At 44.0% G+C, this 140,369-nt stretch overlaps 1 protein-coding gene across 1 annotated transcript; it reads right to left on the bottom strand.

Moving 5' to 3' along the window:
• Positions 1-19,442: 19,442 nt before the first annotated feature.
• rab31 (RAB31, member RAS oncogene family) lies at positions 19,443-103,813 on the bottom strand. The gene is made up of 7 exons (XM_080194663.1): positions 103,544-103,813; positions 84,853-84,932; positions 84,673-84,754; positions 52,149-52,220; positions 42,880-42,986; positions 41,502-41,611; positions 19,443-21,889 (listed from the first exon to the last, which is right to left on the bottom strand). Exons 1-7 carry the CDS (start codon positions 103,577-103,579, stop codon positions 21,792-21,794), a joined length of 585 nt encoding a protein of 194 aa, XP_080050789.1. The 5' UTR covers positions 103,580-103,813; the 3' UTR covers positions 19,443-21,791.
• Between the last annotated feature and the right edge of the window lie 36,556 nt (positions 103,814-140,369).

The following is a 140,369-nucleotide window of genomic DNA, read 5'->3' as shown; positions in this document are numbered from 1 at the left end:
GTCTTGGTCAGAGCAGGATCCATACCAGACTGTAATACATCTGAAAAGCATGGTTTCTATGGTACATCTGTAAAGATTTGTGACAGTGCCTCCATCACTCAAACCAGCCTCCCATCCATTGACTCTGTCTACACCTCCCGTTGCCTCAGCAAAGCAGCTAGCATAATTAAGGACCCCATGCAACATGGACATGCTCTCTTCCATCTTCTTCCATTGGGAAAAAGATGTAAAAGTCTGAGGTCAAGTTCCAGACGACTCAAGAAAGCTTCTTCCCTGCTGCTATCAGACTTTTGAATGAATCTACCTTCCACTGATCTTTATACCCTAGCTATGACTGTAACACTACATTCTGCCCCGTCTACTTTCCTTCTCTACGAACGGTATGCTTTGTCTATATAGCGCACAAGAAACAGTACTTTTCACTGCATGCTAATACATTTGACAATAATAAATCAAATAAAATCAAACCAAATTCACAATGCTTCTACGTTTCACAATCATTGGTAAATTTTGAAATTGTACCCTTGGCATAGAGCTTGGAGCCCATAATTTCCACCAGAAAAGTTCTGGCCAATTCCATTAGCACATCCGAGTCAAACTTGATGAAGCCTCTGTCTGATGTTTCATTGTCCATGGCGACACAAACGGAAGCCACCAACCAATTGGATGTGAAAGTGGGACCTTTGACCTTGATAATGGAAGCTCAGCTTGCTGTCACATCAGCTCAGTCTGCTACCACCATGTCAGTGGACTCCAGTGGACAAAGTTGTTCATAGGCTGTCACAATAGTCCAGCAATCTGTCCTCCAACAGTTACTCGGATTACTGAGGTGTCGCTCCTGAGGAAGTGCCAATAGCTTTGTGAACAGAAACCTGCTGTCCGCTCTCAAGTTGACAGCATTTGTCCTCCCACCACTGCCGCTTCACAAATGCCCTTGTTGCTGTCTGTCTGACATAGAGCTGAAATCGCTGCCAGGCATGGTACACTACACTACATTACTCAAGATCGTCCAGGGAGGAGATCCCTCAGAAAAGGTATTAAAAAGCTGTCCTCTAAATTAAAATGCTGGACCACATGAGTAATATCTCTAGATTATTATGTGAGCCAACATGCAGATTGATTTAGGAATGGACAAATCAGGAGAACGAACATTAAGCTAAAGCGCTGTTGTGAGAAAAAAATTTTAAATTCATTCATGGGGCATGGGTGTCGCTGGCTGGTGAACATTTATTGTCCATCTTCTGGAGGGAAGTTGGCTCTGGAGTAACATGCAGGCCAGGCCAAGTAAGGACAGCAGATTTCCAAGGAAGACAGCAGATGGGCAACACGGTAGCACAGTGGTTAGCACTGCTGCTTCACAGCTCCAGGGACCTGGGTTCAATTCCTGGCTCAGGTCACTGTCTGTGTGGAGTTTGCACATTCTCCTCGTGTCTGCGTGGGTTTCCTCTGGGTGCTCCGGTTTCCTCCCACATTTCCCCACAGATGTGCGGGTTAGGTTGATTGGCCATGCAAAAATTTACCCTTAGTGTCCTGAGATGTGTAGGTTAGAGGGATTAGCAGGTAAATGTTTAGGGATATAGAGATAGGGCCTGGGTGGGATTGTGGTCGGTGCAGATCAATCAATTGGTCAATTGATAATTGTCTCTTAGTGTGCCAAGAGGTGTCGGTTAGATGGATTAGCCATGGTAAATGTGTGGGATTATGGGAATAGGGTTCAGGAAAGGGCCTGAGTAAAATGCCCTGTCAGAGAGTCAGTGCAGACTCCATGGGCTGAATGGTCTCCTTCTGCACTGTAGACAGTCTATGGATTCTATGACATTAATGACAAGGGGATAGAACAGAGTCTAAATGGATGTCTAAATATAAATTGAGAAAAAAATTTCAAGAAAATCGAGTTAAAAGTACAGCAATGCATCCTCTGTCCATAATAAAATACAAGGGCCTGGAGGAAATCCCGGATTGAGAGCAACCAGACATAATGAGATTACTGAGACATGGTTACAGAAAAATCAGGCCAGCAAATTAAACATTACAGGGTACGACATATTTAGAAAAGTTAAAGAGGGAAAAAGGAGGGATGGAGAAGTTGTGTTTAGCACTATCAAAAAGGCTTTCACTATTCACAAGACAAAAGTAGAATCCATCTGGCTAGGGATAAAAAGTAATAAAGGATTAATCACACTAATTTGAGGAGTCTACAGACCATCTAACAGTGGAAGGGAAGCAGAGGAAGAAATATGCAAATTAGGGAATTGAGTAAAAAAAAATTATGGGGGATTTCAACTATCCTGCTATTAACTTGACACGTAAAAAATCCAAAATAGATATAAGAACATAAGAACATAAGAAACAGGACCCTTCGAGCCTGCCCTGCCATTCAATAAGATCATGGCTGATCTGTCGCTGCTCAGTTCCACTTTCCCGCCCTCTCCCCATAACCCTTAATCCCCTCTCCTATCAAAAACCCATCAACCCGCGTCTTAAAAATATTTAGCGAGGCAGCCTCCACCACTTCAACGGGCAGAGAATTCCAGAGAATATGTTGATTCTTGGATCTAGTAATGGGGAATGAACAAGACCAGATAAGAGAAGTGAAAGTAAAGGAGTATCTGGGCAACAGTGACCATAATATAGAACATGGGATGATGAGAGAGAGAGGGACGTAAGCATAAGACAAGTATTACAATCAGGCAGTAGAAGCCTGGAACTCACTCCCAAAAATGGCTAGGCTTATTGCTAATTTTACAATTGTTCATATTTATGTCTATCTGCTAGTGGGTTTTTCTCATTTACATATCTTGTTCAACTCTTTCTACAATTTTGGAGTTATAGCTCCCTGTTACATTTCTCCTTTTAGTGTATCATTTTCAAATTTGACCTATTTGTATTCAGTTTCTGAATCCACTGCATTGAAATGAATTAGGAATTGTCGTGGTCCCAACGGACAGAAGAGATGGATAAAGAGCATAAAGGAATGATCAGGATAATCTCTTGGGTAAGAGATAATCTCTTATGGCAGAAGTATTAAATCATTATTTCACCTCAGAATTCACCAGGAAAATAGAACAGGTAGACATGCAATTGGGTGAGATGTGCAATGAAGTAAGTGCATTCAAAAATAAAAAGGGGTGTACTGAATAAGCTAAACCAATTAGAATCATAGAAACCCATCAGTGCACAAGGAGGCCATTCAACCCATTGAGTGTACACCAGCTCTCTGACAGAGCATTTTACCCAGGCCCACCTTCTCTCCTATCCCTCTAACCCCACACATTTTTCCACTAATCCCCCTAACCTACACATTTTTGGACACTAAGGGGCAATTTAGCATGGCCAATCCACTTAAACCTGCACATCTTTGGACTGTGGAAGGAAACCAGAGTATCCAAAGGAAACCCACACAGATATGGGGAGAACATGCAAATGCCATTCTTTAAAAGTGATTTCCTCCTGAGGTTCTCAGCCCTCTGCCAATTTAGCTTAAACACTCTCCAATAGCATTAGCAAATCTCCCTGTTCTGCTAGGAAACAGCCTGTCCATCTTCTCCCACCTGCCCCAGAACTGGCCCCAGTGCCTCTGAAACCTGATGCCGTCCCTCCTATACCAGTTCTCCAGCCACCTGTTCAGTCGTTTAAGTCTCCTATTTCTGACATATGGGGCTGGGAGTAATCCTGATATTACCGCTTCAGAGATTCTGCTTTTCAATCTTCTTCCTAACCTCCTGAAACCTGCTTTCAGGACCTCAATCCCCTTCCTACCAGGTCATTTTGTCAATTTGGACCGTGACCACTTCCCCATTAGGTAGGATGTCCTGCGTAGGCTCCACAACATCCTTCACTCTGGCACAAGGGAGGCAACAGACCATCCTGGAAGTAAAGTTTATTTATTAGTCACAAGTAAGGCTTTCGTTAACACTGCAATGAAGTTACTGTGAAATTCCCCTAGTTGCCACAGTCTGGCACCTGTTTGGGTCAATGCACCTAATCAGCATGTCTTTCAGAATGTGGGAGGAAACCGGAGCACCCAAAGGAAACCCACGCATACATAAGGAGAATGTGTAATCTCCACACAGACAGTGAGCCAAGCCGGGAATTGAACCCGGATCCCTGGTGCTGTGCCACCATGTTGCCCCTGGGGTCACATCCACAGCGACAAAAATGTCTGTCTGTTCTTCTAATTGGTGAATCGCCTCTCACTATTGCTCCTCTGTTCCTATATGACAGCCTCCTCTGGTGCCGTGAATCTGGCTCTAAGGAACTAACGCCGTCAACTGTATCCAAAATGGAAAACTGAGCTGTATCTGGGACTCTGGCATTACCTGCCTGGTGCCCTTGGAGAGCTTGGTGGTCACCCATTCTACTCCTTGCTCATAGCCTCTAATGTCTACCTCTACCTCAGCATCGTGGATCCACTATAAAGATTTCAATAACTGTTCAAGCTCCAAAACCTGGAGCTCATTTTCCTGCAGCTGGTGACACTTCTGAAACACATGGTTTTCTAGGTCATCTGTAGCATCCACAACTTCCCACATGCTGCAGGACACACATTCTACATGATCAGGTTGCTCTGCTGTGTCGTGACTTTACTTCACTTATATAGGGCCCAGGACAGAATTCTCTGGGATCAATAGTATCGCCAACCCTGCCAGTACAATTTCACTCCAGCAGGGTTTAGAGTAGCTCCCCACTTTCAGGGAACTAGTGGGAGACCTTGCTGGAGTGAAGGGGGGGCAATCGGGGCCCCTCAAGGGATTAGGTAGCAGAGGGAGTCTTTCATGAGGCACTTCATCAAAGGCCTTTTGCAAATCTAGATAAATTATACCTACACACATTGTTTACTCTTTCTTTTACCTCAAAAAACTCAGTACATTTGGTCTATAAATTGCGTGGTCAGGATACTATGCCTCATGATTAAGTGAGCATGCTGGTAGTGCCAGCCTATGCCCCTGGTGCTGCCCAAGGGGCAAAATGCCCATGCCCAGGGGGCATCTTGGCACTGCCCACCAGGCATCAGGCAGCGCCAAGGAAGTGGGGCCTCAGGTGTGGGTCCGAGGGGGAAGGGCCTGCTGAGGGCAGGGCCTAGGGGGCAATTGGTGGGGGTGGGTAATCCTGCTGCGACTCTGCCATTTGGATCCAGTGGGCAGCAATTGGGCAGGCTGGAAGGGAATGGTCTGCTAGGGGGATCTGCCTCTCGTGGTGGGTGACTGTCTGCTGTGGTGGATGGGGGTCTGCCTCCCAGAGGAATGGGGGGAATCGTCACTACTGGGTGTGGGTCTGGAGATCGGTGTGCTCCGGAATGGAAGCTGGTCGGGGCTGACTCGGGAATGGTCGTGGAGGCCGTGATCGAGCCGTGAGGGGGGATGGGGAGGGCAGCACTGCGGGGGTCCCAGATTGGTCAGCGATCAAGCTGGCCAGCAAATTGCAGGCTGAGAGTTCGGAGCCACTGTGCATGCACAGAGTCACAGAGCTGTCAGACTCCAGTGTGAATAGGCCCCACCCCAAGCTTTCAATGATATTTACGATTGTGACCCCTGCATTACACAGAGTGTGGGAGGTTCGAGTCTGAAATCCCATTGAAAAAATAATCGTGATTTACACCAGTTTTCATGCAAATTCAGCACTGAGAAGGTTTTTGGGAGATTCGCCCCCACAATTTCTAAATTTGTGGCTAACACAAAATTGAGGCATTAGTCAATACTAAGGAGAACCACAACAAATTGCAGGAGGGCATGAATACATTTTCAGAATGGAAAAACAATTGGCAAATGGAGTTCACCACAGATGTGAAATAATACATTTTGGTAGGAAGGGTAAGAAAGTAGTTTATTACCTGGAAGGTGCAACTCCATGTGGAGTAGGGGGGACAAGAGAGTCACAGAGCACAATTACATCATTCACCGCTTACCAGAGTCATAAGAAAAGCAAACAACATGCTAGTTTTTATGTTTAGAGAGATGGGATTGAAAAGACGGGAAACTATGCTAAACCTTAATTAGGTCACATTTTGAGCATTGCACGCAGTTCTAGTCGCCATGTTATGAAAAGAATACAGAGGCATTGGAGAGAGTGCAGAGAAGATTTACAAGGATGACACCAGAAATGTGTGGATATACATAATCAGGAAAAGACTGACAGACTGGGCCTCCTCTCTGTTGAAAAAGGAAGACACCCTTACTCTAACAACACATGAGCTTATGCTTACAATTGTTTTCATCGCTTATTATTCCTCGGAAGGTGGGAGGTGATGGCCTAATGATATTATTGCTTGATTATTAATCCAGAAACTCAGCTAATGTTTTGGAATCTGGGGTTCGAATCCCGCCACGGCAGATGGTGGAATTTGAATTCAATAAAAAAATTCTGCTGATGACCATAAAATCATTGGTGATTGTCAGAAAAACCATTTGGTTTTCTAATATTCTTCAGGAAAGGGAATCTGCTGTCCTTACCTGGTCTGGCCTACATGTGACTCCAAAGCCACAGCAACGTGGTTGACTCTCAACTGCCCTCTGGAAAGAGCAAGTAAGAATGGGCAATAAAGGCTGGCCAGCCAGCGATGCCCATATCCCAGGAATGAACAAAAAAAAGAACAAGCCACCACTCCAAAGTCAAAGGAGCACCACTCTGAATAAGTATGGCTGACCAGGAATTTCTCTCATTCTTACCACCCAAGCATTGGCATGTTGGAAGAATTTGCAGGTTGACAACCAACCTGTTTGGTAACGTTCCGAACACACCTTCTGAGGCAATCAGATTCTGGAATGAGATTTGAATCTGAAGCTTCTGGTTCGGAGGTAAGACAATACCCACTGTGCGACATGACTGAATGAAGCAAGAGTATTAGGAAAGATCTTGGCCACAGAAAGAAGGTTTCTTCTTGTGAAGATCAACATTTACTAGAGATTGCCACCAAGAAATCAGAATGAGAGGAGTGGCAGAATGATAGAGAGTGGGATAGCTTGGTCTTGGGTTTGGAAATAGTTCGGCACAACATTGAGGGCTGTACTGTACTGAACTGTTCTATGTTTCTATGTTTCTAAATCCAATAGGGAATTGAGAAGAAGCTTCTTCACTCAAAAAGTGGTGAAATTTTGGAAGTGGCTATAATTGATTTAATTGCATTAAACTGCCATATATAAATGCATTTAAGGTGAAATTAGACACGAGTATGAGAGAGAGGTAATAAAGGATTATGATGGTGGATTTGGATGAGAGGAGGTGCAAGTTTGACTGTTTGACTGTTTTGGTTGAATGGTCTATTCCTGTGCTGTATATCCCTTGTATGAAATCCCACATATATCATCCAACCATTGAACCCTAATTAAGAACCCTCACAATGAAAAACCTGTCCCTCTCAAAGCACTGGAGTCATTTGCTTTGGAATCTTTGGTCATCTCAGAAGGAGATATAGTCAAAGATTCCAGTGAATACTGGTGCCAGTCCTCAGGGACAACACTTCAAGATTGAATAAAGCATATTGGAAATGCCAGATAATAAAATTGTGTTCAATAGGTCAGTGAAACATTTCACAGCTTTACATTGTTAAAATTTTTGATTGTGATAACTTATCCTTCAGCAAAGTGAACCCAACAGCATTTGAACTGTAGCAGAATTATGAACACTAGGGACACGATCTTACCCACTGTTCACAGCATGCTCCCGCTGCAGCGAGGTCAGAGAATTTGGTGGTCAGCCAAATCGCTGCTCTCCGCAGTGGGATGGGAAAATCCTGGTGGTGTGAACAGTGGTAAAATTCCAGCCTAGGTATGAAGAATTGTGGGCAGTGTAATGAATATCCTAATTTAACTCACAAACTATTAATTAAACAGAAGTATGAGGGAGAGGTAATAAAGGATTTAATAGTTTAGATCGCATTATCTATCCATCATAGAATCATTTTGATTTGATTTGATTTATTATTGTATAAGTATACAATGAAAAGTACTGTTTCTTGTGCAATATACGCAGAGCATGCCGTTCATAGAGAAGGAAAGGAGCTAGTGAACAACGTAGTGTTACAGGTATAGCTCGGGTGTAGAGAAAGATCAACTTAATGCAAAGTAGGTCCATTCAAAAGTCTGATGGCAGTCGGGAAGAAGTTGTTCTTGAGTCGGTTGGTAAGTGACCTCAGATTTTTGTACCTTTGCCCCGATGGAAGAAGGTGGAAGAGAGGATGTCTGGGTTGTGTGGGGGGGAGTCCTACAGTGCACAAGAGGCCATTTGGCCCATTGAGTCTGCACTGATTCTCTGACAGAGCATCTTGCCTCGCTCAATTCTGACCTCTGACCTGCCACGTGGAAAGGTTTGTATTTCTTTATGTTACGAATTGCGATTGTGCCCAGACATGCTCATTACCCAAAAGAAGCACCCCCCCATCCCAGACATGCTCATTAGTGAATTGTGCAGAATTTTAAAAATATTTTGTTCTGTTTGTTAAATGATTTCTTATTTGGAGTCTTGTTGGGATCTTAAAAAGTTCCTTCCTTTTTCTTCCGTCTTGACTCCCACTGGTGCTCTGTTCCAAGGCTGACTGCAGCCGCACTGCCTGATCAATGAGGACAGTTCTCCTGCATGAATAAAACAATCAATAGCAGTGGATTTTCTGACTGCCAGGAGGATGTGGCTAACGTAAGAACAATAATGTCAATTCCTGAAGTCCTTTACATATTCCCTTTCCAACAGGGGTCACGAGGCCAGGGACACTGAAGCATATTGTAGCCTTTCTACTGTGACCCCTGGCTTGGATCAGCAAAGTCAGGACAGAACAGGAGCTGAACCCAGAATTCAGAATGGGCTGCATCCACAATTCCACACCGAGACAACGGTTACCCATTGAATCAATGACTGAATTTAATATCTATGTCTCAATGCCTGGTCCATAATGGAAACCAAATAATGGAAATGAGAAACAGAAGATGCTCCACAGAGGTTATTGGCCTTTTTAATTGCCCTTTAAAAGGATCCATAGCTCATTTAAACAATTGAGTTTTTAAAATTGGATTCTGGCAAACATGAAGCATCGAACCATTTTTAGCCATTTGTAATTGACCTCAATCTGTGACACATTCAACAATCCTTTTCAGATTTCAGCAAATATCAGGTGTATCAACTTTACTGGTTAAGAATCTGTCCCTTTATTTTCTGATCATTTAACTAGATCTATATTCCATCGTTCTTGGTGCACATTCAACCTGCTTTTAGTAAGCTAATGATGCCTGCAGCTCTGAAATGTTACAACCAGTGCCCCCAAAATGGTGAAAAGAGGAGGCAAAGGGGTTTTATTGATTCACAAAATCTAGCTTTTTAAATATGGGAATATATATACTTGCAAAAGCTGAGGTTAAACCGCATTGTGAAGGAAGCAGTTACCCTGTGCATCATTGGGGCGGCACTGTGGCACAGTGGTTAGCACTGCTGCCTCACAATGCAAGGAATTCAGGATCAATTCCAAGCTTGAGTCACTATCTATGTGGAACTTGCACATTCTCCCAGTGTCTATGTGGGATTCCTCCGGTTGTTCCAGTTTCCTCCCACACTCCGAAAGACATGCTGATTAGGTGCATTGGCCACGCTAAATTTTCCCTCAGTGTACACGAACAGGCACCAGAGTGTGGTGATTAGGGGATTTTCACAGTAACTTCACTGCAGTGTTAATGTAAGCCTACTTGTAACACTAATAAATAAACGTAAAAACTTAAAAATCTTAACTGACAAAAGTTTCTTTACGAATCTATACAATGAAGGTCTAATGAAAAAAAAACACAAAGAAATGTGTCTCTCCTAAAGAAATCTGAACTGTTTTGCCTTGAAGTTACAACGTGGTTTCGCCTGCCTGTTCCCTTGATTGTCTCTCTGCTAACTTCATGGAGAAAAGTGCAAAAATAATGAAGAACCTTGGATGAATGTGCTAAGTATATTTTTCGTTGTTTGCCAAAGCATAGTTTCTGGGGCAATTGGCTAACCCTGTCTGGAAAGTGAAAAACTGGAGACATCTGTTTTTCTATTCACATTGATCATTAGAATTTGTCATGTGCATTGAGTATTGAGACAGGACAACTCAAGAGAAAGCAAGTCTGTCTCTTTATTCTGCTGACCACATTAATATCTTTATTTTCCCTTCTTTCTCAATGGGCTGTGGGCAACACTGGTACAGCTGTACTATTGTTCATCGTCAATTGTCTCAGTATCCGGGGCTGGAACCACATGTCAGTAAAGAAGGTAAACACAGCGAGTTCTCTTTTCTGAAGTGAATGAGTGAACTCAAGTTTTTAAAGTTTAGAAAGTTTATTTATTAGTGTCACAAGTAGATTTACGTTAACACTGCAATGAAGTTACTGTGAAAATCCCCTAGTCGCCACACTCCGGTGCCTGTTCGGGTACACTGAGGGAAAACTCAGCACGGCCAATGCACCTCACCAGCATGTCTTTCAGACTGTAAAAGGAAACCGGAGCATCTGGAGGAAACCCACGCAGACACAGGGAGACTGCGCAGTCAGTGACCCAAATCAGGAATCGAACCCTGGTCCCTGGCGCTGTGAGGCAGCAGTGCTAACCACTGTGCCACCCTCAACGAATTCTCAGCGAATTATAACAATGGCTTATCAGTTTTCATGGTCATTTTCTGGTAACATCACGTCTATTAAATGATTGATTAAATTTATTTCACACTTTGCCATGGTGAAACTTAAGCTCATATGACTTATAAAATCAGACTGGGGTTCTGGGAAAGGAACTGATTATTCTGATTTTGGTTTGATTTGATTTATTATTGTCACATGTATTAGCATACAGTGAAAAATATTGTTACTTGAACACTTCACAGAAAAAGCATACCATTCATAGAGAAGGGAAGGAGAGAGTACAGAATGTAGTGTCACAGTCATAGCTAGGGTGTAGAGAAAGATCAACTTAATACAAAGTAAGTTCATTCAAAAGTCTGATAGCAGCAGGAAAGAAGCTGTTCTTGAGTGGGTTGCTACGTGACCTCAGATTTTTTCCCAAAGGAAGAAGGTGGAAGAGAGAATGTCTGGGGTGCATGGGGTCCTTAATTATGCTGGCTGCTTTGCCGACGCAGCAGGAAGTGTAGGCAGAGTCAATGGAAGAGAGACTGGTTTGCATGATGGATTGGGCTACATTCACAACCTTTTGTAGTTCTTTGTGGTTTTGGGCAGAGCAGGAGCCATATCAAGCTGTGATACAACCCCAGAAAGAATGCTTTCTATGGTGCAATTGTAAAAGTTGGTGAGAATCATAGCTGACACGCCAAATTTCCTTAGTCTTCTGAGAAAGTAAAAGTGTTGGTGGGCTCTGCTTAACTATAGTGTCAGCATGGGGGACCAGGACAGGTTGTTGGTGATGTGGACGCCTAAAAACCTGAAGTTCTCAACCCTTTCTACTTCATCCCCGTTGATGTAGACAGGGGCATGTTCTCCTTTACAATCTCCTTTTGTTTTGTTGACATTGAGGGAGAGATTATTGTTGCCGCACCAGTTCACCAGATTCTCCATCTCACTCCTGTACTCTGTCTCGTCACTACGATGGTGTTATCAAAAAACTTGAAAATCGAATTGGAGGCAAATTTGGCCACACAGTCATAGGTGTATAAGGAATATAGTAGGGGGCTGAGAACACAACCTTATGGGGCACCGGTGTTGAGGATGATCATGGAGGAGGTGTTGTTGTCTATCCTTACTGATTGTGGTATGTGAGTTAGGATTATTCTGTCAGAAACATTGCTGTGGAGTTAAAAACTCCTCACTGTGTGACTGAATCCGGAATTGCAGGGTTGCTCCTCCTTCTTGCCAGGCCTAAATCAGGTAAGTTGGGATTCTACCAATAGGCTAGGATTTTGGGGTTTTTGTTTGTTTCTTTTTAAGGACTTGGAGGAGCAATAGTTCTCTTCTGCAGCACCACAAGGAAACCATTAAAGGACAGTCTAATTTCTACCCCAAATACTCTATAAGGTGTAGCAACATTGTGATTCATCATTTAAAAAGATCTTCCAGCCTCAGGATAATCAGAGTCTGAATGTAGCCCAAACCATCACGCGAACCAGCCTCCCATCCATTGACTCTGTCCACACTTCCCACTGCCTCAGCAAAGCACTCAGCATAATTAAGGGTTCCATGCACTCTGTCGAGAAAAAGATGCAAAAGTCTGAGGTCACGTACCAACCGACTCAAGAACATCATCTTCCCTGCTGCCATTTGAATGGACCTACCTTGCACTAAGTTGATTTTTCTCTACACCCTACATAACACTATATTCTGCACTCTCTCCCCTTTTTCTCCCTTACATATTCTATGAACGGTATGCTTTGTCTGTATAGCATACAAGAAACAATACTTTTTACTGTATACCAATACATGTGACAATAAGAAATCAAATCAAATTCAAATGATGCACTACGGGACTGTTTGAGATCCCAATACAAGGTTTCTGTGGGAATTGTCCATGATGCCTGAACTAAGGATGGCAATTTCCTGCTCTGATTACCCTCCAAAAAATTCTCCAACACTGAGTTAGACTCAGAAACAATAGACAGTTATCGTGCCTACATCAGACTTAATTAACTGGATGGTTACCCAGGAAATGTTAGGCTGAAAGAAACCTTGTCTAACACCACGGTAACTGTACAATTGACCCGTGACTGCACCATTGACCCCTAACCCACTGACTACTACCCCATGAGCCCCCAACTCCCCTTGACCTGACTTGACCAGCCCCTGAAGCCTGATGGGTATTCATGATGACATCAGCAAAATGGAGACACCTGCAAAGCCTGGTGGGTAAAAAAGCTAACTGTGTAACAAGCTACGGACTCTTGAAGCAGCAAATAACAGGATGGAATAAGCACAGGAATTGATTGGATTACATCTTTGCTGTACCTTGAACAGACAGTGATTGAGCACAGATCCCTACATATCATGTTCCTGAGAGAATTATGACCCCTGACAGAGGCACGACTCTTTCAGCATTCATGACAGAAAGGCAGTGATTGATTAGTGCCTGTCCTCTGAGTACATGACTGGAAGCATGATCAGTGCCAATAATATCTGTACAAGAAGGAGAGATTTCCAGACATCAGTAGCAGTAACCCGGGATCAACCATTGCAAAAGAAGCAGCAAGACTCTAAGACATCGGAACAAAGCCAGTCGGGAGGAAATTTGATCACTTGGCTTCACTGTGGATAGTATCTCTAAGTCCAAGTTTTATTAATTTGGATATTTTGTGACATTTTGATACCTTTTGAATACTTTGTATATAACTAAAGGGATGAGAGGTTAGTTACTTTTTGTGTAATAAAGTAAGTCAGAGATTAATTACTTTGTGTATAATGAAGTAAACAGAGGTTGAATACTTTGTGTATAACCAGTTTGAAGCCTAGTGTATTAAAGTCTGTGTCATAGATACTTTGGTGACAATTTGGTCGAGTATAATAAAGGAGATTTGATGTGAGGAAAAACTTCTTTACCCAGAGGGCGGTGACAATCTGGAATGAGCTGCCTGGGAGGGTGGTAGAGGAAGGTTGCCTCACATCCTTTAAAAAGTACCTGGATGAGCGCTTGCACATCATTACATTCAAGGCTATGGACCTGGTGCTGGTAAATGAGATTAGGTAGGTTAAAGGTTTCTCACATCTCGGTGCAGGCTCCATGGGGGTCAAAGGGCCTCTTCTGCACTCTGTGATTCTGTAAGAAATAAGCACGGTCTTCTGGCTGATTGCAGCTCATTCATCCAAAAAGAAATTACAGCCAGCCCATCTGCTTCTTAAATCATTTCAATAACCCGTCCACCACTGGAGACCTCCCTGACAACACAGCCGGAATTGGATACATACCACGTTCCCAGAAGAAATGAGAACTTCTGATGTCAAACATTAATTGACAAAGTAACATCTTCCATTAAGACAGCCTAAGTTGTTAACAGAAAGCATTTTAATTTCTGACAAAGAGGTGCAAATGGACCCTGTTTCAATACCCAGACCTTTCTCTAATCCAGACTGTTCTCTGGTTGTGACAATAGGATGGCCAGGTTTGATTTCTGACCCCATTTGCTGGATGACATCTTTTGTTCTAATTATCTGAAGAGTTATCACGCCTACTGAAACATGACATCTTCTAAGCAACAATATCACACTAAACACCCCAAGGTTCTTCATGGGGACACTCTAAAAGAAAATATGACACCACAGCAAATATGACATCAGGAAATAATGGGGCAAAAGACTAACAGTGTATTTGGATTTCCAAGAGGCATTTTATAAGGTGCCGCAGAAAAGGTGGAGATAAGAATTCATGGTGTTAGAGGTGACATACTAGCATGGATAGAGGACTGACTAACCAATGGATAACATAATTGGGATAAGTGGGTTATTTTCAGGCTGGTAAACTAACAAGTGGAGTGTCACAGGGATCAGAGTGGGGGCATCAACTATTTACAATTTATATTGGACAAAGGGACCGACTCCACAGCATCAAATTTGTGGATGATATGAAGAAAGGTAGGAAAACAAGTTGTGGGTTGGATACAAAGAGTCTGCAAAGGGATATAGGTCAGCTAAGTGAAAGGGAAAATAATTGGCAGATGGCATATAACGTGGAAAAATATGAGGTTGTCCACTTTGGGAGGGAAAGTAGATAAGGAGAATATTATTTAAATGGAGAGAGATTGCACAATACGGTGGTACAGAGGGATCTGGATATCTTTGTACATGAATCACAAGAAGTCAATGTGCAGGAACAAGTAGTTAGGAAGGCAAATGGAATGTTGGTCTTTATAGCAAGGGGCATAGAGGATGTAAGTAGGCCTTGCTACAACTGTACATAATTGTACATAACAGATAATATTGAGACCGCCCATAGGGTGGGACTTTCCAGCTGTGCTCATCCCAAGGTCAGAAAATCCCTCCCAAGATAAATGGACCTTTCCATGATCCATGTCCCACCCACTACAATTCCCATGAGGGGCAGGATGGTCAAATTCCATCCATACTGTCATGTGTACAGTTATGGTCACATTATTAAAGGAGGGGCATAAAGTTGCATTAGAAATATTTCCGAGAAGATTGGCTTGACTTATTCCTAGAATGAGGGGTGTGCAGGTTTGGCTTACATTCATTGGAGGTTAGAAGGATAAGAGGCGATCTTGCTAAAACATGTAAAATACCGAGGTAGCTTAATAGGGTAGATGCTGGGAGGATGTTTCCCACTACAGGGAATCCAAAACTATAGGGGGTACAGTTTAAAAATAAAAGATTTCCTAATTAAGAAAGAGATGAGAAGGAATTCTGTCTCCCAGAGGGTTATTAGTCTGTAAAATTCTCTTCCATAGAAAGCAATGGAGGTTGAGTCACTGAATATACTCAAGGCTGAATTTGATAGACTTTTGATTGACAAGGGCATTTGGGTTATGGGGGACAGGCAGGAAAGTGGAGTTTAGGTCACAATCAGCCCTGATCTTATTGTAAGGTGGATCAGGCTTGAGGGGCTAAAAGGCCATAACCTTTGTTTCCTTTTCTTATGAGGGCAAAGCAGACAAATTTAGGGGAGGTAGGAAGCACTGTAGGTTTGCCATTTTATCCTTTCAGTTCTTATGCCAGCGCTGAGATCAGATTGATGGAATGAATTCTTGGGCCTGAATCCAGCTTTAGGTGGTCTCAACATCAGCTGGAGTATATTTGTGTCACTGTGCACAGCTGTCAATCATTCTACAGTGAAAGGCATTAAATAAGCGGTCTCATTTCGCAAAAGCAACAAGACAAGCAGATATGGAAACTGGCGTAGTGCAGAGGGCTGACTTTGCATAGACTGTGCACAATGCCTGAGGGCTTAATTTCCTTTGGTGGCATACAGGCTGTATGCTATTTTAATATCGTCGCATTTCTACTTAAATTAAGTTAGTTCAATTATTACACATAGGAAAGCATCAACCAATGAGCTTCAGAAGAAATTAAATCTTGTGACCAGGGATCAGTTTGTGAAAAGACTGGGTCTTAAAAGAATCAAGGGCTAAAAATTAACATTCTCCCATTTTCAGGCATGGGTACATGATTTGCAATCTGCCCGCATCCGGCCCCATGGAGGCAGGCAGCACTAAAACCTGCCTTATTTGCATGGTTTTAGTGTTTGGCAGAGCATGACCCATGTTGATAGCTGCCTGAATATTCAACAGCAGCTTAGCAGCCTGTGTGCTTAACATATATTGACTCCCAGCCTGAAGCTCTTACAGTTAACCCGTCCCTTTTAAAGGGAAGCTGCACTCCATCAGAAGAAGCTGCTGTGAGCTACCTACAGTGCAACTGACTGCTTGTAGGAGTTGAGCAAATGGAGTACCAGGGAAGAGAGAGGGCTGCCTGGTTGACATCGGCCTCTAGAGACAAAGTCAATGGCAGGTGGGGGTAACATATTTCTGCAGGGGATCAGGAGGCCCTCAAGTAATGCCTTTCGAAGGAAATAGAAGTGGCAAGGGAGGTCAGATTGCAGGGTTTGGGCCCCAAGCTCTGGCAGCAGCGCTGTAGGGAACTGAATGACCTCACGTGGGTGCTCAAGGCAAGTGTGACATCTCATATTCCTCAATTCCCTAATCTGCCATGCTGTTCAATGCACTACACTACCCTACTCACCCATAAGCAGTCCCAAGCAGTCAGGATTCAGGCCTAACATTCAGAATAGTGATATGAGAAAAACCTCCTCATGCTGCGAGTGGTTAAGGTCGGGAAGGCACTGCCTGAGAGTGTGCTGAAGGCAGATTCAATCAAAGAATTCAGAAGGGAATTAGAATGTTATCAGAAAGGGAGAAATGTGCTGAGTTAAGGGGAGAAGATAGAAGAATGGAACTCAGAGAATTTCTCATATGGAGAGTCAGTACAGTCACGATGGGGCAAATGGCCTCCTCTACACCATACAGAAGCCCATCCTTTCAGTGCGGAAGTGGTGACCAACTCCATGACAGCATTTGCAGACCCAGCTGTGATACAGCTTCTGAAGGCCAATGTCTCAGCTTCTATAACAGCACAGGCATCTGCTATTGTATAACTCAGTGCCTCAATTCCAGCCTCAAGGGACTGTCTGTGAGGACCTTGGACATTCTCTACATGTCTGCATGCGTTTCCTCTGAGTACTCCAGTTTCCTCCACATCCCAAAGATATGCCGTATGGGTGCACCTGTAGATTTGAGACTGTGGTAATACTGTGCCTTTAAGAAATGTATTTTAAACATGTTTCTCTGCAGGTTTTTCAAGTAGGTCCTAGCAGTGTATTGGCACCATGATGTCTGTAACTAGTGTCCTCTAATTGTTACTGAAGCAATTAATGGACATCATGCTGATTTTAATCCGGATTAATGCAGGGTTGCGAGGTTTTTTAGTCCTATGGGGATTGCTGAGTGGGGCTTAATTTGGGGATAATTAACAGGACTGGTGATGCCTGCGGACAAATTTTTTCCAGAGTCTCTCTCTCTCTCTCTCCAGAGACTTCCTGAAAAGTTCCAAGATGAGAACCCTACGAGTTTTAATCCAACATTCAAAGGACCAATTCACAGCAGGTACTAAAAAGCAGAAAACTCAGCATCACGTGAGCATACTTGTTTTGTGTTCCAAGTCCAGAAAACGGTGTATGTTTTCACCTGGAACAATATAGCTGTCAATGTTTTTCAATTTGATTTGATTTATTAACATATAGTGAAAAGTATTGTTTCTTGCGTGCTATACAAAGCATACCATTTATAGAGAATGAAATGAGAGTGTGTAGAATGTAGTGTTACAGTCATAGCTTGGGTGTAGAGAAAAATCAACTTAATGCAAGGAAAGTCCATTCAAAAGTCTGACAGCAGCAGGGAAGAAGCTGTTCTTGAGGTGGTTGGTACATGACCTCAGACTTCCGTACCTTTTTCCTGATGGAAGATGGAAGAGAGAATGTCCAGGGTGCATGAGGTCCTTAATTATGCTGGCTGCATTGCCGAGGCAATGGGATGTGTAGACAGAGTCAATGCATGGGAGACTGGTTTGCGTGCTGGATTGGGCTACATTCACAACCTTTTGTAGTTCCTTGTGGTCTTGGGAAAAGCAGGAGCCATAGCAAGCCGTGATACAACCAAAAAGAATGCTTTCCATGGTGCATCTGTAAAAGTTCGCGAGAGTCCTAGCTAATATACCAAATATCCTTAGTCTTCTGAGAAAGTAAATGGTTGTAACTTGTAATTGGTAAATGTTATGCTAAATCTCTTTCTATTATATTTTAACTGTGTTCTTAAATAAACTTTATTTAATAAAAGCATCTTAGTGGGTCACTTGTATCATACCTGGAGTGAAACATCTTATGCTGACCATAGCCAAATTCAAATATAAAATTTAAGGTCGAGGCTAACTTCACCAAATACTTTGGAGTTTCTGCTTTGGGTCCTAACAGTATAAATATTTAGGCATCCCCCAACTCTCTTGGATTTAAAATGCTGTCAAGCTTATGCAGTGAGTAAAAACAATTTGCAAGTAAAAAGCATCACAACGAATAGAGCCATTCTGGAATTTCAGAGACTGTGCAACACACAGTTTTTTGCCCATGTAATAAATATCTGAGGATCTGAGACAGCACTCATTGTTCACAAGCTAATTGTTATGAAAGGTTGTTTATTGAACGTACATTGAAACGGCTTACCTTCAGCAACACTGCAATGTTAATAGTAATATTATACAGTATTAGTGATTAGAATAACACAAGACATTTTACCCATTTAATTGACATGTACTACATGGGACCAGCCCAATCTAAAAAATAACACACACTTTTTAATTGAAAATACACTGAGCATTAAAATGAGTTACAATTGATTGACAGAATACCCAAACTGGTGCCAATGAGTCTGGTGATGGGAAGCCCTGTGGTTATGATGGAGTAGACTTTATATGAATCCTTCAACTTGCATATTGAAACATTTCTTCAGAATGGCAGACCCTTTCAACAGTAAATGTCATACAAAAAAAGAGAGATTAATTTGGAACAATTATGCTTAAACCAAAAACAAAATCCAGTTGGGATGCTGTTGTACTGCAAGTTAAACCAAAGAACCAAAAGGTATGATTATTCAGTAATCACAGTTAAGTTCTGCATGGCTGATCATCAGGTTATTAACCTGGAGAAAGATAACAATGGTAGCAGATGTTCAATGATTCCAAAACAAAGCAGTTCAACAATTGTGTTAATTGTTAGTTCATATCAGTGATCTGCGGTTCACAGACCAGTAAACCCCTCTCATTTCTGCAGCATCAAGATTGTGGAATGCAGAGCTATCCTTGTTTTGCCGCATCGTGGAGTGAGGCGGCGCAGGAGTGAGTCCTTGTCCCCCTGTAAGACCACTTCTCCATCTGAGCCAGCTTTCATGGCAAGGTGTGGAGCAGAAGCCTGGTAATTCTCCACAGAGACATAAGCAGTGGAATTGAATGTACTATCATCGTAAAGGCTGACAGGGAAGGCTTTTTCAGAAACCAGGAAGCAAGGAACTCCCCCGCCTCTTGTGGGGAATGATACATAGCCCGTGGAATTGAAATAATTGACAGCAGGAACCAAAACCATAAATGTCACATATAACATGACCAAGCCTTTAATCTGTATTGTGTGTTCATTTGAACACTGCACTGGAGTGAAACCAATTTACCATTTTCCGCTTGGTGGCACCAAAATGGCAGCTCACCTTCGCAAGGAAAATGAGGGTGGGTAATAAATCCTGGCCTTGCCAGTGATACTCACATCCCTGGGATGAATTCAGAAAAAAGTTCAATTTAGTGATGCATTGTGACAAAGTTTGACTGTTGCAAACGGATAACCGATCATTTAATTGCATTGATTTCTGATATACTTTTGTGCGGATCCTGGAGTTGAATCTGTTTAACATCACACAGCACTGGGAACTTCAAGATTGTCGCTCAGACAATGGAATCAAATCCTTGAAAGGTGGGAAATGTCAACGAGACTGGCAACTTACAATTATTCTGCATGTTTCCTTTAGAAAAGAGTTTGAAGTAATAAGGATGGGTTGTCACCATGAATACCTAGCACCAAATGATATTGTAGACATCCCAAAGATTGGGAACACACGAAAGCTACATGAATACAGTATCCAACCCCTCGATAGCAATGTGCCAGAAGCGACAAGCGCTGCAGCAGTGGGAATGAATTTTAACTAAAAATGGAACGTGTTCTCAATTCCAATCCATAGTGGTGGAAAGTGAAAAGTCAGACCTAGGAAGGGAAGGACGTTTTCTCAATGCCACAGACGAGAGAAAAAAGAAAAATAATGGGCAGAATGTTACCATCTGGCCAAAGTCGATGGACCTTTGAGTGGCTGACCACATTTTCACAGCGATGCCACCCGCCTGCAGTGGAGGGGCTGTAAAATTCCACCAAATGAGGGAAAATCCCACACACAGCTCCAATCATTGCTGACCTCATTTGAGCTTTAGGTGTAAAGTCTTCACAAACGTTGCTCCATTATGATAACGTGATAGTTTCTCAAACATTGTCAGCCAAATATAAGATGTTGCGACGGTCAAAGAAAGAGAATGGGCTTCTGGAAGTGGATGTACGTCCTCTCGTTGCGGTGCCAACTGATGAAAAGTCCTTTCCAAGAGACGCTGGTAGAAATACCCCCACCCTCTCAGATGAGCAACTCTATGATGTGATCGGTTAAGGAGATACAGTTATTTGCCCTGCTCCCACACAGATCCCAGATTCTCCCTAGGAAATGCTGCGCTGTTTCAATCTTCCCCATGCAGGAACTTTGCTATGCAAAGATGTCGCTCCTGTTCCTTCCATGGGTGAGTCACTGGCTTGTGAGCAGAAGTGAGAATCTTGACTGATTTTCCCCTGATTCAAGGTGATGGTGTCAACTGCTCCCCACAGCCCCCTCCCCACTCACTTACTCCACACCTCTCTGAGACCAGTTAAGATTGCTGGCCAAGGGCAAGGGTTACAGAAGCATTGAGCAATACAGCACGGAAACAGGCCCTTCAGCCCAAAGGGTCCATACCAGCCATGGTGCTCTCGCAGCTAGTCCCAATTGCCCACGTTTGAACCACATCCCTCTAACTCTTTCCCATCCATATACTTATCAAAAATCTGGGATCTTCTTGCTCTTCATAGCACACAAGGCAACTCATTTTCCCTCCAAACTTACACGTTTACTAAAGGATTAATTTTCACCTTGATATGAGCCCATGTGAATTAATACTTCTAAATACAGAGTATGGAAGAAATAGTGAAGAGTTCTTAACCAGAGTTTAGTTTTTACTGAGTTTCGCAGCTATTCCGTAAGGTTTGGCTTGGCTATTATTAATCAGCTCGGAATAAATAATCAGACCATTTTGTGATGTGTAACTGGGAGTATAAATTAAGTTTACACCGAAGTGGTTCAATTTGTTTCTGGCCACTTACAACCAAGAATGAGCACAAAAAAGAGGAAGGGACCTCAGCCACATTGCTCCAAACAGAAAGAGGAAAGGGAACAGAACAAGTCCGAAGGAAGGAGAACAGCAAAAAGGCTAACTGGCATTTCATTGATAGTGCAGGTCATCTCTCTGTAAATTCTTACAGTAACATCATGAAATCAGGACAACGGTGTGTTAGGGTGAAAGAGTCAGCAGCCCAAGCACTGACACACAACCGCAGGACTGCTAAATAATTCAAACAATAACACAACAACAATGGTTCTTTTCTCTTTGTTGTTCCTGTGTGGCTGATTGGTGTGAGGAAGCTGGTTCAACGTTGCTGGGCTCTGGTCTCCCAACACAGCTGCCTGCTCAGCAGCAGCGCCTGCCCGACTGTACCTGGTGTCTTCCAACTTTGAAAGCCCCGTTGCTATGAATCTGAGAAGGATCCAAAGGCGGGATTTGTTGACCTGTAAGAGCAAAGTAGGAAACATTCATCATCAGCGCAGTTATCTCTGGGGACAGTTTGTCAAAGTCCCAGACTCTGGGTTCACTGCAATAGCACATTCATGTGATCCAGTATATGGCACACAGTCAAAAATGTCACATTGTTTTTATCTGTCTCTTAACAAGTCTTTCAGATCCAACTAAACTGGGCCACGGTATAACGTCTCAAAGACATCAATGCACTGGCATGTTTGTCAAAGCAGACTTGAACTCATGGCTTTCTGACTCAAAGCAGGAGTCATAGAATCAGAGAATCCTACAGTGCAGAGGAAGGCCATTCAGCCCTTCAAGTCTACACCAACTATCTGACAGAGCATCTTGTGGCACAGTGGTCAGCACTGCTGCCTCACAGTTCCAGGGTCCCGGGTTCGACTCCCGGCTTGGGTCACTGTCTGTGTGGAGTTTGCACATTCTCCCCACATCTGAGTGAGTTTCCTCCGTGTGCTCCGTTTTCCTCCCACAGTCCGAGAGACATGTTGTTTAGGTGCATTGACCTGAATAGGCAACTAGGGAAATTTCATAGTAACTTCATTGCAGCGTTAAAGTAAGCCTCCTTGTGATTAATAAATAAACTTTACTTTATCCAGGCCCTATCCCCATAACCCCACATTCTTATCCCGCTAATTCCCCTAACCTGCACATCTTGGGACGCTAAGGGGCAATTGAGCATGGCCAATCAACCTAATCCAAACATCTTTTTGACTGTGGGAGGAAACCCATGTAGACATGGGGAGAAAGTGCAAACCCCACACAGACAGTCACCCAAAGCTGGAATCAAATCCAGGTCCCTGAGGCTATGAAGTAGCAGTGCTTCCACTGTGCCATCCTGTTGTACCATTGAGCCAAATGAACACTCAAGTCAGGCAAAATAAAAGCAAATTTCTGCGAGTGCTGGAATCTGAAACAAAAACAGAAAATGCTGGAAAATCTCAGTAGGTCTGACAGCAGCTGTGCGGAGAGAACGGAGCTAATGTTTCAAGTCTGGATACGTTCGGGCAAGACTCTCTCTTTGATCTGATTTATTATTGTCACATATATTACGGTGAGAGGTATAGTTTCTTGCACCCTACACAAAGAAAGCATACTGTTCGTAAAGAAGGAAAGGATAGAGTGCAGAATGTAATGTTATAGTCATGGCTAGGGTGTAGAGAAAAATCAGCTTAATACAAGATAAGACCATTCAAAAGTCTAACCGCAGCAGACAAGAAGCTGCTCTCGAGTCGGTTGGTACATGACCTCAGATTTAATAAAAACTATCTTCCCCCGATGGAAGAAGGTGGAAGAGAGAGTGTCTGGGATGCATGGAGTCCTTCCTCATGTTATCTAAAGTATAAATATACTTACAGCATAAAGATACTGTCAGACCAGCTGTGATTGCTCCAGCATTTTTTATTTTTGACTCAAGTTAGTTAACCTCATCTGGCTTAGCAGTGAGTGAGGGCGTCAGAGCTGGTATTGTGTAACCAGATTGACCTCTCTCTCCTCATCCCTCACTCCAACTCTCCTGGAGAAAATGGCTTCCACACTGGTGTCGACTCAGAATCAAACTGGGCCTGGCCCTGAACTGCCTGATTAAACAGCTTGCTGCAAATTACTCCATTCCGAATATTACCGGAACCTGGAACTTAGCCAAGAGAATCTCCGACAGAACGGTGATCTTTTCAGTGTTTAATTGTCTCTTGAGAGAAATGAGTGTCAGGGCAGCTCTGTGTGTTTTTTTTTCCTAAGCCTCTCCATTATGTGTAAGCTTATACTCCACGGAGCGAAAATACGCATCTGGCCTGCAATGCAGAGAAGTCTGCAGCATCTTCACACTGCCAGGTGATTCCCCCTGGCCTGTATCTCTCCGCTTCAGCAAATTCAGCAAACAGTTAGTGAATTCCACGGACGAGCGAGCAATTTAAAACCAGAGAGTTAAAATCCAGGCTGACAAACACTTTGCTGCAACGGTTGGGTAGCTTCTCCTGACGTAAAACAAATCTTCCCTCTTCAAATACATTCTCACAAGAGAGACACAATGCCGCTGCTCTCCTTGTTACTAAAATCCATCAGATTTTTTTTAAAAAGCTACAGTGAAGGCATTCCAATGGGGGGATTTTGATTTTTGCATAACGTATGATGCAGTTTAGTTTCTACACCTCTTTATTTTTGATGCACATACGAGAGCTTTGATTGATCCCCTGAGTCACAAACTGCCATCAACAATCATCAGCCATTCCTGACATACATCCACGTCTTGATTTTTTTTTTAGAAAAAGAGACTCCAAACAAATGCTCATGATTTCCCAGTTAAATTTAGGAATAAACAAGCAGATACGATTGCTGGGAACGTGCCTGCCAGCCTCTGATTAAAAGCCCAATTCTGTGAGTGAAGACACTGCCCCTATTATACAGACTGAGCATTATCTGAGCAGCTACTCCACAGATTATATCAAATTGAAAGAAAATGCAACTATCCCACTGACTTCAAATTGTGGGATTATTGAAAGATTGTGTCTGTTCCTGTTCCCGAGGCAGGTAAGTACCCTATTTTTTGGACTATAAGACAAAATCTTTTTCTCCAAATCAGACCTCGTCTTATCATCTGCTTAAACTTATCTACTGTTTAAGTGGATTTTGGACACCAACCTCATCCAACCCGGGGGGGGTGGGGTGGGGGGATGTGACAAGTGCAGGAGCTGCTGCGTTTTCACAAGCTCTGATGCGACTCATCTTTTAATCCTGATGCACAACTCATCCTTTATTTGGATCCAGGAATATAATTGCAGTGTTCCTGGAAAACCCTAGTCAAACTTTGGTGACAGAGTTCAGTCAAGCGCATCCTTAGTTAATGGAGGCAGTGGCAGGCGGCTGGGGTGGGGCCCAGTTTGCCCAGTTCGCAGTGACAGTTGCGCTGGTGAGCAGTCCATCCTTCAGCGATGCCCAAGGCAACAAGCAGATGGCTGCCATTGCGAGTGAAGTTGTGGACGATGGCCTTAGCTCCCTGGCAGACTATTGGTGCTTGCATTGATTTGATTTATTATTGTCACACGCATTAATATACAGTGAAAAGTATTGTCTCTTGCATGATATACAGACAAAACAGAGAAGGAAATGACAGATCCAGGATGTCATGTTATAGTCGTAGCTAGGGTGTAGAGAATGATCAACTTAATGCAAGGTAAGTCCATTCAAAAGTCTAACAGTAGCAGGGAAGAAGCTGTTCTTGACTCGGTTGGTACCTGACCTCAGACTTAGTCTTTTTCCCAGTGAAAGAAGATGGAAGAGAGAATGCCCGGGGTGCATGGGGACCTTAATTATGCTGGCTGTTTTTCTGAGGCTGTGGGAAATGTAGACAGAGTCAATGGATGGGAAATTGGTTTGCACGATGGATTGGGCTATATTTATGACCTTTTGTAGTTTCTTGCAGTCTTGGGCACAGCAGGAGCCAGAGAAAGTCACAAGTTCAGATGTAGGTTAGCATGCATGCGGTACAGTAGCTAGCACTGTTGCCTCACAGCACCAGGGACCCGGCTTTGATTCCTGGCTTGGGGTCACTGTCGGTCTAGAGTCTGCATGTTCTCCCCGTGTCTGCGTGGGTTTCCTCTGCCTGCTCTGGCTTCCTCCCACGGATGGAGGAGTTCGCTGGATTGGCTATGCTAAATGGGTGTCACGCTGGCAGAATGATTAACACTGCTGTCTCTCAGCACCAGAAACCCGGGTTTGATTCCAGCCTCAGTCACTGTGTGGAGTTTGCATATTCTTACTGTGTCTGCATGAGTTTCCTCTGGGCGCTCCAGTTTCCTCACAAAGCCAAAAAATGTGCAGGTTAGGTTGATTGGCCGTGCTAAATTGACCCTCATGTCAGGAGGAATCAGCAGGGTCAATATATGTGGTTACAGAGATAGGGCCTGGATAGGAGTGTTATCGATCAGGCTTGATGGGCTCAATAGCCTCTTTCAGCACTATAGGGATTTGACTGGTTTTAAATGCTGACCAGTTAATGCTGTCTGTAAACTGTGACTTACTGCCAGTGCCTCTGGCCTCAGCAGATCTGTCTGATCACTTTAGTAAAAGGATAAGTAGCAAAACAGCTTGCAAGGGATGGGATGCAGGTTCAGGAAGATGGGAGTTGGGGTTGTGGGAGAGGTGTAGATTAAACAACAAAGAAAATTACAGCTCAAGAACAGGCCCTTTGGCCCTCCAAGCCTGTACCATCCATGATGCCAGACTGAACTAAACCCCCCCCTCCCCTTCCGGGGACCATACCCTCTGTTCCCATCCTATTCATGTACAAGTCCAGACGTCCCTTAAAGCTCACTATCGTATCCACTTCCACTATCTCCCCAGGCACCCACCTGCCTCTGTGTAAAAAACTGCCTTGTACATCTCCTTTAAACCTTGCCTCTCGCACCTTAAACCTGTGCCCCTTAGTAATTGACTCTTCCACCCTGGGATAAAGCTTCTGACTATCCGCTCTGTCCATGCCCCTCATAATCTTGTAGACTTCCATCAAGTCGCCCCTCGACCTCCATTGTTCCAGTGAGAATAACCCAAGTTTCTCCAACCTCTCCTCATAGCTAATGCCTTCCATACCAGGCAACATCCTGGTAAATCTTTTCTGTACCCTCTCCAAAGTCTCCACATCCTTCTGGTAGCGTGCGATCAGAATTGAACATTATATTCCAAGTGTGGCCTAACTACGGTTCTATAAAGCAGCAACATGACTTGCCAATTTTTAAACTCAGTGCCCCGGCTGATGAAGGCAAGCATGCCATATACCTTCTCCACCTGCATTGCCACTTTCAGTGACCTGTGTACCTGTATACCCAGATCCCTCTGCCTATCAATACTCTTAAAGGTTCTGCCATTTACTGTATATTTCCTATCTGTATTAGACGTTCCAAAATGCATTACCTCATATTTGTCCAGATTAAACTCCATCTGCCATCTCTCTGCCCAAGGCTCTAATCTATCTATATCCTGCTGTATCCTCTGATGGTCCTAATCGCTATCTACAAATCCACCAACCATTGTGTCACCCACAAACTTATTAATCAATCCAGTTACATTGTCCTCCAAATCATTTATACATATTAAAAACTACAAAGGTTTCAGCACTGATCCCCGAGGAATGCCATTCATTCAGAAACACACCCTTCCACTGCTACCTTTGTCTTCTATGACTGAGCCAATTCTGTATCCACCTCGCCAGCTCACCTGATACCAAGCAACTTCACCTTTGTGAATCATTAGGTCTATCAGATTATGCATAGGCTGGGGACATCCAGAAAAACAGACCACCTCTGGCTCAAAATATCTTTTAAAAAAAAATCATTCATGAGATGCACACATCACAAGCAAAGCCAGCATTTTTATTGTCCATCCCCAGTTGTCGAGAAGGTGAGCAGCCACCTGTGTGGTACAGGTACTCCGACCCTCTGACCTTGAGGATAACACAATACTGAGTGAATGTTGCACAGTTCAAGGTGTTCTTTTTCAGAAAGCCCTGGCTATCTGCCTATGTGGATGTAAACAATCTCAGATTGCAGAAGGAGGCCATTCAGCCCATCGAGTCTGCATTGACTCTTACCCTGGCTTGCCCGATATCTACCTTGCTAATCCTCTTAATCTATTTACCCTGGGACATTAAGGGCAAATTTAGCATGGCTAATCCTTCTAACCTGCTCATCTTTGGAGTGTCAAAGGAAACCGGAGAACCCAAAGGAAATCGACGCAGACACGGGGAGAACATACAAACTCCACACAGTCAGACAAGGACACAATTGAACCCAGGTCCCTGGTGCTGTGAGGCGGCAGTGCGACCCTTATGGCACTACCTTACATCACAGCACCAACATCACAGTGGCTTCATTGCAGTGTTAATGTGAGCCTACATGTGATTAATAAATAAACTTCAAACTTCGTAAGCATGTGATTGAAAGTATCGAGTTTATAGATTGACTCTCCTTTTCAGCACTGATATACAATACTCACATTAATGGTCAGCTCAATGTTTCACCCTCCCACCAAATGTTTTGTCTGTCAGTACCTTATAACTGGGCTCAATTGGAATCAAGCAGGCTGCGTTGCTAAGATGTACACACACACTGTTAGTATTGGACAGCGATGATATTTCAGAATGGCCACCACCCATGCCACTCAGCGTATGAATCCATCCCTGTTCCTGGAGGAATTTTTTTTGAGGCTTCAAAGGTTGACTTTTGCAGCAATGTTGACAATTTTTCCAAGAACAGCAAGAGAATTACCCCTCAAGCAATATCACAAAGCCAATCTGTCTGGACATTGTCACTTTGCTGCTTGTGGGAGTTTGCTCTGTACATTTCCGTGACTGTGTTTCAAAAATCATCATTGGCACTTCCTCGAGTTGAAGATGATTTTCTCTCGTCGTTGGTTGGGTAGCAATGAGATTTCAGTATTGGTTGTGGGATTGTAGATGGCTCTTGAGTCCATTCTCAGCTTTGCAGCTTCTCCCACAGTGAGGACATCTCACTGCTGGCAGGTGGTTAACTCAAGCAGCTTCCATCTCTTTCTAACTCTCTTACCGTTTTCTCTCTCTCTCTCCATGGCTGTTCTTGTTGATCACTATTTTTGATGACGCATCATCATTTTGGCTACAGTTTGGATATCTGCTTCCTGGAAGCCTGAAGGTTGTCATTGAAATGTTTCCCTTTGTCCCCCCAGGGTCAGGCTTGCTGACAGAGCCACGAGCTGAGCAGCTGGTTGGGTAACCTTGAGTCGGACATTCTGACAACGGGACCCAGCCATCTCAGCTGGTGTGAGATGAATATGATCTCTACACTTGGCATGTCTGTGTCTTGGAGGGCTTCAGAAGTACTTCACTTTATTTATTAGTGTCACTAGTAGGCTTACATTAACACTGCAATGAAGTTACTATGAAAATCCCCTAGTTGCCACACTCCGATGCTTGTTCGGGTACACGAAGGGAGAATTTAGCACGTCCAATGCATCTAACCTGCGTGTCTTTCAGACTGTGGGAGGAAACCACAGCACTCGGAGGAAAGCATTTTGGGATATCATGCGGTCACCGAAGGTGCTCTCTAAGTGCAAATCTTTCTTTCTTTCACACAGCTATCAGGTAGGGAGTTTGTGAATTTTGACCCAGCGCTGATGAAAGACCTGCTTTATGTTTTCAAGTCACGATGGCGCATGACTCGGAAGGAATTTTCAGGTGGTCGTGTGCTCAGTAAAGACACTGCTAGTCCATAGATGTGCAGGTTAGGTGGATTGGCTATTAAAATTGGCCATTCGCATCAGGGGGATTAGCAGGGTAAATGTGTGGGGATATGGGAATAGAGCCTGGGTGTGATTATGGTCAGTACAGACTCAACAGGCCAAATGGCCTCTTTTTTTACTGTAGGCATATAAGATAATGAAGGGGATGGATAGGGTAGAGGTAGAGAGATTCTTCCCGCATAGAAAGGACAGCAGGACTAGAGGGCACAGCCTCAAGATAAAGGGGGGTGCAGTTTAGAACGGAATTGAGGCGGAACTTCTTTACTCAAAGGGTGGTGAATCTCTGGAATTCTCTGCCCGTTGAAGTGGTGGAGGCTACCTCGCTAAATATATTTAAGTCACGGGTAGATAGGTTTCTGATAGACGGGGGAATTAAGGGTTATGGGGAGAAAGCGGGAAAGTGGAACTGAGCCACGACAGATCAGCCATGATCTTATTGAATGGCGGGGCAGGCTCGAAGGGCTAGATGGCCTACTCCTGCTCCTATTTCTTATGTTATGTTCAGGGATTCTATGGAAATTCCAGGTTTAACATCAGGTTTATCTTTCCTGCCATTTTTTTTGTTAGCTTCCTTCAAACCTTTGAAAACAATTAGAAAAGCTCATTGCTGGCAGAGTATCCAGATTTATATTTACACTCGGCTGATTTTAATGCATTTCAGCTGCCACAGTCACTGTGGCCATTTACCACACTGTTGACCCATCTCACGCATGGAAACAGAAGCAATGAAAGATGGATGCTTCAGAGCTCCCTCTGTTTATATTCCAAAGGTTCTAGATAGCTGCCAGCTCAGCTAGCTTCCCAATATCAGCTTGCAGATGTGACTAGACAAAACACTTCTGTACTTCATCCCAATTGTTTGCAAACTCATCTGTCTTTCCAATAGGTCGTCATCTCCATTCTTTCAGCAGAAATTTTTAAAGGCGTTTTGGTCTGCTGAATCTAATGCAATCTTTCTCCCTGAGGATTGGTACTTTACCAACAATCACCTGGTGCGTACACACTTTTGGTCAAAGGATGGAAGCTTGGTCAATTACTCCATCAAAATCAATCAATCCCAGTCCAACCATTCCAAATGGACAGGCTGATGAATACCACATGCACTATATCCACATCCAGACACTTATCAAGTTTGTCTCACGTTACGTAGAAATATAGAAACTTAGAAGATAAGAGCAGGAGGAGGCTATTTGGCCTTTGAGCCTGCTCTGCCATTCATTATGGATCCTGGCTAATCATCCAACTTAATTGTCTAATCCTGCTTCTGCCTATAGCCTTTGATCCCATCCGTGTGGACAGTGGCCCCAATCCATTATGAGCAAACTCAAACCGTGTGTTAAAGTTAATTTATTAGTCACAAGTAAGGCTTACATTAACACTGCAACGAAGTTACTGTGAAACTCCCCCATTCACCACACTCCAGCGTCTGTTCAGGTCAATGCACCTAAATAATACATCTTTCAGACTGTGGGAGGAAACCAGAGCACCCAAAGGAAACCCATGCAGATACGGGACGAACATGCAAACTCCACAAAGACAATACCCCAAGCTGGGAATCGAACCTGGGTCCCTGGCGCTGGTGAAGCAGCAATGCTAATCACTGTGCCACCATGCCAGCCATACCTGACTTCATCCAAACTGTGCCACAGTACGCTGGAGTTGATACAACTAAAATTTTTTTAAAAATTGACAATCGGCTCCAGAATGAATTTGCTGTTAAATTGACTCTGACTGAAATTTAACCATGTCTAGTCAATGATACTCTGGCCATCCAGGGGAGGTTGAGACTCGTTGGAGCAGCTGTTTTTTTTCCCCCCGTAAATCTAGAAACCTATCAAGGAGAATATTGTTGCTTCTTTATGGCATTTTTAACCACATTGGAAAGATCTTTTATATTTATAAACAGTATGGTCCCCTGATTTTCCAAAGGACAATCAGTAGAAACTTCAAAGAAGAAATGACATCTAGCCATTAACCACTTCTCCCAATCCTCCGCCAAAGTTACAATGGGAGATCTGTGAGAAAATCTCCACGGACATTACAGGCGCGCACGATTAGAATCCCTACAGTGAAGGAGGAGGCCATTTGGCCCACCAACTCTCTGACAGAACACCCCACCCAGGCCCTTTCCCTATAATCCCACATACTTATCCCACTAATTCCCCTAACCTACAAATCTTGAGACACTAAGTTACAATTTAGCATGGCCAATCCACCTAACCAGCACGTCTTTCAGGCTCAGGGAGGAAACCAGAGCACCCAGAGGCGGGAATGTGCAAACTCTACACAGACACCCAAGGCTGGAATTGAACCGGCTCCCTCGAGCTGTGAGACAGCAGCGCTAACCACTGTGCCACCCAATACCACAAGTACTATGATTAAGATGGAATATAAAATGTGATATCTACTCATCTGTACATTATTGAAATTTTGCACAGGACACACACTTCCTCTCCATTAACATTACTTCCCTTTCTCATGAATTTTGGTTTCATTTATGAATCTATATTTACCGTTTATAACTAGTAACATTCCCCAGTCAATTTTGTCTTGTCATCCGATACAATCACAAACTTTGCCACTAGATGTCACCACGCAAAGAGCTTCTGAAGTCTGTACACAATATTGCCACTTTAAATCCAAAAATATGTGCATTTCCATCAACTAATCGGATTGTACCACAAGTATTAGTGAATGGTTATGCTATTCCAGAATATTTGATGACCATTATTGTTGCTTTAACACAATAGCTTCACAGTTTCAGTACTTCCAACTCAATGGCTGTTTTAAATTTTACTTTCTAAAATTATGCTAAAATTTCATGAGACTACACTTGCAATATAGCTTGCAATTCTGGTCATATTATTATACTGTAAAGGGTGCAGAGAAAATTTATAAGTGCAATATCAGAAATGCATGGGTATACATATTTAATAAATATGTATAAGGAAAGGATGAACAGAATGAGTCTCTTTTCTCTTGAGAAACAAAAAGTGGAATGCTGCATTAGATCAAAAGATCAGTGAGATCTGGACGATTCTTAAATTTACAATAAAATCGACCACGGAACATTTTTTCCCCATTAAGAATAGGGACAAGCTTGTTGAATCGGAGAAGCTAAGCAATTCCATGCACTGCAGCAGCGCAGCGACTGTTAGGTAGCGGGACGGTGAGAATATGGATCTATGGCATGCTGCGCCGAACATCCATTTTTTTTGTACAAAAGCTGTGCTATTGACGTGCATGGCCTCAAAGTACCTACCAGTTATTTAAACATAATGATTACTTAAACATGATCCTCTGTGGGATTTAATCCCTACTGCACAGATGGCCATTCAGCCCTTTGAGTGTGCACCAACTCTCCGACAAAGCATCCCACTCAGGCCCCCATCTCTGTCACATTTACCCCAGTAATCCTCCTAACCTATACATTTTTGGACACTAAGGGACAATTTAGCAACGCCAATCCACCTAACCTAACTTCGTTGCATAGTTTGCATGCACATCAGCTGGACAGAGCAGAGGTTCAGTCAAGGTGTTTCAGGTAACAACCCAAGCAGACATCAGTGTACCAAATCAATTACCAATACGCGAATAAAGATCCTCCACCTAGTTAAGTAGTAGCTGGACATTGAAATACTGTATATAATATTATGATCAGTATACAGCCATGTTGCCATGAGTAAATGGCAGTCCACAGTGGCAGCAATTCTGTAAGAGGAAACACGGGATGGGAACAGTGGCTCTGTGGAGGTAGTTGCTAAATTTTACACCCATGGCTGCTGCCCCATTGAGAAACCTCCCAGGGCTTTGAGGGCTGCTATCGCACTGGATTTTTCCATTCTTTAGTCAGTTTGGAAACAGATCAAGCTCTCTCTCTATTCAAGCTGTATCCCTAGCCTGTTCAAATTAGAAGGGGGGGAGGTGGTGGGGCAGGAATCAAAAAAAAATCCAGTGCCAGCACATTAGGCCAACTCAACCCCATCATCAGAAACTGGCACCCAGAACAACACAGGCAGGTTAGCTTCGTACTAATGATTGAACACTGCAGAAGAGTGTACAAAATGAACACAAAAGAAATTTATGTTTAAAAAGGAGATTGAAGATTTTCAACTGCCTTATCCTGGATGTAAGGCAACGTTGGTGCGGACTTTTCCAGTGTATTTGTTACAAAGGTGCACTGCATTTCATTTGGCTTGGAATAGAGTGCTTGGTTTATTTAGCAGGACACCCCAGCCACAACAAACACCTGGGCAAGTTCAAAATAGAAAGTGAGACCTCACATGACCAATAGATGGCAGTGTAACATAGTTCTAGCTCAGGTACATATAAACTGCAGCAACATTTCTTGCTTTAAAGATAGCTGGGCAAACCGTGAAATAAATTCCAAACAAGGATATTTCTCCAATCTGAGGATACCATTCTTTGGGAAATGGTGGCACACCTTGGAACAGCCATCCAGGATGTTTTTCACTCCCTAGCAGTCCTGTCAAGACAGCTTGTCTTGGATTTTGGTGCCAGACAGAAGCTTAAAGCTCCCAACGAGGACTCCAGCAGTTTATTTTACAACCAGCCTGAGTAAGAGCATGGGCAGTGTGGAAAATGGATCTGACACTATCAGTTTCCACCTATGTGGGTGGCTTAAAACAAAAAGGGTTTTACTGCAAAGTTTTTATTTGTGTTACAAACAGGCTTACATTAACATTGCAATGAAGTTACTGTGAAAATCTTCTAGTTGCCACACTCCAGCACCTGTTCAGGCACACTGAAGGAGAATTTAGCGTGGCCAATGCACCTAACCAGCGCATCTTTCAGACTGGGGAAAGAAACAGTCCAAAGATGTGCGGGTTAGGTTGATTTGCCACGCTAAATTGACCTTAGTGTCAGGGGGATTAATAAGGTAAGTATGTAGAGTTATGGAAATAGGGCTTGGGTTGGATTGTGGTTGGTGTAGACCTGATGGGCTGAATGGCCTCCTTTTGCACTGTAGGGATTCTAGATTCTGTGAAACTGAAGCACCTGGAGGAAATCCATGCAGACATGGGGAGAACATGCAGACTCCGCACAGACAGTGACCCAAGCCAAGAATCGAACCTGGGTCCCCAGCGCTGTGAGGCAGCAATGCTAACCACTGTGCCACCGAGGCCCACAGTGGAGATGAGGCCAAGAGAGATCAGCAATGATCATATTGAACGGTAGGGAAGGCTTGAGCAGGTGAACTGCCTACTCCTGCTTCAAGTTCTTATGGTTGATGTACCCACATCCACGGTGATTCTGTCAATGCAACTGAGCCACAAAATAGGAAATCCAAGCCTCAGGAGCAGAAACCATCATTTTAACTGAAATGTACTCCAAGCTCAATGATTTTAAGAAAACATTTCTTCAACAAAATCAAATCATTTTCATAATATTCCAGGTCTGAACTTTTAACTTATTGAAGCTTCAGGTTACCAAGTAATTCACTGCCAGATCAGGGAAAAGGCAGCTAAAGGTCTCTCAACTAACAATATTTCTGCTCCATCCACAGCAAAGAATGAAACCTGATCCTGCCCAAAGCGACTGGCTTAATGCATCGGATTGGATCTATTTTCCCTTGTTTGATCTAAAAGTTTGATTTTGTGACAAGCTTCACAATTTTTAACTGCCATCAAACACTAGTGATTGTGTTTCCTTCTTCAAATCACTTCTGGTGTTCGTGCAGGTTGGCGCCTGACATTAAGAAAGAATTCATTCTGTGAAATACTTTGAGACAGTTGGGGAATGATAAAGGAAATTACAAATGCAGGCATTCGGTCCTGATCGCTAAAACCTGGCAGCGACTGTGAGTTGGCAATCTGCTCCTTCAATTCCTCCTTCTAAGAACTGACCTGAGCTCCCTCCACACATGATAGCCTGAATTTTCAGGACAATGAGCGGTCGATACCTGTCAACTGGAGAGTCATTGGGGAACGCACCCCCTCCAACGCCTGCAGGCCCACTGCCAAATCAGACTCAAACAGAGGTTGACTGGCAATAGGCGGGACCTCCATCTGCACTTGGACAGAAGTCCCACCTTGAAGATCTGTTGGCCAACCAGATTGTCTGGATGAGCTGGAGAGCTGTCAGCCATAGTGCTGCAGTGGCTGGAAGAGGTACTTCAGCTTTTCTCTTGTTAAAACCCACAACCCCTAACATAGCTAGGACATTACAACACTATAAATGCAGCTTTACTGTGACGTATATTACGGTTTTACAAGAGCCACCAATAAAGTTTATTTATTAGTCACAAATAGGCTTACACTATTCACACTGCAATGAAGTTACTGTGAAAATCCCCTAGTCGCCACACTCTTGTTCGAATTCACTGAGGGAGAATTTAGCACAGCCAACGCATCTAACCTGCACATCTTTGGTTTGTGGGAAGAAACCAGAGCAACCGGAGAAATCCCACACAGACATGGGGAGATGTGCAAACTCCACACAGACAGTGACCCAAGGCCAGAATTGAACCCAGGTCCTTGGTGCTGCGAGGCAGCAGTGCTAACCACTGTGCTGCCCTAGAAAGACAGTAAAGAAAAGAGAGAACATGGGGAGGCCAAAGACCATCTCAGGATGGTCACCATGTCCTGTGGGGACTACAGTGATCTGTATCTCTTGCCTCTCATCCTTACAGCTGGAATTTAATAACCTCACAGTACATTTTAAATCCATTGTGATGTGTTCCTCATCTCTTAGGGAAAAATTTTCAATTTTCGCAAAACACAAAGTCCTCATTTAAACCCACACTCTTCATATCTGATGACATTCATTATCTTTCTTCTAAAATTCTAAGCCTTAGCAGCAGCTCTGGCAGGGACCGAAGATTCCTTTTCAACTTTCATTTTCAGAGTGCATAAACAATTAACCTTCAAAATGTCCATCTCAAAATGTTCAACTGAGATTGTTTGTGAAGACTTTTGATCATTCGTATCTTGGAACTTTCTGCAGGCAGCAGGTAGGAACAGCATGGCAGCACAGTAGTCAGCACTGCTGCCTCACAGCGCCAGGGACCCGGGTTCAATTCCTGGCTTGGGTCACTGTGTGTGTGGAGTTTGCACATTCTCCCCGTGTCTGCTTGGGGATGCTCTGGTTTTCCCCCCACACTCCCAAAGATGTGCTGGTTTGGTGTATTGGCCATGTTAAATTCTCCCTCAGTGTACCCAAACAGGCACCAGAGTGTGGCGACTAGAGGATTTTCACAGTAATCTCACTGTAATGTGAATGTAAGCCAACTTGTGACTAATAAATAAACTTTATGCTGCAATATTCCAAATATTTTTCCCACCAGCAGAATTAAAGGTCATGTTTTTGCTTAGTGTACAAGCCTGCAATTCAATTGCTAATATCTGTGACTTTTGATTAGCGAGTCTTCTGCCACCAAAAGCAATTTCTCCATATTTATCTAATCAACATCCACTAGTTAGAACACCTCTGCTCTTATCTTCCTCTGCCCAAAGACCACCATCTCAGCTTCTCTCATCTGCCCACTTAACTGCAGTTCTGCTGCCAATATAAATCTAGCTCTTCATAATTTTGAAAATATGACAGGACAGACACACAAGTGCAATGTAGCAAGTAAAGGCATTCTTCTGAGCATTACGATGCTAATACTGTGCTATTACCATGCTTGACTCGAAACTGAGGAGCAACAGGAGACTCCCAGGAGGAAATACTTGAGCGATGTTCCCAAAGCATCCCTGAAGAGGTTAAGCATTCCTACTGGGAGTTCCTAGCTTGTGACCAAACAAAATGGAGAAGGCTCATTTGGAAAGGCACCAAACACAATAAGAGGCTGTATTGGGAATGTGCAGAGGCACAATGCTCCAAACAACTTATCTACCCAACCCTTCCAGCACCATACTGTCCCACATATGACAGTCTTCAGATTGGACTTATCAGCCAGCTCAGACACCATTGGATAGGAGTGGAAGCAAGACATCCTAGATCCCAACTGTTAGTGGTGTGTGTGTGTGTGTGTGCGTGTGCATGGGGGGGGGGGGGACATTGGCAATCAAGAGGTCATCTGACCTCTCTTTTCCTGATGCAGAAAGTTCTCGTAAACAAACAACATTTACCAATTCCACTGCAGCAGATACCTCCAATAAATGACCAATATTATTCTGTAGTTTTGGTCCCAGTGTTTTCTACGTCAGAACCTGTGAACCTGTGGGTGGTTCCATTCGATATTCAGCAATACAGAGTCCAATTGGATTTACTGTAGCGATATTATGTTCCCCATCTCCTCTGAGGAAACTTAGTCAAAGCTGGGCTATAGTTCCTATGGTATCACTTACCATTGAGTAATTTTGTATCTCAGCTACATATCTAATGTATGAGCTTTAACAGTTAATACTGGCGGTTATTTTACTGACGGTGACATCTGGTAACCTCATTATGGAAAGGAGGTCATTGCATTAGAGAGGATACGTGAAGAGATTTACATGGACGCTGCCCGGACTGAATGATCGCAGACTGGAGGCAAGATCAATTAGGTTGGGATTGTTCCCAGTGGAACAGAGGAGGCTGAGGGAAGAATTGATTGAGGTGTGCAAAATTGTGAGGGATCTGAATTAGGAGGGCCTATTTATTTCAGCAAAGAGGTCATTGATGAGGGAGTACAGATTTAAAGTAATTGGCAGAATGATTAGAGTGGGGAGGGATGAGGAAAAATATTTTCAGCCAAGGGGCTGAGCGGGAACTCACTGCCTGAAAGGGTGGGGAGGCAGAAAACCTCAACTCGTTTAAGAAGTGTTCCAATGTGCACCTCAAGTGCTGTAACCTGCAGGGATACAGATCTAATGCTGCAACGTGGGATTAGGCTGAGTGGCTCACTTTTTAACCAGTGCAGACACGAAGGGACAAGTGACCTCTTTCTGTGCACGGAACTTACTGTGATTATACATCACAGCCAGGGCTGACTCTGTCCTCAATCAATTACAAATTTATAGCAACCTGGAATGGAGACCCTTTCTCCCTTCCTCACCCACATGGGTCAGAACCATCTCAGTGCCTTAAATACCATCTCAGTTGGGAACAGTTAGTTCAGTTGGGATCTATCGTGGATTTTTTTCCTCCATTCATCCACGGGACATGGGTGTCACTGGTTGACCAACATTTATTGCCCATCTCTGGTGGCCCGAGGACAGTTAAGAGTCAATGAACTTGCTATGGCTCTGGAGTCACATATAGGCCAGACCAGGTAAGGATGGTAGATTTCCTTCCCTAAACCTGATGGGTTTTTCCAACAATCGACAATGGTTCCACGTTTATCCGTAGAACCTTAATTTCAGATATCTTTTATCGAATTTAAATTCCACCATCTGCTGTGGTGGGATTTGAACCCAGCTCCCCAGAACATCAGCCGAGTTTCTGGATTAGCAGTCTAGTGATAATACCACTATCTCCCAATTGGAGAAGGAACAAGGCAACTCCTTTTCAACGTGGCAGGAATATGCAATGAGTTCATAACTCATTTCTCCAAAAACAGAGGAGCCTGAGGAGATCTGCCCCCGAGTGTGTCTGCGGTTTCATTGTCTGTTATACATATCTCTTTTTCTACCTTACTGTGTCTCAATGGGTTTAGTTGTGTTTAGAGGAGAGATTTCAGTGTTGCAAAATGACCCAATTGATTTTGATTTTCTTTGCAGTCAGTGACCATACTCAGCACCAGCCACTCAGCTGGCAGCTTGGTGCATCTATCTATCCACAACCCAACCTCCAGAGCTCTCTCCAACTCAACACGCGTGACTTTTCAATTTCCTGCACCATCTGGATTCTTGAGTTCAGCAAAGGTTAATCACTTTCAGACCCACTGGGATTCTGCAGCAAGAAAAGTGTTGAAATACCAAATTCTACCGCATGCAACAGTTGCTAGTTAAAGGGAAACTTTGCTCCAGTGATTCATAACATGGAATTCACGACCACCAAATGTAGTTGCAGCCAGAATGCTGACTGATTTCAAGAAGAAATTAGATATAGCTCTTGGAGCTAAAGGGATCAAGGGATATGGAGGTCAGGGGGAGTGGGGGATTAGGATGTTGAATTTGATGATCAGCCATGATCAAGATGAATGACGGAACAGGCTCAAAGGGCCAAATGGCCTTCTCCTGCTTCTAGTTTCTATGTTTCTATTTCACAATTTGTACTGCTGAAATTGCAATGCAAGTTCCTCTGTTCCTGTGTCACTTTATGTCAAATTCCTCCACCAGCTGACTAAATATAACTGAATCTGGTGGGGAGTGGAGGATGTAAAAGGGCACAGAAAGAGGAAGTCCTCTTCTTCAATCTGATCATGCACAATGTACATCTGCATGGATCCCAGCCTCCCTAACTTTAGATTTCAATGCTAAATATAAACAAATGTCCTGATTGAGGGAAATGAATGCAAAGAACGGAACATGTTCCTATCTCTTAAAGCCTGGTAGCAGTATGCAATGACGTGGAGATGCCGGCATTGTACTGGGGTAAGCACAGTAAGAAATCTCACAACACAGGTTAAAATCCAACAGGCTTATTATCCACAAGCTTTCAGAGCGCTGCTTCTTCATCAGCTGAGTAGGAGTTGTGTTTTCAAACAGGGCATATAAAGACACAAACTCAATTTACAAAATAATGATTGGAAAGTGAGGTAATTTGATTTGACTTAAATTAAACTTGATTTACAGGTAATCAAGTCTTAAAGGTACAGACAATGTGAGTGGACAGAGCATTAAGCACAGGTTGAAGAGATGTGTATTGTCTCCAGCCAGGACAGTTAGTGAGATTTTGCAAGCCCAGGCAAGTCATGGGGGTTACAGATAGTGTGACGGATAGCGTTCTCCAAGGCGGCCTTCACGACACATGACTACGCAGAGTCACTGAGCAGAGACTGATAGCCAAGTTCTGCTCATGAGGATGGCCTCAACCGGGATCTTGGGTTCATGTCACACTATCTGTAACCCCCATGACTTGCCTGGGCTTGCAAAATCGCACTAACTGTCTCGGCTGGAGACAATACACATCTCTCTAACCTGTGCTTAACCCTCTCTCCACTCACATTGTCTGTACCTTTAAGACGTGATTACCTGTAAAGACTCGCATTCCAACCATTATTTTGTAAATTGAGTTTGTGTCTTTATATCCCCTGTTTGTGAATAGAATTCCCACTCACCTGACGAAGGGGCAGCGCTCCGAAAGCTTGTGGCTTGTGCTACCAAATAAACCTGTTGGACTTTAACCTGGTATTGAGAGACTTCTTAGCAGCATGCAAGGCAGAGAATACTTCTTTTATTCATTGGTGGGATATGGACATCGCTGGCTGGGCCAGCATTTATTGCCCATCTCTATTTGCCCTTTAACTGAATGGCTTGTTAGGCCATTTCAGAGGGCAGTGAAGAGATAACCACATTGTTGTGACTCAGGAGTCACATGGAGGCCAGACCAGGTAAGGAAGGCAGATTTCCTCTCCTAAAGGGCATTTGTGAAGCAGATGGGTTTTTCCGAAAACCAACAATGGTTTCATGGCCATCAGTAGATTCTTAATTCCAGATACTTTTTATTGAATTCAAATTCTACTATCTGCCACAACAGGATTCGAACCCGGGTCCCCAGAACATTAGTTGAGCTTCTGGATTAATAGTCCAGCGATAATACCACTAGGCTGTCACCTCCCCTTAGTGGTAAGTTGGCACTTCTCAAATTGTCTCCTTATTACAATTGTTCTAGATTGCTAATATTAACTTTCCTAAATTCCTCTTTCGAAACTTTAAAGATGTTATTCTCCCAACAACCCTGCTGCATTGAAATTAAAAATCAAATTCATTCCTTCCAAGGACCTCAGAATTTCTTTCTCCTACATTCTTCTTTTTAAGTTTATTTATTAGTGTCACAAATAGACTTACATTAACACTGCAGTGAAGTGACTGTGAAAATCCCCTACTTGCCACACTCTGGGTACATGGAGGGAGAATTCAGCATGGCCAATGCACCTAACCAGCACATCTTTTGGACTGTGGGAGGAAACCGGAGCACGCAGAGGACACCCACGCAGACACAGGGAGAACGTGCAAACTCCACAGTCACCCGAGCCGGGATTTGAACCTGGGTCCCCGGCGCTGTGAGGCAGCAGAGCCACCATGCCACCCTTCTTAAGATTCCAGGTTGGCATCACCTGTCCACTGTCATGGTTCACCTTATATTCTTTTTAAATAATGTCCTCTTGGATTCTCAACAGTTTAATCTGCAGAGCCTAGTGATCAGACAGCATTCCCCATGATAACCATTAACGGCTGATCCAATTTTCGAAGAGTAAGTATTACTTACTGATTCTTTCAAAGAGCTCTTCAACGTTAATGGCATTCTTCGCACTTGTTTCAACAAAGATCGCGTTGATGAACTTAACGTATTCCTGGGCATCCTTTACTGTAACCTCTCTGGAACAGCAAACAAAGGTTGATTAGTCAAACCCGGATCAGTCAGGGATAGGGAGATTACAAAAAATATCTTCAGCTGTTTGAGGTTTGTGCATGCAGACATGGTTCATCCAATTAGCAGCAATGCATCATAAAATTCCAATATTTTCTAGTGAGCTATTATTCATTCACATATATTGGGCGGGATTTTCCACACCCACCTGCCTCCAGGATCATCCAGTCTACAGAAAGTCAATGGATTTTTGGCTGGGCCTTGGAGTCTCTCAAAGTGGTGACTCTCCAGCCTTTTTCTTTAACAATGATGAGCAACAGACGATTTTTGTATCAACATTATATTAAATAGTATAATCTAACAGTGTAAACTATTCATAGCATCAATAATCTGCTATCAATCTGATGAAAGGATTGACGTATGAGGAGAGATGTATGGGGCCAGGGCAGCATAGTAGTTAGCACTGCTGCTTCACAGAGCCAGGGACCTGGGTTCGATTCCCGGCTCCGGTCACTGTCTGTGTGGAGTTTGCATGTTCTCCCCATGTCTGCGTGAGTTTCCTCCAGTTTCTTCCCACATTCTGAAAGATGTGCTGGTTAGGCGCATCGAGCCAGACAGGTGCCGGACTAGGGGAATTTCACATAACTTCATTGTGGTGTTGAGGTAAGCCACACTGGCAGCTAAATAAATAAACTTGAACTTTAGACAGGTGGGCTTATATTCGCTGGAGTTCAGGAGGAGGAGAGGGGATCTGATTGAGGTAGACAAGACAATAAAAGGAATCGGAAAGATAAATGTAGACCAAATGTTTCCTTTTGTGGAGCAACCTAGAACAAGAGGTCACAGGTATAGGTTGAGAGGTGGTGGATTTAAAACTGAAATGAGGAGGAACTACTTCTTGCAGAGGGTGATGAATCTGTGGAACTCGCTGCCCCATAGCGCAGTGGTTAAATGGTTTCAAGAAGGAGATAGATATATTTCTGACAAAACAAAAAAGGGCTAAGGAGATATGGGGAACAGGTGGGGAGGTGGATTTGAGACCAGGGAGAGATCAGCCTTGATCTGATTGAGCCTACTCTGCAATTCAAAGGGCTGAATTTGTCTACTCCTGCTCCCAATTCCTACGTTTCTAACGTGGATACGCTGCATTGCAACACGGTTTTGAGGGAAGTGGCAAAAGCCTTTAATATGGACGCAATCCTTGCTTCCTAAGAGGGCAGAGATGATCTGCTGCTTCTGTACAAAGCAACCTAGATTATATTGTGCAGATACCAACCTCATATCAGCAAGGTCACATTTGTTGCCAGCAATTGCGACCACAATATTTTCAGGCCCATGTTCTTTTAATTCCTTTACCCATTTCTTCAAAGTGTAGAAGGATTCCTGAGTGGAAACACACAGTGAACACAATCACAGCTCCAAGTAAAACAAGCATTTTTTTTCCCCCTCGCAGTACAAGAGTTTAACCTTAGTGACAAATCTATTTTTTTCTATTCAAGTGCCCGTCAGTGTTTTATTTCCTCTTTCAGTTTTCTTTTACCATGTGTCATCTCAAAGTGAGGCAGTGCTGTTGATATTTCCAGCAATGAATGCTTACCCATGCAATCATTCATCCTTCAGATTACTGTAAGCAACATGCTTCTTTTTAAAACAAATAATTCTGGAATTTTTACAAGTGTCATCTTTCCAAAACTTGGCTAAATGGCTACGTTGGCTCGTCATCAGCAATCCTCCACGACCGCTGAACAATCGGTCTTCATGCGGAGAATGAATCACCTCTTTAATCCCCAGCATTTCCCTTCAGTTCAAACTTTTCACCATAGCGGCTTCACATCTGGAGCTGACACATTCCCAGACGGCGACAGACAGTCCTTTGATGGCACGGTGGTCCTGATCTGACAGTGCACCCGGCTGCCTGGAGCTGTGCTTTCGCATCAGCGCGACCTCAGGAATGTTGCATGTGAACGTTAAGGCAAAAATATTCTCTTAGCCCCCCTGCAGAGTGCATCAGAAATGGAAACTGTAAAGACTGCTGTTAGACGTTTTGGGTTCACTTGTTCCTGTAAATACTTTCACGGGATGCTGAGTAATAGTTTTTCCAACAGGCCTGTCTGAGAATTATCTGGGGAATTGTTTTTTTAAAATCAGGCTTTACTGCTCGTCGAATTGAACCTTTAACTGTGCGCAAGAAATGCATTTCAAAACACATTTAAAAATCCTTCTTTTCAAGAATGCCTTCCAGACCTAGCTTCCTCCACTTTCCCTTTTCACCCAGGTTCAATACCCACCATTTCTTCCTTACATTTACTTTTCGGCACTGAGGTATTTTAAAGCCTTCTGGATCGAGTTTAGACCATGAACTTTGTCCTCCATTTTGATCCATTTATTTGCCATGTGCCAGTCTCTGTACCTTGCTTTTGCTTCTAGAGCTGTACTCTGCCAAAAAAAACTTATTCTGCTTACAACACTTTACTTCCTTACTCCCACCGTTAATGCTCCCTTTGCCTTTTGTTCCATGACATCTTTGTAATTTTAGTTTCTCCCACCCTCTAAACTTATGGTATGGCTTCTGCTCTGCCCAAGACTAAGAAATTACAAGGGGGTCATGAACGAAGCCCAGTCCATCATGCAAACCAGCCTCCCATCCGTTGACTCTGTCTACACTTCCTGTTGCCTTGGCAAAGCAGCCAGCATAACTAAAGACCCTACGCCCCCCTTGACATCCTCTCTGTCAGGAAGACAATACAAAAGTCTGAGGACATGTAAGAACCAACTCAAGAACAGCTTCTTTCCTGCTACCATCAGACTTTTGAACGGACCTACCTCACACTGAGTTGATCTTTCTCTACACCCTAGCTATGACGGTAACACAACATTTGCACTCTCTCATTTCCTTCTCTTTGAGCAGTATATTTTGTCTGTATAAAGTGCACAATACTTTTCACTATAGCCTCACATAAGCAACAATAATAAATCAAATCAAATATTCCGACCATCCCCACACCTTTCTACTTCCCTCCAGGAAGAACCTTCAAAAGTTAAGTCTTCACAAATGCTACCAGACCTGCTGAGTTTTTCCAGCACTTTGTTGGAATGTCAGTAATACAGACAATGGAGTGAACACACACTAATGTACAATGCAGATGAGGCCCCATGGTGTAACCTTGTAAAATTGGCGCCACTCTGTATTTTAAGGAAATGCCATTTTTATCTCAGGTTTGGCATTTCTTTATTTTCTTCAAGGATGGTGACCACGATCGATTACTTTCTGCTCCTTTTCTGATACCAATTTACAGGAGCGGTCTAAGATGAATTACTTCAGCTCAGACCCTGGATCGAACTGGTGCGGTCTGCGCAGCTCAAACTCTCAGCCGAATTACTGCACTTAGTAACTGAGTGTTCGGGGAGCTGTGGGATTACTCACTGCATCTTGGTCGACACGCCTGCATTTCATGGAAACCTTGCGTCTCTTACACCCCATTAGGAGGTAGCAGAGACAGCAGATAGCCTGAAATATTGTACAAGTAGCCAGAAGAACAATCAATGCAAATGGATGAATATTGACTGCAGTCTGTTGGAAGTTCTCCAGTGCGGGTCTGTAAGGTTACATGAGAACCATTCTCCATTCATTTGCATTTACTGATGACTTGCAGTCAGTAATGTGATCATTTCAAGAAGGTCCTTTATGATTTGAGAAAAATGTATTTGTTGTGAATTGATTTGGAATGAGTAATGGCTCTAAAGTTACCCACGGAAACATCAGACTGGGACGACCAGAGCCTCCGAATGTTCAGAAACTGAAAGGTAAAATTTTACAGTGCAGAGTACTGTTAATATTCTTCTCTGTACCGACAACAGTTGAAAATAAGTTCCAAAGTTTGCCTCCTCGACCTGCACAGCAGCAGCTGCAGTACAGCGGCAGAGCAAATGGAACTTAACCCTGAAAGGTGTGAGGTGATGCATTTTGGAGGGACCCACAAGATTCAGTTACAAGTGGTGTACCTCAAGGATCTGTTTTGGGGCCACTGCTGTTTGTCATTTTTACAAATGACCTAGATGAGGGTGTAGAAGGATGGATTAGTAAATTTGCTGACGACACCAAAGTTGGAGGAGTTGTAGACAGTGAGGATGGATGTTACAGTTTGCAGAGGGACAGATAAGCTGCAGAGCTGGGCCGAGAGGTGGCAAATGGAGTTTAATACGGAAAAGTGTGAGGTGATTCACTTTGGTAAGAGTAACAGGAGTACAGAATATAGGGCTAATGGAAGGACTCTTAGTAGTGTTGACAAGCAGAGAGATCTCGGTGTACATGTGCATAGCTCCCTGAAAGTTGGCACCCAGGTTGAAAAGGTTGTTAAGAAGGCGTACGGTGTGTTAGCTTTTATTGGTAGAGGGATTGAATTTCGGAGCCGTGAGGTCATGTTGCAACCGTACAAAACTCTGGGGCGGCCGCACTTGGAGTATCAGTTCTGGTTGCCACATTATAAGAAAGATGTGGAGGCATTGGAAAGGGTGCAGAGGAGGTTTACCAGGATGTTGCCTGGTATGGTGGGAAGGTCTTATGAGGAAAGGCTGAGGGACTTGAGGTTATTTTCATTAGAGAGAAGGAGGTTACGAGGTGACCTGATTGAGGCATACAAGATGATCAAAGGATTGGATAGGGTGGACAGTGAGAGCCTTTTACCTCGGATGGTGATGGCTAACATGAGGGGACATAGCTTTAAATTAAGGGGTGGTAATTATAGGACGGATGTCAGAGGTAGGTTCTTTACTCAGAGGGTAGTAAGGTTGTGGAATGCCCTGCCTGCAGCAGTTGTGGACTCGCCAACTTTAAGGGCGTTCAAATGGTCAGTGGATAAGCATATGGATAACATTGGTTCCACTGGTCGGTGCAACATCGAGGGCCGAAGGGCCTGTACTGCGCTGTAATGTTCTATGAATACACAATTAACAAAAAGATCCAAGGAAGTACAGAGGATCAGAGGGATCTTGGGGTCCATAGGTCCCTGAAAGCCACAAAAGAGATAGATAAGGTGGTTAAGAAGGCATATGGGATACTTCCCTTTATTAGCTGAGGCACAGAATATATGAGCATAGAGGTTATGATGAATAAAGGCAAAATGGTGGAATCTGAAACAATGGTGAGGGGAGAGATGGAATCCAAGGTGTACAAAATTATGAGGGACATAGATACGGTAGATAGGAAGAAAATTTTCCCTTAAGTTAGATCAGGGATCAATAAACAAGAGGATAGATTTAAGGCAAATAGCAGGAGATTTAGAGAGAATTTGAGGGAAAACATTTTCACCCAGAGGGGGGTGGGAACCTGGAACTCACTGCCTGAAAGAGTTGTCAAGGTAAAGACCCTCACAACATTTAAGCAACATTTGCGTCCAAGTTACAGACCAAGTGCTGGAGCGTGGAATTTGAATAGATAGGTGCTTGATGGGCCAAAGGGCCTCTTTCTGTCTGTAACATTACTTCAAGGATATCTCAGACACATTCAGCCTTGTTATTGTTACAGGATTAATGGCTGATCTATCAGTGCGTTAGTGATTCAGGTACATGGGGTGAAGGTTGCAATGTGACAATGTCACTGAACTTATAACGCAGAGGCTCAGGTTAATGCTCTGGGGACACAGGTTCAAATCCTACCGTGTCAGATAATGACATTTATAAGAACATAAGAACATAAGAAATAGGAGCAGGAGTAGGCCATCTAGCCCTTCGAGCCTGCCCCGCCATTCAATAAGATCATGGCTGATCTGTCGTGGCTCAGTTCCACTTTCCCGCCCTCTCCCCATAACCCTTAATCCCTTCTCTTATCAAAAACCCATCAACCCGCTTCTTAAAAATACTTAGCGAGGCAGCCTCCACCACTTCAACGGGCAGAGAATTCCAGAGATTCACCACCCTTTGAGTGAAGAAGTTCCTCCTCAACTCCGTTCTAAACCGCCTCCCCTTTATCTTGAGGCTGTGCCCCCTAGTCCTACTGTCTTTTTTGAGCGGGAAGAGTCTCTCCACCTCTATCCTATCCATCCCATTCATCATCTTATACGTCTCAATGAGATCTCCCCTCATTCTTCTAAACTCTAACGAGTACAAGCCTAGTTTATTCAGCCTCTCCTCATAGCTCAATCCCCTCAACTCCGGTATCAGCCTAGTAAACCTCCTCTGCACTCCCTCCAGGGCCAAAATATCCTTGCGCAGGTGCGGCGCCCAAAACTGCACACAGTACTCCAGCTGCGGCCTCACCAATGCCCTATACAGCTGCAGCAAGACCTCCCTACTTTTATATTCAATCCCCCTCGCTATGAAGGCCAATTTACAATCAATTTTGGATTTACAACGAAATTTAGGAATTGAAAGTGAGTCTCAATAATTACAACAATGAAAACCATCTTCAATTGTTGTAAAAACCCATCTGGTTCCCTCTAGGGAAGGAAATCTGGTGTCCTTATCCATAGGCGTGGCCTACATGTGACTTTAGATTCAAAACTTACCAATTGCAGGAAGACTGTCTCCTTCCAGCATGTTCCACATTAAAGAGCCTCAATACAATTATCATTTCTATTTTAAGTAAAGATAGCCTTTCAAAACCTCCTTATATAAGTTCTTCCTGTGTACCAGTTACCTCCTCTCTCTCCTCAGCATAGATACATTATCTTCCTTTGCAAAGACAGATGAATTTGTTTAATAGAATCAAAGGAAAGAACCCCTACAGTGCAGGAAGAAGCCATTCGGCCCATCGAGTCTGCATCAACAACAATCCTACCCAGGCCCTATCCCCGTAACCCCAAATATTTGCCCTGTTAATCCCTCTAACCTACACATCTCAGGACACAAAGGGGCAATTTAGCAGGCCCAATGCACCTAACCTGCACATCTCTGGACTCCGCTATTTCTCTTGCCTCCACGTACAAGTCCACTTTTTTATCCCCAATTGGCCACACTCTTCCTTTTACCATCCTGTTTGGATTTATATGCTTGTAGAAAACCTTGGGATTTATTTTGTTAGCTGCCAGTCTCTTCTCCTGCTCCTGCTTTGCTTTTATTAGTTTTTTCACTTCCCCTCTGGTCCATTCAGCCTGATTCTCCATCAAATTTTCTACCTCAGATCTGTCATATGCACATTTCTTCCTTTTCACCTTCATTTCTCTCATTATTCAGGGTACTCTGGATTTATTTATCCTATCTTTCTCCTTCAAGGAAATAAATCTCAACATTTCCTGCAATACATTTTCTTGGAAGGTGAATCATTGTTTAGCCATTGCCCTTTCTGCCAACATTTGATTCCAACTCATTTACTCTCTCATCCCATCAAAGTTGGCTTCCCCTGAATTAATTATCCCTGCTCTGTACTGTTCTTTGTCCTTTTCCCTGGTCAACATAAGCTTTATGATATAATGGTTACTGTCTCCTTAAAGCTGCCTCATTGACATTTGATCCACTTGGGCCAACTCATTCCCCAGAACCCAGGTCCAGCATTGTCTGCCCTTTCATTGGATTAGAAACATACTGCTGTAGAAAATAATCTGGAAAACACTCCAGGAGCTCTCGCCCCTTTAGTCCCTTTGCCCTATTCCTGTTCCACTCTGGATAATTGAAGCCTCCCATTACAATTACTCTAGAATTCTTGTACCTCTCTGGAATTTCTTTACGAATTTGTTTCTCAACATTCCTTCCACTAGTTGGTGGTCTATATATTACTACACTGATCAATGTTATTGCACCTTTCTCCTTCTTTATCTCTAGCCAGAGAGATTCTGTTCTTGGCCACTCTGGCACATTCTCTCTCTCCAGTACTACAATGCTATCTCTAATCAACATTGCCACTTCCCTCCACTTTTTCCTCATTGTTACCAGCAATAAGCCTTGCCAAACAGAGAGAAGACAAGCATTATAAAAGTGTCTGCAATTTGCATAAAAATTAAAAGTTTCCCTTATACAATTAATTGAATGCAGTTTGATTTGCACACTTTCAGTTAAAACTATCAGGAAGAAAAGTACTACAGGTATTGAAGTGTCTGGGAGTCAGGTTCCACCATTTCGAACTCTCAGCCAGTGAAAACCTCCAGGTGTCTTCTCCAGTTGAGTACCAGTTATACTCAAAGTATTATGTCATTGCCCACTCTATACTCGATTTGCAAAACCTTCACAATCGCTCCAATTCTCCACACAAATAAAACCCAGGGAATGTTGCCAAAAGCAGAACTGATATGAGCTTACACATAGAACATAGAACATAACAGCGCAGAACAGGCCCTTCGGCCCACGATGTTGCGCCGACCAGTTTAAAAAAAAACAATGACCCACTAATCTAAACCAATCCCTTTTCGTCCATAAACCTATCCACGGATCTCTTAAACGCCCCCAAACTAGGCGCATTTACAACCGCAGCAGGCAAGGCATTCCAATCCCTCACCACCCACGTGGACAAGATGCTCTTTCAGAGAGTTATTGCAAACTCGATGGGCTAAATCGCCTCTGCAGGGATTCCCTGGATCATAGCGATTTACAGCATGGAAACAGGCCCTTTGGCCAAACTTGTCCATGCCACCTTTTTTGTTTAAATTGCCCTCATTTGGCCCATATCCTTCAGTACCCATTTTACTCAAGTAACTGTCTAAATGCTTTTTAAAAGACAAATTTGTACCCGGTTCTACTACCACCTCTGGCAGCTTGTTCCAGACACCACCCTGTGAGAAAAAATTGCCCCTTTGGACACCTCTCACCTTAAACCTATGCCCTCTAGTTTTAGACTCCCCTACCTTTGAAAAAAAATGACTTTCTCGCTGATCTGTGCCCCTCATTATTTTATAGACCTCTATAAGATCACCCCTCAGCCTTCTACGCTCCAGAGAAAAAAGTCTCCTTCTATCAAGTCTCTCCTTATAACTCAAACTATCAAATCCCAGTGGTATCCCAGTAAATCTTTTCTGCACTCTTTCTGGTTTAATAATATCCTTTCTATAATAGGGAGATCAGAACTGTTCACAAAATTCCAAGTGTAGCCTTACCAATGTCTTGTACAACTTCAAAAAGATGCCCCAACTCCTGTATTCAATATTCTGACCAATGAAACCAAGCATGCTGAATGCCTTCTTCACCACTGTCCACCTGTGACTCCACTTTCAAGGAGCTATGAACACGTACCCCGAGATCTCTTTGTTCTGTAACTCTCCCCAACACCCTGCCATTAACTGAGTAAGTCCTGCTCTGGTTCAGTCTACCAAAATGCATCACCTCGCATTTATCTCAATTAAACTCCATCTGCCATTCATCAGCCCACTGGCCCAATTGATCAAGATCCCGTTGCAATTGGAGACAGGCTTCTTCTCTGTCCACTATGCCACCAATCTTGGTGTCATCTGCAAACTTACTAACCATGTCCCCTATATTCTCACCCAAATCATTAATATAAATAACAAATAACAGTGGGCCCAGCACTGATCCCTGAGGCACACTGCTGATCACAGAACTCCAGTTTGAAAAACAACCCTCCACAACCACTCTCTGACTTCTTTCGTCAAGCCAATTTTGTATCCATTTAGATACCTTACCCTGGATCCCGTGAGATTTAACCTTATGCTACAACCTACCATGCAACACCTTATCAAAGGCTTTGTTAAAGTCCACGTAGACAACATCAACTGCACTGCCCTCAACTACCTTTGTTACCCATTCAAAAAACTCAATCAAGTTTGTGAGACATGATTTTTCACTCACAAAGCTATGCTGACTGTCCCTAATCAGTCCTTGCGTCTCTAAATGCCTGTAAATCCTGTCTCTCAAGATACCTTCCAACAACTTACACTCCACTGATGTGAGGCTCACTGTTCTGTAGTTCTCAGGCTTTTCCCTGCAGCCCTTTTTAAACAAAGGCACATTTGCCACTGTCCAATCTTCAGACATCTCACCTCTGACTATTGATGATTCAAATATCATTCACTCCAGGTGAAGACAAAGGAAACACTTTGAAGACATTCTGAAGAGCTCCTTGAAGTGCAGCAGCATTGACATTAATGACAGGGAGGGACTTGCTCATAATCGTTTAAACTGGGGCCACCATGTCTATCAGGCTGCGTCGCACTGTTACTCCCAACATCTTAATGATGAGGCAAAGCAGCAGCAGAGAAGAGCAAGCAAGTCCTGCAGTCTGGACCCCACAGGCTCATGGGGCTTCCTGCCCACGGATTCAAAGATTTTCAGAGAGAATCGGTCTATTCAGTCACATAACGACCCATGGAGAAACACTCAGTGCTGAATGGACATCCAATCAGGGGGAGTACTCAGGATGGCTACGTGCTATCCTATACCTATTCTCGCAGGAAGAACACATGGTAAAACGATGCTTCTCCATACATCTGCTATGAATTGAGAGAAAATTGTAACTCAATTGCACACGCTCTTCAATAATAACTCACAAGATTAAAGTTTGTAGCTCTCATGCATAAACGACCTTATGCTACAGATGGAATTCCTGCCATTTCTCATACAAACATCAATGTGTAACAGAGGAATGAGACTGTACAGTAACTTTACCTCGTTTGTAATATCGTAAACTATAACAGCTGCGGCAGATCCACGGTAATACATCGGAGCCAGCGAGTGGAACTAATAGGAACAAAAGACAAAACAAATTAAATAAAATGATGCATCCATTTTCAAAATAAATTCTTAGTTATTTTAGAACAGAGGCCCTTCGGCCCATTAGCTAGTATGCAGACAATTATTAAAAATCACACAACTTTTAACAGCTCTTTAACTTGTTTATTTCTTCAGTTGAATTTTATTTATTAGTTTCACAAGTAGGCTTGTATCAACACTGCAAAGTTGCTGCAAAACTCCTCTCGTCGCCACACTCTAGCACCTATCCGGTACATTGAGGAGGAATCTAGCATAACCAATGCACCTAACCAGCACGTCTTTCCAGGAAACCAGAGCACCTGGAGGAGACCCATGCAGCCAAGGGAAGAAGGTGCAAACTCCGCAGAAATAGTGACCCAAGCGGGAGATCAAACCCAGGTCTCTGGCGCCGTGAGGCAGCAGTGCTAACCACCGTGCTGCATTGAGTTAAAACAAAATTGCATTTATATAGTGCCTTTCATGACCATAGTACCTCAAAAGTGCTTTAGAGCCAACCAATCACTTTTTAAGGCGCAGTTAATGTTGCAACGTAAGAAACACAGCAACTACCCTGCCCACCTTTCACAAACAACTGTTCGGATATGAACATTGACAGGGGCAATGGGGATAACTCCCTCGCTTTTCTTCCAAGAGGATAGTGGGATCTTTTACATTCACCTGAGAGGGTGAGCCAGGGCAGGGCAGGGGAGTTAGAGATGGGGCAGGGGGAGGGGGAGAAGCGGCTTTCCCGTTTAATTTCTCCAAAGTGTCAACCTTTATTTGTGTGCTCAAACCCCTTAGTGGGATCTGAATCCTGAACCTTGTTCGTCAAGGAGCGCGACCAGCAGCGTCCGAAGTGGGTCGCTTCTGCCAGTCATGGCTGGTGCTGTCAATTTTAAGGATGGTTCATTTTTAAGGAGTCTAACTTACCCTAGATGTGCTGGGACTTCATCATGCAATGGCAGAGTGACACTATTGCTAGACCAGTAATCCAGAAAGTCAATTTATGTTCTGGGGACCCAAGTTCAAATCCCACCACGGCAGATAGTGGAATTTGAATTCAATAAAAAGTATCTGGAATTAAGATGACCGCAAAACCATTGTTGGTTGTCAGGAAAACCCACCTGGTTCACCAAGTCCTTTAGGGAAGGAAATCTGCCACCCTTTTCTGTTCTGGCTTACATGTGACTCCAGAGCCACAGCAATGTGGTTGACTTTCAATTGCCCTCTAAATAAGGGCTACTAAGGATAGGGCAATAAATGCTGGCCAGCCAGTGACGCCCATGTCCCATGAATGAATTAAAAATAAATGCTCACACCATTTAGATGTATTAGAAGTCAATATTGACAGAATTAATCAGGGCAATGATCAGGGTCATAGATCGAAAAACCAGAGCCAGTAGAAAGGTGTTCCACCTTAGATTCCAGCTGGGAAAACGGCAGTGCCATTGAACTTGCCCACAGACTCACAAGAAAGAACAACTATTCCTGGGGCCTTTCACTCTGCCTGGAGACCATCGTGGATTGAGAGAAATCCCAGTTTCCTGCCCTAGGAATCTGCTGAATTGACAGCAAGGCTGCAGCAAGTTGTGTTTAGTACAGCGCTCAGCAAGTTATTCCACAACAGAAAAACTCTTCCAAGTGGATGAAATCATAAAACAGCAACTCCAGCCAAACGAAATCCCAGATAGACAGCGAGAGGACAAAAAAAAAATCAAGTTATGCATGATCACTACTGAAACAGATTTCCCCAATTCTCTCCTAAACAGTCCAACACTTCTTTTTTTAAATTGTCTAAACCTATGTGGCCATACATTTAAAAATCAGGTCAAAATTCCAACTGTTTTTTGGGGTCTTTTTTTGGCAGAGAGTCAAATGCCTCTGATATTTGAAAATCCATGTTGTGAAAGACATAAAATTTTACATTATTGAGATATGTCTTTCCATTAGGTATGAGTCTTTCTAAAAAAAACAGAACCCATAGAAAACATAATCACCACAAGATGACGGGGAATGCTGTGCTATTGCACATATTTGACTTAAAAGGTAGAAGGATAACAAAAGTATTCATAATTGATAGCAGTTGATTTGAAGTTGATGGTGCTCTGGTTTCCATTAAGTGAATGAATGAACATCAAAGTCCCAGAGGGCCTTAGGCTGCTGTTCTGAGAGAGCGCAGACCAGCTAGTGAATGCCACCATGCCTCAGGCGAGGGGGCAAGGGTGAGAAGGCGGGGCCTTCATGGATGACCTCCGCCGATACGGGAATTGAACCCACGCTGCTGGCGTCGCGCAACATCACGAACCAGCCGTCCAGCCAACCGAGCTAACTGTTCGCAGTTCAGAGTCTGACACTATTCTAAGACTGTACACATGTCTTGAATCCAACCTCATATGAGTCCAATTACGAACATCAGCTAGCAGTTTTAAATACTAACATAGTAAAATGTCGACAGAGGCAACAGAACTCAGGATAATGGCGAAGATGGTGTGGTGCATTAACCCCTGTGAATTTGGTTGGCATTTCTTTTAATGTATTATGTTGACTCACCATTATTCTTTATCTGTGCTTGAAAGAGCCTGAAAATTAATTCAACCACTTAATTTAACCCTATACACTTGGGCCTGTTTCCCTGCTGGCCATAAGTTTGAAAGATATGAGAATAGAGGGTGGGCATCTTGTTAGCTGGTGAATAATGTCTGACTAGATACCAGTCATTAAAGTTGGGTGATCAAATCCACACATAAAGGATTTGGGTACAAGTCTATGGGGGACAATAATTTTGGAACCTATCTTTTGCCATGAATCCCGTACAAAAGTGTTAATGAAGAATCTGGAGTTTATCTTTCTTTTCTACTGATCCCCTCAGTTTTCATTCCAAGCCCATTGACACCAAGACTTGCCACCTTAGCCCATTCGTTGACTGGAAAGATGAATAAAGTACAATTAAACTTCTCAGGCAGACTCTTGTGGTAGGTCTAGGCCACTGACAGGCTTCCCACTGGATCAAGGACCCCGGGGGCGGAAGTCCTACCCACTGAGAGTGATTGCCCATCAGAGGTCAGCAACTCTTCTGCACTCACGATGTGGAGATGCTGGTGTTGGACTGGAATAGGCACAGTGAGAAGTCAGGGGTAGCACTCCAAAAAAGTGTGCAACCAAACAAACCTGCTGGACTTTAACCTAGTGTTGTGAGACGTCTTACAGTGCTTTCTGCACTCAGCAGCACCAGCAGGGAGGCAGTAGTTGCTACCAGTACTATACCCGCACAATACCTCAGATCAAAGAGGGTTCAAAGCACAGGAGAGTGAGGGCAGGATGTGAGGAGGCATCACGAAGATTTAGACAGGCAAACTGAATGGGCAAGAACCTGACAGAGGGAATATAATGTGAACAAATGTGAAGTTACCCACTTTGGTAGAAAACAGAAAGGCAGAATGTTTCTTGTCGTATGTTGACCTTCATTGTGAAATGATTTGAGTACAGGCGTAAAGACGTCTTGCTGCCATTACATGGAGAATTGTGAGATCGAACCTTGTGCACAGTTTTGATCTCATCAAAGGGAGGGTGTATTCCCCAGAGAATGAGGGCAACAGACCTGCAACAGACTAAACCCTGGGAGGTAGGATTGTCCTAAGAGGAGGAATTGAAGAAAGTGGGCTTGTATTCGCTGGGGTTTTGAAGATTAAAAGGTGATCTCATTGAAATTTACACAATTCATATCGGGCACGAGAGGATAGCTGTGGATAGGAAGTTTCCCCAGCTGCTAAGTCTAAAACTAGCAAACACAGTGTCAGACTGTGGGCAGTACATGGGTGACATGGTGGCACAGTGGTTAGCACTGCTGCCTCATGGTACCAGGGAGCCAGGTTCAATTCCTAGCTTGGGTCACTGTCTGTATAGAGCTTGCATGTTCCTCTCGTGTCCGCACGGATTTCCTCCGGATGCTCCAGTTTCCTCCCACAGTCTGAAAAAATGTGTTGGTTAGGTGCATTGACCCAAACAGGCGCCGGACTGTGGCGATTAGGGGAATTTCACAGTAACTTCATTGCTGTGTTAATGTAAGCCTTTCTTGTGATGAACAAATAAACTTAAAAACTTTTATAAAACTTTACAGAATAAGGGTCAGGCCATTTAAAACCAAGGTGAGGAGGAAATTCTTCACTCAAAGAGTGGTAAATATTTGGAATTCTCTATATCAAGTGGAAACTTGATCACTGGGCATGTTGAAGATAGAAATTGATCGATTACTGGATGACACCAAGGGGATATGGAGATAATGGGAACAGATGGTAGATGAATGGCTAAGCAGGCTCGATGGGCTGAATAGCCTTCTCCTGCTCCTATTCCATATCCCAATTATGTCCCTATTGGCGTGACTGTAGCAAAACTAACAGTTTAGAAGCCACCAGCATTTCCAAAGACATTTCACAGGATGTGAGCCCCCAGTAATGAGAGTGGAGTTTTAGACATACCAAGAAGAATACGTTGTCCTGCTAATGGGAAACACCTTAGTTAGGTGATTGAACCACCAAGAGGAGGTATACATATGTTCATCTTTTAGAACTGCAAAAGCAGAGGGGACAGACATCAAACATACAGGGAGAATCATCAAAGACAAAGACAGTATAATTGCCAACCTTTCAGGGAAACAGGGAGGCAGATTCCATCTAGCAGCCTGGAAGCCAGTTCCAGCAAGCAGACCAGAAGCAAGAGTGCAGAAATCTTCGTGGAGGCAGTTAAAAACCATCTTCGCTGAACAAATAAGATAAATTTCCCTGAATAACACCCAATCATATGCAATGTGGTAACTATAACCTGACTTTACTTACAGATCTATTGAAGTGGATACACTTGAATTATTGTCCCTTCAAAAAAATGGGAACAGTTTCTCTATTTCCTCGATACAAACTCATGGTTTTGAGCACTTGAGCAAATCTCCTTTCAGCCTTCTCTGCACTGAAGTGAACCCAGCTTCTCCAGTCCATCCACACAACTATAATCCCACGTTGCCAAACTGGCAGCAAATTTCTGCTGCACTCTCTGAAAGGCCTCGATACTCTTCCTAAAATTCCCAGGATTGGACATAATCCTCTACCTAGTGTTTTATAGTGGCTTAGGAGGTATAACCTCCTGGCTTCTGTACTCTTACGACCCAGATTTTCATCTTTTCCCATCTCCTAAGTGCCCACCCATGATATTTTCATGGCTGGGTGTATTGAAGTTAGGGCTGTCACCTCCTGAAGCAGGGTGAGGCAGGCAGATCCACCTCCATCACTATAACAAACATTCTCTATGTACACCAAGATCTCCACCCGCCAAGTCCCGAGTGCCTATTTATAACCCCTGTATCTTCTATAATACCATTATCTCCCAAACATTATCCACCATAGACAGAATCTATGAGCATCATAACAACATGAGAAAGTCTTTGGAGATTCTCATGAAACTGTCAAAATAAACAAGTCGTCATTCAAAAACCTCAATCCTCTTAAATGTTCATACAACCATCAAAATAAATGACTCCACATTCAAAAACCTAATCAAAGAAGTTTGATTCTTGTCGCTGCTCATAAAATTGCCAATTAAATAAAATTCTCAGTCCTCTTGACAGCTGCCTCAGCAACTCTGCCGAGCTGAATCCATTACTGCGCTTTGGAAGTCAGCCAACCATTCATCATGGGATTCTATTCTATAGCTACGTCACAAAGCTTCCAGAGGTGGAAACATTAAAACATTGAAATAAATGAAACTTGTGGCCATCTGCAAGTAGCCTGAAGAAATGGCCACCCAGTCCACTGCTTCAAAGGTTTAACAGATGTCAAAGAAAATATTAGATCTCTAGGTCCAATAAGCACATTAAAATCTGAATTTCAACGCCTTTGAATGCAGAGGAGCTCTTTATCCATTGGGATAAAGTACTCTGGTGCATCCATACACTTTCAGAATGCTGCCCAATTTAGTGGCCACTTGCTTTGTTAAAACAAAGCCCTATTACTAACAATGGTTAAAAACACATTTAACTTATTACACACCATTACATAGTGACGTGTGAAGTTATGTCAACACCTTTTGACATGACCTATCATAAGGTTCCTGATTTTACCTTCCCCCATGTATCAAGACTTCTTACAGTAGTTACTTCCTGACAAAATTCCATCAACCATAGAAATAGAGGTGAACCTAAAATGCCCAACACCACAATGGAATAAGAAAGAGCAGGATTGTGATATGTGGGTTCACTATCGGCACCCTGAGCCCAATGCATACAAATTCCACACAATGGGAATTGGGGACTGGAATCTGGCCCTGCCCACATTTTTAAATCTGTTGTGGCAGAGAATGAAGCATGAAAATTTGGCCCCGTATTCCTATTTATAAAGCGCAGGATCCTATGTGCAATTTGAGCTGTTTCATTAACTGACCCAGTCATTCAAAGATTTGTGTATAGAACACCCCCAGACTGCTCGCGACTTGTTATTACTGGCAGCAGAAGTTCAAGCTGATGAACGAGGAGGCACAGGACTCAAAAGGGACAGGACAAGCCATTCCTCGGCCTCTGAACAACCACAAGTACCATGACCTCACAGGCAAGGCAGCCAAAAGTTAACAGTTTACTGAAACTGGATTCCACGCTGTTATGTCAGGGACTGGTGTCCCTTCATAACTTAGGAAATTAAATGCACAGCCTGTTCTTGGTTGAAACACAGATGGTGGAAGTTTCTGAATGCTAAATATTTTCATTCCTTTCATCCCATATCCGGGGTCTGGACATCCGCATGCTCGCACAGACTGCAAAACATCAGGGATCAGACTGAGCTGTCCGTGAGCAGCCTGCACTCTTTCCATTCCTTCTTTGTGCCACTGTGCAGCCTAAACAGGCAGCACAGCGGTTAGCACTTGCTGCCTCACAGTGCCAGGGATCGATTTCTGGCTTGGGTCACTGTCTATGTGGAGCTTGCACATTCTTCCCATGTCTGAGTGGGTTTCCTCCGGGTGCTCCGGTTTCCTCCACAGTCTGAAAGACGTGCTGGTTAGGTGCTGGACTGTGGCGACCAGGGGGATTTCACAGTAACTTCACTGAAGTGTTAATGTAAGCCTTACTTGTGACTAATAAGTAAACTTTAACTTTTCTCTATGAACGGTATGCTTTGAACGTATAGCATGCAAGAAACAATACTTTTCACTGTATGCATGTGACAGCAATGAATCAAATCAAATGTTTGAGACTCTTGTCAACCCTTTCCCTGGGCCTCTTTGCAGCCCCACGTTTAGTCATGAGCTGGGAAAGGGAAAAGTTCTTCCCGAGTTGTTTGATGCACCACGGGCAGCAGCGTTGAGCAATGACTCACTTTCCTGTTGAAAAAAAAAACACATTTATTTTTGTGACTGGTTGAGAAATCGAGCGACCAGCGTGTTCTATCAAGGTTTGATGACTGGACCTTTTCCTGCTTTTCCTGATGCGTTGCCAAGTTTTGGGATAATCTCCAGCACAAAAACAAAATGCTGGGGAGTCAGGAAGACAGAGCAATAGCACAAAGTACTCAACAGGCCCTGTGACATCCACGGAGAGAGAACAAACGGAGTTCAGTTCATGCGTGGCCTTGGAGGGAGTGCAGAGGAGGTTCACTGGGCTGATACCGGAGATGAGGGGGTTGGACTATGAAGAGAGGCTAAATAGACTGGGTCTGTACTCGTTGGAGTTTAGAAGGATGAGGGGGGATCTTATAGAGACATATAAGATGATGAAGGGGATGGATAGGGTAGAGGTGGAGAGATTCTTCCCGCTCAGAAAGGACAGTAGGACTAGAGGGCACAGCCTCAAGATTGCGGGGGCGGGGGGGCAGTTTAGATCGGAGTTGAGGAGGAACTTCTTCACTCAAAGGGTGGTGAATCTCTGGAATTCTCTGCCCGTTGAAGTGGTGGAGGCTACCTCGCTGAATATATTTAAGTCATGGGTAGATAGGTTTTTGACAGACAAGGGAATTAAGGGTTATGAGGCGAAAGTGGGAAAGTGGAACTGATCCACTTCAGATCAGCCATGATCTTATTGAATGGCGGGGCAGGCTCGAAGGGCTGGATGGCCTACTCCTGCTCCTATTTCTTACGTTCTTATGTGGTCTTGCCCTGCCGCTGGGGATGGAGGTGGGAGGTGCCCCTATTCTCGTGGGCAGTACAGCCACGAGGTGTCATTTTGCCAACTGGGGCTCATCAACAGATCAATTGAGGGCGACATCGTGGGGGTTCAAACTGCCAACCCATTCAGAACCCCCGTGATTCAGTCGCCTCATTTGCTTACGGTGGCCATTGCTGTGGCTGCAGCTTGAGGGAGAGGGCACTTCACCGGCCAAGGTGCCCTCAGAGAGTGGGTAGGTCAGTTTTGATCAACTCAAGCCAGGTCAACCATGGCAACTGGGGAGGGGAATCGGGGTCATGGTACATCAGTGATGGGTTAGGCCTGGGGACAGCCATTCAAACAGGGGAGACCTCTCCACCAGTCTTGGAGTGCACATCACGGAGGGGCCACAGTCACAGTCCAAGAATTCCAGGTAAACATTCAGGACTGAGATTAGGAGAACTTTCTTCACCCTGAGAGTGGTGAGCCTGTGGAAGAAAGCAGTTGAGGCCAAAAATCATAGAATCCCTGCAGTGCAGGAAGTCAGTCAGCCCATCAAACTCACACTCACAACAATCCTGTCGAGGCCTCATTCCCACATCCCCATGGATTTATCCTGCAAACCTCCTTGATATTAACATGGCCAATCAGACTAAGCTGCACATCTTTGGAGTGTGGGAGGAAACTGGAGCACCCGGAGGAAAGCCATGCAGACATGGGGAGAAAGTGCAAACTCCCCACAGTCACCCAAGGCTGGGATTGAACCCAAGTCCCTGGCACTGAGAGGCAACAATGCCAACATGCCGCCCGTTTATTTTCAAGAACCAGTTAGATGTAGATCTTGCAGAGGACGTTTCCACCGGTGGGAGAGACTATAACGCAAACGCACAACCTCAAAGCGAAGGGACAGTTCTTTAAAACTGAGATGAGGAGAAATTTCTTCAGCCAGAGGGTGGTGAATCTGTGGAACTCATTGCCACAGAGGATTATGGAGCTCAGGTCATTAAGCATCTTTATGGCAGAGATAGACAGATGCTTGATCAGTAAAGAGATCAAGGGTTAAGGAGAGAAGGCAGAAGAATGGAGATAAGAACCATTTCAGCTTTGATTGAACAGCAGAGCAGACTTGATGGGCCGAATGGCCAAATTCTGCTCCTATATCTTACGACAGCTAAAGGGATTGAACAGGATATGATGTGAAAGTGCGTGTGGATCAGGTCATTGAGTTGGATGATCAACAATGATCATAACGAATGGCGGAGCAGGCTTGAAGGGCCAAATGGCCTTCTCCTGCTCCTACTTTTCTATGTATCCGTGTATCTTCAAAAGGACTGAGAAAATACAGCCTAATATTTAAGGTTGATGACCTGTAAGTTCTCACAAAGGGAATCTAAAACTAGAGGGCATAGATTTAAGGCTAGAGTGGAGAGAAACAAAAAGGCTCCAAAGGGGCAATTTTTTCCTAGAGGGTGGTGAGTGTCTGGAACAAGCTGCCAGAGGTAGTAGTAGAGGCAGGTACAATTTTGACTTTTAAAAAGCATTTAGATAGTTACATGGGTAAAATGGGTATAGAGGGATATGGGCCAAACATGGGCAATTGGGACTAGCTTAGGGGTTAAAAAAAGGTCGACATGGACAAGTTGGGCTTTAAACCTCTGTGATTCACTGGCCTGAAACATTGGGCGGGATTCTCCAATCTCGTCCATACTTCCCCCCCCCGCCATTGAGAACGGAAAATCTGGCACTCAGTCAAAACTCCATTCATTGCAGCAGGGCTGGAGAATCCCAGCCATGGGGAGGTCAGAGGTTTCCAATAATTAACTCTATTTCTGTCTCCACAGATGCTGCCTGACCTGCTGAACACTACCTACACTGATATCCTATCTGCTCTAGATGTCACTCTTTTGTCATTAATTAACCCAGAAGGATATTATTAAACTCAGAAAGGATTTACTGGGATGCCAGCGGGACTTGATGGATTGAGTTATAAGGAGACGCTGGATAGACTGGGACTTTTTTCCCTGAAGCGTAGGTGACGTAGGGGTGATCTTACAGAGGTCTCTAAAATAATGAGGGGCATAGATCAGCTAGATAGTCAACATCTTTAACAAAGGTAGGGGAGTCTAAAACTAGAGGGCATAAGTTTAAGGTGAGAGGGGAGAGATACAAAAGGGTCCAGCGGGGCAATTTTTTCCACACAGAGGGTGGTGAGTGTCTAGAACAAAACTGTCAAAGGCAGTCGTAGAGGTGGGTACATTTACATCGTAGAGGTGGGATCCTGAGTAGCAGGGAAGAAATTGAGGGGGTCATAGATGAGAACTGTAAAGCATGGCGTCGTGGGGGTGGAGTAGAGCATGGTTTGAAATGCGTATGCTTTAATGCGAGGAGTGTTCGCAATAAGGTGGACGAACTTGCAGCGTGGATCAGTACCTGGAACTTTGATGTTGTGGCCATTTCAGAGACGTGGATAGAGCAGGGTCAGGAATGGTTGTTGCAGGTCCCGGGGTTCAAATGCTTCAGTTGGAGTAGAGGAGGAGGTAGAAGGGGGGGAGGAGTAGCATTATTAGTCAAGGACTGTATCACAGTGCCAGAAAAGAAGTTTGAAGAGGACTTGTCTGTTGAGGTAGTATGGGCTGAGATTAGAAATAGGAGAGGAGAGGTCACCCTGTTGGGAGTCTTTTATAGACCTCCTAAAAGTTCTAGAGAGGTTGAGGAAAGGATTGCAGGGACGATTCTGGACAGGAGTGAAAGTAATAGGGTAATTGTTATGGGAAACTTTAACTTTACCAATATTGATTGGAATAGCTATAGCTCTAGCTCGTTAGAGGGGTCAGTTTTTACACAAAGCGTGCAGGAAGGTTTTTTGACTCAGTATGTAGATAGGCCAACTAGAGGTGAGGCTATATTGGATTTGGTGCTGGGAAATGAGCCAGACCAGGTGTTAGACTTGGAAGTTGGTGAGCATTTTGGAGATAGTGACCACAATTCGGTTACATTCACCTTAGTGATGGAAAGGGATAGGCATGAACCTAGGGGCAGTAGTTATAGCTGGGGAAAGGGTAATTATGAGGCTATTAGGAGAGAATTAGGAAGCATAGGCTGTACTAGGAAACTACAGGGGCTGGGAACATGCGAAATGTGGAGTTTATTCAAGGAGCAGCTACTGCAAGTCCTCGATAAGTATGTCCCTGTCAGGCAAGGAGGAAATGGTCGAGCAAGGGAACCGTGGTGCACTAAAAAAGTTGATTTGCTTATTAAAAGGAAGGAGGAGGCTTATGTCAGGATGAGGCTTGAGGGCTCAGGTAGTGCACTGGAAAGCTATAGATTAGCCAGGAGGGAGTTAAAAAGTGAGTTAAGAAGAGCTAAAAGAGGACACGAGAAGACTTTGGCTGATAGGATTCTTCTTAATCCTAAGGCTTTCTTTAGATATGTTAAGAATAGAAGATTGGTTAGGGCAAGATTAGGGCCAGTTAGAGACAGCAGTGGGAAGTTATGTGTGGAACTGGAAGAGATTGGAGAGGCACTGAACAAATATTTCTCTTCGGTATTCACGCAGGGAGACGTAAATGTAGTTGTGGAGAACACTGGGTTACAGGGTTGTAAACTGGATAGTATTGAAGTAGATAAGGAGCATGTGCTAGATATTCTTGAGGGTTTGAAAATAGATAAGTCCCCTGGGCCGGACGGGATTTACCCTAGGTTTCTCTGGGAGGCAAGAGAGGTGATTGCAGAGCCTCTGGCTCTGATCTTCAGGTCGTCGTTGGTCACAGGTACAGTGCCAGAAGATTGGAGGATAGCGAATGTTGTCCCATTGTTTAAGAAGGGGAATAGAGACTTCCCTGGGAATTATAGACTGGTGAGTCTTACTTCTGTTATGGGCAAAGTATTAGAAAAAAATCATTAGGGATAGGATTTATAGTTATTTAGAGAGTAATGAATTGATTGGAGATAGTCAGCATGGTTTTGTGAAGGGTAGGTTGTGCCTTACTAACCTTATTGAGTTTTTTGAAAAAGTGACCAAAGAGGTGGATGGGGGTAAGGCAGTTGACGTGGTATATATGGACTTTAGTGAGGTGTTTGATAAGGTTCACCATGGAAGGCTTCTGCAGAAAATGCAGATGTATGGGATTGAGGGTGATTTAGTTAATTGGATCAGGAATTGGCTAGCTGATAGAAGACAGAGGGTGGTGGTTGATAGAAAGTATTCGTCATGGAGTTCGGTTACAAGTGGTGTGCCTCAGGGATCTGTTTTGGGGCCACTGCTGTTTGTAATTTTTATAAATGATCTGGATGAGGGTATAGAAGGATGGATTAGTAAATTTGCTGATGACACCAAAGTCGGAGGAGTGGTAGATAGTGAAGAGGGGTGTCATAGTTTACAGAGAGACTTGGACAAGTTGCAGAGCTGGGCCGAGAGGTGGCAGATGGAGTTTAATGCGGAAAAGTGTGAGGTAATTCACTTTGGCAGGAATAACAGATGTGTAGAGTATAGGGCTAACGGTAGGACTCTGAATAGTGTTGACGAACAGAGGGATCTAGGTGTATACGTGCTGAAAGTTGGAAATCAAGTCGATAAGGCTGTTAGGAAGGCATACGGTGTCTTGGCGTTTATTGGTAGGGGGATTGAATTTAGGAGCCACAATGTCATGTTGCAACTGTACAAAACTCTGGTGCGGCCGCACTTGGAGTATTGTGTACAGTTCTGGTCCCCACATTATAGGAAGGATGTGGAAGCATTGGAGAGGGTGCAGAGGAGGTTTACCAGGATGTTGCCTGGTATGGAGGGAAGGTCCTATGAGGAGAGACTGAGGGATTTGAGGTTGTTTTCGTTAGAAAGAAGGCGGCTAAGAGGAGACCTTATTGAAATGTACAAGATCATTAGAGGTTTAGATAGGGTGGACAGTGATAGCCTTTTTCCTCGGATGGAGAAAGCTAGCACGAGGGGACATAGCTTTAAATTAAGGGGTGGTAGTTATAGGACGGATGTCAGGGGTAGGTTCTTTACCCAGAGGGTGGTGAGGGATTGGAATGCCCTGCCTGCTGCAGTTGTAGATGCGCCTAGTTTGGGGGCGTTTAAGAGGTCCGTGGATAGGTTTATGGATGGAAAGGGATTGGTTTAGGTTAGAGGGTCATTGCTTTTTTCTTAATTGGTCGGCGCAACATCGAGGGCCGAAGGGCCTGTTCTGCGCTGTAATGTTCTATGTTCTATTTTTGTCTTTTAAAAAGCATTTAGACAGTGTCATGAGTAAGATGGCTATCGAGGGATATGGGCGCTTGGGACTGGCCTAGTCATTTAAAAAAAGGCAGGATGGACAAGTTGGGCCGAAGGGCCTGTTTTCATGCTGTAAACCTCCATGACTATGACTCTAAATGCACGGGCACTTGCACACACAATGAAGTGAGTTTGAAAGCTTTTCTGATCTGTTCAGTAAAATCATACATTTGCCCACCCACATGGCAATCTTTTAACCAAATCTTTTCAATTTTCGTTTCAAAATTAAACTCGTCAGAACACACCAAGATATTCCCTGGCCAGATTCCACAGGGGTTATTCAAAACATTCTCCCGACTGGCTTCCCAACTTTGTAAACTTCAGACCATCCAGAACACTGCTGCTCCAACGTGACTGGCGCAGGTCCCGTTTACCTTTCGCCCGCGTTCACTGATTCGATGGCCCCCACTTCAGCAGCACCCCAAATTTAAAATTCCTATCCTTGTGCTCAAATCACTCCATCCAACCTTGTAACTGCCTCCATCCCTCCAAAATATCTGCTCGTTCACAGCCCAGATTTTCTTTGCCTCTCCTTTAACATTCATGATTTCATTTGACTCAGCCTTCAGCTGTGGAATTTCCTCCTGACACAGCTCTCCCACTCCTTTCTCCTTTAAGATGCTCTTTAAAATCTTGCCTCTTTGACCAAGCATTTGGTCACCTGTCCATTGGTGTGAAGTGTTATACTCTAATGCTCCTGTGAAGCACCTTAGGATATTTTGCTGTGTTGACACTGAACAGAACTTGTGATGTTAATGTACCTTTAACAAGTGTTTTTTTTAAATTATGTACTTTTGCAGTTGGAAGCAAACTTTTTCAGTTCATTTTTCCCACTGTTGCTGGGCTGTCCATGTGAGTCTTTTTATTGCTGCTGAAACAAGGGTTTGTTTATTTTCACTGGGACATTTATGACTCTGCATTGTTAAAGAAAAATTGGTTGGCAGGTCAGATGAGAGGAGTTTCTTCATTTTCAGTTTGGAGCTGTAGTTTAAGTTTTAATTTTTAGAAGAGGCATCAGGCTGAAAAGAAGGCTCTCTCTCCCTGCTTTTGGAAATTCTGGTCATCTGAAGGGGGGAATCAGCTGTTGGTACTTTGGGAAGTTGTTCTGACTTCAAACTGTTCTGAATCTATCCAGAGAACCGCAAACTTTTTCCAAAGGTCTCAACTCTAGAATCACGTGAGCATTAGTCTTTGCTGTGTTAAACCTATGGGAAGGGTTCTTTGTCTACAGGATTGGTTTGATTGGAACACATTAAATATATTTGTTAAGGGTTGTGCATTATAATGGTGTTCTATTTCTTGTTTGTAATTGATGAAAGTTCTTGCTAGTTTTCTTACTATACATATTAACTATATTCTTAAATAAACTTTGTTTGATAAAAGCTCCCCTAGTGGTCATTTGAATCATACCTGAAGTGAAACATATCATGCTTATCCTAGCCAAATTCAAGAGGCAAAACTTATGATTCAGATGAGCTCCACAAAACACTTAGGGAGTTTTTGACTTGAGCCAAAACCAACCTTTGTTTAGTTTCAATCCTGCCCCTTAGCTGATTCATACTTACGGTGTTTTTTTAATTCTGCAAAAACGCAGGGACTATTTTACAAATGTAGCATACGGAAAGTTGTGTATCACAGCGGTTAGCACTGCTGCCTCATAGCACCAGGGACCCGAGTTCAATTCCTGGCTTGGGTCACTGTCTGTGCAGAGTCTGCCCGTTCTCCCCACGTCTGCGTGGGTTTCCTCCAGGTGCTCCAGTTTCCCCCCCACAGTCCAAAGATGTGCAGGTTAGGTGGATTGACCATGCTAAATTCTTCCTCAGTGTACCCGAACAGGCGCCGGAGTGTGGCGACTAGGGGATTTTTTACAGTAACTTCACTCTAGTGTTAATGTAAGCCTCCTTATGACACTAATAAATAAACTTTAAAACTTTAAGTTGGTGTTGTAGATGATGTTCAACAGTTTGCCACTTATTTATCCAGAGTACTGCATTGCTGCGTCATCATGGATCACAGAGGAATTAATAAGCACGATGGGTTAGCACAGAGATATTTAATCCGACGGCTGAACAGAAGTCTCCTTTCTCCAGGTGGAAGGGTCCAAATGTGAAACAAGTCTCAACAGATTCCCAGGAGTATAAACTGCCACATTAAACAGCCGTACTTTGGCAAAGATTGTCAACTTTCCCTGCTCGGTATGATGTACAGGCACAATCTTACCAGGCACTCGGACCTCATCGCCACTGCGAGCAAGGGTTCGGCATTCAGCAAAACCTCCGTTCACTGCAGCGAGACCAGAAAATCCGGCTGGCATGACCCAATGATTCCACCCTTAGTTTGGTGCAGTGAGAGGCTGTGGTTGAGTTACACTGCCATGCCAAAATAGTTAATTCTTGACATAGCCCATGCATTACCAGAGGGATGTTCAATTTAAGCATGAGCATGTAAATAATTGAAATCAATGCTCTGGTGAATTTCAGTTTTTCTAGAGTAAGATGGGCAGACTTCCTGATTTAGGAATGATAACCACGGAAGCAACAGCCCTTTCTAAACCTCCAGGCTTCTTAACAAAGGATTGATACAAGCAAGCTTCATGGACTATAACACTAAGGTTGTCAGCTTAATTTGACACAAAGTTGATAGATCCGATATCCCTGTTATTCCTGAGCTTAATACCAATAATGAGATGTAAAACTGGAAGATCTATCAGTTAGTTCACTAACAACATAGACAATGCAGGTTTGTGAAGAATGAACCGAGAGTTTGCATGGCCCCCCCCCCCTCCCCTCGCTGGTTTCATCGTCCTTTCTGCAATGCTCTTCAAAGATTTCAAAAAGGGTTTCTGTTGGTAAATTAGGTAGTGGAACATGCATTGGTATTTGCAGCCATGCTATGTTGCAATCAGTTCCCCAATCTGCAGCAGGCCATCCGAAGGAGAAAGCTCAATAAAAGCTGGTCTGCATTCTCCCCTTCTGACTCCCCTCACTGCCACCCACCACCATCACCACCCCACTCTGAAGCCCTGCTGCATTCCCATCCTCAGGATCAGTCAAGCTGGAGGCGACCCCAGGAAACATGCGCAACGAGTGGCTTCTGTGCAATATCAGCAGAGGCTAAAATGCTGGATCAACACCCCTGCCCTTTCAGTTAGGAAATGGTGCATGGAAACCTCTGAAAAGGGAAGTGAGAAGAACGCAAAAATAAATCATCTTTCAAATCCTCTTCACATAAAGCAATGCCTCGGTCACTGTGAAACAAGCAACTGGTTGAGTGCACAATGCCGCGAAGTTTAATTGTAAGTTAGAACAGTATTGTGAGAATGCACCAAGTCAGCATAGCAAAGGCTTCAATAAAAACAATTCACATTTTCAGAAAATAATACCACCAAAATTACTTTCCAAAAATAACTATAATTTAAATTCTGCAACTTGCAACATGTCAAACATTTGCCACTCCACATTCTTCCTCTATTATCATTAATTTGCACTTGCTGGTTTGTTCTGTTTGAATTCTTTTAGCCTGCAGGATTGGAAAGCTCTGTTCTGAACTCTGCAGCATCAGAAATCCTAAATCAGAACAACAAAGGTAGGGTTTCCATTCAGTTGCTGCATTTCCTTTGGTGTAATTCTCTTGAAATTGACACAACCCCCATGGAAAGGGTTGCAAAATTTTAAGCACAAGTTACAGTCAGTGTAACTGAAGTTTCCGTTTATTGTACCACTTTATAAAAAGGATTGCTACAGAGGCGAGCCCTGCCCTGCATTATTTCATCACCACTGGAAATTTCTGCCCATTTGCAGGTCTTTGTGGAGACTCGAAAAACTTAAACTGCTTCCTTTGGGCTTAGGAACACGAATAAACATGTTTTCAAACCTCAAACATTTTTTTAAAAAATCATTAACTGATTCCTGCACTCGAATATAACCAGAAAATGGTTCTGAAGTTTAGGCACTGCTGCCTCTCAGCGCCAGGGACCCAGGTTTGATTCCCGACTTGGGTCACTGTCTGGGCAAAGACTGTACTTTCTCCCTGTGTCTGCGTGGGTTTCCTCCGAGTGCTCCGGTTTCCTCACACAGTCCGAAAGACACGCTGGTTAGGTGGACTGGCCAGGCTAAATTCTCCCTCAGTGTACCTGAACAGGTGCCGGAGCGTGGCAACTCGGGAATTTTCACAGCAACTCCGTTGTGGTGTTAATATACGCCTACTTGTGACACTAATAAATAAACTTGGTTCCTCTCAAGAGGTGGACTGACATTGTTTAAAAATGCTTCTGTAATAATCCCACTTTCAACTGCATTGATCAGAATGCGCCAAGTTCTTAACTACATTGTCATGTCCAGTAAAGCCATGTTATATCATAGAGATCTTAGAGATTTACAGCATGGAAACAGGCCCTTTGGCCCAACTTGTCCATGCTGCCCAGATTTTACCATTAAGCTAGTCTCAAATTGCTGCATTTAGTCCATATCTCTCTATACCCATTTTACCCACCTAACTGTCAAAGTGCTTCTTAAAAGACAAAATTGTACCCACCTCGACTACTACCTCTTGCAGCTTGTCCCAGACACTCACCATCCTGTGTGTGAAAAGATGGTCCTCTGGATCCTTTTGTATCTCTCCCCTCTCACTTTAAACCTATGCCCTAGTTTTAGACTGGGAAAAACTGTACTCAAGTGTGAAATACTCTGCAACTAACATGCTAAAATGGATAATGATAGCCTGCCAAAAGATGGCCAAGGGTCACCTGACTCTCAGTCTGTGGAATTTACTATCAAATAAATTGGTTGGACTTAAACCTGGTGTTGTCAGACTTTTTACTGTGATTCAAAAACTGTCAGACTGTCGCAAAAAGATTAGTACATCCCAGACTCGAGGACTGACTACTCACCTCCTGAAACCATCCAAATAGGTATTTCCTGATTTCAATGGGTCTGAAACCAAGGCAGTGATTGTCCCAATCCTCAGGATGAATATCTGCCAACAATAGTCCAGCCTGTGACTCAGCAATATAACCCAACACGATATTTGGAAGGGACAATTGTGAGAATTACATGGTAAGTCAGCCATGTTAGTCTCCCTATTTATTAAGTGTTCCCTGTAAAAGATAATTGCAGGAGCAGAAAGGGCAGCCACAGTTGTGCCTTAAGAACTAGAGCCTGTAACATCATAAGGTCACCAAGACTATTCCTTCACAAGTCCAGCAAACTTCTCTCCTGGTAACAAGACAACAATAACTAATTCCATGATCTGTGGTGAGTCCATCATTGAGATAATCCCGAATGACTCTGGTGTATGATTTCGACGACTGAATTCATCTAATTCAAGCGTGGCCTATCAGGCCTACACCATGTGTTTTCCAAGATCAGCCAATCATGTGAATGATGAACAATAATTTTGTTTATAACTTGCAAAAATGAAGAACATAGAATAGTACAGCACAGTACAGGCCCTTCGGCCCCTCAATGTTGTGCCGAGCTGTGTCCAATCCCAAAAACAAGCCATCTCCTCCCTATCATTCTGGTCTGCTCCATGTGCCTGTCCAATAACCGCTTGAAAGTTCTTAACGTGTCTGACTCCACTATCACAGCAGGCAGTCTATTCCACACCCCAACCACTCTCTGAGTGAAGAATCTACCTTGGATATCCCACCAGTATCTCCCACCATGAACCTTATAGTTATGCCCCCTAGTAACAGCTACATCCACCCAAGGAAATAGTCTCTGCCTGTTCACTCTATCTATCCCCCTCATCATCTTATAAACCTCTAAGTCGCCTCTCATCCTCCTCTGCTCCAAAGAGAGAAGACCCAGCTCCCTCAACCTTTCCTCATAAGACCTACCCTCCAAACCAGGCAGCATCCTGGTAAATCTCATCTGCACTCTCGCCAACGCTTCCACGTCCTTCTTATAGGGAGGTGACTGGAACTGCACACAATATTCAAAATGTGGTTTCTCCAAATGTACTCTTCCATTTAATTGTATTTTTCTCAAAAGGTGTGTGTGTGTGCGCGCGTGTGCATGTGTGAATGCATGAGAGAGAGATGAATAACTAATCGCCTTTATTTAAACCTACAAAAATATTGCTATTGGTTATTGAATTTGTCCACACGCGTAGGATTAAGGAACACATAGCTCTTCCTTTTCAAAAAGCACACTAATTATAGACAGTAATGGAAGGAAACAGGAATTTCAGTTCTCTCATCTCTCTCCATAAAAATAAGTCCATCAAACAGCCAACTTCCCTTCTGGTAACAAGATAACAAGTAATTAATTCTGTGACCTGTGGTAAGCCCATCCTCTCAACAGAATTCTGCAAAGACTCTGGTGCACGATTTCGACTATTGAATTCACCTAATTCAAGTGGGAAAAATCTTTTCCTCATTCGAATCATAGAACCCTACAGTGCAGAAAGAGGCCCTTCGGCCCATCGAGTCTGCACCAAACACAATCCCACTCAGGCCCTACCCCCATATCCCAACATATTATACCCACTAATCCCTCTAACCTACACATCCCTGGACGCTAAGGGGCAATTTCTTAGCATGGCCAATCAACCTAACCCGCACATCTTTGGACTATGGGAGGAAACCAGAGTACCCGGAGGAAACCCACGCAGACACGAGGAGAACGTGCAAACTCCACACAGACAGTGACCCGAGCTGGGAACTGAACCCAGGACCCTGGAGCTGTGAAGCAGCAGTGCTAACCACAGTACTACCATGCTGCCCACAATTAGGCCTGTACCATGTGTTTAATTCTTTCCTATTCTCACCATAGAATTGGCAAGTGTTGTTTTGACTAAATTTTAAATTGCAGTTGGATTGTAATGGCTCATGGCACATTTCGCATTCAGCTCAAGTCTGTAGAGAGAGGCTTAAACCCATAGAGTTCTAACTCAAGCAGAGTCAAGGCCCACTGGGACACTAACTTAAAGGTGACTGGCAGAGCAGGCTCAAAGGGCCAAATGGCCTACTTCTGCTTTTCATCTGTACATTTCTAAACTTTATGCATTCCATAAAGATCCACAGTTTGCATTAAATGGACCACAAAGTCAAAAGCTTGTACGTGCTGGTGGATAAATAGACCAGCATTAAAATTAAGATTTAAAAAGGTACGCAACTATGAAGCATGTTTTGTTATTGATTTTGGATCACAAGTTCACCTGACAAGTTTTTTTTTGGTTTGGAATGGGAGCCATTTGCCACCTTCACTGTGGAGACATCACATTGGCCAATGAATGAAAACAAGTATGGCCAAAACTAACATCAGACCCCTGTTAAAAAGCATCACACTGCAAAAAACTGACTAGGGGAAGATCATAATTTATGCCAGTTATTAAAGAGCAGTTCCTTCAACAGTTTGTTTAGCAACTAACTATGAAGACAACCCAGAAGTGAGAGGGAGAACAACATAAAACCACAATAGAACAGACAACTTTCCTTTCATTCTGACTCCGACGACCAATACATTTGAATAAAATTGTAATGTCGACCAATTCTAGTTTTCAGTTTATTTATTGGTCACAAGTCAGCTTACATTAACACTGCAATGACGTTACAGTGAAAATCCCCTAGTCGTCACACTCCAGCACCTGTTCGGGTACACTGAGGGAGAATTTAGCACGGCCAATGCACCTAACCAACACGTCTTCTGGACTGTGGGAGGAAATCGGATCACCCGGAGGAAACCCACGCAGACACGGGGAGAATGTGCAGGCTCCACACAGACAGCAACCCAAGCCGCGAATCGAATCCTGGTTCTGTGAGGCAGCAGGGCTAACCACTGTGCCACCATGCAGCCCTAGTCTAATTATACCACCATGCACAGTCGGATCTGAAGCTTGGTATTTGATAAAGAAATGAGGCTGACACATTCCTGCCACCGACATGAAGCAAACTGGTTGTAACTCCCTCAACTTGTCCTACTTCCCGTTTTAGAGGAGCCACATTAGCAAGTGCTCAGGCACCATTCCCTAATCTTCAATGTTTATACATCATAGAATCATCATAAAATCCCTACAGTGCAGAAGGAGGCCATTCAGCCCATCGAGTTTGCACCGACCACAATCCAGGCCCTATCCACATAACCCCAGACATTTTACTCTCACTAGTCCTCTGACACTAAGGGGCAATTTAGCATGGCCAATATAGCTAACCCACACATCTTTGGACTGTGGGAGGAAACCGGAACACAACCAACGCAGACACGGGGAGAACGGGCAGACTCCACATAGACAGTGACCCAAGCCGGGAATTGCACCCGGGTCCCTGGCACTGTGGGACAATAGTGCTAACCACTGTGCCACCCCAAAGGGGTGTAATAGTGCCTCTGATACATCTCGCTGAGCTTTTAAATGTGTGTGGAAGCAATTCATTTGGACCAAAATCTAAGTCTCTCTAAATCTGACTGGTTCACCAATTATCTCCCTGATCTCCAGCTTACAATTCTTTCCAAGAATGATGTTCTCTTGTCTCATGTTAAGGTCACCATGATAGCTTGGCAAATAACTAGATAATTCTGAGGCAAAGTACAATCAATCTTTCTGTTGTTTTTCCGCTGACATAAAATCCGAGTACTTCTCGGGCAGTTTTTAATGGCCCTATCCACATCCTGATTCTTCTTTCCCTACGTATGCCTCTGTAGAATTCCATGAGGGAATGTTCTGGGCTGGTGGGAGTCTATGGCCCCGTGGCAGTGATCAGAGATTTGGCTGAGCCCCAAATTCTCCATCCTCGTTGGCAGTGGTGATGGGATGCGAACGGCCAGAAGATCCTCCTGGCTTTCTTAACTGTTTTATTTTACTTCTTTCCTCGCTTCTCATATTGATCATCTTCTGCTTTATTGTCCATGTACTTTAGCCTTTTCCTTCAGTCTCCATTCAACCCTATGCCTTCCTTCATCTATCGTTGGTTATTTTTTAAATATCTTTGTGCTGAGTCACTTGACCACCATTTGAAGTATTTCCCATTGCCGTTTGATCTCATCTTATCAACATAACATATCAATATAATATCAATATGAGGCAGCACTGCTGCCTCACAGCTCCAGGGACCTGGATTCGATTTCTGGCTTGTGTGACTGTCTGTGTGGAGTTTGCACATTCTCCCCGCAGGGGTTAGCCTATGAAGACAGATTGAATAGACTGGGTCTGTACTCGTTAGAGTTTAGAAGACTGAGGGGGGATCTTACAGAGACTTACAAGATAATGAAGGAGATAGATAGGGTAGAGGTAGAGAGACTCTTCCCACTTAGAAGGGATAGCAGAACTAAATGGCACACCCTCAAAATAAGGGGGGGGGGTTAGTTTAGATCAGAGTTGAGGAGGAACTTCTTCACTCAGAGGGTGGTGAGTCTCTGGAATTCTCTGCCCGTTGAAGTGGTGGAGGCTGCCTCGCTAAATATATTTAAGTCACGGGTAGATAGGTTTCTGATAGACAAGGGAATTAAGGGTTATGGGGAGAAAGCGGGAAAGTGGAACTGATCCACTTCAGATCAGCCATGATCTTGGTGAATGGTGGGGCAGGCTCGAAGGGCTAGATGGCCTATTCCTGCTCCTATTCCTTATGCTCTTAAGATTCTTATGTGTCTGTGTGGGTTTCCTCCAGCTGCTCCTGTTTCCCCCCACAGTCCGAAGATGTGCGGGTTAGGTGCATTGGCCGTGCTAAATTGCCCCTTAGTGTCCCAAGATGCAGAGGTTAGAGGGATTAGCAGGGTAAATATGTGGGGGGTGTGGTTACAGGGTTAAGGTCTAGGTGGGATTATTGTCGGTGCAGACGCGATGGGCTGAATGGCCTCTTCTGCACTGTAGGGATTCTATGATTCTACGAATATTTTGTCCCCAGTCTGCCTTGCGAGTTCTATTCTCAAACCCTCAGGATTGCTGATTTTCCAGTCTATATCTTCCATAATCACTATTTTAAATCATGATAGACAAAAATTACATCACAGCACTTTGAACAGGGGAGTTTGTTCTGCATCCTGACCATCCATAAATCCCTTGACCAACATCACCAAAATGTAGTCAATCTGGTGTTAAATTTCAATGCTATTTCTGGCTGTGTGCAAACTGTATGCATGTTTTCCCCATAACAGAGAGTGCATTTCAAGATGGATTTTTTTTTGTCTACCATGATGCAAAATAATGATTGAGGAATGCAAAGGTTTCAGTTTCTGTGAAGCTCTTTTGGGACACTCTGAGGTTAGGCAGGAAACTATATAAAGTAGAAGCTCTTGACTTCTTTCTGAATTAAGAAGTGAATTTGCATTCTGTGCTTTTAAGCGTAACTAAGGGGCATCCCATTGATGTGATTGCTCTTTTATATCCGGTTTTATTCTACAAAATACTGAACAAAATTCTCCTGTGGTTATCTGCGTCAATAGCGTTTATTGCCCATCCTGAGTTGCCCTGGAGAAGGTGGTGGTGAGCTCCCTTCTTGAATCGCTGCAGTCCATGTTCTGTGAGTTGACCACAATGCCATTAGGGAGGAAATTCTAGGATTTTGACCCAGCGACTATGAAGGAATGCCAATACAGTTCCACATCAGGATGGCAGGTAGCTTGAAGGGGAACTTGCAGTTGGTGGTCTTCCCATGAATCTGCTGTCCTTATCCTTCTCAATGTAAGCGGTCATGGGTTGGAAGGTGCTATCCAGGGATCTTTGGTGAATTGCTACAGTCCATTTTGTAGATAATACACACCGCTGCTACTGAGTGCTGTGGTGGAAGGAGTGAATGGTTGTCGATGTGGTGCCAAGTGGGCTGCTCTGTCCTGGATGGTGTCAAGCCTCGAACATCGTCGGAGCTGCACCCATCCAGGCAAATGGGGAGTATTCCATCACACTCCTGACTTGTGCTTTGTAAATGGCGGAAAGGCTTTGGGGAGTCAGGAATGAGTTACCCCCCACATTATTCCTACCTCTGTCCTGCTCTTGTAGCCACTGTGTTTACGTGGTGAGTCTAGTTGAGTTTCTGATCAATGATAACCCCAAGGATGTCGACAGTGGGGGATTCAGTGATGGTTACCGGAGAATCTCAGCCACAAGCGAGGATGGATTTTCGGCAACTGAATGAAAAGCTTTCTCCTCAACTCAGTCCTGATAGCTGACCCCTCATCAGAAGAGAAGGCCCCTCGTTCTAGATTCCCCAGCCAGGGGAGGCAACCTCTCAGTGTCTCATCTTGTCAAACTCCCTCAGTGACAATGACATCACCTCTCAGTCTTCTGGAAAATCATTCCTCTGACAGCCCTCCTCTCGTGCCAGGAGTTAATTCGGTGCCACACAGCCAGCTATGGGGAACACCACTCAGAAAACCACTTGCTTTTGGCAATTATTTTTCAGCACTCCATTTTTCAATAGAATTAATCGAGTTGAAAGAAATTTTAAGGCCTCATGTATTTGCTAATTCTTTAATAAATATTTCAGACACTAATGAGCCAGTTTTATTATGTTGCTGGAAATAAGAATCAACTTATTAGATTGTCCCAGTGATGAATAATCATGGGCAGAAATTTTTCCAAAAAATGATTAAGTGTCACAACGAGAGGGAACTCGAGCGATCCAGGCCGGTGTGTCAGGCGTGATCCAAAACCCTCCTCAGGCCCCAAAGCCCCCACAAATCCTCACTTAGGCGCCAGCCCCCTGGCACTGCCCTGGCACACAACTGGGTACTGCTCAGCCATGTCCCCAACCACTTGGGGTTTCAATGGCCTCCAAGCCCCCCCTGGCATGGTCATCATGCCTGGTCTTCCCCCATGGAGGCCAGCAGTGATTCTTGCCAGTCTTGCGTCGTGCCCGAGAATCGGAATATCCAGGGAGCTGGGAGAATGCCGTGTCAGACAGACTAAACATATTTAAACGCTACTTTAGATTTGCTAATCCGCTTTGCACTCTCTCTGGGCAAGATCCAGTTTGTGCCAGTAGCAAGGGACCGGGACGATTGCAAATCATTTGGCGCCAGGCACAAGACCAGTTTTTAGGCCTGTACATTATTTTCCAGGATTGACACGATCTGTACCAGGCATGGCGAGGCTGGTAACCACATGCAATGTCACATTCAGTGTACTGGAAAGTTCACTTCTAAATAACCAGAATCGTGGAGGAGATTTCTATATATTTCACTATAAAGCGAGTGAACAGGAAAAGGTAATTAAAATAGCCAATAAAAGGTTGGCCTTTACCTGAATGGAGCTGTAATACAATGGGATGGACATTATATTTCAGCTGTACAGAGCTGGAGTTAGGATGTGATTGTACTGGAGAGGGTACAGAGGGGATTCCCCAGGATGCTGCCTGGGATGGAACATTTAACTTATCAACAGAGGCTGGATTGGCTTGGGTTGTTTTCATTGGAGAAGAGAAAACTGAGGGGCGACCTGATCAAGGTGGACAAGATTATGAGGGGCATGGACAGAGTGGATAGGGAGCAACTGTTCCCCTAGTTGAAGGGTCAGTCGTGAGGGGGACATATGTACAAGGTGAGGGGCAAGAGATTTAGGGGGGGATTTGAGGAAACGTTTTACCAATAGGGTGGTGATGGCCTGGAATGCCCTGCCTGAGAAAGGGTGGTAGAGGTGGCTTGCCTCACATCCCTTAAAAACCATCTGGATGAGCACTTGGCACAGCTTAACATTCAGGGCTATGGCCCTGGCAGATGGGATTAGCTGGGAGTTCAGGTGTTTCTAATGTGTCAGCGCGGATTTGATGGGCCGAAGAGTCTCTGCTGCACTGTACGATTCTGATTCTAGCTACACCTTACCAGGAGTAACGTATCAATATGTGGACACAACACCAGCAGGGAAAACATCATAACCTGCAGCGAGATTGCAATGCAGATTCATCAGAATGATACTGACATTAAATTATAACCACAGGCTGTATAGACTATGTTTGCATTCCGTTGCAATAGGGGATGAAGGGGTGATTTAATTGAAATGTTTAAGATGATTAAAGGGGTTGACAGGACAGAGAGAAGTGATTTCCCCAGTTCAGAACAAGGGACATAGCCTTGAAATTTGGGCTAGGCTGATCAGGGTGGCGTCATGAGGCATTTCTTTACACAAGAGGTATTGAAAATCTGGAAAACTCTTCCTTCAGAAGCTGGTCTGTAATTAGGCAAGCACATTCAGGCTTATGGAACCAAGCTGGGAAATACGGTGCTAATACACAAATCAGCCATTATTTAACTGAATGATTGAATGGGTCAATGGGCAGAAAGGCCATCCGAGTTTCTATAAGATACCAATCTAAGGTACTTGGCAGCAGTTCAAAGTGACCTTCCTTGCCTGTTGTCAACAGCAAGCGTTCAACTCAGCAGAGGTAAAATTTACGTATCCACGAGTGGAAAATGGATGTGAACAAATCAACTGTCGCCCTCCCAATTTTCATTTCCGGTAACTTCAGTGCAAATAAAAACCAGTCGGGGAGCCACTAAACTGTCAGCTGATGCTCTCTCCCCCATTTCACACAATTGAACAGGGGCAAAGTTACCACCAGGGATATAGGTAACAGCACACGCTTTGGGAAACAGAATGCTTTGTGACAGTCAGGCCACAAAAAACAGCATCAAAAGCGCAGGAGATGTCAGAGACCATCTTAGTGAAGTCAAGTAAGACTACCCACTGGGATAGAATAACACAATTATCTCTGCATTTCATAGTAGTGCTCAAAGACACACAACAGATCGAATTAAGTACGTCAGATCAAAACTGTTGGTCTTGCACAACATCCAGGAACAGTGAAAATCCAGTGATAAAAAGCTATAAAAAGCAACAGGATACTAATAAGTCCAAAAAAAAATTAAAATTTGCAAAAAAAATTAAAGCTAACAGTAAAATGTGTGGGTTGGTGGTGGGGTTTTAGGGAGATTTGGGTCAGGACTTTGTATATTTGAATCTGGATTCCCAGCAGGTTCCCATTCCAGTGGACCTGTTCTCCCAGCCAACAACTCATCTGCACATCTCCTCCAGATATCATCATCCCTGGTGTGAACAGTATATAAGAGACAGGTCGAGTCTGTGCAATGATTGAGGCAGGAACTTATTTCTCTCCTGTGGACTAATTCCTCGCTAGCCTACTTGCCCTTGATGGAAAACTCTCTGCTTTGTTTTGCCGCCATTCCATTTGTCCTTGTGCAACAATTTCTTTCATTTTTGGAGATTTCAACAGGCTGATTGACAAACATAGCTGTCTCTTCATCATTATTAACAGAGGAGAGGTCTTGGTCATTCAGTGTGATATTCCTAGTAGGAATTTGTTAAGACGTTTGATCAGCAAACATTGTTCCATGTTTGTTTCATGGTTTGGATGAAACATTCTATGAATCCATTAGTAGCAATTTGGACTTAATATATTGAATGTCATTCACTTGTAAGAAACTTTTGAATTATTTTGAGACAAATTGAGGTCTATTATCACTTATTGTTCTACTCAGTCGTTCAGGGAATCAAAACCAAATAAAACTATTTCTCTTGGCTTCTTAACAGTTTTCTCCAATGAAGTAGATTTCACCACACTGACCTCTGACCTCTTTGAATGTGTATTCACTATTACTAAGAATATATGTCCTTCAAAAAGGTCCTGCAAAATCCACACACACATTTTGCATCTTCAGGCCATTCCCATGGATGCAGCAGTGCAAAGAGTTGCAGGTTTCTTACCTTCCCACAAGAAGAACATGTTCCACTCTTCTCTTCAATTTCTACACCCAATCCGTTCCACAAGAAATAACTCCTGGCTACTTTCTTTGTGTGTACGACTCTGCAATGGCCCTCACGTAGCTTCTCTAACGCCTGCTTTCTCAGTGACAGAGGAATGATCACTGTGAGCCCCCATATAAGACATCCTGACTGCACTGACCCAACCTCCTGAAGCAGTGTGGTTTCAAATTCGAGGTTAGTTCTGAAGTTTTCCCTCATTAGTGCCAGATTCATCACTTCTTAGAGCATCACGCTCTGCAGTGTGCTTTCTCACTTGTCCAGAAGTGACAAGTGTGTTGTCTATTTGTTTGAGTAAAAGATTGAGCAGCTTCACAAACTAGCTGGCAGCAGTAATCCACAAAGTCCATCTGCGTTACCATGTAGATTTGATTGTTGATACATAATGGTATAAGTATGTGCGGACAAAAGCAATGCCTATTTTGCATTCTACTTGTTGCTGGTGATTGAACTCCTGCGTGTGGTCCAAAAATGATAGTGAATGGATAATGGTCCATCTACAATATAAAAACTCTCCCATACAGGAACGGATGGAATTCCTTTTCAACCTGTTCGTAGTTACTTTCAGCTTTGATCAAGGTTCAAGGCGCAAAAGCAATGGGACTTTCTTTACCCAATGGCATGATGTGGGAGACCACCACTCCTACACCATGAGGGATGCATCAGAAGCTAACTGTAGGGGTCGAGTAGGATTAAACTTCATAAGAACTTCAGATTTAAGTAACGCTTATTTGGCTTACACGAAGGCATTATTGCACTGATCCGATGACCACTTCCAGTTCTTCCTCTGACACGAGAAGTTATCTAATGTTTTCAGAATTGTTTTGAAGTTTGGGACAAGTCTTCTCTAATAGGTCAACAATCCTAGGAAGGAATATAGTTTAACGGTTAGTTTAACGTCTGTGGTAGGTAAAATGTTAGAATCCGTCATTAAGGAGGAAATTGCGAGGCATCTTGAAGGGAATTGCTTGATAGGGCAGACGCAACACGGTTTCATTAAAGGGAAGTCGTGTCTGACAAATTTACTGGAGTTCTATGAGGATGTGTCTAGGGCGGTGGATAGAGGAGAGCCGGTGGATGTGGTCTTTCTGGATTTTCAGAAGGCGTTTGATAAGGTACCTCACAAGAGGTTACTGCAGAAGGTCAGAGGACATGGAGTTGGGGGTAGGGTGTTAGCGTGGATAGAGGATTGGTTGTCAAATAGGAGGCAGAGAGTGGGGGTCAATGGGTGCTATTCAGATTGGCGGTTGGTGACTAGTGGGGTGCCCCAGGGGTCGGTGCTGGGGCCTCAGCTATTTACCATTTATATAGATGATCTGGAGGAGGGAACCGAGTGTAGGGTGTCGAAATTTGCTGATGACACCAAGATTGGGGGAAAGGCAAATTGTGCGGAGGGTGTGGAGAGTCTGCAGAAGGATCTAGATAGGCTGGGCGAATGGGCCAGGAAATGGCAAATGGAATTTAATGTTGGCAAGTGTGAGGTGGTCCACTTTGGTAGGAAGAATGGTAGGAAGGACTATTACTTACGTGGCGAAAAACTGCAGCAGGCGACGGTGCAGAGGGACCTCGGGGTCCTTGTGCATGATTCGCAAAAACCCAGCCTGCAGGTGCAGCAGGTGGTCAGGAAGGCGAATGGGATGCTGGCCTTCATAGCGAGGGGGATTGAATATAAAAGTAGGGAGGTCTTGCTGCAGCTGTATAGGGCACTGGTGAGGCCGCAGCTGGAGTACTGTGTGCAGTTTTGGGCGCCGCACCTGCGCAAAGATATTTTGGCCTTGGAGGGAGTGCAGAGGAGGTTTACTAGGCTGATACCGGAGTTGAGGGGGTTGAGCTATGAGGAGAGGCTGAATAAACTAGGCTTGTACTCGTTAGAGTTTAGAAGAATGAGGGGAGATCTCATTGAGACGTATAAGATGATGAATGGGATGGATAGGATAGAGGTGGAAAGACTCTTCCCGCTCAAAAAAGACAGTAGGACTAGGGGGCACAGCCTCAAGATAAAGGGGGGGCGGTTCAGAACGGAGTTGAGGAGGAACTTCTTCACTCAAAGGGTGGTGAATCTCTGGAATTCTCTGCCCGTTGAAGTGGTGGAGGCTGCCTCGCTAAATATTTTTAAGAAGCGGGTTGATGGGTTTTTGATAAGAGAGGGGATTAAGGGTTATGGGGAGAGGGCGGGAAAGTGGAACTGAGCCACGACAGATCAGCCATGATCTTATTGAATGGCGGGGCAGGCTCGAAGGGCTAGATGGCCTACTCCTGCTCCTATTTCTTATGTTCTTATGTTCTTATGTTCTTATAACTGATTATGGAGGTCCAGGTGCCTCTGTAATCACCTTGACTTTAACAGAGATCTATGAAGGCCCAAGGCATCAATCACATGACCCAGATACTCAGAGGATTGGAAAAATACGCTTGTTCTTGCGGACTGTCAGACCAAACTCTTCCAATCTCTACTGAGTGGCATCCAAATTCCAAAGACGTTCCTCTTGGTCTCTTCCAGTGACTATGATGGTATCCAGGTAACACTGGACTCCGCTCAATCCACTCATGATCAGATCTATTGCTCTTTTACTTGGCAAACTTCTTCCTGCCGGGTGGCTAGCAGCGCCGTTCATCGTCCTTGTCTCCAATTTTTACGTTGTACATTGGAGAACGATGCTGGGTAGCACGGAGGATCAAAAGGCTTTATTTACAGGTGTATGTTCTCTGACATGACCGCTTCTTCTCATGCCTGGTTCTTGTGCCCGGGGTTTGAGTTGGTACTTGTGGTGAATGTACGAATACATGAAAACAACAGACCAGTCGAGATTCCCTTTGACTTTCTGTTGTGCCAGTGGGTCTGAGATCCCCAGGCGCTGGGTGAATATAGCTGAAACCTCAAACTGTATATTTCAATAGCAATTTAAAATGCTAATCTGGTTCATGCCCTCATTAAGAGTGTATAGCGCTTGTTTAACATGATCAAACAGCATAAACAAGAAACAAGGCCCCTCTGACGAAGGGGCCAGCCAGACTCGAAACGTTGGCTCTATTCTCTCTCCACAGATGCTGTCAGACCTGCTGAGATTTTCCAGTATTTTCTGCTCTTGTTTAGGCCTCTCCTGAATTGTGCAACCAATTAAAATGTGACAGCAAGCCCCGCAAAAGAAAATATACACTTACTTTTGGTTGTTCAATCCGAACAATAATGAATTAGCAACATGAAATTCTCGGCATGGCTGCGAGCTCCACATGTCCTCTGTTGTGAATTCATACACCAGGAGCAAAGTCACACAGTATCATCCCTTTACCATAGAGGTCAGGTCATTGAGTGCATTTAAGACAGCGATGTCTTGACTGGTAACGGGATCAACGGTTACAGGAAAAAGGCAGGAGAATTGGGTTGAGAAACTTATCACCCATGATTGAAAGGTGGAGCAGACTCGATAAGCTGAATGGCCTAATTCTGCTCCCATATATTATGGCCTTACTATCCATGCAAAAGATAGACAGAGTTGTTCAATTATAAAAGCTTCCCATACCCCTGGGAAGAAAGAATCACCAGACCACCAACCTGTCCTGGTCCCCCCTTGCCAACACTATAGTTGTGAAAGCCCACCAATACCTCTACTTTCTCAGAAGGCTAAGGAAATTTATCATGTCATCTACGACTCTCACCAATCTTTACAAATGCACCGTAGAAAGCATTCTTTCTGGTTGTATCACAGCTTGGTGTGGCTCCTGCTCTGCCCAAGACCACAATGAATTACAAAAGGTCGTGAATGTAGCCCAATCCACCACGCAAACCAACCTCCCATCCATTGATTCGGAAAAACAGCCAGCATAATTAAGGACCCCATGCACCCCGGACACAGTCTCTTCCACCTTATTCCAACCGGAAAAAAAAATACAAAAATCTGAGGTCACGTACCAACCGACTCAAGAACAGATTCTTCCCTGATATCACCAGATTTTTGAATGGACCTACCTTGCATTAAGTTGATCTTTTTCTACACCCTTATGATTGTAATTCTACATTCTATCCTCGCTATAAATAGTATGCTTTGTCTGTATAGTGCGCAAGAAACAATACTTTTCTCTGTATGCTAACACGTGACAATAATAAATCAAATCAAAGAAACAAACTAAAAATATCTTGCAGTGAAATGGCTTCAACTCCACAGGATAACTAAACGTAGACATTAAGTCCTAATTTGAATTGGAATTATGTTCCTGCCCCAGCCACTCTTTCCTCTGATCCCAAGATCTAACCCTACTAATCCACAGGCAGATTTCCTTGGATCACTGGGGAAAAGAGAGTTTTTTTTTCCAACCACAAACTGAAAGCATGCAATGTTACATACCCGTTCTTGGCCAGCTGTATCCCAAATCAGAAACTTATGGAGCTCATTTCCACAGCTCACAGTCTTGGTCATGAACGAGGCACTGAAAAATCAGTCCAGATCAGACAAGAAGTTAGTTTCATAATAACAGAGGGCCCAGTCGCCCACAAAGTCAATTGTATAAATCTTATCCGTACTCACCCAATGGTGGGCAGAGCATTGAGATCGAAGGTATCTTGAACAAATCGGCATACTATACTCGATTTCCCAACCCCTGTATCCTAAAATCGTTAAAACACAGAAACAGCGTCAGAATCATACAGAGTTATTTCAAAAATCTGAAGGATTTATTTTTCAACTTCTCTGGTAAAAGTGAACTTGTAGTTGAGTCAATTAAGTCAAGCAGAGCAAGTTGGCTAGCACTGCTGCCTCACAGCACCAGGGGATCCGGGTTCGATTCCAACTTTGGGTGGAGTTTGCTCATTCACCCCATGTCTGTGTGGGTTTCCACCAAGAGGTCCAGTTTCCTCCCACAGTCCAAAGATGTGGTTAGTTTGATTGGCCATAGTGTCAGGGGGATTAGCAAAGTAAAAAAGTGAGGTTACGAGTACAGGGCCTGGGTGGGATTGTTGCCAATGCAGACTGGATGGTCTCCTCCTGCACTGTGGGGATTTTAAATTGCCCCTTGGTGTCCAAAGACGTGTAGGTTAGGGGGATTAGTGGGGTAAATGTGTGGGGTTATGGGAACAGGGCCTGGGTGGATTGCTCTGTCAGAGAGTCAGTGCAAACCCAATGGGCCGAATGGTCATCTTATACACACTGGGGGTTCTATACTAAAAAAAAATTCCAAGCCCCACTAAGTGGAGAGATTTCAGCCAGGTGAAAGTGATCATGAAACACTGGATAATCTGATGATTGATGAGTGGACCAGAGTGTTACAGAGGGAATTTTCCCCTTGGAACGTTGAAAGGGGAGAGGAGGAGGAGGCGGGTTTGGTGATGGCATCATTCTGATGGTGCTGGAAGAGGAGGATCTTTTGAATAAGGGATGGAAGATCAAGACAAGGGGAAGCCTATTGTGATTCTGAGGGGATTGATGGAGGTGAGAGAACTGACTTTGGAAAAGGTGGCGAACACTGTTGAGGGCTCCGTCAACCACTGTGGGGGAAGAGCGGGCTGGAGACCCTGCAGTTGAGAAAACAGGCATCTCGGAAAGACTAGTGTGGAATGTTGCATCAATCGGAGAAGGTACGATGAAGATAAAGGAACCAGAAGAATAGAATGGAGTTCTGACAGGGTGTAGGGTGTGGCAAAGTGTATTGGAAATAGCTGTGGGATCCTGGATATTTTCTCTTCCACTTCCTTCTATCGAGAAAAAGATACAGAAGTCTGAGGTCACGTACCAACCGACTCGAGAACAGCTTCTTCCCTGTTGCCATCACACTTTTGAATGGACTGACTTTGCAATGAGTTGACCTTTCCCTACACCCTAGCTATAACTGTAGCACTATAGTCTGCACCCTCCCCTTTCCTTCCCTATGAACAGTATGCTTTGTCTGTACAGCACACAAGAAACAATACTTTTCACTGTATGATAATACATGTAACAAAAATAAATCAAATCAACCAGGAGTCAGTCGGTTTACAATGAATATTAGTTGTCTCTTGTGATAAATGGAGACAGGGAAATCAAAGAAGAAGATGGACGATGTGAAACTGTGGAAAGAGTGGGAAGTGGAAGCAAGGTTTTCTAATTCATGTGCTGTATGTGGGGTGGCACAGTGGTTAGCACTGCTGCCTCATAGCACCAGTGAGTTGGGTTCAATTCCAGCCTCGGGTGACCGCCTGTGTGGAGTTTGCACGTTCTCCCCGTGTCTGCGTGGGTTTCCTCTCACAGTCCAAAGATCTGTGGGTTAGGTTGATTGGCCATGCTAAAATTGCCCTTAGTGTCAGGGGGATTAATTGGGAAAATTTGTGGGGTTATGCGGATAGGGCCTGGGTAGGATTGTTATCAGTGCAGTCTCAAATGGGCTGAATGGCCTCCTTTTGCATCGTAGGGATTCTATTATTCTATTTCAGGGTGAAAATGGGAAACTCAGTCCTCAGTGGATTGAAAATGGAGGGGTGTTGAGTAGGACATCAAGCCAGGTTTCGCCATGCCTCCTTGAGGTTGAGGCCATGAATAAAAAAAAGCCAGTATGAATTTTACAATTTTGTTCAATATCCAAGTTTAATATTCTTCTCAGAATGTAAGTGACATGGACAAACTTCAAGAGTACTTAAAAAAGGAGGTTTTTAAACTAGGCCTTTTCGGAAGGCAGTTAAGAATCAATGTCACGGTGGATCCAGAGGTTAGTTAACCTCCTTCACTCATGGATGGGATTTGACGACAATTGATAACAAGGTGCCACGCTCACCATTACTAAGGCTACCTTCATATTCCAAATCCATAGACTGAATTTAAATTCCACCAGGGGCCTGAGATCCCAGGTTAATGGCCCTGTGACAGCACCACTTTGTCACCATCTTCCCCATGATTAACCAGCACTGGAGCAACAAGGACACATTTCAACAAGAGGCCAACCCAGTGTTCAGGGAAATGTTCCCATTACAATCTTTCCCAATCAAAAGGGCAAGTGGTACAACAAGGAAGCAGTCACCCTATTGGTGTCTCCATTAAGGGCGGCAAGAACAGACCAGGAATCAAATCCAAGATGTTCCAAGGTACTCAATTGCTGTGTCACTAGGATGTGTCCCAATCCGGTCATCTGTCATGTGGTATCACGGCCTCTAAAACATGTTGGGATGGGTTTTAAAACAAAAGGGCGGCATGGATAAGTTGGGCCGAAGGGCCTGTTTCCATGCTGTAAACCTCTGACTCAGGTTCCGAAGAAATACAAGTTCTTCCCTCCGTCCTGAAAAACAATATTCTTTTGCAGAGAAATCTGTTATGTGCGAAATTTCAACACACAGGTTGTGAAATATAATCCTCTTACGACATCTTAAAAGCTCGGGCTGACAAAGATTTCTTTGTGAAGTCAAAATCTCATTAATCATTACTGTAATATGAACATAACATCAATGACTAAAACATACGACACACACTTTAAGTGTGACCCAATTACAGATCAGATCTATACTAAAGTAGCTCTCATCAGCCACACCTAAGCAGGCAACTGCCAGGCCTTCAGGAAAATGTTAAAAGACAAGACACATGGGAGGATGCCAAGGGGGTGATTTTAACATTGGATGAAAATAAGTGATATCATTTCTGCGAACTGTTTGTAACACATTCCTCCTGATTTCCATTCATTTCACTGTCTTACATCGTGGTCTTGTTTTAGGCAGTCTCATGGGGTTGAGAATGACTTGCTGCCACTTCACTTTGATGGGTCCCAACATGGCTGTTAAGTCTAATGCATGGTCAACAAACTCTGCCACGTGTGGGGCAGGGGGCTTTTGAAGGGTTGGTGGAAGGATTAATAATCACAAGAGTTTAATGAACACAAACTGTTCATAGACAAGCATCAAGCCCATTAGTCTGAGAGAATTCATTAAATACGATATCTGGAACTGGGGAAAAAGAACGATTGCACAGACACAAGCTGGGACAATGATAACCTGGAACGTCGATGTGTTAGGTCAGTTAACATGATTATGTCTTCACACTGATTGGATATTATAACTAAGCAGTGTGAGGTGATTGTGATTAGTTTTAATATCTGTACCTTATGAATGATGTAATTGTAATCAATAATTCTGAGTGGCTAGAGATAACCTTGATTGGTACATGCTAATTACTTATAATCAAATTTGAAACTATAATGGCTTGTGTATTCCCGAATTCTGGGTTCTAGCTAGTTACTGGCATGGACCTGTGGCTTTTCAGGGACTGAATTATAGCTTGATTGAAATAGCTGTTTAAGAGAACTCCACAACTTAGTCTGGTTAGTTGAAGGATAAAGTTGTGATCAGCTCAAAGGCTGACATCGAAGCCTGCAACAATTGAGTAGATGGGTTGTGTGGAACACTGTGCCATGTCTTTGCCTCTACACGTTCCCAGTGCCTCCTTGAACGAGCCTATTCCATTTTGGAAATTCACAAGGCGGGGTCACCCATGAGTTGGCGGGAATGTTTGACCTCTTCTAGGATGCTTTGAGAACATTCTAAAGTATTTCCGCTGTCTTCCTTGGGAGTCTCCTGCTGTAACAGAGTTCCAAGTTGAGTTGCTTCAGGGGTCTGATGTTAGACGCATCAATGACATGAGCTGGTTTTAAGTGATTAAGCACCTTGGTGTTGGCTGAGGGGAGGATGCTGCAGTTAGACCACCTTACTGGTCACTGGGATTTGAAGGATCTTGTGGAAATGCTGCTGTTGGTGCTTCTCCAGTGCTTTATGCTGCTGCTGCAGGTCATCCAAGTCTCTGAAGCTTATTGAACACTGCTGCCCAGTAAACATGAGCTTAGTCTCAGGTTTGAGATTCTGTTTCTAAAATACTCTTTCCCCCAGTCAGCCAAAGGCTGAACTGGCACGTTGGAGACCATAATGAATTTTGTTGCCTCTGTCTGTCTTTATCGAGAGGTGGATCCCAGGATACAGAAAATAATCCATATTTACCAGGATCTCAATGTTGCTCTTCATCCTTGCTGTTAACTAACCGAGCTCCTCCTGGGAGTCTTCGGAACTCCCTGCAGGCATTGCCCATCTTTTACCGGGACTTACTCAAAGTCTGGGACACGGCTGCCTGGTGCTGCAAGTCTCCCCGTCTGGAGTAGCGGCTATCGTTCGGGAGCTGCTATTCAGAAAGCCGCTCCTCCACCAGTACAATTTCAGGTGGGTTGACCAGTGTCAGGGATGTGCTGGGTGGCAGAGGAGTGGGCTGGATGACACCCCGTGAACCAGCCACGCGCGGTAGTGGACATTCAGCTTGTGGCCAATGCTATTCACGATCTTAAAACGGTCGTGCTTGGCCCTGATGTCACACGGGATCTCAGGGAGGCACAGTCAGTAGAATCCCAGAGCGTACACCTGCTTGGGCAGAATTTCACATTGGCCTCAAGCCCAGACCTCCCTTCCTGAGTCTGGAGCCCCACAGTTTGAGCTGCCTCAATGAAATTCCCTCTGTGCCCTTTGCCACTGCATGGAGGCATTTCCTGTACAGGTTGCTGCTGCACACCTTCACTATGATGTCCTCGCCTATCGCCTGGATACACCTTGGCGGGGGCCTTGTTGCCATCCGGCCGTGGAGGTCCCGCTACCAAGGGATCCTCCCCCACTACCTCAGTGACCTGGGGTGGAGGGCGGTGCATGCAGCAGTTTCGTAAAACCGTCGGTTGCACTGGTTCACGGGCTCCCAAGAAAGCTGCCCTTTTTGCGACCTTGCAGAGTCCCTGAGCCATGTCTATGTTGAACGTTATAGACTGCTCTCCCTTTCTACTTACCTCAAAAACCTGTGACTGATGTTTTGTTTGCACTTCAGTTCCGCGTTCCTGATCTATGGACCCAGTGCGGAGGGGGACAGGGAAGGCAGAGAACCTCCGCTTGAACCTGTTCCTGGGCCTGGCCAAACTTGCCATAAATAGGTCCAGGCAGCAGATGACTAGAGGGGTCTTCTAACCCGACTATCTATCCCTCTACCACTGCTACATGCACGGTTGGGCGCCTCTGGAGAGGGAACATGCAGCATGGGGGAATTCATTGAGGCCTTCCATGCTTGTTGGGCACCGCAGGGACTGGGGTGCATCATTGACCCCTTTAATCACATTTCAGTTGATGTTAAGTTTCCTTTGTCTTTTGTTATGGGTGGTTCCCCTTTTGGGGGCTGCACCTTTTAATTTGCCCCTCAGTTTATTTGATTTGGTTGGTCAAAAAGATTGACTAATCTAGCTCCATACCCACAATTGGACCAGAGGTACTTGCAAAAATACCTTCCATTTGATTTTTAGTTTCTTATGAGCAAATACTTCCTTTCAGCATCAATCCACAGGGGTATAGCTGAAATTGGAATCAATGGCTTTAAACAATGATATCCTGTGAATATAAATCATACATCATGTTTCCTCAGCATAGCTGCTTTATTTAGGCAAAATTAGAATTGTTTGCAACAGGTATAAATTATTTTTATTGCAATTTTTTTTAAGAAAGAGAGAATGACAGGCAACGCCTCTCCAAAATAAAGTCCAGGAACAGCACTCCATTCCAACAATAGAGAGTCACAGACTAACTTTCGTAGACAGAGGTTACAAGATGAGAATACAGCTGAGAAAATAATGAAGGCAAGTTACAGGAAATCTCCTCAATTTGGCTCACAACCAACTCTGCTGTTTCATCGCCATTTTGAAGCTTGTGGCTGGTTTCAATAAAGCTTGTTCCTAAATGAAAGTTGTGTGTGTTGCTGTGATTTCCAATCAGTGGCTCAAATCTGTGGCTTTTCGTTCCCCTTCATTTTCCACCAACATGCGTGCAAACCTCAAGTGAAACGGGCAAATTCAGCAAACCAGTGCCTTCTCCAACCAGACAGGAAAAAAAAACAGGTCAAAAAGAACATAAGAACATAAGAAATAGGAGCAGGAGTAGGCCATCTAGCCCTGCAGCAACGAGGCCTTGGGATTGGCCTCCAATCCCAATCAGAGAATGTTTACAGCCTGTCATAGGCTAACCCCACCCCTCCCCAACCCCACTTCTGTCCCACCATCTTTTCCCCATGGCCTTGCAATTTTTCTCTCTTCAGATAATTGTCTAACTCTTGTTCTGAATCTGCCTCCAGATTTGCAGGAAGGGTGTTCCAGGTCCTCATCACTCAAGGCAAAACTGTTTTTCCTTGTGTTGCTGTTGCTTCCTTTACCAATCATCTTAAAATCAGTATCATCTGGCGCTCAAGCCTTCAGCCAACTGGAACTGGGTTTTCCCATCTGCTCTGGCCAGAACCCTCATGATTCTGAATACTCTACCAAATCTCTTCCTTTTTTATTAATTCATGGGCCTCACTGGCTAGCTAGCACTTATCGTTCATCCTTAGTTACCCTCCAAGGGCAACTGAGAGTCAACCACATTGCCGTCTCTGGAGTCACATGTAGATTAGAGCAGCTAAAAGTGGAAGATTTCCTTCCCCAAAGCATCTTACTGAATCAGATGATTTTTTTAAAAGTTAAAGTTTATTTATTAGTCACAAGTAAGGCTTATATTAACACCACAAGTAGTTACTGTGAAATTCCCCTAGTTGTCATAGTCTGGCTCCTGTTCCAGCCAATTCACCTAACCAGCAAGTCTTTCAGACTGTGGGATGAAACCACGCAGACACAGGGAGAACGTGCAAACTCCACACAGACAGTGCCCCGAACTGGCAATCAAACCCGGGTCCCTGTCGCGATGAAGCAGCAATGCTAACCACTGTGCCACCATGCTGCCCCTGCCATTGTCGACTGCCAGTTTTTCCGACAATGGTTTCGTGGTCATCAGTTGATTCTTAATTCCAAATACCTTTTATTGAATTCAAATTCCACCAGCTGCCATGGCGGGACTTGAACCCAGGTCTCGGCACAGTAGCTGAGTCTCTGGATTAATAGACTAGTGATAATACCACTAGGCCACTGTCTTACATCTTCTCTTTTGCAGGAAGGACAACCCCACCATCTTCGATCTATCCAGATAAGTGAAGTTCGGCCCACGTCCCACAAATTAACTTTCTTTTAAATTACAAACTGAACACGAGATGATCACTCATGTAGAAATAAAGAAAGAATAAGGCAAGTAAAGAGTTCTGTAGGCCTAAGATCCTGATTAAGAATGTGTCTTCATACAACACTGAAGATGCGCTGAGGGCAAAAGGTATAAGCAAAAAAACAGCAACTTGACAAAACATTTATCCTGACATACAACCTTGGGAAGCAGGAAACATTGCTGATGGAAGAAATGTTTGCTTTTAAAGCCTTTTAAAATTAGAATTGTTGAGCTGTGGCAAGACAGTGAAACTAAACTATCAGAAATAAACAGAGAAACTGCAGGCAAAGAGAGATACTGGTATTTGGATAGACCTTGGAGGCTGCCCAAATTAGATTAGTTGGGACCAAGTGTTCCAGGAAGTTCTACAAACATCTTTATCTGGGGGACTGCCTGTGAGGGGCTTCACACAGTGGAAAGTCATTGAAAGAACGACAGAGCACTTTCAGTGCAGGGTCAAACCTCATGGTCCAGGCAGACAGTTCAGACGGTAATTTTAAGAGTGGTTTCAGAGGATGGTATGGCCAGTCAATCTCAGGTCTGTCCCCAGAGTCAGGGCACAAATGGTTAAACACACCAGAGACACTTTACTACAGATGGGATCTTAACCAAAACGGTGAAAGGAGAATCTACAAATGCCGAAAGCGGTCCCCTCAGGTCATGGTAAAAATCAAAGCCTGATGAATGTATTTGAAAATTCCAATGTCAAATAGCGCCAAAGTTTTTATTGGCTGGACATTAAATAACAAAGCTGTTTGTTTTTGTTTTCATTTTCTTCCTTCAGAACCCAGTCAATCTATAATCGCTTTCGATCTGTGTACATTTTAAATCTTTGCTGTGAATACAAATAAACCACAATCCCATTACGTAAAACAACCTTCTGAGTCAGTCATTTTTCTGTTTTCATTTGTGGGCCAAAGTGAACAAAATCCAGAGTGTTCTAAAACGTTAACGGTTCAGCTCGAAGTTCCTGTATCCACACCATTTGGGTCCAGCAATATTCTTTTAGATAACCTGTTTAAATTCACCTTGATGCCACACTTGATCCCGAGCTGAGCTTCCAGCCTTGTATTCATGCCATGACAAAGGCTGCCTTTTCCCAACTCAGCAGTATCACTCCACAGTCAGCCCTGTCTCAGTTCATCTGATGCTGAAACCTTCATCCACACCTTAGTTCCTTCCACATTTGTTTCCACACACTCAAGGCTGGTCTCTCACATTGGGGCGGCATGGTGGCACAGTGGTTAGCACTACTGTCTCACAACACCAGGGACCCAGATTCAATCCCAGCCAGGGATGCCTAGATCTGTTGGAGTTTGCACATTTTCTCCGTGTCTGCGTGGGTTTCCTCTGGGCGCTCCAGTTTCCTCCCACAGTCCAAAGATGTGCATGTTAGGTGGACTGGCTATGCTAAAATGCCCCCTTGTGTCCCAAGGTGTATAAGTTAGGGAGATTAGCAAGGTAAATCCATGGAGTTACCACAATGGGGGGCTGGAGTTGGGCAAGATGCTTAGTTGAAGAGTAGGCGTGGGTTCAATGGGCCGAATGGCTTCTTTTGCACTGTAGGGATTCTATGATTCTACCCTCTATCTTGTCTTAAAGCACAAAGTCCCATTCCCCTATCATTCCTGTGCTTACTGACCTTTATCGGCTCTCAGTCAAGCAATGTCTTCATTTTAAAAATTCTCATCCTTGTTTTCTGTAATCTCCTCCAACCCTCCGCAATGTCTGCACTTATTTCATTCTGGCCTCTTCCCAATTAGAATCACTCCAACACTGGTGGTCATGCTTCCAGTTGCTTCAGGCCCAAGCTCTGGGATCCCCTCCCTGCAACTCTACGCCTGGTTTTCTTCCAGAGACACTTATTAAAACCTACCCTTGGACTGAGCTTGTGGCCATTGGGCCTGATTTCTGACCTTATAATGATGTGGCTTGGTTTGTTTACTTTGTTTTATCATGCTCCTGTGAAACATTTTAAGAACTTCCATTACATTAAAAGGGAGGCTGTTGTTTAGACACATCCAACATTGATCGGCTATGTAGCCAACACCTTCAAATTGACTGCTACCATCAGTGAATAATTATGGGTCAATCATTATTGTGAATCAGCCTCAATAATGAGGCAAGATATTAAAAGGTTTCAAATAAACAATGAGTTATACATTCCTTCTGGGTCATTACTTCACTGCTTTTAAACCCTCAGATAAACAGACCAGGCTTCTCCAAGATCTTCTGAACCTCACAGTAATGTAGCATTGAGACAGTACATCACACTGCAGCCCAAAGAAATCTAAACAGCATACTGACAGACATGAGGTCACTATCACATGATCGTGCTGCTTCCTGCAGGCAACATTCGGAATGGAGCAGCTCTTCAATAACATACAGAATTTTCACTGTCGCATTTCTAATGCACAAGCGTCCTGGTCACTTTTTTCTTTAAAATCATAGCTCCTCAGGTGATTACTCAATCTGTGCCAATATGCAGCAAGACCAAGACAACATCCAAGTTTGGGCTGCTAAGTGACAAGTAAAACTCACACCACACAAGTGCCAGACAATGACCATCTCCAACAAGTCAAAATTCTCCTCGACATTCTGTGGCATTATCATCGCTGCATCCCCCATTATCAACATTCTGGGGGTGGTTACCATTGACCAGAAACTAAACTGGACCAGACTGTTCGGGTCAATGTATAAATACTGTGGTTGCAAGAGCAGGTCAGAGGCTGGAACTTGAATTTTTTTATTCATTCACAGGATGTAAGTGTTACTAACTGGGCCAATATTTATTGCCTAGCCCTAATTGCCCTTGAGCTGCCTCCTTGAACTGCTGCATGTGGTAGAGAAACACCTACGATGCTGTTAGGGCGAGAGTTACAGGATTTTGATCCAGTGACAGTGAAGAAACAGGGATATTGTTTCATGTCAGGATGGTGAGTTACTTGGGAGGAAGCTTGCTGATGGTGGTGTTCCCATGCATGTGCTGCCCTTGTTCTTCCAGATAAAGGCTGCAAGTTTGGAAGGTTGTTGAAGAAGCCTTAGTCAATTGCTGCAGTGCATCTTGTAGATGGCACACACTAGTCACTGTGCATAAGTGGTGGATGGAATGGATGTTGAAAGTGGTGAATGAGATAATAATCAAGTGAGCTTCTTTGTTCTGGATATCAAGCTGCTCGAGTGCTATTGGAGATGCACTCAACCAGGCAAGGGGAGAGTATTCCATCACACTCCTGACCTGTGCCTCAGATAGTGGACAAGCTTTAGGGAGTCAGGAGGTGCGTTATTCGCTGCAGGATTCCCAGCCTCTGACCTGCTCTGGTAGCCACAGTATTTATCTCTCTAGTCCAGTTGAATTGCTGGTCAATGGAAAATTCCAGGGTGTTGACAGTGGGGGATTCAGCAATGGTAATGCCATTACATGTCAAGGGAAGATGTTTAGATTCTCACTTGTTGGACGGCACAGTGGTTAGCACTGCTGCCTCATCGTCCCAGGGACATGGGTTCAATTCCTGCCTCAGGTGTCTATCTGTGCAGAGTCTGCACGTTCTTTCATGTCTGTATGGGTTTCCTCCACAGTCCAAAGATCTGTGGATTAGGTTGATTGGCCTTGCTAAATTGCCCCTCAGTGTCAGGGGACTAGCAAGGGTAAAAGGTGGGGTTATGGGGTTAGGACCTGGGTGGGATTGTGGTCAGCACAGATTCAATGGGCTGAACAGCCTCCGTCTGCACTGTAGGGATTCTATGAAGATGGTTGTTGCCTTGCATTTTGTGGCACAATTGTTACTTGCCACTTGTCAGCCCAAGCCTGGATATCGTCCAGATCTCGGTGCATTTAAACATGGACGGCTTCAGTATCTGAGAAGTCACAAACGGTGCTGAACATTGGTGTACATCCCCACTTCTAACTTTATGACAGAGGGAAGGTCATTGATGAAACAGTTGATGATAACTGGGGTCAGGACACTATACTGAGGAACTCCGGCAGTGATGTCCTGGGACTAAGATGATTGACCTCCAACAACCACTTTCCTTTGTGCTCGGTATAACTCCAACTGGTGGCGAGTTTTCTTCATGATTCCCATTGACTCCAGTTTTGCTAGGATTGCTTGAGGCATCTTGAGAGGAATTGCTTGATAGAGCAGACGCAGCACAGTTTCGTTAAGGGGAAGTCGTGTCTGACAAATTTACTGGAGTTCTATGAGGATGTGTCTAGGGCGGTGGATAGAGGAGAGCCGGTGGATGTGGTCTTTCTTGATTTTCAGAAGGCGTTTGACAAGGTACCTCACAAGAGGTTATTGCAGAAGGTAAGGGGACATGGAGTTGGGGGTAGGGTGTTAGCGTGGATAGAGGATTGGTTGTCAAATAGGAGGCAGAGAGTGGGGGTCAATGGGTGCTATTCGGATTGGCGGATGGTGACTAGTGGAGTGCCCCAGGGGTCGGTGCTGGGGCCTCAGCTATTTACCATTTATATAGATGATCTGGAGGAGGGAACCGAGTGTAGGGTGTTGAAATTTGCTGATGACACCAAGATTGGAGGAAAGGCAAATTGTGCGGAGGGTGTGGAGAGTCTACAGAAGGATCTAGATAGGCTGGGTGAATGGGCCAGGAAATGGCAAATGGAATTCAATGTTGGCAAGTGCGAGGTGGTCCACTCTGGTAGGAATAATGGTAGGAAGGATTATCATTTACGTGGCGAAAAACTGCAGCAGGCGATGGTGCAGAGGGACCTCGGGGTCCTTGTGCATGAGTCGCAAAAACCCAGCTTGCAGGTGCAGCAGGTGGTCAGGAAGGCGAATGGGATGCTGGCCTTCATAGCGAGGGGGATTGAATATAAAAGTAGGGAGGTCTTGCTGCGGCTGTATAGAGCATTGGTGAGGCCGCAGCTGGAGTACTGTGTGCAGTTTTGGGCGCCGTACTTACGCAAGGATATTTTGGCCTTGGAGGGAGTGCAGAGGAGGTTTACTAGGCTGATGCCGGAGTTGAGGGGGTTGAGCTATGAGGAGAGGCTGAATAAACTAGGCTTGTACTCGTTAGAGTTTAGAAGAATGAGGGGAGATCTCATTGAGACGTATAAGATGATGAATGGGATGGATAGGATAGAGGTGGAGAGACTCTTCCCGCTCAGAAAGGATAATAGGACTAGAGGGCACAGCCTCAAGATAAAGGGGGGGGCGGTTTAGAACGGAGTTGAGGATGAACTTCTTCACTCAAAGGGTGGTGAATCTCTGGAATTCTCTGCCCGTTGAAGTGGTGGAGGCTGCCTCGCTAAATATTTTTAAGAAGCGGGTTGATGGGTTTTTGATAAGCGAGGGGATTAAGGGTTATAGGGAGAGGGCGGGAAAGTGGAACTGAGCCACGACAGATCAGCCATGATCTTATTGAATGGCGGGGCAGGCTCGAAGGGCTAGATGGCCTACTCCTGCTCCTATTTCTTATGTTCTTATGTTCTTATGCTTAACGCTACTTCCTGTCAAATACAACCCGAATGTCAACGGTGTCACTCTCACTTCACCTCTGCAATTCAGTTCTTTTGTCCATGTTTGATCTAAAATTCCAATGTGGTCAGGGCTGAGTGGCCCTGGCAGAATCCAAACTGAGCATCAGTGATCAGGTTGTTGCTAAGGCAGTACCACCTGATAGCACTGTTGATGACACTTTTCATTATTTTGCTAATGGGAATAAGCCACCTTCTGACTCCCCAAAGCCTGTCCACAATCTAAAAGGCAGAAGTTAGGAATGTGATGGAATACTCTCCACTTGCATAGATAAATAGGCCTCCAGTAACATTCAAGGAACTTAGCAACATCCAGGACCAGCAGTCCCACTTGGTTGGCACCCCATCCACAACATTCCCACCATTGTTGCACAGTGGCAGCGACTTGCACCATCCAGAAGATGCAGTGCAGTAACTCACCAAGGCTCCTCGATGACACTCTCCAAACCTGCAACCCCTACTACTGACAAGAACAAAGCCAGCAGGTACATGGCACAACACCTCCTGCATTTCCTCTCAATGTCACTCGCCATCCTAACTTGAAAATATATTGTCCTTCCTACAATGTTGCTGGGTTAAAATCTGAGACTCCCTCCATAACAGCACTGTGGGTGTACCTACAAGCACTGCAGCAGTTCAAGGAGGAGGCTCAATGATAGCTTTCTCAAGGGCAATTAGGGATGGGCAATAAATACTGGTATGGTCCGTGAAGTCCAAGTCCAATGAACAAATTGAAAAGTAATGGCTCTCTCCACACTGCACAGAAACAGGTATTTTCTCAAAAGATAACAAAATTGTAAGAACAACCATCGCAAGCCCTCTTAATAATGACTTCAGAATGGGACTCATGAAATCTTGGAGAATGCCACCTCTCAGCCAAGGCAGTTGATAAACAAAAGCGGCACAAGGAAGCGGATATGAAGCAAGGAAAGGTAGACTCTACTGTATCATTAACTGTGCTATAGTTAGAAAAGAAAATAGGCTCGCTCCCCTATTATACAGCTGAATTTTGCTGTTCCTCTCATGTCACAGGAGTATAGGATCATGAATAGACAATTCAGCCCTTCAGACATGTTCCAACATTTGAATAGGGAAATCATAGTTAATCTGCTCACAGATCATCTGAAGAAATACATGTCCAGAAAGCAATAGAAAACATTGATTACATTTCTCAGGTTACTAGATATTCCTTGACATTTAGATGGTTCGATTTGGCTGGGGTTGGAACTTGCCATTGGAGTAGTAACTGTCCTTATGCCCTTGGAGTTGGATGTTAAATTCCTCTGTCCACCTCCAAATTAGTCTTGACCTTCAACCTTGCATTTAGATGGATTCCATTAGTTCAGAGGTTGAGTTTCTTTGACCATGGAGTCAGTTGAATCATGCAATCCCCACAGTGCAGAAGGAGGCCATTCAGCCCATTGAGTCTGCACTGACCACAATCCCACCCAGGTTCTATCTCCATAATCCCATGCATTTACCCTAGCTAATTCCCCTGACATGAGGATCAATTTAGCATGGCCAATCAACCAAACCTGCACATCTTTGGACTATGGGAGGAAACTGGAGCACCCGGAGGAAACCCATGCAGACACGGGGGAAACATGCAAACTCCACACAGATGGTGACCCAAGCTGGGAATCGAACATGGATCCCTGGCGCTGTGAGGCAGCAGTACTAACCATTGTGTCACCATGCCACCTCATACACCCAAATCTCATGCCCTTTTGCTAAACATTTGGATTTCCACAGAATTACATCCTCTCCACTTAGCTAAAGTTACAGTAAGCAGAGGGCAAATGGTGAATGGAGAATTGAATTTTTCACACAGAAAATGACTTTGTAACCCCTTCATAATCAGAGTGGGAATGATCTGAAACTCACTGCCTACCAAGATGATGGAAGCAGAGATTATCCATGGTTTCAAAATGGAATTTGATGGAAATAAATTTGTGGAGCTAATGGGGGAAAGGGGCAGGAAGATGGAATGGGATTGCTTGGATTGCTCTACAGAGAGCTAGCATTGACTTGATGGAAATTAGAATTAATAAGGAGAAAAAGTCACCGATAGGTGTAGTTTATAAGCCACCAAATAATAACGTCATGTTGGGGTAAGCAATAAACGAAGAAATAACTGATGCATGTAAAACTGATACGGTAATTATCATGGGGGGACTTTAATCTTCATGTCAATTGGTCAAATCAGATTGGTCAAGGCAGCCTTGAGGAGGAGTTCATAGAATGTATCTGCGATAGCTTCCTTGAACAATATGTAAGAGAACTTATGAGGGAGCAAGCTGTCCTCGATCTGGTCCTGTGTAATGGGACAGGAATGGTCTCACAGTTAGGGATCCTCTTGGAAGAAGCAATCTCAGTGTGGTTGAATTTAAAGTGTAGATGAACAGCGAGAAGGTAAAATCCAATATCAGTGTCTTGTGCTTAAAAAAGGAGACTATACTGGGATGAGGGAGGAATCGGCTCAGGTAGACTGGGAGGAAAAACTTTATGGTGGGATAATTGAAGAGCAGTGGAGGACTTTCAAAGTGATTTTTCACAGTGCTCAAAGTATATACCAGTGATAAGGAAGGACTGTAGAAAAAGAGAAAATCTAAGGAAATAAAGGAAGGTATCAAACTGAAAGAAAATGCAAAGTGGCAAAGATTAGTGTGAATCTAGAGGATTGGGAAATCTTTAAAGGTCAACAGAAAGCCACAAAAAAGCTGTAAAGAAAAGTAAGATAGATTATAAGAGTAAACTAGAATATGAAAACAGAAAGCAAACGTTTCTACAAATATAGGAAAAGAGTGGCTAAGGTAAACATTGGTCCTTTGGAGGATGAGAAGGGGGATTTAATAACAGGAAGTAAGGAAATGGCCAAGGCACTGAACAGCTGTTTTGTGTTGGTTTTCACAGTGGAAGACACAAATAACATGCCAGAAATTGATGCCAAGAAGTTTATGGTAGGTGAGGACCTAGAAATGATTATCACTAAAGATGTAATGTTTGGCAAGCTAATGGGGGCTAAAGGTGGACAAGTCTCCTGACCCCAATGGAATGCATCCCAGGATACTAAAAGAGATGGTGGGGGAAACAGCAAATGCACCAGTGGTAATTTACCAAAATACGCTGGACGCTGGGGTGGTTCCCCCAGATTGGAAAACAAAGTATGATGCCATCTGTTTTAGTATCCTGGGATGCATTCCATTGTGGTCAGGAGACTTGTCTACCTTTAGCCCCATTAGCTTGCCAAACACTACATCTTTAGTGATAATGATCGTTTCTAGGTCCTCACCTACCATAAACTTCTTGGTATCAATTTTTGGCATGTTATTTGTGTCTTCTACTGTGTAGATAAAAGGCGGGTAACTATGTCCAGTTAGCTTAACTTCTGTAGTAGGGAAAATGCTTGAATCTATCATCAAGAAAGAAATAGCCAGACATCTGGATAGAAATTGTCCCATTGGGAAGGCACAGCATGTATTCATGAAAGGCAGGACATGTTTATCTAATTTAGTGGAATTCTTTGAGGATATTATGAGCAAGGTGGACAATGGGAAACCTGTGGACTTGGCATATCTGGATTTCCAGAAGGCATTTGACAAAGTGCCGCACAAAAGACTGCTGCATAAGATGAAGGTGCACGGCATTACGGGTAATGTATTAGCATGGATAGAGGATTAGTTAACTAACAGGAAGGAAAGAGTGGGCATAGATGAGCATTTTTCTGTTTGGTGATTAGTAATTAGTGGCGTGCCTCAGGAATCAATGTTAGGACTGCAATTGTTTACGATTTACATAGATGATTTGGAGTTGCGGACAAAGTGTAGTGTGTCAAAGTTCACAGATGACATCAAAATGAGTGGCAGAGCAAAGTGTGCAGAGGACACGGAATGTCTGCAAAGGGATATAAATAGTTTAAGTGAGTGGGCAAGGGTCTAGCAGATGGAGTACAATGTTGGCAAATGTGAGGTCATCCAGTTTGGTAGGAATAATAGCAAAATGTACTATTATTTAAATGGTAAAAAAATTGCAACATGCTGCTGTGCAGAGGGACCTGGGTGTCCTTATGCATGAACCACAAAATGTTGGTTTGCAGATACAGCAAGTAATTAAGAAGGCAAATGGAATTTTGTCCTTCATTGCTAAGGGGGATGGAGTTTAAAAACAGTGAGGTTATGTTGCAGCTGTATAAGGTGCTGGTGAGGCCACACCTGGAGTACTGTGTACAGTTTTGGTCTCCTTACTTGAGAAAGGATATACTGGCACTGGAAGAGATGCTGAGGACATTTACTAGGTTAGGTTCCAGAGTTGAGATCATTGGCTTATGGGGAGAGACTGAGTAGACTGGGACTACACTCATTGGTATTCAGAAGAATGAGGGAGGATCTTATAGAAACACAAGATTATGAAGGGAATGGACAAGATAGAAGCAGGGAAATTGTTTCCACTGGTGGGTGAAACAAGAACTAAGGGGCATGGCCTCAAAATAAGGGGGAGCAGATTTAAGACTGAGTTGAGGAGGAACTTCTTCACCCAAAGCATTGTGAATCTGTGGAATTCCCTGCCCAGTGAAGCAGTTGAGGCTCCCACGTTGAATGTTAAGGCAAAAATAGATTTTTGAGCAGTAAAGGAATTAAGGGTTATGGTGAGTGGGCGGGTAAGTGGAGCTGAGTCCATGAAATGATCAGCCACGATCCTACTGAATGGCAGAGCAGACTGGAGGGGACAAATGGCCTACTCCTAGTTCTTATGATGGGCCAAATGGCCTCCTTCTTTGCCACGACGAGCTTTGACTCCAAATGACCTCTCCATAAACTTGGTAACAACAACAGTTGCCTGGATAGTGTACGTAATGACAACAGTTGCCAGCACTACTCAATGCCAATGGAACAGTTACTCATATAAAATTAAACCAGTCTGTTCTTGTCCTTATTTTAAAAAAATGGGAAAGGGCAAGTAACAGGAATTAGACGGCGATTTCAGGGTGTAATCTAAACTGGGAGCTCAGGGACCGTTAGAAAAGTCCTCCTGGTGAATTACCCCCTCGGAGAGGGAGGGTGGCGGTCCTGCAATGATTCCAAAGGGTGTTGAAAACCGTTTCGATCCCAGTGTTGCCCCGGCTCAGGATTTGCAGAGTTCGGAACTGCATCACAGCAGAAATGACACCCAAAACCCAGTGAGATTGAGTGACAAGCCAGGCTTGTCAAAAACCACACTTCTGGGCTGGTAGCTTGGCAAAAAGAGGGAAGTCTTTGTTTTTGTTGAAAAAAAAATTAGTTTCCCACCCCAGAATGTTACCAATTTAGATAACACTTTAAAGAAAAGACAAAGGGAAATAATTTGGGGGTGGGGGCCAGAGAAGAAACTGATTCTGTGGAATGCTTCCTTGGAGACTTTCTCTCCTAACATTCCGGGAAGTTGACCTGAAACAGACACTGCAGTTACAGGGGAACAGGGCCAGATAACTAACTGAAACTTTCAGCCTGACAAACTTTCTGCGAACCCCAAGTGGATTCATTTTGAGGAATGACACACAGACCGTGGCGACACCACGAAAAACAGCAACATTAGAGGACAGAGAAACCCGCCGCCAGAAACCACCGGGAGGAACAGAAGTCTAAATAAAAAGAACAGAACAAAAAGTACTCGGGAATAAAACGATTCCCGTTCTACTCACCCCAAGGAGGCAGACTTTTAATTCTCGGATAGCCATAATGAATTTATGAAGCTTGTGTCATGCTATCTGCAGCCTGGGCTCTACCCAGATTCATCTATTAAAGAGCGCTGTTAACGCCTTTAACCTTGTCTCACCCCCTCCAAAGCAGCCAGTTCCCTCTCAGAGAACGGAAACTATTCTGCAATAACTCTCAACTCCCAACCATCACGTGGTACTCGCCTCTCTCTCCCTTTCTCAGCCCCTGCTCCCAACCTCAAGTCAAAGAACATCTTTTTCCTTCTGTTTCCCAAGTGAGGGTGACCGAGAGAGGGTGTGTCCACCTGCCTTCATTCAAAGTCCGCATTCATTGCCCTGGTCAGAAGAAAATTCTGCACACCGACCTCAATCCTTTTAAGTCTGAATTGAGGGAAGATGCCGAAGGGACCAGAGACGTGTAAAGATGAGATGCAAGTCTGTAATTTAACCTTAAACAAATTCCCCGTCTTTTGCCAGCGCCCCACAACCACTGTGGAACTCTTTCTGTCAGGTATCGCTGTTCATAAATGCCACAGTTGTTCCCAGTTAGGAATCTCTGCTGAATTTTTATGCAGTGTTCCCATTCACCTTATTGTGTTCACCTTATCCACTGCCCTGATTATAAAAGGTAAATCGGAATACCATCAGTGATGGTGAATAGGAGCAGATGTAGTGATTTGATTTGATTTATTTTTGTCACATGTATTAGTATACAGTAAAAAGTATTGTTTCTTGCGTGCTATGCAGACAAAGCATACTGTTCATAGAGAAGGAAATGAGAGAGTGCAGAATGTAGTGTCACAGTCATAACTAGGGTATAGAGAAAGATCACCTTAATGCAAGGTATGAGTCCATTTAAAAGTCTGATGGCAGCAGGGAAGAAGCTGTTCTTGAGTCCATTGGTATGTGAAATCAATCATTTGTTCTGGCACAGTTTATCTCCATTAGATCTAGGCTTCGCTGGCTAGGCTACCGCTCATTGCCCTTGAGAAAGTGGTGGTGATCTGCTTTCCTGAACCCCTGCAGTTCATACAGTGTAGGTACACCCACAATGCTGTTAGGGAGGGAGTTCCAGGATTTTGACACAGTGACAGTGAAGGAATGACAATATATATCCAAGTAAGGTGGTGAGTGGAGGGGAACTTGCAGGTGGTGATGTTCCCATTTATCTCCTGCCCTTGTCCTTCTGGATGGTGGTGTTTGTGGCTTGGAAGATGCTGTCTTAGGAGCCATGGTGAGTGCCTGCTGTGCACTCTGTAGATAGTACACACTGCTGTCATTGTGAGTCAATAATAGAAGGAGTGGATGTGGTGCATTACCCTGGATGGTGTGAAGCTTCTTGAGTGTTGTTGGAGCTGCACTCATCCAGACAAATGGAGAGTATTCCATCACACTCCTGACTTGTGCCTTGTAGATGATGGACAGGTTTTAAGGAGGTGAGTTACTCACCGCAGCATTGTGGCTCTTGTAGCCACAGTATTTATATGACTAGTCCAGTTCAGTTTCTGACTAATGGTCACCCTAGGATGTTGACAGTAGGGATTCAGTGATGGGAATGTCATTGAATGTTAAGTGTCGATGGTTAGATTCTGTCTTGTTGGAGTTGGTCATTGTCTGGCATTTGTGTGACATGTATGTTACTTGTCACCCCAAGCCTAGATATCGTCCAGGTCTTGCTGCATTTGGACATGGACTGCTTCAGTATCTGTGTTATAATGTTCCAGATGAAGGATCATTGACCTGAAACATTAACTCCCTTTCTCTCTCCACAGATTCCACCAAAGCTGCTGAGTATTTCCAGTATTTAGTTTTCACTTTCAATTTTGAGTATCTCCAGTATTTTGCTTTTGTATTGGCTCGCTATCACTTCTCTTTCAACAATAGCCACCTTCTCTCCAACTGGATTTACCTTATTCATCTTTGTTGCTCTCCATTTCCTTCTTAGGGTACTTGGTCAAAACTCACCTTCACAGCCACATCTCCCTGAAATTATCCAGCCCTCCTCACCACCCCCCCCCCCCCAAAATAAATCTTCAAACCCACCTCCACCTTTCCCCAGCACTGCACGTGGGACTGGGGTGGTGGTAAATACTGTTCAGAGAGGGAGGGACTGAACACTTTTTGAGCGGGCAAATGGGATGAACATTGATAAGATGAGGAAGGAATGAACATTGGCTGAAGGATGGGATCAATGTTGGCGGGAGAGGGTGTGGGAGCTCAGCTGAGTGAACGATGGGTGAACGTTGATCACGGTGTGAGAGGGTTAAACATTACCTGGGGGAGTGGTCAGTGTTTCTAGCGGTGGAGGGGGAAAATTGGCAAGAGGTTCAGGGTGCAAACTCTACCAGGGGAAGGTGGGGTGAACATTGTCGGGAGAGGGGGGTGAACGTTGCCGGGAGACAGGGTGAACATTGCTGAGAGAGGGAGGCAGACATTGCTGGGGTGAGCGTTGCCGGGCATGCAAGTGGACATTGCCGGGAGAGGGGGGTGAATATTGCCGGGCATGTGAGTGGACATTGCCGGGAGAGGGGGGTGAATGTTGCCAGGAGACGGGGTGAACATTGCTGAGAGAGGGGGCAGACATCACCAGGGAAGAGGGTGGATACTATTACTTACGTCGCGAAAAACTGCAGCAGGCGACGGTGCAGAGGGACCTCGGGGTCCTTGTGCATGAGTCGCAAAAACCCAGCTTGCAGGTGCAGCAGGTGGTCAGGAAGGCGAATGGGATGCTGGCCTTCATAGCGAGGGGGATTGAATATAAAAGTAGGGAGGTCTTGCTGCAGCTGTATAGGGCATTGGTGAGGCCGCAGCTGGAGTACTGTGTGCAGTTTTGGGCGCCGCACCTGCGCAAGGATATTTTGGCCCTGGAGGGAGTGCAGAGGAGGTTTACTAGGCTGATACCGGAGTTGAGGGGATTGAGCTATGAGGAGAGGCTGAATAAACTAGGCTTGTACTCGTTAGAGTTTAGAAGAATGAGGGGAGATCTCATTGAGACGTATAAGATGATGAATGGGATGGATAGGATAGAGGTGGAGAGACTCTTCCCGCTCAAAAAAGACAGTAGGACTAGGGGGCACAGCCTCAAGATAAAGGGGAGGCGGTTTAGAACGGAGTTGAGGAGGAACTTCTTCACTCAAAGGGTGGTGAATCTCTGGAATTCTCTGCCCGTTGAAGTGGTGGAGGCTGCCTCGCTAAATATTTTTAAGAAGCGGGTTGATGGGTTTTTGATAAGAGAGGGGATTAAGGGTTATGGGGAGAGGGCGGGAAAGTGGAACTGAGCCACGACAGATCAGCCATGATCTTATTGAATGGCGGGGCAGGCTCGAAGGGCTAGATGGCCTACTCCTGCTCCTATTTCTTATGTTCTTATGTTCTTATTTTCTTATGGATATTGCCAGGAGAGGGTGATGAACATTGCCGGGAGAGCGAAATGAACATTGCCAGGGGAAGGAGTGATCATTGCCAGGTGGGGGGTGAACACTGTTGGAGAATGGGGGGACATTGCCCAAGGAGGGCATGAGCATTGTTAGGGGTGGGGATCTACATTGCTGGGAGTGGGCGGTGTTATACGTTTCTGGGGGTTGGGGTGAAGGATTTGGACATTGCTGGGGGTACAGTCATGCATTCAAATTCCATTGATTTACTTGAGAATTTCACTGGTTTGATAGCTGCTATGAAAAACTCTAAGTTAATCCATGTAAAAATTAGGGTAAAAAAGGAGAAAACATCTGAATTCTCTCTGCTTCTGGCCATTTGATCCCACTGTCATTGAATCATTGAGCAATGTGAGCAGGATAAACCTGATCATTGGAAGTTTAAACTTCCCAGGTAAGCACCGCAGACATTCACACATTTGGACTTCCTCAGGATCTAGACACATCAGCAAGGTAATTTGAATCAGAGGCACCACATATCAGAAGATTTGGGACAATATCACAAATACACAACAGATTTGTCAACATCTGAAAACAAAACAGATTTGTAATCAAGGTATAGATGAAAGAACTGGATATGGATCTAGCTAGTGAACCATGTAGTTCAGACAAATTATGCAAAGAGAGCTCTGAGTAGATGAGAGAGAAAATATAAACGTAATGTTGGTGGGGTGAGATGAAGTCACTTGGGACAATGTTTGTCTGGAGCATAAACACTGGCATAAAATGGTCTGTTTCTGAGCTGTAGACTCAATACATTTCTATGTAACTGGATACTGGAAAATAAATAAGCTATTTTATTCAAAACTAAGGAGAGAGAGCAGACAGAAATAAATAGTCAGGTGTGTGAATTAAGATTATCTGTTAGATGCTGAAGTCTTCACATGATCATATTTGCATACTTGTCCGTTTGCTGTATATCTTATTGATTTCTAAATAATGCAGAGATTTAGTTCTAAATCCAAACAATTTATTTACTGAACTTTAAAACATCTCAGAACTTACAAGATTTCCAACACTCCCATGTTCACAGCTCAGAGTGTAAAACCTTTCTGGTACTTTCTACAGATTTCCTTAGCTCTCTAGCTCCACCCACAGGCTTAAGCTATCAAGCAGTGTCTAAGGATCAGTTACCAGATGAGCGTAATGAAATATAGATGTAACAAACTATCTAAATTAACACTATCTATATCATACACACTCCATCTCCTCTGAAATAAAATTTGCTACAGTTACTTTTTCTGTGACATGTCTATTTCCAGCTCCTATTTATTTCCTCTATGTCATGGCTCTATACCAAATCAACCTCCAAATAGAATTCTGTTTCATTATCATTTTTCCTACTCAGAATCTTTGTTGATACCACCTACATTCTACATAGGCCTTTCTTTGTTGACCTTACCTCACAAGTAAATCATGCCTATTAATAAATGTCATCCTTCAGATTGACAAAAGTGTTGTGTGAAGCTGGTGATCTGAGATTGATGAAGTGTTGCAGTAGCAGCTCCTGCATTAATAAACTGTTCTGAAGCAGAGGATCAGACTGTGAGTTTCTCCAGTATGTAGCTTCTGGCATGGACTGGATCTTCATTAATTATCTAGTCTTTTAGATAAAATGTGTTCCCCAAATCATAGAATCCCTACAGTGCAGGAAGAGGCCATTTGATGCATCAAGCCTGCACTGACCACAATTCCACCCAAACCCTATCCCCATAACACCATGTATCTATCTTGCTAATTCCCCTGACGCTAAGTGACAATCTAGCATGGCCAATCCATCTAATCTTTACATCTTTGGACTTTGGGAAAAAAAACTGGAGCACCTGGAGGAAACCCACACAGACACTGGTGGTGGGGGTGGGAGGGGAATGTGCAGACTTCACACAGACAGTCACCTGAGGCCAGTATTGAACCCGGGTGAGCAGTGCTAACTATTGTGCCGCCGTGCTACCCCTCAGAACTATAAGATCCCAGAGTACCATTTCAAAGAAGAGCAATGGCCAGGATCCAGGCCAATACTTGGCCCTAATCAACACCACTATCAAATCATTGATCACAATGTTGTTTATGGGATCTTGCTGGATGCAAATTGATCCCATGTTTCCTATATTACCAAAATGACAACACTTCAAAACTACTTCACTGGCTGTAAAACACTTTTAGAAAGATCCTGAGTTCATGAAAGGCATCATTTGATTTGATTTGATTTATTGTCACATGTTAGTACACAGTGAAAAGTATTGTTTCTTGCATACTATACAGACAAAGCATACCATTCATAGAGAAGGAAATGAGAGAGTGCAGAATGTAGTGTTACAGCCATAGCTAGGGTGTAGAGAAAGATCAACTTAATGCAAGAAAAGTCCATTCAAAAGTCTGATGTCAGCAGGGAAGAAACTGTTCTTGAGTCGGTTTCAGACTTTTGTATCTTTTTCCTGATAGAAGGTGGAAGAGAGAATGTCCAGGGTGCGTGGGATCTTTAAATATGCTGGCTGCTTTTCTGAGGCAGCGGGAAGTGTAGACAATGTCAGTGGATAGGAGGCTGGTTTGAGCAGTGGACTGACCCATTCATGAGCCTTTGTAGTTCTTGCTGTCTTGGACAAAGCAGGAGCTATACCAAGCTGTGATACAACCGGAAAGAATGCTGCCTATGGTTCAAGTCTTGTTTTCAGCTTGGAACGATCAGGTCTGCAATTTGCAATCCGAAACGGGCCCTAGCATCATTAAGGATTGCATGAGAAACGTTTGCTTGAAGAATTCCACTCTCAAAGCCACTTGTACTAAATTTCTGTTCGTATATAAACCAAAGAAGTTATAACAGAAAGAGTTCTTAAAATTAAATGTGGGTGGATAACATCAGTTACATTTTTGACTTACCTTGTTAATGCTTGTATTTTCTTGTTGAAATTAGAAGATAATCGTTTTGTTAATTTTATGAGTGGGAAGAAGGAAGACTCCTTAGTTGAAGGTAAGAAACAAGCACATTTCTCTAATAAAATGCTTCACATGCAGTGTGATAAGAAGGAAGACTGATGGTGGGTGGAATTTTCCAGCCGTGCTCGCCCCAAAACCGGAAAATCCTGCCCAAGGTCAACGGACCTTTCCATGGTCTGCCCCTCGTCTGCTCCGATTCCCGCAGTTGTTGGAATGGGAAAATTCATCCAAATGTTTATTTTCCTATAAGGAAGTTGCATGTCCTTTTCAACCGCCTACAGCAGGCCAACTTCTCAATGACAATATAATTGTCTGCCAAACTCTCGAAAAGCATTGAAGACTCATGGTCCAACTTTGCCTTTGGTGCCAATAGAGAATCAGAGTACCATTAGTCAACATGATTTGCTTTGGAGCAACATGGAGACCAAACAGTAATAGGAATTGTGAGTGTTACACATTCACATGAGTCATTTCCATGAACAACTTTGGTCACTCTATTATAGAAAGGATATTATTAAACCAGAAAGAGCGCAGAAAAGATTTACTAGGATGTTACCAGGACTTGATGGTTTGAGTTATAAGGAGAGGTTGGATAGAGTGGGACATTTTTTCTCTGAAGCGTAGGAGGCTGAGAGATGACCGTATAGAGGTCTATAAAATAATGAGGGGCATAGATCAGCTAAATAGTCAATATCTTTTCCCAAAGGAAGGGGAGTCTAAAACTAGAGGACGTAGGTTTAAATTAAGAGAGGAGAGATACAAAAGTGTCCAGAGGGGCAATTTTTTCACACAGAGGGTGGCGAGTGTCTGGAACAAGCTGCTAGAGGTAGTAGTAGAGGTGGGTACAATGTTGTCTTTTAAAAAACATTTACACAGTTACATTGGTAAGCTGGCTGTAGAGGGATATGGGCCAAATACGAGCAATTGGCATTAGCTTAGGGGTTTAAAAGAAAGGATGGCGTGGACAAGTTGGGCTGAAGGGCCTATTTCCACGCTGTAAACTTCTATGACTCTATGATAGAATATCATAAAGGGATGTGAAAAAAGAAGAAAGTTTGAAATTTGATATGTTTGGCAACTGCGAGACAATCATGCCAGTGAAGACAATAATGAGGGCTAAGTGGGGACATGATTGGACATGCGCAGCAGAAGTTTGGTTGAACTGAAATTTGTGGAAGGTGGAAGCTAGCCAAAACAATGGAAAAAAATAAATTGGGAGGTGACAAAGGCATTGTTCTTAGTGGAGGAAGAGCTTAGTTAAGGGGCAGAAGCATGCAATGCTATGGAAGGAGAAGTAAATAGTCATTTTGATAGAGAATGTATGAAGGAGAAATCTCAGGTCAGAATCAGATAGGGTATCAGTGTTATGAAAGAGATATTTACAACTGCAAAGATCATCAATAAATAAAGCAACATTATTAAGCTTATTTTACTCAAATGTGGTGGCCTGAAGGAAAACGTGAAAGATTTTTATATTCTGTGAAAGGTAAATTCTAAAGCAGGATGAGAACAATGGTTTAAAGATGAAAGAGGAAAAAACATTTGACTTGATTTGATTTATTATTGTCACATGTATTAACATACAGTGTTTCTTGTGCGCTATACAGACAAAACATACCATTCATATAGAAGGAAATGAGAAAGTGCAGAATGTAGTGTTGAAGGTGAGTTTGGAAACTGTGCAAGGAAGGAATGGCCACATAACATCCTGTAGTGTGCTGTGCTGAGGGAGAACAGTGAAAGATGCAAAGTGAGCCATGTCCAGAAACCCCAGAGAAGTGTCTGTTTGTTCAAGATAGCAAGAAGAAACTTGGATTTTCATTGCCAAGTGAGAGGGAGAGAGAAACCCTGTGAAGCCCTCTTACAATAATGGGCACCTTGCCAGACTGAAATGTTATAGAATTGAGTATCTATAGGGACTTTTGCCTAAAAATGGGTATTTATTCATGAATCTAAGTAGAAATCTTTTGGGGAAATGTTTATAAGATCAATTTGTAACTGTATAAATATAACCTTGTGTATTTAAGTTTTCTTTCGTTAATAAATTTTTAAGTTAATATTTAAAATCTCCAATTGTGACATTGTAATTTTTTTACTCCAACTCTTTTTCCTAACAAAATAAAAATTGCGAATTGTTGTGATAGCTTGCCCAAGTTTCCCTTTCGGATTTGGTCAGCTGGCCAAATCGTAAGACCATCGAGTTCTCATATCAATTACAGTAATTCAATGGAGGCCAGTCTCCTGATCTTGCCCATGGTTGAAGCAGATTGATAGCCCTCCAATCGATTCCCTTTGATGGAGAGAAATGCTTATTTAATGGGCTATGGGCTTAATATCAAAAAGGGCTTGAGTGAAAAAAGGCCAGGTGAGTTCGTTTGAAAAACAAGGTAAAATAACAACAAAAAAAAAAATTTTTTTCAAAACTACTACAGTGAATAATGGAGGGGCATGTGATGTGTGGTTTCTGTATGATGTGGGAACTGGTGGACCCCAGGGTCCATCCCAGTGACCATGTCTGCAGTAAGTGCAGGTTGCTGGAGGAGCTCCAGCTCAAGGTAGATGAGCTGGCCTCTGAGCTACAGACGCTGAGGCTCATCAGGGGGACAGAGGGTGCCATTGTCAATGGGGTGCAAGTGACATCCACCCCCCCTAGACTGGCTAACTCTAAGGGTCAGGGACAAGAGGGGGCTGCTGGGAGGAGGAAGGGGGGTGAGGAGCGGAGGCCTCAGCCTCTTAATCTGCATAACAGGTTTGAGGTTCTTGCTTCCAGTCTGGAAGAGGACGAGGCAGGTGAGGTTGGTGAGCAAACTGCACACGGTACAGTGATGCAGCAGGACATAGGCAAAGAGAGGGGGAAAAGGAACGTAGTAGTGATTGGGGATAGTGGGGTGAAGGGTATTGACACTGTCCTTTGTCGCAATGACAGAGTGCACAGAAGGGTGTGTTGTCCGCCTGGTGCTCGGGTACGGGATGTCGCAGCTGGGCTGCAGAGGAACCTGGAGTGGGGGGATGAGAATCCGGTCGTTGTGGTACATGTGGGTGCCGGCGACGTAAGCAAAATGCAGACTGAGGATCTGGGGAGGGAGTATGAGAAGCTGGGAATGGAATTAAAAAGTAGAACCGACAAGGTGGTTATCTCTGGGCTACTGCCTGAACCGAGTGCAGATGGGTGTAGGGTTGACAGGATTAAGGAAGTGAATGGGTGGCTCAGGGATTGGTGTGGGAGGAATGGGTTTGAATTTATGGGGCATTGGCACCAGTATTGGGGTAGGTGGGACTTGTTCGGGCGGGATGGGGTTGGTCTGAACCGTGCTGGGACCAGAGTGCTGGCGAATCGAGTAAAGAGGACTGTAGACAGGGCTTTAAACTAATTTGGGGGGGGAGGGTGCGAGGGTAGGTGATGTTACGAGGTCTAAAGTTAAGGAGAGGGTACAGGTAAGGGAAGAGGCCGAGGATGTCCCAATAATAGAGGGAGTAGGGGGCGTGAGTATAGTTGGTGGCGTTGCGGCAAATAGGGTCCAGGTGAAGGCTGGGATGAAAGCGCTTTATCTGAATGCACGAAGCATTCGGAATAAAGTGAATGAGCTGGTGGCGCAGATCGACACAAATGGATACGATCTGGTGGCCATTACAGAGACGTGGCTGCGGGGTGACAGGGACTGGGAGCTGAATGTACAGGGCTATCAAGTGTTTAGGAAGGATAGGCAGGAGGGAAAAGGGGGTGGCGTAGCTCTGCTGATTAAGGATAGCATCACGGTGGTAGCAAGGGATGATATTGGAGCCAAGGAGCAGAGGGTGGAATCGTTGTGGGTGGAGATTAGGAACAGCAAAGGGAGGAAGACGCTGATGGGTGTCGTCTATAGGCCCCCGAATAATGATCTGGAGGTGGGGCGGGCTGTTAACGCGCAAATAAGTGCGGCGTGCAGGAATGGGACGGCCGTAGTTATGGGGGATTTCAATCTGCATATTGATTGGTCGACCCATGTTGGACGCGGGGGGCTCGAGGAGGAGTTTTTGGAATGCTGCCGGGATAGTTTCCTTGAACAGTGTGTGTTGGAGCCGACGAGGGAGCGAGCTATCTTGGATCTGGTGCTATGTAATGAGGCGGGTAGAATTAGGGACCTTGTGGTGAAGGATCCTCTTGGGGAGAGTGATCATTGTATGGTGGAGTTTCTGGTGCAGATGGAGGAGGAGAAAGTGGGTTCCCGGACACGCATCCTCTGTTTGAATAGAGGGGAGTACGGTAGGATGAGAGAAGAATTGGCGAATGTGGACTGGGGGAGCGCGTTGGAGGGAGGGTCTGTTGAGGAGCAGTGGAGGATCTTTAAGGAGATCTTTCTTGGTGCTCAGCGGAAATTTATTCCGATGGTCAAAAAGGATAGTAGGAAGAGAGGTAATAAGCCGTGGATAACGAAGGAGGTGAAGGAAAGTGTTAAATTAAAAGGGGAGGAATTTAGAGTAGCTAAGAGTAGTGGGAGAGATGAGGATTGGGAGAGGTTTAAATGTCAACAAAGATTGACAAAGAAGTTGATAAAGAAGGGTAGGAGAAACTATGAAGCTGGGCTAGCGCTTAATATAAAAAAGGATAGCAAGAGTTTTTATAAATATATAAAAAGGAAGAGGCTGGCTAGGGTGAATGTTGGTCCTTTAGAGGATGAGAAAGGGGACCTAGTGGTAGGGGATGAGGATATGGCTAACTTTTTTGTTTCTGTCTTCACGGAGGAGGACGTGAATAATTTGCCGGGTGTTAGCGATGGAAAGGTGGTAGGACTGGAGGGTCTTAATGACATTACTGTTACTAGAGAGGCGGTGCTCGACAGACTGGAGGGACTGATTGCGGACAAGTCCCCAGGACCGGATGGAATGCATCCGAGGGTTCTGAAAGAAATGGCGGAGGTGATAGTGGATGCCTTGGTGGTTATTTTCTAGACGTCGCTGGATTCCGGGGAAGTGCCGGATGATTGGAAAACGGCTAATGTTACGCCATTGTTTAAGAAGGGTGCCAGGCAAAAGGCAGGGAATTATAGGCCGGTTAGTTTAACGTCTGTGGTGGGTAAAATGTTAGAATCTGTCATTAAGGAGGAAATTGCGAGACATCTTGAAGGGAATTGCTTGATAGAGCAGTCGCAGCACGGTTTCATTAAAGGGAAGTCGTGTCTGACAAATTTACTGGAGTTCTATGAGGATGTGTCTAGGGCGGTGGATAGAGGAGAGCCGGTGGATGTGGTCTTTCTTGATTTTCAGAAGGCGTTTGACAAAGTACCTCACAAGAGGTTATTGCAGAAGGTCGAGGGACATGGAGTTGGGGTTAGGGTGTTAGCGTGGATAGAGGATTGGTTGTCAAATAGGAGGCAGAGAGTGGGGGTCAACGGGTGCTATTCCGATTGGCGGTTGGTGACTAGTGGAGTGCCCCAGGGGTCGGTGCTGGGGCCTCAGCTATTTACCATTTATATAGATGATCTGGAGGAGGGAACCGAGTGTAGGGTGTCGAAATTTGCTGATGACACCAAGATTGGGGGAAAGGCAAATTGTGCGGAGGGTGTGGAGAGTCTGCAGAAGGATCTAGATAGGCTGGGCGAGTGGGCCAGGAAATGGCAAATGGAATTTAATGTTGGCAAGTGTGAGGTGGTCCACTTTGGTAGGAAGAATGGTAGGAAGGACTATTACTTACGGGGCGAAAAACTGCAGCAGGCGACGGTGCAGAGGGACCTCGGGGTCCTCGTGCATGAGTCGCAAAAACCCAGCTTGCAGGTGCAGCAGGTGGTCAGGAAGGCAAATGGGATGCTGGCCTTCATAGCGAGGGGGATTGAATATAAAAGTAGGGAGGTCTTGCTGCAGCTGTATAGGGCATTGGTGAGGCCGCAGCTGGAGTACTGTGTGCAGTTTTGGGTGCCGCACCTGCGCAAAGATATTTTGGCCTTGGAGGGAGTGCAGAGGAGGTTTACTAGGCTGATACCGGAGTTGAGGGGGTTGAGCTATGAGGAGAGGCTGAATAAACTAGGCTTGTACTCGTTAGAGTTTAGAAGAATGAGGGGAGATCTCATTGAGACTTATAAGATGATGAATGGGATGGATAGGATAGAGGTGGAGAGACTCTTCCCGCTCAAAAAAGACAGTAGGACTAGGGGGCACAGCCTCAAGATAAAAGGGGGGCGGTTTAGAACGGAGTTGAGGAAGAACTTCTTCACTCAAAGGGTGGTGAATCTCTGGAATTCTCTGCCCGTTGAAGTGGTGGAGGCTGCCTCGCTAAATATTTTTAAGACGTGGGTTGATGGGTTTTTGATAAGAGAGGGGATTAAGGGTTATGGGGAGAAAGCGGGACAGTGGAACTGAGCAGCGACAGATCAGCCATGATCTTCTTGAATGGCGGGGCAGGCTCGAAGGGCTAGATGGCCTACTCCTGCTCCTATTTCTTATGTTCTTATGTTCTTATGGCCATACCTACCTAGTAACATTCTCAAAAAATTCTAGTAAAATTGCCAAATAAGATTTCCTTTTTGTTAAAAGCATGTAGACTTTGTCTGCTCATACTGTTTCTCTGTGTGCATTGTTGAGACTTCCATTAAAATAGACGCCTGAGCTTTACTGACAGTAATATTGGTGCCTGCCAAGATTATTTTGAATTGATAATGTTCCTCCAAACTCTAGATATTACAACAGAGTGTACATCAAGATTCCCTACATAGAGAAATTGGCTCTGACATCTGTAGATTTTCACAGTAATCAGGTGGGCTTGAGTTGACCAGCAGAATGGGTAGACAACTGGCAGAGAGAATTCATAAGTTTTTAAGATATAGGAGCAGTATAGGGCCATTCGGCCCATTGAGCCCACTCCGCCATTGGATCATGGCTGATATACTCCTCATCCCCATTTCCCTGCCTGCTCCCCCACAATTTTTCAACCCATTACCAATTAAAAATCTGTCTAACTCCTCCTTAAATTTAATCACTGTCCCAGCATCCAGGGTACTTTGGGGTAGCAAATTCCATAGACTCACAACCCTTTGGAAGAAGTAGTTTCTCCTCAATTCTGTTTTAAATTTGCTACCCCTTATTCCACGACTATGACGTCTCGTCCTAGAATGCCCCAGCAGCAGAAGTATCCACTCCATGTCTATTTTATCTATACCCTTTATCATCTTGAATACCCCAATTTGATCTCCTCTCATTCTTCTAAATTTCAGAGTATAGGCTTCAACTGAGTTCTAACCTACCTTTCACAAGCTAAAGGTGTCTTAAAGTGCGTTACAGCTAATTAATTATATTTGAATTGGACTTGCTGTGTGTAGAAAACATGGCAGCCAATATTCATATAACAAGGTACGACATACAGCAATGTGATAATGACCGGATAAACCATATTAATGAGGATGGTTGAGGGATTAACATTGGCCCGGACATAGGGAAGATAATGGATGTGGATGAACTTTAGTGAAAATAAGTAATGCCAGAAATTGCAATTACAGATATGTAAAGTCATCACAAAGGCTTTGGGTTTTATAACAGGTTTGTGCAACCTCATCACGTGGGAAGCTATGGTTCAATTTTCTTCTCCTCAAGGGGCTGATAAACAAATTTTGGAAAGATAAGCTTTTACACAACATTAAACATGATTTTGTTTTTGTCAATCTGATGTATGAACTTTGTCAGCAACAAGTATTGTGAAAGCAATAAATTGATCATTTAAAAAATGAGTTATAAATAAAAATGATTTGAGAGTGAGAAGGTGAGTGCCTGCATATCTAGCCCAACACTCCCCCCATTTAACCTGGCAGATGCAGCAGAAGCATTGCTGGTAAAATTCCTCATGTGCTCTAACGCATTGCTCATATCCAGTCTGAGTCTCACTGTAGTTTTGAACTGTGATCACTGCTCTGTACTCTAGGATTTGTGTTGACTTGTGGATTATTGTTAAACTCTTGCTGCTGTAGATTATTTAAGGCTGAACTGATGCAGCTAATCCAGTGGTGAATCTGCTTGTCACTGATGGCATTTTGAGACAGCTGCCTATGCAATTCATGTGCCTCTTTCTTCTTCTTGGGTGGAGTGATTGTGGTAGAGAGATCGAATGTTTGTGGGAGGAGTAGCAATAAAGCAGGAAACTTTGTCCTGGATGGTGTCAAGCTTTTTGGGTGTTGTTGGAGTTGCACTCATCCAGGCAAATGGAGAGTATTCCATCACACTCCTGACTTGTAGCTTGTTTACAGTGGACAGGCTTTGGGGCAGTTGTGGGGGGAGGGAGGAGCGGTCAGGAGGCGAATTACACATTGTAGGATGTAATTATTTTATCTATTGTCATATCACATCCTCAGGAGACCTGAAAAAGCATCATAAACAATCGTAGAATCATAGAAAGCCTACAGTACAGAAGGAGGTCATTTGGCCCATTGAGTCTGCACCAACCACAATCCCACCCAGGCCCTACTTCCACATCCCTACACATTTACTCTGTTAAACCCCCTAACACTAGTATCAATTTAGCATGACCAATCAACCTAACCTGCACATCTTTGGTCTGTGCGAGGAAACCTACACAGAACCAGGGAGAACGTGCAAACTCCACACAGACAGTGACCTGAGGCTGGAATTGAACCTGGGTCCCTGACACTGTGAGGCAGCAGTGCTGACCACTGTGCCACCCTTCAATGAAGTGCGTTTGTAAATTGTGTTGGTTTGAGGATTTTGGACTGGCTTATTGTTATGAAAGAAGATAAGAATAGATCTAATAACAGCACTTACTTTGTTATTGGTGCTTTTGTGGTGCAGTGTGTAGTGTCCCTGCTTCTGGGCCAGAAGCTATGTGTTTGTCCCACTCCAGGACATGCTGGCCAAGGAAGGTATGTTGATAGCACGGCCAAACAGATTGAATTGCAACCTGCCATTGGCAAATGGTAGAAGTGAGGGAGGCTCCTGCTCAACAATGCTTAACGTGGAATGGTGATCCTCCAGCTATAGTTCCAGGAAAAATATTTTCCATGGGAATTGATGAAAGTCCACTTGTGGAGCACCAAGTGCAGGAAATGAAAGAACAACAAGCATTTTTTTGTAAAAATATGACATACAAGCATTCCAATATCAAAGCGAAGACTGACATGTTTTAATTACCTGTAATATAAAAAAGAATCATACACTTTTCATGGCTTCAAAAGCAGTTTACAGCTGGTGAAACGCTGTACATCAGTCTAGTCATTGCTGTGAATTAGGGGTCATAATAACTTAGAAAATAGAAGCAGCAATAGGCCATTCAGCCCTTTGAGCCTGCCCCACCATTCATTTTGATTATAGCTGATCATCAAATTCAATATCCTGATCTCTCCTTCCCCCCCATATCCCTTGATCCCTTTAGCCCCAAGAGCTATAGTTAATTTCTTCTTGAAATCACACAACGTTTTGGCCTCAACTACACACCGTGATAGTGAATTCCACACATTCACCATCCTCAGGGTGAAGAAATTTCTCCTCACCTCAGTCCCCCAGGGTCTTGTAGAATACAAGCTGTCCTATCAGATGAGTGGTGGCTCGCCCTATCAGGTAGGAGCAGTGGTTGGGGTGTTCAAAACCAGCTGGGTCCACTCACAGCGACAGTCGGGGCTGACCCATACACTGAAGCCGCTGTGGCACTTTCAGCATGTTGTAAATAAAGGGTGATGGCGACGGAAGACGGACCTCAGTAAGATTATTACAGTCAGAAACACAGCAGTCAAGTTGCACACAATAAACTCTCAAAAACAATAATGCGATAATGACAACACAGAACATAAAACAGAGAACATAGAACATTACAGCGCAGTACAGGCCCTTCAGCCCTCGATGCTGCACTGACCTGTGAAACCAATCTAAAGCCCAACTAACCTACAGGATTCCAATATCATCCATTTGTTTATCCAATAACTATTTAAATGCCCTTATTGTTGGCGAATCCACTACTGTTGCAGGCTGGGCATTCCATGCCCTTACTGATCTGATTAAAGAACCTACCTCTGACATCTGTTCTATATCTGTCACCCCTCAATTTAAAACTATGTCCCCTCGTGTTAGCCATCTCCATCTGAGGAAAATGGCTCTCACTATCCACCCTATCTAATCCTCTGATCATCTTATGTGCCTCTATTAAGCACCTCTTAACCTCCTTCTCTCTAAAGAAAACAGCCTCAAGTCCCTCAGTCTTTCCTCATAAGACCTTCCCACCATACCAGGCAACATCCTGGTAAATCTCCTCTGCATCCTTTCCAACGCCTCCACACCTTTCTTATAATGCGGCGACCAGAACTGTACACAATACTCCAAGTGCGGCCGCACCAGAGTTTTGTACAGCTGTAACATGACCTCATGGCTCCGAAATTCAATCACTCTACCAATAAAAGCTAACACACTGTATGCCTTCTTAACAACCCTATCTCCTGGATGCCAACTTTCAGGGATCTATGCATATGGACACCGAGATCTCTGCGCATCCACATTACCAAGTATCTTACCATTAGCCCAGTACTCTGTATTCCTGGTACTTCTTCCAAGGTGAATCACTTCACATTTTTCTGCATCAAACTCCATTTGCCACCTCTCAGCCCAGCTCCGCCGCTTATCTATGTCCCTCTGTAACCTGCAACATCCTTCTGCACTGTCCACAACTCCTCCGACTTTAGTGTCAACCACAAATTTACTTCTACACCCTCATTCAGGTTATTTATAAGATTGACAAATAGCAGTGGCCCCAAAACAGATCCTTGCAGTACACCACTAGTGACTGAACTCCAGGATGAACAGTTCCCATCAACCACCACCCTCTGTCTTCTATCAGCTTGCCAATTTCTGATCCAAACTGCTAAATCACCCTCAATCCATGCCTCCGTATATTCTGCAATATCTTACCGTGGAGAACCTTTTCAAACGCTTTACTGAAATCCATATACATCACATCAATTGCGTTACCCTCATCCACCTCTTTGGTGACCTTCTCAAAGAACTCAATAAGGTTTGTGAGGCACGACCTATCCTTCACAAAACCGTGTTTACTATCCCTAATCAAATTATTCCTTTCTAGATGATTATAAATCCTATCTCTTATAATCCTTTCCAAAATTTTGCCCACAACAGAAGTAAGGCTTACTGGCCTATAATTACCAGGGTTGCCTCTACTCCCCTTCTTGGACAAGGGGACAACATTTGCTATCTTCCAGTCTTCTGGCACTATTCCTGTAGACAATGACAACCTAAAGATCAAAGCCAAAGGCTCAGCAATCTCCTCCCTAGTCTCCCAGAGAATCCTAGGATAAATTCCATCTTGCCCAGGGGGCTTATCTATTTTCATACTTTCCAGAATTGCTAACACCTCCTCCTTATGGACCTCAATCCCGTCTAGTCTAATAGCCTGCATCTCAGTATTCTACTTGACAACATTTTCTTTTTCCTGTGCGAATACTGACGAAAAATATTCATTTAGCGCCTCTCCTATCTCTTCGGACTCTACGCACAACTTCCCAATGCTGTCCTTAACTGCCCCCAATCTTACTCCAGTCATTCTTTTATTCCTGACATATCTATAGAAAGCTTTAGGGTTTTCCTTGATCCTACCTAAAAAAGACTTCTCTTGTCCCCTCCTGGCTCTTCTTAGTTGTCCCTTTAGGTCCTTCCTGGCTAACTTGTAACTCTCAAGCGCCCTAACTGAGCCTTCATCTTGACATAAGCCTCCTTCTTCCTCTTCACAAGAGATTCAACTTCTTTAGTAAACCAAACACATAACACATAATCTATTTATTGATGTTGATTGCGGGATAATTACTGGCCAGGACACCCCGCTCCTCTTTGAAATGTTGTTATCAGATCCATGCGAGAGAGCAGACCCCAACTTAACATCTCACCTGAAAGATAGCTCCTCAGAGAATGTAGCACTCTCTCAGTACTGCACCGGAGAGTCAGCCTCTGGAGGGCTCAAGTCCCTGAATTAGGCCTTAAAACCACAAATTTGTCACTCAGTGTCAATTAAGCAACAGTAACTATTAATAAAATCACACTGGGCAGGATGGGATTTATCCTAGGATCCTCTGAGAGGCTAGAGAGGAGATTGCAGAGCCTTTGGCTTTGATCTTTAGGTCGTCATTGTCTACAAGAATAGTGCCAAAAGACTGGAGGATAGCAAATGTTTTCCGTTGTTCAAGAAGGGGAATAGAGACAACCCTGGTAATAGTCGACCAGTGAGCCTTACTTCTGTTGTAATCATAGAATCATACAGTGCAGAACAGGTTCTTTGACTCATCGAGTCTGCACTGACACATTAGAAACACCTGAACTCCCACCTAATCCAATCTGCCAGCACTTGGCCTACAGCCCTGAATATTATGATGTGACAATGTATTGAAAAACAATGCATCTCTGTCTGATTAGTCATATTATCATAGCATTCAAGGCTGTGGGACAAGTGCTAATACATGGGATTAGGGGGGAGTTCTTGTGTGACAGTGCAGATTCGATGGGCCAAAGGGTCTTTACTGCTCTCTATGATTCTCTGACAGGCTCCCGAAGGCATTTACAGGTTTTTATCTCTCGTCCATGTTGGACTTCAATCAGGCAACACCCTGTGAAAAAAAGTTGCATTAGTTTATTTAACAGTAACCCACTGTGTGACACCACAGAAGTAATTTCCCCTTGTTGTCAAATCAGTCACAAACAACTACACATATACAGCAGTGTTGCGTCTTGCCACAGAGTGTGTTTTAATCCCTTATACGGTGGACAAAGAACTGAGTCGACTTCTTATTGACACAATAATGTTTAATCATTCACACAATTAATATTCGTTATGTTGTTACTTTTACAGAACAATCAGAAGTTTCAAAATTAACGCTGGATTTTGACTTAAGTTTGAGTGACTGACGAGTACCCAAGCAGATATTGGCCTGTATACACGTGTTGGTCTCTGCAGTCTCCTCGGTATAGGTTGGTCTTTGCTCTGGTCTAATCCGCTTCTTTTGGGTCTGATCTGTTCTTCCTCCTTCTTCTCTGGATGTGGTCCTTCATGGTGGTTGGTCTCTAAAATCGCCGCCCCTGGTAGTGTGTTGCGCAGTATCTTTATCCTTGGATTATTTTGCATTCTTTAGGACGGGCCCTCAATCATCACCAATCAATTGATCAGGATTCGTTCACACTGAGTGCTGCCACATCGATTTCAGGGTGTCTACCAAGCAGCCATGCTTGTGGGTGTTGGAGGCATGTAGGTCACACACCTCCCTCCCAGGTAAAGGGTTAAGATGCCCCTTTATCTGGTAAACAAGTCTGTTTGACCAGAGACAGAGTCCATTGTCTTCAGGATGGTCTATTTCCTGTGTATTCCTGATGTCTAAGGCTGGGGCTCAGATTCATTTGGGGCTGTCGTCTGTTTGTTTTATTCTTTACACACACTTGGCCATCTTATCCCATCATGCTTTGCAACCACCATCTTTAGTGGCCTGTTTGGCCACAACTGTAACTGAGTTAGAAAAAGAACTGAGTGAGATTGTGAATTTTTTAAACAATCTAAGTGTTTTTGCATTGCTGCCTTTTATATAAATAACAACACCCGGTGATCTCATATATTCCTGTAAAGCTTTGTCTTTGAGTAAATAATGTGGAAAATGCACATTAACCAACTGCAAATGGGTCCTCAGAAGCTTCTCAAATGAAGTATTTGGATCGTCTGAGGACTCTGGATTTGTACTCGATGGGGTTTAGAAGGGTGGGGACAGGGAGGGGGGGGAATCTCATTGAAACTTACAGAACACTGAAAGGCCAGGATAGAGTGGATGTGGGGAAGATGTTTCTATTAGTGGGAGAGACTAGGATCTGAGGGAACAGCCTCAGATTTTAGAACAAAAATAAGGAGGAATTTCTTCAGCTAGAGAGTGGTGAATCTGTGGAATTAATTGCCCAGAAGGCTGGGGAGGCCAGGCCATTGAGTGTATTTAAGGCAGAGATAGATAGGTTCTTGATTGGTACAGGGAACAAAGTTTACAAGGAAAAGCCTGGAGAATTGGGTTGTGAAACATAGCAGCCACGGTTGAATGGTGGAGCAGACCCGATGGACCGAATGGCCTAATACTGCTCCAATATCTTATTGCCTAAAGTGAACTTGCTCAACATCTGCTTACACTATAATTATAGAACTTTGTGAATTTTGCTTTGTATTGTCATGTTTGAGAAGTCATCAAGGTTTACAGTACAGAAAGGGGCCCTTTGGCTAATTTGTCCATGCTGCCTTTTCTTTAAAACGCCTAAGCTAATCCCAATTGCCCATATTTGGTCCATATCCCACTACAGCCATCTTACCCATGTAACTGTCTAAATGCTTTTTAAAAGGCAAAATTGTACCTGCCTCTACTACTACCTCTGGAGCTTATTCCAGATACTCACCATCCTGTGTGTGAAAAATTTCCCCTCTGGACAATTTTGTAAGTTTCCCCCCTCACCTTAAACCTATACCCTTTAGTTTTAGACACCCCTACCTTTGGGAAAAGATATTGACTATCTAACTGATCTATGCCCCTCATTATTTTATAGACCTCTATAAAATCACCCCTCCTACGCTCCAGAGAAAAAAAATCCCAGTCTATCCAACCTCTCCTTATAACTCAATCTATCAAGTCCCAGTGGCATCCTAGTAAATCTTTTCTGCACTCTCTCCAGTTTAATAATATCCTTTCTATAATAGGGTGACCAGAACTGTACACAGTATTCCAAATGTGGCCTTACCAATGTCTTGTACAACTTCAACAAGATGTCCCAACTCCTGTATTCAATGTTCTGACCAATGAAACCAAGCATGCTGAATGTCTTCTTCATCACTCTGTCCATCTGTGGCTCCACTTTCAAAGAGCTATGAACGTGTATTCCACGATCTCTTTGTTCTGTAACTCTCCTCAACGCCCTACCATTAACTGAGTAAGTCCTGCCCTGGTTCAAACTATCAAAATTCATCACCTCACATTTATCTAAATTAAACTCCATCTGCCATTCGTCAGCCCACTGGCCCAATTGATCAATATCTCGTTGCAATCAGAGATAACTTTCTTCACGATCCAATTTTGGTGTCATCTGCAAACTTATTAACCATGCCTCCTATATTCTCATCCAAATCATTAATATAAATGACAAATAACCAGCACTGATCCCTGAGGCAGACCGCTGGTCACAGGCCTCCAGTTTAAAAAAACAATCCTCTACAACCACCCTCTGGCTTCTGTCAAGAAGCCAATTTTGTATTCATTTAGATATCTCACCCTGGGTCCTGTGAGATTTAACTCTATGCAACAACCTACCATGCGGTACCTTGTCAAGGGCCTTGCTAAAGTCCATGTAGACAACATCAACCGCACTGCCCTCATCTATCTTCTTGGTTACCCCTTCAAAAAACTCAATCATATTTGTGAGACATGATTTTCTACTCACAAAGCCATGCTGACTGTCCCTAATCAGTCCTTGCCTCTGTAAATGTCTGTAGATCCTGTCTCTCAAAATACCTTCCATCAACTTACCCTCCACAGATGTGAGGCTCACTGGCCTGTAGTTCCCAAGCTTTTCCCTGCAGCCCTTTTTAAACAAAGGCACAACATTTGCCAACCTCCAATTTGAGGCACTTCACCCGTAACTATCGATGATTCAAATTCTTTTTACTGAGTTATTTTGTAAATTATAAATTTCAAGTGGCTTTCAACAAGTGTGGATTTCTTTCAGTATGCTCGAATGCGTGTTTTTTTCCCAGTGGCATATCACTGATCATATGTTTCCTCAACGGTGTGGCTTCTTTTTTTGTCAACTGTTCCCTGTCTGCAACCTAAAATTTTTGATTAGATAGAAAGTGTTCAACTTTGCAATGCAACTGAAATTGTAGCATTTTCTATGCATCTTATAATTAGTCAAAAGTGCAAATTAAGAAGTCATTTCTTATGAAGTCAACCATGTCATTACCAGACTAAACCAAACATGAATGTCCCACCATAAATTATAAGCCTCATTTCAAACTAAACCCGGAAATACTTTGGAGTAATGGTTATGTTCTGAACAAAAACAGAGCAGCAAAGAGAAATGGATCAGACAAGAAATTAAATTGCTCGTGTAGCTGTTAACATAAGACATTGTTAAAACTATAATTCGATTCCCAAAGCTGTGTTCTCACTTAACATTCACACCAGTGTGCTTTTCAATGAAGCTCACTCAACACAGTGTTACGAACAAGTCACCTTATCTTTTTATCCTTAACACCATTGGAAGCTGCGTATAGTCAGATCTAAAACTGCACCTAATAGAAGTCATCAGTGGCAATATCATCCCCTCCTATAAAAAGGGAGTTTCAATGGGGCAGCATAGTGGCACAGTGGTTCGCAATGCTGCCTCATAGCACCAAGCCAAGTTCAATTCCCGGCTTGGGTCCCTGTCTGCATGGAGTTTGCACATTCTCCCCATGTCTGCATGAGTTTCCTCCAGGTGCTCCGCTTTCCTCCCACAGTCCAAAAGACGTGCTGGTTAGGTGCATTGACCATGCTAAATTCTCCTTCAGTGTATCCGAACAGGCACCAGAGTGTGGCAGCTAGGGGATTTTCACGTAACTTAATTGCGGTGTTAATATAAGTCTACTTGTGACTCATAAATAAATAAACTTAAACAGTTCAGTATTTAATTCAGGGAAACAGCATTCTCCAATCTCACCCACGGCTGAGATTCTTCAGTCCTGCTGCTGAGAATGGAGATTTGGCTGAGTGCCAAATTCTCCATTCTGGTTGGCAGTGAGACTGGAGGATTCCAGCCAGAGAATTATGGGTGTTTTCAGGATCTAGAATGAATGATGCTTCCATTCCCAATGCATGGGCATAAAAATTATTACTAATAAGGCACAAGATTCCACCCGAAAACACATTGGGGCTGTCAGCAGGAATCACTCAGTTTTTTGTGCCAGTATCAACACTCCGCCAATTTTTGGTAAGATTTCATCCACACAGAATGACAAAATATCATACCAGCAGCTTGCGATTTTTCATTCATTGCATTCAATGGGAAATTACAGATTGAAGTTGGACAACGCATTATCGGTTCATGCTGAGAGCATCAGCACTAGAAAGTATGGTTGGTAGAATGTCTTTTTGGACTGATGGCATTTAGAGCAGGCAATGATCTAGTGGTATTATCACTCAACTATTAATCCAGAAACTCAGCTCATGTTCTGGGACCCAGGTTCGAATCCTGTCACGGCAGGTGTGAGAATTTGAATTCAATAAAAAAAAGTAGAATTAAGAATTGACTGATGACCATTGTCGATTGTTGGAAAAACCCATCTGGTTCACCACTGTCCTTTAGGGGAGGAAATCTGCTGTGCTTACCTGGTCTGGCCTATGTGTGACTCCAGAGCCACCGAAATGTGGTTGGCTCTCAACTACCCTCCGAAATGGCCTAGCAATTCACTCAGTTGTATGTGGCAGTGATTGAAGAAGACACCGAATTCTGATGAAGGGTCATCTAGACTCAAAACATTGGCTCTAATCTCTCCCCACAGATACTGTTAGAATTGCTGAGATGTGCCAGCATTTTCTGTTTTTGTATTTTGCTTTTAGCTCACTTCTCAAGGGCAACTAGGGATGGGCAATAAATGCTGGCCACCCACGTCCCATGAATGAATAAAAAAAAGAGAATTTTAAAATCCTGTTGGTGGAAAATGTCACTCATGTGGCCATGTCATGTATGAATTTCACTGCTGGTGTGATGCCAGGTACAGATGGGCATCTCAATGATTGGTTGCGTGAATCAAAGAGCATGTTCCTTCAGTTGTTCGTAATTGACAGAATACGGAATGTTCTCAACCAGCCCAGAACAAATGGGATGTGATTCTATGATTTGAACAATCCTGTGCATCAATAGCTGCACTAAAAACTACACTACAATTTAAGACAATCAATCAAGTTTGGAACTTGGCTTATTTACAGTTGCTAGAAATCGCATAGTGTAGTAAGTCCTCAAAGGTGAAAGTCCCTTCACCAGAATTCCTTTGTTTACAAGATCCTACAATGCTATTCACACTGCTCTCAGTGTGCAGCCTACTACAGCTGTCAAAGGAACAGACACTCCAGGTGTCCAGATCACTAACAAACTGTCCTGGTCCCCCCGTGCCGACACTATAGTTAAGAAAGCCCATCAACATTCTCAAAAGATTAAGGAAATTTGGCATGTCAGCTCCGACTCTCACCAACTTTTACAGATGCACTATACAAAGCATTCTTTCTGGTTATATCACAGCTTTGTATGGCTTCTGCTCTGCCCAAGACCACAAGGAACTCCGAAAGGTCATGAATGTAGCCCAATCCATCACGCAAACCAGCCTCCCATCCATTGACTCAGCAAAGCAGTCAGCATAATTAAGGACCCCATGCACCCTGGTCATTCTCCCTTCCACCTTCTTCCATTGGGAAAAAGATACAAAAATCTGAGGTCACTTACCAACCAAATCAAGAACAACTTCTTTCCTCCTGCTGTCAGACTTTTGAATGGACTTACCTTGCATTAAACTGATCTTTCTCTACACAATCACTATGACTGTAACACTCTATTCTGCACTCTCTCATTTCCTTCTCTATGAACTGTATGCTTTGCATAGCACGCAAGAAACAATACTGTATGTTAATACATGAGACAATAATAAATCAAATCAAATCAAATCCTGTTTAAGTACAAATCCTGGAGTTCCCTGATTGGACCATCAATTAGACACTTAAATGAGGAGTTTATATTTAAGTAGGCCAACCTCAATTGCCTAGTTAAAGTCATTACATCTTGAGAGACAGCGTCCAGCTCCAGAGTTGCAAAATGTTAATATGCTGGGACCCGTTCTCTCCAAACGAAAGGAATATGTTTAAGCCTTGTCCCATTTTTGGAATTACCAAGAAGCTTGGGGAGCCTATTGTTCCTTGTTGCTTTCTGTATGGCAATGCCTCCGCCTATCAGAATTGACTAGTCAACCAATCAGCACACTTTTGCTCTTTAGTGGAAATCACTGTTGTCATTTGAAATTTGGTATTCTTGCATTTGTCCTGATGAATGCAAGATGAAAATCTTCAACAAAATGTTTCTCTTTTAAATAAAAAGGAAATGGTTTTCTTAATGATCATGGCGGAGGTAAGAATAGTTCAAATATTAAATGAGGGAAGACAAGTGTGGCAAATTGAGAGTGAGGAGTTAATGCATATTGCTTATGTTTAATATGTCTCCTTTAAAAAATAGGTAAATTATTTTCCGTCCTCTAAAGCTCTGGTCATGAGTGTTAGATCAAAATGTTTGAGTCTCACACAATTGGAACATTTTGGATTGAGTTGGGTTATTAATAATTGGGATCAATTCAGGGAATGTATTCAGCAGCCTCCCAATTCAGCCTTGGGCGGGGTCTGGGGCTTCTGTGCATGCGCAATGGCCCAACTGTCAACCTCCCATTTTCTAGCCACCTCAATTGCTGGCTAACCCAGGACCCCAGCAGTGTTGCCTCTCAACCTCCCGTAAGGCCCGATCATGGCCCCCTGACCATTCCTGGCACCCCTACCACCCCCATCCCAGACTACTCTGAGCTCCAGCTCCCCTCTCCTGCCCTCCTAGTATGTTGGCACAGTGGTTAGCACTGCTGCATCACAGCACCAGGGAACCGGGTTCGATTCCCGGCTTGGGTCACTATCTGTGTGGTGTTTGCACATTCTCCCCGTGTCTGCGTGGATTTCCTCCAGGTGCTCCGGTTTCCTCTGAAAGATGTGCTGGTTAGGTGCAGTGACCTGAACAGGTGCCACAGTGTGGTGACTAGGGGATTTTCACAGTAACTTAATTGCAGTGCTAATGTAAGCCTTACTAGAGACGAATAAATAACATAGAACATAGAAACATAGAACATTACAGCGCAGAACAGGCCCTTCGGCCCACGATGTTGCGCCGACCAGTTACAAAAACAATGACCCACTAGCCTATACCAATCCCTTTTCGTCCATAAACCTATCCAGAGATCTCTTAAACGCCCCCAAACTAGACGCATCTACAACTGCAGCAGGCAGGGCATTCCAATCCCTCACCACCCGCTGGGTAAAGAACCTACCCCTGACATCCGTCCTGTAGCTACCCCCCCTTAATTTAAAGTCATGCCCCCTCGTGCTAGCTTTCTCCATCCGAGGAAAAAGGCTATCACTATCCACCCTATCTAAACCTCTAATCATCTTATATGTTTCAATAAGATCCCCTCTTAGCCGCCTTCTTCCCAACGAAAACAACCCTAGATCCCTCAGTCTCTCCTCATAGGACCTCCCCACCATACCAGGCAACATCCTAGTAAACCTCCTCTGCACCCTCTCCAACGCCTCCACATCCTTCTTGTAATGCGGGGACCAGAACTGCACACAGTACTCCAAGTGCGGCCGCACTAGAGTAGTGTACAGTTGCAACATTACACTGCGACTCCTAAATTCAATCCCCCTACCAATAAACGCCAAGACACCGTACGCCTTCTTGACAACCTTATCTACTTGATTCCCAACTTTCAGGGATCTATGTACACACACACCTAGATCCCTCTGTTCATCCACACTATTCAAAGTCCTCCCGTTAGCCCTATACTCGACACATCTGTTGCTCCTACCAAAGTGAATTACCTCACACTTCTCCGCATTAAATTCCATCCGCCACCTCTCGGCCCAGCTCTGCAACCTATCTAAGTCTCCCTGCAGACTATGACACCCTTCCTCACAATCAACCACACCTCCAACTTTGGTGTCATCAGCAAATTTACTAATCCACCCAACTATACCCTCATCCAGATCATTAATAAAAATTACAAACAACAGTGGCCCCAAAACAGATCCCTGAGGCACACCACTCGTAACTGCACTCCATGATGAATATTTACCATCCACCACCACCCTCTGTCTCCTATCTGATAGCCAATTCCTGATCCAACTTCCTAGATTACCCACAATCCCATACATCTGCATTTTCTGCAGAAGCCTACCATGGTGAACCTTATCGAACGCCTTACTAAAATCCATGTATACCACGTCAACTGCCTTACCCCCATCCACCTCTTTGGTCACCTTCTCAAAAAACTCAATAAGGTTAGTAAGGCACGACCTACCTGCTACAAAACCATGCTGACTATTTCTAATCAATTCATTACACTCCAAATAACTATAAATCCTATCCCTAATAATTTTTTCTAAGACCTTGCCCACAACAGAAGTAAGACTCACCGGTCTATAATTCCCGGCAAAGTCTCTGTTCCCCTTCTTAAACAATGGGACAACATTCGCTATCCTCCAATCCTCCGGGACTACACCAGAGACCAATGACGACCTGAAGATCTGAGCCAGAGGCTCTGCAATCACCTCTCTAGCCTCCCAGAGAATCCTAGGGTAGATCCCATCCGGACCAGGGGACTTATCTATTTTCAGCCCCTCAAGAATTTCCAGCACATCCTCTTTATCAACCGTAATACTGTCTATTTTACACCCCTGCAACCCAATGTCCTCCTCAGCTATATTCATGTCCCCCTGCGTGAACACCGAAGAGAAATATTGGTTCAATACTTCTCCAATCTCCTCCGGTTCCACACACAACTTCCCCCTGCTGTCTGTAACTGGCCCTAATCTTGCCCTGACCAACCTTCTGTTCTTGACATACTTATAGAACGCCTTAGGATTCTCCTTAATCCTATCAGCCAAAGTCTTCTCATGTCCTCTTTTAGCCCTTCTCAACTCACTCTTCAACTCCCTCCTAGCCAATCTAAAGCTTTCTAGTGCACTATCTGAGCCCTCCAATCTCATCCGAACATAAGCCTCCTTTTTCTTTTTAACCATCGACTCAACTCTTTTAGTGCACCACGGTTCCCTAGATCTACCAAATCCACCATGCCTGACAGGGACATACCTATCAAGGACTCGCAGTAGCTGCTCCTTGAAAAAATTCCACATTTCAGATGTTCCCAGTCCCTGTAATCCCCTAATCCAATCCATGCTTCCTAATTCACTCCTGATAGCCTCATAATCGCCCTTACCCCAGCTAAAATTGCTGACCCGAGGTTCACGCCTATCTCTTCCCATCACTAAGGTGAACGTAACCGAATTGTGGTCACTATCACCAAAATGCACACCAACTTCCAAGTCTAGCACCTGGTCTGGCTCATTTCCCAGCACCAAATCCAATATAGCCTCACCTCTAGTTGGCCTGTCTACATACTGAGACAAAAAACCTTCCTGCACGCTTTGTACAAACACTGACCCCTCTAGCGAGCTAGAACTATAGCAACTCCAATCAATATTCGTAAAGTTAAAGTCCCCCATAACAATTACCCTATTACTTTCACTCCTAACCAGGATTGTCTCCGCAATCCTTTCCTCAACCTCTCTAGAACTTTTAGGAGGTCTATAAAAGACTCCCAACAGGGTGACCTCTCCTCTCCTATTTTATTAAACTTTACTTTACTTGACCATGTAGCACCAGTCCACCCCCCCCCCACCCCACGCAGTGCAGACACCCTTCCTTCCTAGCAGAACCCCCCTTGGCAGACTCCCCCCTTGCCTTGGCAGACCCCTGCCCCCCCAAGCCCGCACCGATTGCTGGCCTCATTGATCACTAGGCAAAGTGGCAGTGGGACCCCCCCATCACTCCCTAGGCCTCGCCCCATCAGGCCATACCCCCGAGGCACCACCCCCTAGGCATTGCCCATTGCTCAATAGGCAGTGTCAAGGTGCCCCCTGGGTATGGGCACTTTTCCCCTTGTGTAGTGCCAGGGCGCACAGGCTGGCACTGCCAGTGTCCTTCCTCCCTTCAATAAGGCTCTGTACAATATACCACTTTATATCTTCACATACAGCCCCATTTCAAATATCATTCGGTTACACAAGCTACTTTGTGTGTTTTACTGTATTGAAGATGTCCTCACCAGTGAATGCACATTGTTAATGTTATCTGTGATTCTTAGTCCTCTGTGTTTCCTTGCTAATATTGAACCCTTATGCCCATCACCCACCCTCTTTGTAGCAGAGGTGACTTGGTGACATTTATAATGATATCATAAAAATATTCATCAAGGGGGGAGTTTCCCCAGCCCACCACCACGGGAATCGGAACTTGCAGTTGGCAGACCATGCAAAGGTCCATTGACCTTAGCTGGGATTTTCCAGTTTTGGAATGAGTGCGGCCAGAAAATCCTGCCCAAAGACTCCAAACAATTCTTCATTTGGTATCATTCCATGAAATGAGAATCCATTGTTACATTTTTCAACATTGAATCCCAACACAGATGGTTCCAAAATTACAATAAGTCCTGCTCCCCTTTAAGAAGCAAAAGCTACAGCGATAGCTCAATGCTAGTTGGCAGATGTGTGGGTGTCATCCCATGAGACCTTGTTGAAGAGCGTCAAAATGTGGCAGAGCACATCATTAATCTCCTATATTGTGCTGTAATGTTCCAACTGACAAGTTGCCAAACTTGGCAGCAGGTCAAGGGAGGAGTTAAACCAAGAACATGAACTTCCTTTGATGGTTGGAAAATTGGCTAATTCAAGGTTTGTTTTTTGGCAGAAAAGCTTTCCGCTTAGAAACGGAGTATAGTTCTTCAAGCTCCAAACAGAAAGAGGAAAAATGGATCTTTTATTAAGTTGATCTTTCTCTTCATCCTATCTATGACTGTAATGCTACACTGTGCACTCCCTCATTTTCTTCTCTACAAACGGCATGCTTTGTCTGTATAGTGCACAAGAAACAATACTGTTCACTGTACAATAATAAATCAAATCAAATCAAAATCAAAAAATGACAGATACAATCTATTTGGTAGCGAATCACAAGAGAATTTGGTTCAATGGGCACCCCCAAGATCTACAAACATGAACAAGGTGTAGGAATAGGCCATTCAGCCCCTCGAGCCTATTCCTCCAATTAATAAGATTACGGCTGATTTGAAAGTACCTCCAATCTTCATTCCGCCTACTCCCAATAATCTTCCATTCCCTTACTTACCAAAAATCTACCCCTCTCTGCCTTAAAAATATTCCAAGACCCTGCTTCCAAATGAGGTCCAAAGGCTCTGAGTGAAATAGTTCACCTCGTCTTCATGTAAAGTGGTGACCCCTTATTACTAAACATTGACACCTATATTCTCCCCAACATCCTCTCTCAACCCATTATGTCAAAACCCCTCAGGATCTTATATTTCAATCCAGTCACCTCTTATTCTTCTAAACTCCAGTGGATACAAGCCTAGCCTTTCTAACCTTTCCTCATAAGACATGCTGCCCATTCCAGGTGTTAGTCTTGTAAATCTTTGCTGAGCTGCTTCCAACACATTTACATCTTTCTTCAAAGATGAGCAATTCTGTAAACAATATACCAAATATCGTTTCACTAGTCTCCTGTACAACTGAAGCATAACCTTCCCACTTTTGTATTCAATTCCCCTCACAACAGCACAGTGGTATTGTCACTGGATTAGCCACCCAGAGACCCAGGTTTGAATTCACCACTTGTTGATAGTGAAATTTCAATTTGATAGAAAATTTGGAACTAAAGGTCGAATGGAACCATTGCCGATTGTTGTAAAAACCCATCTACTTCTTTAAGGAAGGAAATCTGCCATCCTCACCTGGTCTGGCCTACATGTGACTCCAGACCCACAGCAATGTGATTGACTGCAAAATGGCCACCCAGTAAGCCACTCAATTCAAGGGTAATTAAGGATGGGCAATAAATGTTGGTCCTGCCAACGAAATCCACATACGTAGAAACATAGGAAGTAAGAATAGGCCATTCGGTCCTTCAAGCCTGCTCTGCCATTCATCCAACTCAGTAATCTGTTCCTGCTTTCCCCCCCATATCCTTTGATTCCTTTAGCACCAGGAGCTAGACAATGTACAAGAGCCGTACAATATTTTGTCTTCAATTGCTTTCTGTGGTAGCAAATTCCACAGGCTGGTTTACCCCGTATCCTTAGACTGTGATCCCTGATTCAGTACTCCGCCATCATTGAAAATGTAGCCTGATGGGTACTCATAAAGACACCAGCAAAGCCTATTGGTTAGTGTCATAAAATCATAGAGGTTTATAGCATGAAAACAGGCCCTTCGGCCCAACTTGTCCGTGCTGCTCAGTTTTTACCTTTAAGTTAGTCCCAATCCCTCTTTACCCATCTTACCCATGTAACTGTCTAAATGCTTTTTAAAAGACAAAATTATACCAGCCTCTACTACTACTCCTGGCAGCTCGTTCCAGACACTCACCATCATCTGAGTGAAGAAATTGCCCCTCTGGACCCGCTTTTATCTTTCCATTCTCACCTTAAAACTATGCCCCCTAGTTTTAGACTCTCCTACCTTTGGGAAAAAGATATTGACTACCTAGCTGATCTGTGCCCCTCATTATTTTGTAGACCTCTATAAGGTCACCCCTCAGCCTTCTATGCTCCAGAGAAAAAAGTCCCAGTCTATCCAGCCTCTCCTTATAACTCAAACCATCAGGTTCCAACAGCATCCCAGTAAATCTTTTCTGCACTCTTTCTGGTTTAATAGTATCCTTTCCATAATAGGGTGACCAGACTGAGCACAGTATTCTAGGATAGCCTTACCAGTGTCTCGTAAAACTTCAACACGATATCCCAACTCCTGTATTCAACGCTCGGACCAATGAAAGCAAGCATGCCAAATGCTTTCTTCACCATCCTGTCCATACGTGATTCCACTTTCAAAGAGCTATGAACCTGTACCCCTAGATCCCTTTGTTCTATAACTCTTCCCAATGCCCATTAACTGTGTAGGTCCTGCCCCAATTCAATCTACCAAAATGCACATCACATTTATCCAAATTAAGTTCCATCTGCCATTCATCAGTCCACCAACCCAATTGATTAAGATACCATTGCAACTCTAATCTTCTTCAAAGTCCACTATGTCACCAATCTTGGTGTCATCTGTAAACTTACCAACCATGTCTCTTAAATTCTCATCCAAATCATTAATATAAATGACAAATAACAGTGTAGCCAGCACTGATGACTGAAGCACACCGCTGGTCACAGGCCTCCAGTTTGAAAAACAACCCTCTACAACCACCCTGTGTGTTCTGTCGTCAAGCCAATTTTGTATCCAATTGGCTACCTCACTCTAGATCCCGTGAGCTTTAACCTTGTGCAACAATCTAGCATGCGGTACCTTGTCAAAGGCCTGCTAAAGTCCAAGTAGATAACATGACTGCATTGCCCTCTTCTACCTTCTTGGTTAGCCCTTCAGAAAACTCAATCAAATTTGTGAGACATGATTTTCCACTCACAAAGTCATGCTGACTGTCCCTAATCAGTCCTTGCCTCTCTAAATGCCTGAGATCCTGTCTCTCAGAATACCTTCTAACAACTTACCCATTAAAGACGTTAAGTCTGTAGTTTCCAGGCTTTTCCCTACAGCCCTTCTTAAACAAAGACACAACGTTTGCTACCTCCAATCTTCACCTGTGGCTGTCGATGAATCAAATATTTCTGCTCAGGGACCTGCAATTTCCTCCCTAGCTTCCCACAACGTCCTGGGATATATTTCATCAGGTTCCAGGGATTTATCTACCTTGATGCGCTTTAAGACCTCCAGCACCTCCTGCTCTGTAATATGTACACTCCTCAAGACATCACTATTTATTTCCCTAAGTTTTGCCCAAGTTTTACCAAACAAAGTTTATTTGAGGATATAGTTAACTTAGAAAGAAAATTAGCAAAATCTTTTACTAATTACAAACAAGAAAAAAACCCGTGTTATTGTATAAACATTAACAACCATATGAAATGTTCCAGCCAAACAAACTTCCCTATAAATATACCCCTGTCACAGGCTTATAATAGAAAACAAGAATGCTCAAGTGATGCTGGAACTTAGTCCTTTGGTTGGATTCTACAACTTTCTTGACACATACAGAAACAAGCTTTAAATCAGAACCCAAAACACCAGAGAGAGAAACACTCTAGTCACCAGCTCACAAACCACCAACAGAAATTTCATTCCAGGAAGGCAAGGAGACCTGCTTCCAGCTGGGTCACAGTATTTACAATACCAGAGGGTGAGAGAGAACACTACATTCAGCTTGAAGTGAAACCACCTTCTAACTAAAACAGCCACTAGGTTTAACACAGAAAATAAGGATGGTGACAAGAATTCTTTTACTTTCAGTTTTGGATTACAGTCCAGTGACATTATGCCACTGCCTCCTGTTATAATCCAGGTCAGAAACTCCATGCATTACATGAGCATCCTTGTTTTCTGTGTTAAACCAATCATCCCTGAAACCAGCCTGGTAAACCTTTGCTGCACTCCTTCTATAGAAGGACATGCTTCCTCAGAAAAGGAAACCAAAGCTGCATACAATACTGTGGCCTCATCAGCAGCCAATAAAATTTGCAGTAAACCATCTCTATTCAAACAGCAAAGAGTCAAAAACTTTGCTGGGTGTATTCTATAGGCCGCCCAATAGTGACAGGGAAGTTGAAGTGCAAATAGGGAAACAGATTCTGGAGAGATGTTTTAATAACAGAGTTGTCGTGATGGGAGACTTCAATTTCCCAAACATCGACTGGAATATCCCTAGGGTAAGGGGTTTGGATGGGGAGGAGTTTGTTAGGTGTGTTCAGGAAGGTTTCCTGACACAGTATGTGGATAAGCCTACGAGGGGAGAGGCTGTACTTGACCTGGTACTGGCGAATGAACCAGGGCAGGTGATGGATCTTTCGGTAGGAGAGCATCTTGGAAATGGTGACCATAATTCTATCTCCTTCACAATTGCATTGGAACGAGATAGGATCAGGCAGGCTAGGAAGGTGTTTGTCTGGGGTAAGGGGAGATACGAAGAAGTCAGGAAGTTACTTGGACAAATAAACTGGAAGGAGGCGTTCTTAGGGAAAAGTACCGAAGGAAGGTGGCAGATATTCAAGGAATGTGTGTCTGGAGCTCTGAATGACAACGTTCCGATGAGACGAGGGGGTTTTGGTCGGTCGCGGGAACCGTGGTGCACAAAGGCTGTGTTGAACCTAGTCAGGAGGAAAAGGAAGGTGTACAAGAGGTTCAGGGAATTAGGAGAGGTTAAAGATCTTGAGGAGTATAAGGACTGTAGGAAGGAACTTAAAAGGGTAATTAGGAGAGCCAGAAGGGGTCATGAGAAGACCTTGGTGGGTAAGATTAAGGAGAATTCCAAGGCCTTCTATAAATATGTGAAAGGTAAAAGGATAAGAAGAGAAGGGATAGGACCTATAAAAGGTGAGGGGGGAAAGGTTTGTGTGGAACCAGAAGAAATGGCAGAGGTGCTTAACGAGTACTTCGCCTCAGTATTCACGGTGGAAGCCGATCTGGGAGATTTTGTTATGGATTTGCAGCAGATGGAAAAGATTGAGTACGTGAATATTAAGGAGGAGGATGTGTTGGAACTTTTGAATTCTATCAAGGTAGATAAGTCGCCTGGACCAGATGGGATGTACCCCAGGATACTGTGGGAGGCGAGGGAAGAGATTGCAGAGCCCCTGGCGATGATCTTTGCATCGTCAGTGGAGACGGGAGAGGTTCCGGAGGATTGGAGGATTGCGGATGTAGTTCCTATTTTCAAGAAAGGGAACAGAGATAGCCCGGGAAATTACCGACCGGTGAGTCTGACCTCAGTGGTTGGTAAGCTGATGGAGAGGCTTCTGAGGGACAAGATTTACGAACATTTGGAGAGGTTTGACATGATCAGGAATAGTCAGCATGGATTTGTCAAGGGCAGGTTGTGCCTTACAAGCCTAGTTGAGTTCTTCGATAATGTGACTGAACACATTGACGAAGGAAGTGCCGTGGACGTAGTGTACATGGACTTCAGCAAGGCGTTTGATAAGGTCCCCCATGCAAGACTTCTTGAGAAGGTGAGAGGGCATGGGATCCAAGGGCCTTTGGCCTTGTGGATTCAGAACTGGCTTGCCTGCAGAAGGCAGAGAGTGGTTGTGGATGGGACTTTTTCTGAATGGAGGTCAGTCACCAGCGGAGTGCCTCAAGGATCTGTTCTGGGACCCTTGTTGTTTGTCATTTTCATAAATGACCTGGATGAGGAAGTGGAGGGATGGGTAAGTAAGTTCGCTGATGACACTAAGGTCGGTGGTGTTGTGGATGGTCTGGAAGGATGGCAAAAGTTGCAGCAGGACATAGATAGGATGCAGGACTGGGCGGAGAAGTGGCAGATGGACTTCAACGCAGATAAATGTGTAGTCGTCCATTTTGGCAGAACCAACGGGATGAACGAGTACACTATCAAGGGCAGAAGTCTGACTAGTGTTGAAGAGCAGAAGGATCTTGGGGTCCGGGTCCACAGGACTCTTAAATCGGCCTCGCAGGTGGAGGAGGTGGTCAAGAAGGCGTATGGTGTACTGGCCTTCATTAATCGAGGGATTGAGTTTAGGAGTCGGGAGGTAATGCTGCAACTTTATAAGACCCTTGTCAGGCCTCATTTAGAGTATTGTGCGCAGTTCTGGTCGCCTCACTATAGGAAAGAGTAGAAGCTATTGAGAGGGTACAGAGGAGATTTACAAGGATGTTGCCTGGACTGGGAGGCATGCCTTATGAAGTTAGGTTGAGGGAGCTGGGACTCTTTTCCCTGGAGAGACGAAGGTTGAGAGGCGACCTGATAGAAGTTTACAAAATGTTGAGAGGAATAGATAGGGTGGACTCTCAGAGGCTATTTCCCCGGGTTGAAATGGTTGCTACGAGAGGACACAGATTTAAGGTGAAGGGAGGGAAGTTCAGAAGTGATGTTAGGGGTAAGTTTTTCACTCAGAGGGTGGTGAGTGAATGGAATCGGCTGCCGTCAGTGGTGGTGGAGGCGAACTCGCTGGGGTCTTTTTAAAGACTTCTGGATGAGTATATGGGGTTTAATGAGATTGAGGGTTATAGATAGGTCTGTAGGTTGGTAGGTGTTGATGTGATCGGCGCAACTCGTGGGCCGAAGGGCCTGTTTGTGCTGTAGTGTTCTATGTTCTATGTTCTATTCCTGTATCCGCTCGCTATGAAGGCCAACATACAATTTGCCTTCTTTACTGCCTACTGTACCTGCGCGCTTCCTTGCAGTGACTGAGGTACAAGGATCTCGCTGAGTATCCACCTCTCTCAATTTACACCCATTCCAGTAATAATCTGCCTTCCTATTATTGCTACCAAAGTGGATGACCTCACATTGTACTGCATCTGCCATGTACATGTCCACACATTCAGCCTGTCCAAATCACGTGGATATATACATTTCTGAGTGTCACACGTCACACGCGGCAACTCCGTGCACGCTGGCTCCATTGATTCATTGTGCTTTAAGATTTCCAGCACCTCCTTCTCTGTCATATTGCTTTTCCCACCTGAGTTGACACATGGTCAAAAGAAGAGAAAATTCCACCCACAGGTGTTCAGAGAGATTTGGGTCCTCAGACG

This window comes from Carcharhinus amblyrhynchos, chromosome 8, assembly GCF_965287045.1.
Source record: "Carcharhinus amblyrhynchos chromosome 8, sCarAmb.v2.hapA, whole genome shotgun sequence".
NCBI classification, from domain to species: domain Eukaryota; kingdom Metazoa; phylum Chordata; class Chondrichthyes; order Carcharhiniformes; family Carcharhinidae; genus Carcharhinus; species Carcharhinus amblyrhynchos.
Note: the sequence above shows the minus strand (reverse complement) of the source record. Positions and strands in the feature narration are given on the sequence as shown.

Bases quoted from the DNA above. Each gene is read 5' to 3' on its own strand.
- rab31 (XM_080194663.1), bottom strand. From the start codon at position 103,579: ATGGCTATCCGAGAATTAAAAGTCTGCCTCCTTGGG. The intron at 84,755-84,852 runs GTGAGTACGGAT...CTGATTTTTCAG, and splicing joins AATGCTCTGCCCACCATTGG to TGCCTCGTTCATGACCAAGA. The intron at 41,612-42,879 runs GTTGGTATCTGC...TTGCTGTTCCAG, and splicing joins TGTGACCTTGCTGATATGAG to AGAGGTTACAGTAAAGGATG.